This window comes from Hyla sarda, chromosome 10 (assembly GCF_029499605.1).
Source record: "Hyla sarda isolate aHylSar1 chromosome 10, aHylSar1.hap1, whole genome shotgun sequence".
NCBI classification, from domain to species: domain Eukaryota; kingdom Metazoa; phylum Chordata; class Amphibia; order Anura; family Hylidae; genus Hyla; species Hyla sarda.
Window position 1 is genome coordinate 86338784 of NC_079198.1, and position 121896 is coordinate 86460679.

General features: G+C 44.4%; 2 protein-coding genes across 4 annotated transcripts; both read left to right on the plus strand.

The window, feature by feature from the left end:
• Nucleotides 1-16137: 16137 nt before the first annotated feature.
• On the plus strand, nucleotides 16138-33751 carry LOC130293592 (G protein-activated inward rectifier potassium channel 4-like). Its single transcript, XM_056542453.1, has 3 exons — nucleotides 16138-16289; nucleotides 17225-18464; nucleotides 32598-33751. The coding sequence occupies exons 1-3, from the start codon at nucleotides 16227-16229 to the stop codon at nucleotides 32954-32956; spliced, it is 1662 nt and encodes a 553-aa protein (XP_056398428.1). The 5' UTR covers nucleotides 16138-16226; the 3' UTR covers nucleotides 32957-33751.
• Nucleotides 33752-60761: 27010 nt separating this feature from the next.
• Nucleotides 60762-121028, plus strand: ZW10 (zw10 kinetochore protein). Of its 3 annotated transcripts, none has more exons than XM_056542415.1 (16): nucleotides 60762-61283; nucleotides 68230-68364; nucleotides 70047-70148; nucleotides 78444-78521; nucleotides 82081-82240; nucleotides 83307-83456; nucleotides 91560-91751; nucleotides 93106-93257; nucleotides 96206-96388; nucleotides 104715-104941; nucleotides 105500-105571; nucleotides 106730-106899; nucleotides 113824-113954; nucleotides 117228-117359; nucleotides 119662-119864; nucleotides 120709-121026. In XM_056542415.1, the coding sequence occupies exons 1-16, from the start codon at nucleotides 61179-61181 to the stop codon at nucleotides 120827-120829; spliced, it is 2313 nt and encodes a 770-aa protein (XP_056398390.1). In that variant the 5' UTR covers nucleotides 60762-61178; the 3' UTR covers nucleotides 120830-121026. The 3 variants fall into 3 exon arrangements, with proteins under 3 accessions (XP_056398390.1, XP_056398392.1, XP_056398391.1); XM_056542417.1 differs by lacking the exon at nucleotides 60762-61283 and adding an exon at nucleotides 62960-63079 and having other exon boundaries at nucleotides 120709-121028; XM_056542416.1 differs by lacking the exon at nucleotides 60762-61283 and adding an exon at nucleotides 63915-64061 and having other exon boundaries at nucleotides 120709-121028.
• Nucleotides 121029-121896: the final 868 nt, after the last annotated feature.

The following is a 121896-nucleotide window of genomic DNA, read 5'->3' on the forward strand; positions in this document are numbered from 1 at the left end:
CCTGGCATACACGACCTCCCTAAAACGTAAAATAGCTACACATCTTAAATCTCTCGGCTCTGCTCTTCAGAGGGCCTATACCGACTTTGTTGCCGGGCCGACTGAGACCACGAAAAAACTCTGGATGTCAGCCAAGGCATCTTATGATGGCTGGTTAGAGCGGCGAGACGACCTCAAAAGATCCAATCTTGAAGCTTCTCTCTTTCGGTTCGGCAACAAACCGGGTCGTCTATTGGCACGCTTTGCTAAGGGTGCCCTCCCGGTGAGTAACATATCTGCCCTGAAGGATACTAGAGGTGTTACCCACAGGGATCCCAAAATAATTAATAGTATCTTAGCTAGCTATTTCGCAGACATCTACTCAGCGCCAACTGTCCCCATGGCAGACCCCACACAATGGCTCTCACACTCATCTCTTCCCTCATTGACATCGGAGGAAAGGGAAATGTTAGGGGCAGAGATCTCCTCGGAGGAGCTAGATCGGGCCCTTAAACATCTCAAACTTAATAAAGCCCCTGGTCCTGATGGCTTCTCCGGGGATTTCTTCAAAATCATGGCAAATGAGGTAGCTCCCTCCCTGCTGGCCCTGTACAACTCTTACCTTTCTGGTGACCCGATCCCGCCGTCCTCTAATGTGGCGCACATCAGGGTCTTGCCTAAGCCAGGGAAGGATCCTTTATTGCCAGGGAGTTATAGACCTATCTCTTTAATCAATGTAGATTTAAAGTTAGTCTCCAAAATTTTGTCTGACAGACTGGCAACTGTATTACCAAGATTAATATCTCCGGCCCAGGTGGGCTTTATCAAGGGACGCTCCTCGGTTTCTCATATTAGAGCGGTGCTCTCGGTATTGGATGAGGTAAATCTACGGCCCCACAGACATCCCACAGCGGCATTGTTATCGATTGATGCCGAAAAGGCCTTTGACTGTGTTCGCTGGGAATGGCTGTGGGAAGTACTGTCGGCAATGGGGTTCGGAGGGCCCTTTCTCGGTTACTTACGCTCCCTTTATGCCTCACCTAGAGCACGTCTCCACACTATGGGCTTCTTATCTGAACTCTTCACTCCTGAGAGGGGGACTAGGCAGGGTTGTCCCCTATCCCCTCTTCTTTTCGATCTGGCCATTGAACCATTATCTCTCCTCATTGAGAGGGAAAGGGGATCATTAGGTATACAGATGGGTTCCCAAAGAATTTCTCATACTTTATTTGCGGATGACATCCTTTTTTTCTTATCTGATCCGGTAAGGACTGTACCGAGGGTGTTTACCATCCTATCTGATTTTGGGGAGGTATCGGGGTTCCGAGTTAATGTAGAAAAAAGCGTCCTACTGGACATTTCTCCTATTCCCCTGTCTCACAGTTCTGCGTCAATGCCATTCCCGATCCTAGTTACCAGATCCTCCTTTAAGTACTTGGGAATATTGGTGGGGAGGTCCCCCTCTTCAATCTACTCTCTTAACTTTACTCCGTTGTTCCGCAAAATAATAGGAGAGTTGCAGAGGTGGATGTCTCTGCCGCTTTCCCTGCTAGCCAGATGCCACCTACTAAAGATGCTTAGCTTTTCGAAGATGCTTTACCCCATTCAAATGATTCCACTCCTCCTTAAGAGGGTTGATATCCAGGCACTTCAGTCAGCATTTACTAAATTTATTTGGGCCAATAAGAGACCCCGTATTGCCTTATCAAAGTTGATGCTTCCTAAAGAGAAAGGGGGGGTGGGGTTCCCGGATGTGAGGCACTATAATGTGGCATGTATATATAGACATTGCATAGACTGGCTTAGGGGTGAATCGACATACTCTAACATTGCACTGGAGTCGGCCATGGTCGCACCGTGGTCCTTGGCTGGAATTCTTCACTCCAAACTCCAGAACTTGCCAACACATATAAAAAATAGCATTATTATTAGGGACACAATTGCCACGTGGAAAATTGGCAGGGACCTTATGCACCTGCCCTTTTCCCTGTCTAAGTACATGCCCCTATGGTCCCACCCTGAATTCCCACAAGGTTCGGAGAACAGTTTATTTGCCCTGTGGAGATCAGCTGGCCTTCAATCTGTTGGCCAACTACTACACCCTACCGAACGTAGATATTTCTCGTTTGCCGAAGTGAGTGCCCAATATGGTCTTGGTCCAGGTCAGCATCTGTCATACCGACAGGTTCTGTCCTTTCTAACACCAAGATTGGCTGACCTTTCTCGAATAAGCACGACTACCTCTTTTGATAGTCTGGTGACCTCAGCCAATCCATCTCACTCTCTCTCTACACTATACCGACATCTGACCAGAAAGGGGAGTGGGATTGCTTCTGCCTCTCTATTCAGATACTGGGAAACCACACTCGGGATCTCTGACTCCTCTGTGCCAATACTGGAGGGATGGGCTAAGGTACGCAAGGTTGTAATTAACGAAAATTGGAGGGAAACGCAATTTAAAATATTACACCACGCTACCTACGGATTCACCATACCCCGGACACCTGACAGACCTGACAGACTGACTGAATGCCCTAACTGTAATGCCCCCTTTACTGATTTATTGCACGGCTTAGTTACCTGCCCTAAGACTCAGGATTTCTGGACTGCTCTCTTCATGCTGATAGATAGGAAACTAAAAGTCGCTTTACCTTTGACCCCTTTACTTATAGTCCTACACATACCGCCGGAGGATGTCCCTCTGACATTATTGCACCACACGATTCTACTGGGAGCCAAGCGGTGTCTCCTAAATCATTGGTTGTCGGCTTACATGCCCTCGCCTATGGAAGTTATAGCGCAAGTGAAAAAATATCTGATGCTAGATCGCCTTGAAATTTTAAGAACAAGAGAGAAATCGGCTAAATGGTTTTTTAAGAAATGGAAAACGTTCATGCTGGCCTTTTATTCGAATGAGGAATTGATTTCTTTGATGCAACCATTTACAGACACGACCTGGTATCTTACTAGATCCATTTCCGGCTCGTTGGGCCGGCTTCGAGTTCCTGTTTGACATTGATTCGTATTTCTCTATTGGTTTCTGGGTGTCCGATGCGAGGGGATCTCACCTATAGTATCATGATACTCTCCTGAATGACTTACGCCGGTTGGCGTTCTGATTACTGATTAGGATGGGGTGGGGGAGGGGTACGGGATACTAGATTGATTTGATAATGCTGTATCGTAATATGTCTTGTTGTTATAGTTAATATTTCTATACTACACATTATTTCACAGGAATGCCCTGTGTACAAGTTTATAAAATTTGGAAAATTTTGAATAAAAATATGTTTAAAAAAAAAAAGACTAAATCTCCTATATGTTATGGGAAATGGACCATACACTGTTCTTGGGTCTATTATATTTGTAACCAAGCAGAATTTTACAGCAAAAATTACTGTAATATCAAGTCATCAGAATGTGTAGAAGGAAAAAACACTGGAATTTTTCAGGCGCGTGCCACAGGAATAGACAGTCATCCAATTATGGATATATACTTCTTTATTTAGCCAATTCAAGCGTGTTTCGAGGCTGCTGCCTCTTTCTCAATGAACACTGGCTTATGGCTCACATAGCATACAAGTACTGTTTAAAACAGTAAAAAGCCAGCAAGCATGTCAGGTGCCGGACTGCCCCATGTGAACTGCGCACACTGGTGATGTGAATACAACACCTGTTAAGGTGATGACATATAAACAAACACATTCTGTGTGATAAAATTATAATTTAAAAATTTCACCAATACACGTCTTACAATAAAAAAAAACAGTAAAATCTAAGTGAAGACATATTGGTTAATTTTCTGCCTTTTATCTCTAGGTGTGAGATACATGTTGTAGAATAGTGCAGGCGCGTAGTCAGATGGTTATCAGAGCCGGCATTTGTATCATTCTTGGCCAGAGAAATTTGGAGGTCAGCGGAGGATGCTTCAGCGCAAAGCGGGCATCTGCGCATAGCTAATGCGCAGAAGGGACTATTACAACTCCTATGGGCTATGCGCTTACTCACAAGAGCTAGATATGAGAAGTTCTGGCAATATAATAAAGATGGTGCATGTGACTGAACTGAAACAAATGTGAAAACTTAATATGGGGGAGTGGTTATTGAAAGGGGGATTAGAGAGATGATATGAATGGCCGTGGGACTGTAGATGGAAGTATAGATGCTGGGGAAAATGTCTATGTTGCTTACCATGAAACCAAAATGGTTGGATGTTGGGTTCTAGAGAAAAAAATGGTTGGGAGTATAATGGTGTATGAAATGGGGGTGGACCTATATGGTTGGAAATGCTGCGTGGGGTATGTATGACTGTAAAGAATAAGGTATGCCAAAGCGGAGGGAAAAGGTATATGTGGTTAGACGTTCTCTAGGCATTAATTAAGCCCCGAGGGGTGTAGCGTATCCATCTTATAAATCCAATATGTTTCCAAAGCGATCTTCTGAGTTCTCTGGTTTCTGTTCCAGTGCTGTGATGGTAAAATCCTTGAAACTGCTATTGTGGGCTTTCATCGCGTGTTTCGAAACGCTATGTTTCAGGTATTGGTGAGTGACATTATATCTGTGTCTTTTAAATCTGCTTCTGAATTGTTGAGACGTGTGGCCAATGTATTGTAGCTGACAGGTACATTCTATAAGATATATGATGTGTATGGAGCTGCAATCCATGCAGGTTTTAATTTGAAATGTTTCTCCCGTTTGATTGCTGACAAATGAGGTTGATTTGTCCTTAATACTGTCACATAATTTGCAAGCTTTGTTCCGGCACTTAAAACACCCTCTAGTGAGCCCCAAAGTCTCGTAGTGTTTCCCATTGTTGACTTTTTTTTAGGCGGCTGGGTGCAATGCTATTTCCCATGGTTCTTGCCCTCCTGTATGTAAAACCAGGCTTTTCAGGTAGGATTTTTTTTAAGAATGGGATCATGTTGTAAAATCTTCCAATGGGTCCGGATCACATTACCAATGGTTTTAAATCCTGCTGTATAGTCAGTGATAAAATTACATTTAAAATCTGTTTGATAAGATTTTCTAGTGCTTGGAGGGTGGTCCTCTGTACGGGACTTTACTGCTTTCTTGTTAGCGTTTTTGATTATATTCAAAGTCCTTGGTGCAGTTCCGACTCACTCTATAGGACTGGTCATATGGTACACTCTTCTTCCACTTGTGAAAGTGGCAGCTTCTATAGTACCTTCTGATGTTAATACAAGGACGAGATATTCAATCTTTTCACTTGCACATTTGCATGTAAGTTTCAAGTTACATTTCTTGTTGTTGAGATGATTTGTGAATTGGTTGAACTCTTCTTCGGTCCCATCCCAAATAAACAATTAATCATCTATGTAGCGTTTGTAGAATATGATGTGTTCACTCCAAGGGTGCGATTGGTAAATGTATCTGTCCTTGAAATCTCCCATATAGAGATAAGCAAACGATGGCGCAAAACATGTGCCCATCACAGTCCCGGTGGTCTATAGGAATATCCTTTGTTCGAACCCAAAATAATTATGTGAAAGAATAAAAGCAATGCTATCGGTTATAAATGTTTTTTGTTCGGGTGGCATAAACTCATCGGTGGAGAGTACAGATGATATTACTTTGAGTCCGAGTTGCTAGGGGATGTTCGAATGTAGGGCAGACACATCTTATGTAGCCCACCTGTAACTGGATTTCCATATCAGCGGTTCCAGTAGTTCAATAAGGGTGGGTGTGTCCTTCAAGTGAGATGGGAGAGTCACTACATATTTTTGTAACATGATGTCGACATAGTTAGATAGGTTACTTGTGATGGAGTTGACCCCAGAGATGATTGGATGTCCTGGGGGATTGACAGGATCCTTATGTAGTTTCGGTAGGTGATAGAATACCATTGTGCGGGGATTGCGGATCTTCATAAAGTCACGCTCCTTTTTGTTCAAGACTCCAGTCGCGTATGCTTGATTGACTAGTGTGTGGAACCTTTTGAAAAATTCTGAAGTCGGGTCTGTGAAAAGTTCTTTGTAGTATAGGGGATCAGATATAATATTAAAGGCTTCCATGAGGTAAGTGAAGCGATCTTGAATTTAATTACCACTCATGATGATGTTCCTATTCTCTCCAAGCCCTTTCATTGCCCTGTCTTGCATTCTTGTGAGGTTATGGTTCATTTTATACTTGCTATTGATGGAACGAAACTCTTCTGCCACTAAGGCATAAAATGTCTCTATGAATTCTCCTTTATAGTGAGTTGGATAAAATGTTGATTTGGGCTTTAATCCGCTACATAGTGCTGGTGGATCGAGTTGGGTAGTTTCCTGGTCCCTCAGGTTGTTTGTTATTCCTGGCCCATTTTTTTCCATTATACAAAAATGGTGACTTAGAGTGAACTTTCTGATAAATGTGTCCAGATCTATAAAAAGTTTAAACTTGTCTATTTTCCTCTTAGGACAGAATGACAGTCCCTTGTTGAGGACCACTATCTCTGTCTCTAATAATATGTGGCTGGAGAGGTTAAAAATCTTTATCGTAGTTTCTTGTTTTTCTTTGCTTTCTGTCTGTCGTGTCTGTTTTTTTCGTTTCCCTCGACATCCCCTTTTGGTCCTTCTTTTTCCGACAGTTTTCTTTACGTTCTTGCCGGGCTGTAGTACTCTGTTATTAGTGTTGTGAGAGTCTCAGTTCTGCCGTGGTGCGTGGGGGTGGGGGTGAGAACTAGTGGCAGATCTAAAAAAGCCGGGGAGCACCTACTGGCACTGGGGGGGGGGGGGGGGGTAGTGGACTCTCCTAGCCCTCTGTCATCCCTCATTCGACCCCTTTGGATTAGATCATCTGTATTGATGATATTGGGGTTCCTCCCAAATTGTCCTGACTCCTGGTACTTCTGATGTTACTTCTACAAAGGATGTAGGGGGTAAAGCTAGTGACGAGAATTCTTGTGCTTGTTGTAATAAAACCTCTAGATCCGAGGTCTCTTCTAATATCTCTACAGCTTGGTCATTTGCCCATGTTCATTCGACTCTGGCTCATCATTGTATAAGATTCTTCCATTTCTTGACAAAAACTTAGTAAATCTTAAATGCAGGCTCCGGACAAAGTCCCAGCCCTCTGGGAATGATATTCTTCTGTATGTAGATTCACATGAATTTCAAATCCAAATGGTGTTGGATCTCACTTTTTAACAACCTTTCCAATTTTAGGAACATTTTGGGAAGGTCTATTTCAAGTTGTGAATCTCTCAGTTCTGTGGTGGTCTAAATGATGTTCTGGATATTGATCAGTTGTTTGAGTGATTGTTTGATCAATTATTCCCTTTCACTGAGTCGGTTGGCCAGTATTCCATATTATTAGGTGATGATGTAATTATATATGATGGAAATTATAAGTATGTATACCCTTAGAGCAAGGTATCTAGGTAGGAATGAAGTACAAATAAGATGGATCCGTGTGGTATGAGACTATGGATGTGAGATATATAATGAAGGGTTTGGCGAGTGAGAACAGGACAGATCTTCAGGTGGGTGTCCCCTAAGGAACCGTGATGGTGATGATGAATACACAGTCCAGTGATAATGGTATTGGGATATGGATGCGTACAGGTGTGACTGTAAGACTGGGTGCTGCTCAATGTGAGAGGCACTGTTGGGAGGAAAGGGGTGCGAGCGGGGGTATTCCGCCCCTAGACATCTTATCCCATATCCAAAGGATAGGGAATAAGATGTCAGATCGCCACGGTCCCGCTGCTGGGGACCCCCGGGATCCCCGCTGCGGCACCGTGCTATCATTACAGCACAGAGCGAGTTCGCTCTGCACGTAATGATGGGTGGTACAGGGGCCGGAGCATCGTTACGTCACGGCTCCGCCCCTCGTGATGGCACGGCCCGCCCCTTTCAATACAAGTCTATGGGAGGGGGCGTGGCAGTCGTCACGCCCCCTCCCATAGACTTGCATTAAGGGGACGGGCCGTGATGTCACGAGGGGCGGCGCCATGACATCACGCTGCTCCATCCCCTATATCGCCCATCATTACGCACAGAGCGAACTCGCTCTGTGCTGTAATGATAGCGCGGTGCCGCAGCGGGGATCCCGGGGGTCCCCAGCAGCGGGACCGCGGCAATCTGACATCTTATCCCCTATCCTTTGGATAGGGGATAAGATGTCTTGGGGCGGAATACCCCTTTAAAGATGGTAATGTCGCATATGGATCATAAAATCACTATAAAATGAAAAATTGCCCCCCAAATCTGTGCGATGCGACAGATCCAGAATAAATCCAAAGGAAAAAAAGTTAACAATCAGGTGGATAAAACAACTTCAATAAAACAAAATATAATGAAATGCTGAATAAAATCCAATGAATAACAATGAAAATCGTTGAAAAAAACATGCAAACATGCAAAATTGTGTTTTGAGAAATGTCAATAAGTTATAAATCGCCGCAAATTGCGTGGCAAGTATAAGTACTTGTGAGGGATTTCACTGCCCCTGTTGTGATGCTCCAATGCTCTAGAGATGGTGCTAGTCAGAATCCAATTTCAACAAAATAGAAAAAAAAATTTGGATCCCAATTGACCATCCAATCGGAAACCTCTGATTCAGGGTCAGGTGATAGGTACAATCTAATGCAATAAAAAGATAGAGCAGAGCTTTTCCTAAGGACAGTATGTCAGTAACAGTGTAAAGACATATAACAGAAGTTGCACCAATCAGGTGTATGTTCACCTTATGGGGTTGTGTACCAGACACAACCACCATGAAGGGCTAGTAGGAATGGTAAAAGCGGAGCTGCCTCCCGGGGATCAGGCTAGGATTCCCCCAGCTGGTCGCTGATCATCAGAATGTGTAGCACTGGGATTTTTCAGGCACGTGCCGCAGAAATAGACAATCATCCAGTTATGGATATATTCTTCTTTATAAGCCAGTGTTCATTGTGAAAGAGGCAGCAGCCTTAAAACGCGTTTGAATTGGCTAAATAAAGAAGTATATATCCATAACTGGATGATTGTCTATTCCTGCGGCACGCGCCTGAAAAATCGCAGTATTTTTTCCTGCTACAAATTCTGATGATCAGCGATCAGCTGGGGGAATCCTAGCCTTTACCTAGTGCTTTTACCATTCCTACTAGCACTTCATGGTGGTTGTGTCTGGTACACAACCCCAAAGGGTGAGCATACACCTGATTGGTGCAACTTCTGCTATATGTCTTTACACTGTTACTGACATACTGTCCTTAAGAGAAGCTCTGCTCTATCTTTTTATTGCATTAGATTATAATATCAAGTCAGCATTTTGCCCAATTGTCAATGTTTTGAAATGCTGTTAAAAAAGAGAATTCTTGCAAAGGGGAAACTTATAATGCAGCATATTAATGATATGAAATTTTTTGCGATTTCTCTGAGGCCCCTTACTTGGCAAATAATCCTATTAAATCCTGGTAAAAGGGAACAGGAAAGGTTCCTCGAGTACAGGGAAATCATGAAGTTTTACTTCTCTTTGTTTGCTATGAGCATACTACATTGTATGCACTCAGAATGCTATAGAAGGAGCAAAGCTATAGGTGGTGCAGAAGTAGCAGCGCCACCCAGAAGTCTACAGTTATATCTCTTTAGTGGTTCCACTGTTTATTGCATTTGTTCTTTTAATAATATTCAATGGGTTGAAGTTTGTTTACAATTGTAGGAGATTTCATATAAAACATTACACACTTATACATAATCATATTTGGAATCTGTATTATTCTGTTTCCAGATATGACGTTACTACATTTCAGTTGGTCCATGCTCACCACTGAATTGTATATGGCGTCTGCATGAACATTATTGAAGCAAGAACCATTTAATGTATCATATAAGACTGAGTTTTTCCATGAACGCACAATACCAGCAATATGGCTTCATTTTGTCCACCATATTTGTACAGGAGGCTTTACTGAAATTTCACAATAACGTCAGTAACACTAGTGATTCTGGTACTTTTTAGTGTACAACACAGTGAATGTTGGATTTATCTCCTAGAATAAGTGTGTGGTGATGCCAAAGTTGTGGTTTGACCATGGGGTGTGAAGGGTGTAGATGTATGGGGCAGATGGTATCGCCCAGGGGCAAGTTGTTATTAACCCCTAATGTTTGTTACGCCAGAGTGTTTTTTCCAGTAACCACTCGAACGGTAGCACCGCTATCCCAAGGTTAGCAAGGGCAATAATAGTCCAAGAACAGGTAGGGGTTAACGGTAACTTTACTGAGGTTAGACAGTTGTTAAAGTCTTTACAGCTAGGCCAGAATCCCAGAGAGTCAACCAGTAACACGGAAAGGGCCTTGCAGCTTGCTGAGACTAGCAGTACTTTTGGGTCAGACTTCAATACAGCCACTCTGACTATAATTGACTTGACTAGTGACATGACTTTGGTAGAGACAGCAGACATAGATGAGTTGACTTACTGACAATGTGGCTGGTTTGCAGGCTTTATGGCCTCCAGGTGTAGTGTTGCTCGCGAATATTCGCAATTCGAATATTATTCGCGAATATTGCATATTCGCGAATTCGCAAATTTCGCGAATATAGCGCTATATATTCGTAATTACGAATTTTCATTATTTATTTTTTTTTTTTTTCTTCACAGTACACATCACAGTGATCACCCCTCTCTGCTTCCAGCTTGTGTGGTGTAAAGAAGGCTCTAATACTACTGTGTGAGACTGGCGTGCGAAAATTCGCATCTGCGAAAATTAGTGTATGCTAATTTTCGCATATGCGAATTTTCGAGTATGCGAATTTCCTATATGCTAATTTTCACATATGTTAATTTTCGCATATGCGAAAATAAAACGAGAATATAACAAATATGCGAATATTCGCGAATATATGACGAATATTCGTCCATATATTCGCGAATATTCGCAAATTCGAATATGGCCTATGCCGCTCAACACTATCCAGGTGTACTGGACACAGGATCTGTGATGTCTGTGCTTTACTGTACCTCAGGATCTAAGAGAGGGATTGTAATGGCTCTTCCTCTTATAAAGGGGGGCTGAGCAAGAAGCCCATAGGTCAAGCTGCAGGTCAGTTGGTCAACTGGTGCTCTATGGGTAACTTAACACATCATAACAGGTGATACCTCCAAAGGTCCTTAAAGATCCTTTATACTTTATATAAAACTATACATAACATTAGACTTACTACTATGGGGGAGACGCTGCCGGAGAGAGCCCCTAGTACAACCTGACAGGGCCTAAGTACTGTACAGGAGTATATCCTGTACTGGGACATTACAAACCCCCCTACTTAACAGAAGTCGCCCTCAACAAAGGTCCTGTCTGGATTGAGGGTCGATGCAGCCTTGGGGCCAAATGCAGTCCTGGGAGACATTGCAATTAATGTCCATTTCCAGGCTGTAGTTTGGTTTAAGAAACTGACAACACATTAGAGTCTTTGTATAATTGTCCATAAATGTCTATACATGCTCTGATGAATTTTTGCTCAACGGAGAACAGAGATCACTGGAGAATAAGGACTATGACTAATACTAACAGTTAACTATGCATGACAATACTTTATACATTACTAGACATTTGGCAGATTGGGTTGCCGGAGGCTCTCTGCCCAATGCCTTGGCTACTGGGGTCCCTTGGCATAACACACTTCTACCCAGAACTCTATTTATATTTAATGCTAGACATTTTATTTAGCTAGACATTTTTGTAGATAACATTTGATGTTCTGTTACCTTTGACTTTTTACGTGTTTCTGTAAGTAACAGGAATGCCTTCTGGCCAGGAAATCATCCTGAGCACGAGGACACAAGAAATATCACATTTGACATTAGTGACATATGACATTTGTGTGGACTGTGTGGTTGTGAGTGTTACAGTCCTACTGTACATGAAACAGGTGTACTTTACGTGTGCATGACTTTTATGTGTACTGGTGACTATGTGTAGTGCACAACAGCTTACATGATAGCCAGAGGGTCACTACCTGCCTCCATGCTGTCCGATCGCAAGCGGCAGAATCATCGATCAGTGGTTTCTTATGAGAAACCACTGATCAATGTAAAAGATCAGTGTGTGCAGTTTTATAGCCCCCTATGGGAGCTATAACACTGCAAAAAAAAGTGAATAAAGATCATTTAACACCTTCCCTGATAAAAGTTTGACTCACCCCCCTTATCCCATTAAAAAAAAAAATTTGTAAATAAAAATAAACAAATGTGGTATCGCCACGTACGGAAATGTCCGAATTATAAAAATATCTCATTAATTAAACCGCACGGTCAATGGCGTATGCGCAAAAAAATTCCAAAGTCCAAAATAGTGTATTTTTGGTCACTTTTTATATCATGAAAAAATGAATAAAAAGCGATCAAAAAGTCCGATCAATACAAAAAATGGCCCCAATTAAAAACTTTAGATCACGGCGCAAAAAATGAGCCCTCAAACCGCCCCATACGCAGAAAAATAAAAAAAGTTATAGGGGGTCAGAAGATGACAATTTTAAACGTATAAATTTGCCTGCATGTAGGAAGGTGCCATTTTTACCGAAAAATTTACTGTGTAGAAACGGAAGCCCCCAAAAGTTACAAAATGTCGTTTTGTTTTTTTTTCTATTTTGTCTCACAATTATTTTTTTTCCCGTTTCTGGGTAAAAGGACTGACGTCATTACAAAATAGAATTGGTGGCGCAAAAAATAAGCCATGATATGGATTTTTAGGTGCAAAATTGACAGAGTTATGATCTTTTAAAAGTAAGGAGGAAAAACGAAAATGCGAAAACAGAAAAACCCCGGGTCCTTAACCCCTTAAGGACTCAGCCCATTTTGGCCTTAAGGACTCAGACAATTTAATTTTTACGTTTTCATTTTTTCCTCCTCGCCTTCTAAAAATCGTAACTCTTTTATATTTTCATCCACAGACTAGTATGAGGGCTTGTTTTTTGCGCGACCAGTTGTCCTTTGTAATGACATCACTCATTATATCATAAAATGTATGGCGCAACCAAAAAACACTATTTTTGTGGGGAAATTAAAACGAAAAACGCAATTTTGCTAATTTTGGAAGGTTTTGTTTTCACGCCGTACAATTTCTGGTAAAAATGACGTGTGTTCTTTATTCTGAGGGTCAATACGATTAAAATGATACCCATTATTATATACTTTTATATTATTGTTGCGCTTAAAAAAAATCACAAACTTTTTAACCAAATTAGTACGTTTATAATCCCTTTATTTTGATGACCTATAACTTTTTTATTTTTCCGTATAAGCGGCGGTATGGGGGCTCATTTTTTGCGCCATGATCCGTACTTTTTTTTGATACCACATTTGTATATAAAAAACTTTTAATACATTTTTTATAATTTTTTTTTTAATAAAATGTATTAAAAAAGTAGGAATTTTGGACTTTTTTAATTTTTTTTCGTTCACGCCGTTCACCGTACGGGATCATTAACATTTTATTTTAATAGTTCGGACATTTACGCACGCGGCGATACCAAATATGTCTATAAAAAATGTTTTTTACGCTTTTTGGGGTAAAATAGGAAAAAAACGGACGTTTTACTTTTTTATTGGGGGAGGGGATTTTTCACTTTTTTTTTACTTTTACTTTTACATTTTTTTACATTTTTTTTTACACTTGAATAGTCCCCATAGGGGACTATTCATAGCAATACCATGATTGCTAATACTGATCTGTTCTATGTATAGGACATAGAACAGATCAGTATTATCGGTCATCTCCTGCTCTGGTCTGCTCGATCACAGACCAGAGCAGGAGACGCCGGGAGCCGCACGGAGGAAGGTGAGGGGACCTCCGTGCGGCGTTATGAATGATCGGATCCCCGCAGCAGCGCTGCGGGCGATCCGATCGTTCATTTTAATCGCGAACTCCCGCAGATGCCGGGATCTGTATTGATCCCGGCACCTGAGGGGTTAATGGCGGACGCCCGCGAGATCGCGGGCGTCGGCCATTGCCGGCGGGTCCCTGGCTGCGATCAGCAGCCGGGATCAGCCGCGCATGACACGGGCATCGCTCCGATGCCCGCGGTTATGCTTAGGACGTAAATGTACGTCCTGGTGCGTTAAGTACCACCTCACCAGGACGTACATTTACGTCCTGCGTCCTTAAGGGGTTAAAGGGGTTCTCCGGTGCTTAGACATCTTATCCCCGGGGACTGATTACGAATGGGGTGCCGCGTGCAAGATCCCGGGGGTCCCCAGCGGCGGGACTACCGCGATCAGGCATCTTATCCCCTATCCTTTGGATAGGGGATAAGATGTCTAAAGCACCGGAGAACCCCTTTAAGGGGTTAAAGATCCTTTATACTTTATATACCTATACATAACATTATGCACTATATTTACAACACTATACATAACATTAGACTTACTACTATGGGGGAGACGCTGCAGGAGAGCCCCTAGTACAATGAGGGACTCAACCTGACAGAGCCTAAGTACTGTACAGGAGTATATCCTGTACTGGGACATTACAAGTGGATGAGTGCAAGATAATGCACCTTTGTCATAAGAACGCAAGGGTAGAATATAGAATGTTTGATACAGTTTTAACCTCAGTATCTGAGGAAAGGGATTTAGGGATTAATTATGTTAGAAGACAAAGTAAGGCAGACAAAGTCATAGGGCAGCAGGAAATGCTAGCAGAATGCTTGGATGTATAGGGATACAGTGTAGAAATATTTGGGGTATTCCTGGCATGGAATTTCCCCTAAGATCCGACTCTAGCTTGTAGTGCTTTACCGGTGATGGAGGACATGAGAGGTGTAGGTAGTAGCAATCATATATTCTTTAGTCTGAAGAAAAGAGGTAGACCTATTGAAACGCATCTAGCCACTGACAGACTGCTACCCCAATCATCCCTGAGCTGTTCACTGAAGGCCGAGACCCGCGGCTCAGCACTGTATTCTAACACAGCAGTAGCGCTTGTGATTTTGAGCACTTTTTCGCACGAGGAGGGCAACTGCAGTGGCAACGCACACCGCTAGAGAGGACAGCTCGCTGTGGGGAACCGTCTACAGCAGTCCCCACGGCTAGAAGCTCTGAAGAGGGCCATCAGAACGGGTGAGTGGGACACAGTGCCACTGTTCTTTCTCCTGCACAGGATATCTGCCTAGAGGCCAGCACCTCTGCTCATCCCCATATCTGTATCATACCGGACCTAACTTCTTTATTCAGGAGAGTGCACAGTACTCAAGGAACTATTGAGGCACCGCCACTTGCATCCTTGTGCCCCTCACTACATAGCGGTGAAATTGACTATTGAGCATCGCAATCTTTGCTGCCTTTATTTACAGGGAGCACGCAGTGCTCAGACTCGATCACCACATTGGAAACCATATATAACTGTTAAATTACTGCTATAGTATTGTTTGTTATCTTGTGGTTAATATACTCACAGGTTACACAACACTACATGTTATAACTAGCTACCATTAATACAGGGATAACTATTGAAATGATTTACCCAGTAGTCATATACTACATCTTATTCTTACCACTGATTTTACATGGGGCATTATATATGTCTGTAACATTCTCTTTATGATTATTTTTTGCCTTTTTATCCCTATTTTTATCTTTCTAATTTTATTTTATTTGTGTTAAGGTGTTTTAGGTAGGTGGTCGCTGGGGCTCAGCGCACCTCCTTACTTGACCTCACCCACTTCTGTTTAATAAATTCTATAAATTTTTTACACATACAGTCTGATCTACCTTTTTATTTCATTCATTTCTCCCCCACTCACACCCTATCCTTCTTTTCTCCTTTCTTTTTCTTTTCTTCCCTCTCCTTCTCTGACCCTTTGTCCCCTCCTTGCTCCACTTACTGCCCTCTTTCTCGCCTCCTTCCCCCCTCCCCCTCTCCTATACTCTTCCAGACTATCCCAGAATAGAACCCCTGAGGACTGCCTTTTTCCATCCTTCATTTAAGATGGTCTATTGATGTTAATCCAAAAAATTGGCTGACTAGATGGGCCGAATAATTTTTATCTGTTGACACTTTCTAAGTTTCTATGTTTTATTCATAAGTTCTCTTGTCTTTTCCTTTAGGAACAGAGACAGAAGGTGCCATGATCTTGCGTAAACCTAAATGGTCCTCATCTGAGCCGCCACAATGGCATTGGCTGCTCCTAGTAGCAGCATGGACTTACAACAGAATAATGGGCCCTGTGTGCGAAATCACGTTAATGAGTCCAGGCTGAAAGTGGATGACCCTAGAATCAGGAGGAACTCCATCCCTCCAGCTCAGGCTCCCACGGCAAAACACATGCTAGCCTATCTGCCCAGGCCACCAACAGACACCCACAAATACGGAACATTCCCTCAAAAGGTATAATACAGTAGGTCTGTTATTAATTGCCACAATAGGTCCGTTTTCTGCTTGTAACTCTGTGGCACACAGCAAAGCACCAGATCCATCATTTGACAAGTTTGTGTTAATTGAAAAAAGATAATTGATGTCTTCTGCAACTTGCTCCTAGTTTCAGATTTTTCACATGATGTGTCCCTCCCAGTAATACATATTCAATGTGAGTTCTAAGATGCCAGGTTTCTCCTGCCCTCTCTATGGCACTTCTGAACCCTGCCAAGCACTGAATTTGGCAGACCCATAGACAGGGAATGGAGCAGTGGCTGAGCATGTGCTCTGCTGCTCCATTGACCTGTTGACCTTCTTCTCTCAAGATCGGTGGAGAACCCAGTGGTCAGACTCCCACCAACCAGCTAGTTACATTATGGGAGATTTATCAAAACCGGTCCAGAGAAAAGTTTCTGAGTTGCCCCATGCAACAAATCAGATCACTTCATTTTTTAGAAGCCTTTTAAAAAAATGAAAGAAGCAATCTGATTGATTGCTATGGGCAACTCAGAAACTTTTCCTCTGCACTGGTTTTCATAAATCTTCCCCATAGTGCCTTCAGCTGTCACAAAAATACAACTTTAGGTTATGTACAGAGTGCATACATGTAATGGGCATAGCAGGAGGTCTATCAGGTACAGCTTTAGCTACTAGTTTCATAACACTCAGTGGGATCTAAAAGTGGGTTTCTTTTGATTCCCTCTTCTGCAACATGCAAACATGTTGTTAATTCTGTGGTGTTAAAGATGTTTAGATAATAAAGCACCCTTAAAATATGCATTTGGGGAACTAGAGTCAAATAATTAACAGTGCTTGTATGGTAAATGACTTGTATGGTAAGTTATGTTCACTCAGTTTTTTTATTTTATTTAGTTATTTCTCTGCTTTTTTCATACTTTCTTAAACAGCCTGAAACAATGGTTATGTCCACGACTTCCTGCGAAGATTATCATCAAAAACCAGAGTTCCCTCAACCTAAGAAAGGCAGCATTATCTCAAACTTTATTCCACTGTCTTACACCAACAGTACTAAGGAACCCCGCCATAGGAGATTCAGTGCTGTAGAACAAACAGACAGTGGTGCTGTTCCTCCAGTAGCCAAGCATAGGCCTAGTGTGACTATTAATACAGAGGACTTACCTCGATATCAACGAGCTGCCAAGCCAGAAACACCTCTAAGGGGATCCTTTTCAAAGTGGCATTCTAAACATGCCCTAAGTGTTCCAAATATCCCAATGAGAAGTAAAACCCCTACCCGTAGTGTTGTTTCTGCTCCAGTCAGCACAAAATCACACAGGATGCGATGTAAGCTCATGTATGATGACCGTCAGCTCTTTAACCTTACTAATCGACAGACACGCCAGAGATATGTCACCAAGGATGGCAAGTGTAGGGTTAACCTTGGACGTATTCACGAGAAGAAGAGGTTTTTGTCAGACATTTTCACCACTATTGTGGATCTAAAGTATCGTTGGTTCATATTTGTATTCATGTTATGTTACATGCTCACCTGGGTTGGATTTGGGGTTATTTATTTTGTGGATGCCTTGATAAGAGATGACGTAAATCACGTGGGGGATCCTGAGTGGAAGCCTTGTATTGACAATGTTGACTCCTTCCTTTCTGCCTTACTCTTCTCTGTAGAAAGTCAAAGGACAATTGGTTATGGCACCAGGATGGTAACTGCCGATTGCCCAGAGGGTGTTATTTTGCTCATGGCTCAGTCAATTATAGGTTCAGTCATTGACGCGCTCATGGTTGGCTGCATGTTTGTCAAAATTTCTCGGCCTAAAAAAAGAGCCGAGACACTGATTTTCAGCAAGAAATGTGTGGTGTCCCATCGGGATGAAAAGCTTTGCTTGATGTTCAGAATTGGAGATTTAAGAGACAGTCATATGGTAGATGCCAAGATAAGAGCTAAACTCATCAAATCTAGACAGACAAAGGAAGGGGAGTTTATTCCACTGGAGCAATCTGAAATTAACCTTGGTTATGATACTGGAGAGGACCGGCTTTTCCTGGTGGAACCTCAGATCATCTGTCATTTCATCAACGATCACAGCCCATTCTGGGAGATGTCTGCCGAGTCACTGAAGCGGGAGCAGTTCGAAATTATTGTAATCCTTGAGGGCATTGTTGAAGCCACAGGTAAAACACAGGTTAAAAAGATTTGTGTTTTTTTTTTTTTTTTTTTTTTTGCTGCTGCTGCAATTGTCTAGTTGCTACTGTTGACTTTCTGTTAAATTAATGACCTTTAAACTGTTGGTGTTATGTTAATAGTCTTTTCCTGTATCACCAACAGCCTTCATTGTATGTTGGTTTAATAGGATTTCCACCCTGTACATATGAACTAGCCAGGAATTTCTGAATGAGAATAAGATTATTCTAGGATTGGTATTCATATTTTATTTACTTAAAGGCCATTTTATTACATCTAAACTATCATTACAGTCTTGACATTTGGGACTACACAAATGTCTTGTCCAAAATGCCAAGAAGCAAAGTCTCATATTGCTAGGGTAAAAGAACTTTAACTTCATTTGCACAACGCCTGATTAGGCTAAGTTTCTACTTGTTTTTTTTTTTTTTTTTTGGGGGGGGGGGGGGGGGAATGCCAGGAAAAACGCCAATTCTGCCACATTGCGTTTTTTCGACCAAAAAACAGTGCGGCCAGATGTTAGCTGTAAATCAATGAGAAATCACTAAATTCTTTTTACACTTGGCATTTTTCAGTTTGGCGTTTATTTTATCGTTTTTTTTATGGGGGTGCTACTTCTGGGGGTTCCCCACATTAGGTAGGCAGCAGGTTCCCCACATTAGATAGGCAGCAGGTTCCCCACATTAGGTAGTAGCAGGTTCCCTACATTAGATAGTAGCAGGTTGCCCACGTTAGGTAGTAGCAGGTTCCCCACATTAGGTAGAAGCAGGTTCCCCACATTAGGTAGAAGCAGGTTCCCCACATTAGGTAGAAGCAGGTTCCCCACATTAGGTAGTAGCAGGTTCCCCCCATTAGGTAGTAGCATGTTCCCCACATTAGGTAGTAGCAGGTTCCCCACATTAGGTAGTAGCAGGTTCCCCACATTAGGTAGTAGCAGGTTCCCCACATTAGGTAGAAGCAGGTTCCCCACATTAGGTAGTAGCAGGTTCCCCAAATTAGGTAGAAGCAGGTTCCTCACATTAGGTAGTAGCAGGTTCCCCACATTAGGTAGTAGCAGGTTCCCCACATTAGGTAGTAGCAGGTTCCCCACATTAGGTAGTAGCATGTTCCCCACATTAGGTAGTAGCAGGTTCCCCACATTAGGTAGTAGCAGGTTCCCCACATTAGGTAGTAGCAGGTTCCCCACATTAGGTAGAAGCAGGGGCCGGCCAACCGGGGACGCAGAGGAGGGCGGGGTAAGTGAAGCCTTCCGGCATTTAGCGCTGCTTGCCCGAAGCAGGGCTAAATGTCTGAAGAAGTTACCTTCCCCTGCCCGGAACTGCATGTCCCGGACGTCGGGAAATACAAATTACATATACCTGGTGCGGGCCACAAACTTTCGTTCTGCGGGCGGCAAATGGCCCGCGGGCCGGGAGTTTTAGACCCCTGATCTATATTATCATATAGTCCTGAAGTCTTGCAGATTTCATTCTAACCACTAGGCTTGATATTAGGCAGAGATCTTTTCTGTAGAGATCACCTTTCAGCAGTCTCCTCCTTATCATCACAGATCTGGTTTTAGTGAAATGTGACAATAATACATAGAAAACACAGCATCTACCACTATTTAGAATAGCTGAAGCTCAGAGAATGGGGATTTGGAGTAACGGACTCCCTTTTGTCTTCACTCTGTCGCATATTTTCTATAAGGTGCTGGAAACATTCCTCAGAGAGTATGGTGTACAAGGACATGATTTCATCACACATTTGCTGCAGATTTGTTGACTGCACATCCATGATGGAAATCTCCTATTCCACCACATCTCAAAAGCGCTCTTTTGGATTAAGATCTGGTGACTGTGGGAGCCATTAGGGTACAGTGAATTCCCGTTGTTCTGTTCAAGAAACTTAAAACCTTACATAGTGCATTATACTTCCTGATGTAGCCATCAGAAGATGGGTACACTGTAGTCCAGCAATGCTGGATACTCTGCTAGTGTATGGTAAAGAACTTAGGGTTAAAGAGTACCTGTCACCAAATAAAACTTTTAATGTAGTGTTCCTTGTGTAATTAGCAGACACTTTCCCATTCACTTGCTTTTAACCCCTTAAGGACCGAGCCCTTTTTCACCTTAAGGACCGGAGCGTTTTTTGCAATTCTGACCACTGTCACTTTAAACATTAATAACTCTGGAATGCTTTTAGTTATCATTCTGATTCCGAGATTGTTTTTTCGTGACATATTCTACTTTAACTTAGTGGTAAAATTTTATGGTAACTTGCATCCTTTCTTGGTGAAAAATCACCAAATTTGATGAAAAAAATGAAAATTTAGCATTTTTCTAACTTTGAAGCTCTCTGCTTGTAAGGAAAATGGATATTCAAAATATATTTTTTTTGGGTTCACATATACAATATGTCTACTTTATGTTTGCATCATAAAATTTATGAGTTTTTACTTTTGGAAGACACCAGAGGGCTTCAAAGTTCAGCAGCAATTTTGACATTTTTCACAAAATTTTCAAACTCGCTATTTTTCATGGACCAGTTCACGTTTGAAGTGGATTTGAAGGGCCTTCATATTAGAAATGCCCCATAAAAGACCCCATTATAAAAACTACACCCCCCAAAGTATTCAAAATGACATTCAGTAAGTGTATTAACCCTTTAGGTGTTTCACAGGAATAGCAGCAAAGTGAAGGAGAAAATTCAAAATCTTCATTTTTTACACTCACATTTTCTTGTAGACCCAATTTTTTTATTTTTGAAAGGGGTAAAAAGGAGAAAATTTTTACTTGTATTTGAAACCCAATTTCTCTCGAGTAAGCACATACCTCATATGTCTATGTTAATTGTTCAGCGGGCACAGTAGAGGGCTCAGAAGGGAAGGAGCGTCAAATGGTTTTTGGGGGGCATGTCACCTTTAGGAAGCCCCTATGGTGCCAGAACAGCAAAAAAACACACATGGCATACCATTTTGGAAACTAGACTCCTCAGGGAACGTAACAAGGGGTAAAGTGAACCTTAATACCCCACAGGTGTTTCACGACTTTAGCATATGTAAAAAAAATATATATTTTTTTTACCTAAAATGCTTGGTTTCCCAAAAATTTTACATTTTTAAAAAGTGTAATAGCAGAAAATACCCCCCAAAATTTGAAACCCAATTTCTCCCGATTCAGAAAACACCCCATATGGGGGTGAAAATTGCTCTGCTGGCGCACTACAGGTCTCAGAAGAGAAGGAGTCACATTTGGCTTTTTGAAAGCAAATTTTGCTCTGGGGGCATGTCGCATTTAGGAAGCCCCTATGGTACCAGAACAGCAAAAAAAAAAACACATGGCATACCATTTTGGAAACTAGACCCCTCGGGGAACGTAACAAGGGGTAATGTGAACCTTAATACCCTACAGGTGTTTCACGACTTTTGCATATGTGAACATTTTTTTTTTTTTTTTTACCTAAAATGCTTGGTTTCCCAAAATTTTTACATTTTTAAAAAGGGTAATAGCAGAAAACACCCCCCAAAATTTGAAGCCCAATTTCTCCCGATTCAGAAAACACCCCATATGGGGGTGAAAAGTGCTCTGCTGGAGCACTACAGGTCTCAGAAGAGAAGGAGTCACGTTTGGCTTTTTGAAAGCAAATTTTGCTCTGGGGGCATGCCGCATTTAGGAAGCCCCTATGGTGCCAGGACAGCAAAAAAAAAACACATGGCATACCATTTTGGAAACTAGACCCCTCGGGTAACATAACAAGGGGTTAAGTGAACCTTTATACCCCACAGGTGTTTTATGACTTTTGTATATGTAAAAAAAAAATTTTTTTTTTTACCTAAAATGCTTGTTTTCCCAAAAATTTTACATTTTTAAAAAGGGTAATAGCAAAAAATACCCCACAAAATTTGAAGCCCAATTTCTCCCGAGTACGGCGATACCCCATATGTGGCCCTAAACTGTTGTCTTGAAATACGACAGGGCTCCAAAGTGAGAGTGCCATGCGCATTTGAGGCCTAAATTAGGGATTGCATAGGGGTGGACATAGGGGTATTCTACGCCAGTGATTCCCAAACAGGGGGCCTCCAGCTGTTGTAAAACTCCCAGCATGCCTGGACAGTCAGTGGCTATCTGGCAATACTGGGAGTAGTTGTTTTGCAACAGCTGGAGGCTCCGTTCTGGAAACAGTGGCGTACCAGACGTTTTTCCTTTTTATTGGGGAGGGGAGGGGGGCTGTGTAGGGGTATGTGTATATGTAGTGTTTTTTACTTTTTATTTTATTTTGTGTTAGTGTAGTGTAGTGTTTTTAGGGTACAGTCACACGGGCGGGGGTTCACAGTAGTTTCTCGTTGGCAGTTTGAGCTGCGGCAGAAAATTTGACGCAGCTCAAACTTGCAGCCGGATACTTACTGTAATCCTCCGCCCATGTGAGTGTACCCTGTACGTTCACATTGGGGGGGGGGGAGAAACATCCAGCTGTTGCAAAACTACAACTCCCAGCATGGACGGTCTATCAGTGCATGCTGGGAGTTGTAGTTTTGCAACCGCTGGAGGCTCCGTTTTGGAAACAGTGACGTACCAGACGTTTTTCATTTTTATTGGGGAGGGGAGGGGGGCTGTGTAGGGGTATGTGTATATGTAGTGTTTTTTACTTTATTTTGTGTTAGTGTAGTGTAGTGTTTTTAGGGTACAGTCGCATGGGCGGGGGGTTCACAGTAGTTTCTCGCTGGCAGTTTGAGCTGCGACAGAAAATTTGCCGCAGCTCAAACTTGCAGCCGGATACTTACTGTAATCCTCCGCCCATGTGAGTGTACCCTGTACATTCACATTGGGGGGGGAACATCCAGCTGTTGCAAAACTACAACTCCCAGCATGTACGGTCTATCAGTGCATGCTGGGAGTTGTAGTTTTGCAACAGCTGGAGGCACACTGGTTGTGAAACACCAAGTTTGGTAACAAACTCAGTGTTTTGCAACCAGTGTGCCTTCAGCTGTTGCAAAAGCTACAACCCCCAGCATGTACGGACAGCGGAAGGGCATGCTGGGTCTTGTAGTTATGCAACAGCCGGAGGCATACTACATTGGCTGGGGATGCTGGGGATTGTAGTTATGCAACAGCTGGAGACACACTGGTTTACTACTTAACTCAGTGTGCCTTCAGCAGTTGCAAAACTACAACTCTCAGCAGTCACCGACAGCCAACGGGCATGCTGGGAGTTGTAGTTATGCAACCACCAGATGCACCACTACAACTCCCAGCATGCACTTTAGCTGATTGTGCAAGCTGGGAGTTGTAGTTACACAACAGCTGAAGGTACACTTTTTCATAGAAAGAATGTGCCTTCAGCTGTTGCAAAACTACAAGTCCCAGCATGCCCATAAGGGCATGCTGGGAGTTGTGGTGGTCTGCCTCCTGCTGATGCATAACTACAGCTCCCAGCATGCCCTTGTTGCATGCTGGGAGCTGTTGCTAAGCAACAGCAGGAGGCTGTCACTCACCTCCAACGATCCAGCAGCACAGGTCAGTCCCTCGTCGTCTCCGCCGCCGCCGCTGCTCCTGGGGCCCCGATCCCAACAGGGGCGCCGGGGATCGGGGTCCCCAGCACCGGGGGTCGTCTTCCCGCACCCGCTCACGTCCTCCGGAAGAGGGGCGGAGCGGGTTGCGGGAGTGACACCCGCAGCAGGCGCCCTGATTCGTCGGCCGGTAATCCGGCCGACGAATCAGGGCGATCGTGAGGTGGCACCAGTGCCACCTCACCCCTGCTGCCTCTGGCTGTTCGGGGCCGTCTCTGACGGCCCCGATCAGCCAGTAATTCCGGGTCATCGGGTCACTGGAGACCCGATTGACCCGGAATCTGCCGCAGATCGCTGGACTGAATTGTCCAGCGATCTGCGGCAATCGCCGACATGGGGGGACATAATGACCCCCCTGGGCGATATGCCGGGATGCCTGCTGAACGATTTCAGCAGGCATCCGGCTCCGGCTCCCCTCCGGCTAGCGGTGGGGGCCGGAAATGCTCAGGGCGTATCCATACGCCCTCGGTCCTTAAGGACTCGGAAACGGGGGCGTATGGATACGCCCTATGTCCTTAAGGGGTTAAAATTATCAACATAAATATGTTTAAAATGTAACAGAAAAAACGACCACTAAGTTTGGTCTCCTCCCGGCCTGGCAGGAGACCAAACTCAGTGCTTCTCGGCATTGAGCTTGATTGACAGCTGCACAGAGCCTCTCTGAAATCTGCAGCCTCATTGAAAGCTGCACAGAGCCTCACTGAAACATGCATAGAGCCTCACTGAAAAATGCATAGAGCCTCACTGAAACATGCATAGAGCCTGAGGTCTTCTATTCATCACAGCACTGCAACCATGTTAGGGCAGATGTGTCCCCCAGAAAAGCCCACTTTCTCCTGCTGGGAGATTGCACTATGTGAGCAAGAATAAAGGTATGATACAGACCTTTTTAAAGCTCTGAAATTCTTTTAAGGAGGAGTGTCAGGAGTAATTAGGGAACATAGCCTGAGTTAGTTTACAAAAGCTTTCTTTAATATTTGAGCTGGAAAGGGTGGTCATATTTAGAATAGAAGCCTTGGGTTTTCTAGTATTAAAGGGGTTATCCAGCATAAGGTGATTTTAGTACATACCTGGCAGACAGTAATGGACATGCTTAGGAAGGATCTGCGCTTGTCTAGGGCTAAATGGCTATGCTGTGAAATTACCATAATACTGTGGCTAGCTTTCTGTGAACTTGTATTTCCTGTTTTCAGTTTTCTTGTTTGCCTAAAAATCCCATAATTCCATTCTCCTCCTTCCCACACATCAGCTACCCTACCCATTGAAACATAAATGAGCTGCAGACCTGTGGTTTTCAATCAGGGTGCCTACCGCTGTTGCATTAGTTGCAGATTGCTCTCTCCACCCATTGAAGCAGACAGGCTCCCTGTCATCAGCTGACTAGTGAGTCAGGTCTCGACCGCATTGCAAGCTGGGAAAAATCCGAGACAGCAGTCATTTTGTATGCTGATAAAATAAATATTGGGGTGAAAATCACATAAGAATTGTGAGAAAACTGTCACACACAGGTACAGACACTATATTATGGACTACACTAACTTTACAGCCCCTGTAGCATAGTCAAATAACAAAAAATTCCCGGAATACCCCTTTAAGTTGACCATATAGGATACTGTAGCTATAGGACAAACACTAATTGGTCAGGCCGCTATTTGTCCGGTTTCCACTAAACATGCACACCTGGCTCTGCATATATATATATATATATATATATATATATATATATATATAGGGGAGAGAAAGTAATCCAATAAATCAAGACAGGCCACAAAAAAACTATGTATTGGGGGAGATTTCTCAAAACCTATGTAAGGGAAGGTTGGATCAGATTACTTTTTCAATTTTCAGATGCCTTTAAAAAAAAAATGAAAGAAGCGATCTGATTGGTTGCTATGGGCAACTGTTTCTTGCCGTCCATTGGCCCCTTCAGTCCATAGATAGATATAACTGCTATAACTATAGTAATGGACAGGAATATAAAAAAGTAGCTGGTAGCTAAATGAAGAGCAGAATCTGTTAGATAAGCCTCTTTATTATGCTGACACTAGAGAGTCCAAAATGAAGATGAACTGACAAACAACTATTGAGGAAAAGCTGTTTACATAGCTTTGACCATGTATCTGCTTCGTGGTTAAAGCTCTACTTGAAGATGCAGAACCATCTTTTATAGTCTTTTGGAATTAACAATAGATATTGGTGCAAAAACACAGCAGTAATTGATAAATACAATAAAATGAATGATAATGTTAATAAAGGTAGCATTGGTTTACTTGCAAGTAAAGTACACCGTTCATTGTATAGATAGTAAAAACAGCTGGTGGATAATTCAGGGGTTTATTAAAGGAGATGTCCGGTGCAGACTTTTTCTATTCCATTCTGCCCGGGCTGCAAAAAAAGACAAAACAAACTTTCCCTTACCTTCCTACGTTCCCCTGGAGCTCCGCAACAGCTGATCGGTCAGCCGGGCTGTTTACTTCCTACTTCCCTTAGCCAGGTACATCACACAGCGCTTCAGCCTATCACCGGCCGAGGCAGGACATCGCTGCGGCCCGTGATAGGCTGAAGCGCCATGTGACGTGTCGGGCTAAAGGAAGTAGGAAGTAAACAGCCCGGCCGACCGATCAGCTGTTGTGGAGCTCCAGGGGAACGTAGGAAGGTATGTGAAAGTTTGTTTTGTCTTTTTTTGCAGCCTGGGCAGGATGGAATAGAAAAAGTCTGCACCGGACATCTACTTTAACCCTTTAAGGACCCAGGGCGTATGGGTACGCCCTGGCTTCCTGGTAGTTAAGGACCCAGGGCGTACGCCCGTGGGAATTTCGGTCCCCACCGCGTGCCAGGCGGGGAATGGACCGGGGTGACTGCTGATATCGATCAGCAGGCACCCCGCGCAAATACCCAGGGGGGTCATCAGACCCCCCATGTCGGCGCTCGCCGCAAATCACGGGTGAATTCACACCTGTGATTGGCGGTTATTCCGGGTCATATGGGTCTATGGTGACCCGGCGACCCGGAAAATAAGGGGGATCGGGGTTGTCCAAGACACCCACGATCACCCTGAAGGCATAGGAGTGAGGTGGCAGGGGTGCCACCCCTCCTATGCCTGCTATTGGTCGTATAGACGCGACGACCAATAGCAGATCGGGGGCGGGGGGGTTAACTTTCGGTTTCCCCGTTCTGCCCACCCACAATAGGCAGGGAAGAACGGGGAAACCGACGAAGGACCGGTGCCGAAGTCCACTTACCCATCCGGTGGCAGCGGATGTGACGATCGAGGGTGGAGATCTTCGGGCGGTGAGGACGTGCGGCTGGCTCCCAGGATCCTACGGAAAACGGTGAGTTGCCTAGCAACATCTGGAGGGCTACAGTTTGAGACCACTATACAGTGGTCTCTAAACTGTAGCCCTCCAGATGTTGCAAAACTACAACTCCCAGCATGCCCAGACAGCTGTCTGAGCATGCTGGGATTTGTAGTTTTGCAACATCTGGAGGGCCACAGCTTGGAGATCACTGTGCAGTGGTCTCTAAACTGTAGCTCTCCAGATGTTGCAAAACTGCAAATCCCAGCATGCCCAAACAGCAAACAGCTGTCTCGGCATGCTGGGAGTTGTAGTGGCGTACCTCCAGCTGTTGCATAACTACATCTCCCAGTTTTGCAACAGCTGGAGGCACACTGATTGGAAAATACTGAGTTAGGTAACAGAACCTAATTGAAGGTTTTCCAACCAGTGTGCCTCCAGCTGTTGCAAAAGTAGTTTTGCAACAGCTGGAGGTTTGCCCCCCCATGTTAATGTAGAGGGTACAATCATACAGGCGAGTTTACAGTAAGGTTCCTGCTTGAAGTTTGAGCTGCGGCAAACTAACCGTAAACTTGCACCAGTGGGAATGTACCCTAAAAACACTACACTACACTAACACATAATAAAGGGTAAAACACAACATATACACCCCCTTACACTGTCCCCCCCCCCCAATAAAAATGAAAAACGTATTGTACAGCAGTGTTTCCAAAATGGAGCCTCAAGCTGTTGCAAAACAACAACTCCCAGCATTTCCGGACAGCCACTGACTGTCCAGGCATGCTGGGAGTTTAGCAACAGCTGGAGGCACCCTGTTTGGGAATCACTGGCGTAGAATTGCCCCTATGTCCACCACTATGCAATCCCTAATTTAGTCCTCAAATGCGCATGGCGCTCTCTCACTTTGGAGCCCTGTCGTATTTCAAGGAAACAGTTTAGGGCCACATATGGGGTGTTTCCGTACTCGGGAGAAATTGCACTACAAATTTTGGGGGCTTTTTCTCCTTTTACCCGTTATGAAAAGGAAAACTTGGCGGCAACACCAGCCTGTTAGTGTAAAAAAAAAAAAAAATTATTGCACCAACATGCTGGTGTTGCCCCATACTTTTTATTTTCACAAGCGGTAAAAGGAAAAAAAGACCCCCAAAATTTGTAACGCAATTTCTCCTGAGTACGGAAATACCCCATATGTGGGCGTAAAATGCTCTGCGGGTGCACAACAAAGCTCAGGATTGAGAGCGCGCCATGTACATTTGAGGCCTAAAAAAAGCAAAAAAAAAAAATACCCACGTGACCCCATTTTGGAAACTACACCCTTCACGGAATGTAACAAGGGGTATAGTGAGCCTTAACACCCCACAGGTGTTTGATGAATTTTCGTTAAAGTTGGATGGGAAAATGAAAAAATGGAAAATAGGAAAAAAGCCTCCCAAAATTTGTAACCCCACTTCACTTGTAAAGTGCTCTACTGCCGCACTACAATGCTCAGAAGAGAAGGAGCGCCATTGGGCTTTTGAAGAGAAAATTTGTCCGGAATTGAAGGCCACGTGTGTTTACAAAGCCCCCATAGTGCCAGTACAATGAACCCCCCCCCCACATGTGACCCAATTTTGGAAACTACACCCCTCACGTAATGTAATAAGGGGTACAGTGAGCATTTACCCCCCACAGGTGTCTGACAGATTTTTGGAACAATGGTCCGTTAAAAACGAAAAATGTAATTTTTCATTTGCACAGCCCACTGTTCCAAAAGATCTGTCAAATGCCAGTGGGGTGTAAATACTCACTGAACAGGTCGTCAAACACCTGTGGGGTGTTAAGGCTCACTGGATTCCTTGTTACGTGCCTTGAGGGGTGTAGTTTCCAAAATGGTATGCCATGTGGAAGGTTTTCTGCTGTTCTGGCACCATAGGGGCTTCCTAAATGTGACATGCCCCCCAAAAACAATTTCATCAAAATTCACTTTCCAAAATCCCATTGTTGCTCCTTCCCTTCTGAGCCCTCTAATGCGCCCGCCGAACACTTGACATACACATATGAGGTATTTCCTTACTCGAGAGAAATTGGGTTACAAATTTTGTGGATTTTTTTTATCCTATTACCCCTTGTAAAAATTCAAAAACTGGGTCTACAAGAACATGCAAGTGTAAAAAAATGAAGATTTTGAATTTTCTCCTTCACTTTGCTGCTATTCCTGTGAAACACCTAAAGGGTTAACACACTTACTGAATTTCATTTTGAATACTTTGGGGGGTGCAGTTTTTATAATGGGGTCATTTGTGGGGTATTTCTAATATTAAGGCCCTTCAAATCCACTTCAAAACTGAACTGGTCCCTAAAAAATTCTGATTTTGAAAATGTTGTGAAAAATTGGAAAATTGATGTTGAACTTTGAAGCCCTCTGATTTCTTACAAAAGTAAAAACTTGTCAGCTTTATGATGCAAATATAAAGTAGACATTTTGTATATGTGAATCAATATATCATTTATTTGGAATGTCTATTTTCCTTACAAGCAGAGAGCCTCAAAGTAAAAAAAAAAAAAATGCCAATTTTTTAATGAAATTTTGGAATTTTTCACCAAGAAATGATGCAACTATCGACGGAAATTTACCACTAACATAAAGTAGAATATGTCATGAAAAAACATTCTTGGAATCAGAATGAAAGGTAAAAGCTTTGTAAAAGGTAAAAGTGACAGTGGTCAGATGTGCAAAAAATGGTTGGGTCCTACACTAAAAATTGGCTGGGTCCTTAAGGGGTTAAAGGAGTTATCCAGGAAAAAACTTTTTTTTTAAATATCGACTGGCTCCATAAAGTTAAACAGATTTGTAAATTACTTCTATTAAAAATTCTTAATCCTTTCAGTACTTATGAGCTGCTGAAGTTGAGTTGTTCTTTTCTGTCTAAGTGGTCTCTGATGACACCTGTCTCGGGAACCGCCCAGTTTAGAAGCAAATCCCCATAGCAAACCTCTTCTACTCTGCGCAGTTCCCGAGACAAGCAGAGATGTCATTATTATTGGAAGGATTAAAATTTTTTAATAAAAGTAATTTACAATTCTGTTTAACTTTCTGGAGCCAATTGATATAAAAAAAAGTTTTTTCCTGGAATACCCCTTTAATAACAGTAGGGTGCTTAACCCCTTAAGCCCTTTCGACCGACATAGACAATTTTATTTTTGCGTTTTCGTTTTTTTCCTCCTCGCCTTCTAAAATCCATAACTCTTTTACATTTACATTCACAGACCCATATGAGGGCTTGTTTTTTGTGTACTGTATATACTCGAGTAGAAGCCGAGTTTTTCAGCACGATTTTTTGTGCTGAAAACGCCCCCCTCGGCTTATACTAGAGTGAACTCTCTGCCTGTCAATCCCTTCTCAGTGGTCTTCAACCTGCGGACCTCCAGAGGTTGCAAAACTACAACTCCCAGCATGCCCGGACAGCCATCGGAGGGGTCCACCGCTGGGACCCTGGCAGATTCAGTGAGGAGCGCGTGTCATCTATCGGTAGACAGCACAAGCTCCATTCATTTCTATGGGAGCACCGATTAAGCTTTTCGGCGCTCCCATAGAAATTAAAGGGGTTATCCAGCATAAGGTGATTTTAGTACATACCTGGCAGACAGTAATGGACATGCTTAGGAAGGATCTGCGCTTGTCTTAGGCTAAATGGCTATGTTGTGAGATTACTGTGGCTAGCTTTCTGTGAACTTGTATTTCCTGTTTTCAGTTTTCTTGTTTGCCTACAAATCCCATGATACCATTTTCCTCCTTCCCACACATCAGCTACCCCACCCATTGAAACTAAATGAGCTGCAGACCTGTGGTTTTCCATCAGGGTGCCTACAGTTGTTGCATTAGTTGCAGATTGATCCCTCCACCCATTGAAGTAGACAGGCTCCCTGTCATCAGCTGACTAGTGAGTCAGGTCTCGGCCGCATTGGAAGCTGGGAAAAATCCAAGACAGCAGTCATTTTGTATGCTGATAAAAATAAATATTGGGGTGAAAAATCACATAAGAATTGTGAGAAAACCGTCACACACAGGTACAGACACTATATTATGAACTATACTAACTTTACAGCCCCTGTAGCATAGTCAAATAAAAAAAATTCCCGGAATACCCCTTTAATGGAGCCCAAGCCGTCTACCAGTAGACGACACATTCTCCTCACTGAATCCACCTGGGTCCCGTGCTATTGATCACAGGGGGCCCAGCGGCCAGACCCCTTACGGCCAGCTACTTATCCCCTATCCTGTGGATAGAAGATAAGTTAATTTTTGACAGAGTATTCCTTTAAGTGGGTAGTATTTTTGAAGAAGTATAAGCAGAAGGTTTTATTTAGGGAGTCAACAAAATTTGTGTTTTATCCAAGCAGTTGGAGTGGGGTGGTGAAGGTTTGTCATATTTTTGAGGATAGGAAATTGATAACTTTTGAGTTTTTTTTTAACAAAGATATTCAATAATGTTGGATTTGAGTTTTTGGTATAAATACATTAAAAGTGCGTATAGCAAGACAGAAAGGAAGGAAATATTTACAGTTTACTACATTAATTAATACATACTTTTATCACTCACAAAAAAAAGTGTATTATTTTTATATGAATGCTTGATTAGGGAATTGTCACAAAAAGTTAAATTTGTTAGTAAAGGAAAATGGGTTGAGGATAAGGGAGATATAGAAGATTCACAATGGGATACCATCTTGAATAGCCCACAGGTGGTATCTGTGAGTGCAAATAATAAATTGAAGCAATTTAAGAATATACATAGGTTACATATATGCTCGTGATAGTCAGAATTTCGGTTTATGTCAAGATTCGGTCTGCCCAAAATGTCAAGAGCAGAATGCAAATTTGATCCATTGTCTGTAGGGCAGCAGTATCTTTGGTTTTTGATGCCAAAACTATGGTATTGGGGTTACTTACCACATTGGAATCCTGTAATAAGAGACTTATTTCAAACATTCTTTTTATTGCCATATTGTTGATAATGAGGAAATGGATTGTTGCTGTCTCTTTTCTCTTTGGGAAAATGAGATTAGGTTAGGTTGGGAGGGGTTTGGATAATGGGTTTTGTGTATTTTTGTTGTCCATCAATGGAGTACTGGTGTATCCTCTCACTTGTACAACCAACATAATATTGTAACTTACAGAAAAAAAAAATATTTGGGACACAATTGCTATGGATTTTGTTAAAATAAGCTTATTTTACTTGATTATAAAATGCTTGTGAGCTTTGCATTAACCCCCTACTTTAATGTCTCATTTCAATAAGGTATGACGTGTCAAGCTAAGACTTCCTACACGGAGGATGAGATTTTGTGGGGTCACAGATTCGAGCCTTGCATGACTCTGGAGAAAGGAGCATTCCGCGTTGACTACAGCCACTTTGATAAGACATTTGATGTCCAAACACCATGGGGCAGTGCTAAGGATATGCATGAACTCAAGGAAAATGAACAGAATGACAGGTCTACCCTCAGCCTCTATTGGGACAATATGTTCCAGACCCCTATTCCCGAGGATGCAAATATAGTATTTGGGAACGATTCACTGGAGAATCAAGACAGAATAGACTTTCCCAGCATTGCTGAAGGAAACCAAGAATCTGACAGCAATGATCTTGATGTCTGATAGAACACTCCTTAGTTGCCAATGTTTAACTACTGATGGCAGGGAGACTTTATAAATAACCGTGTTTCTATAGTAAGAAAAGTCCATATCCTCTAATGAAAATGTAACTAACAGGCCCTAAAAATTGTCTGTTATTATTCTCTCATTCCAAGTGTCTTTTACATGGGTAAGTGAACTCATTGTGTAACAAGGTCATGGTCCCTTAATATCCTCTTATTCATTTCTGTGTCTCAATTTTTACAGTTATGCCTTTTTTAAGTCATGTCTGCCATTGGGTGTCCGATACTCTTGCACAGATTCTTAAAGTATGTCTTACAGCAGAACAAATTTCTCAGAGGCAATACTTTCACAACTTCAGGGATACGGCAGCAATTCTAGCTCAAAGTTTTGCTTCTTTTCCCCACAAGGTAATCTAAAGAGGTATTTAGGCAAAAATGTCACCTACTGTAGCTACAGAATAGATGATAACTGCTAGATTGAAAAGGGCTCAACTGCTGATACCCCACCGATCATTGGAATGGGAGTCTTGGTTGCTTTAGTCATTGACAGAACACATATTTGACCACTTCTCAATTCAATTCATTGTCACTGTTGTCTTGCGTCGAGGGGAGGATGAACCAGGGTACCGTTCCAAAGATCTGTGGAGTTTCCATTGGTGACACTCCTACCAATCTAACATTTATGACCTAGCTAAAGAACTATTGATGTTTTGACTGGAATACCACTTTAGTTTTCTTTTCTGACAGTTTTTGTATTATCTAACAGGCTTTAAGTTATATGAACAGAAGAATATACTCAAACTTCATTATTTATTTTCACAATAAAATACAGATTTTATACTGTGATCCATTGTCTTTGGTAAATAAAAGGTACCAACGCCAATCATAAAGCCCACATTCTATAAACCTACTGTGGCAGATGTAACCAGCTTGCCAGGTCCTGGAATGGTAGGTAAGTATATTACCTGGGAAAAAGAGGAAACCCCCTTATTGGCCCTCATTTACTAAGAAAATCGGGTTGTAAGTCTATCTTGCTTTCTTACCCAACTGCTTTTTTCCCCTGGTATTTATTATTATGCCGCATCCTATTTGTCGCACGTGGGTTTTGTAGGTTTTGGTTTCCAACTCCTCTGAGCTGTCGGGAAAAAATCCACAACAATTCAACAAATTCGGGTTGGAAACCTTAATAAATACGTGGGAAAACTCAGAAATGTCGGGTTACGCCCCTTTTTCGGGTTTGGGAGAATCCACATCGGGTCCGTCGGGAAAAAATGCGACATGGCGCAGACAAAGATGCGACAAAAAAACCCGACAAAAGAGGTCGGGTTTAGAATAGTAAATGAGGGCCATTGTGTTTGTCCCTGCAGACTGAAATGCTCTCTTTACTTCTAAAGCACTATACATTACTTGGCCCATGGGAGGCATTGTTTGTGATTATGCTGTACATACAAGAAATACCACAATAGTTGTGGAAATTTGTCTTACTTCCCGCTGTTGTACTGCTAGGTTTATTGGTCTATACTGAGATAACAAACATGCCACCCTAACCTCTATTGGATATCTGTCTATGGTTGATCCAGTCTTGGTACATTCTTAATACAGTGGTTTGGGAACAGCCAATAAGTTTGGTTGTTTCAAAAATAGTGGGATTATATCTCCGGACCCCAAAAAATGTCCCGCAATCAAAGACACTTAAGTCAACATGTCTAACCATGACTGACAAATGTTGCCTTCAGCTGTGCTGAATAGAGGTCAACATATAAATGAAAACTGTCTGAGAAAACGAAAAGTCATATTTGCCCATGGCAACCAATCAGAGCTTTCATTTCTTAATGAGATCTGGTAAAATGAAAGTTGAGCTGTGATAGGTTGCTATTGATGAAACAAACAGTTTTTGTCTGGGTGCCGATTGTATCACGTCATTGGTCACAAGATGTCAGGTGCCAGCTGTTCCTAATGCAGCAATTGTTCAGTGTATATAACACAATATTCTTTATCCATTCCTATTATTTACAATATTTCATAGATAATGTATTCATGTGATTGCTATTTCACCAGAGAGGCACTGAGATTTTTCCCAGGATGAAAATAAAGACATTTCAAGGGGTTCAAGTTGGAGAGATGTACACTGTTTAATAAACAAGAAATAAAAATGTATGTACAAATGTGTAATATGATTTGACTTTCTATTAATGGTATGTCTACCTTTATATTCATTTTGTTATTATTGTTTCAATTGTTATGCCGCCGCTGCGTCTTCTGCTCTGCAGCGCTGACCGGAGATGCTGCTCTGTTGTGCCCGGCGGGGATGCGATCCGCCTGGCGGGACGTGCCCGTCCACCGATCGCATACCGTCCCACTCACCTGTCCCGATCTCCTGCTGGGTCCCAGTGCACGTGGCCCCGCTCTCTAAGGCGCGCGCGCATCGGGGCTCTCAGATTTAAAGGGCCAGCGCACCGCTAATTGGTGACTGGCCAAATCAGTCTAATCAGCTTCCATTTGTTCCATGTGCATAAAAGTCTGCTTCCCCTTCCGTTCCCTGCCGGATCATGTTGTTTTTGCACTTGAGAAAGCTTCCCTGTGTTTCCCAGTCCTGTGTACCTGACCTTGCTTTTTCCATTGACAACGAACCTCTGCCGCCTGCCCTGACCTTCTGCTACGTCCGACCTCGCCTCTGTCTCATCCCTTTGTACCGTGCCTGCCTCAGCTGTCAGGGAGGTTGATTCGTTACCAGGGGAAACAACCTGGGGGTTACCTGCCGCTGCAAATCCATCCTGCTTTGCGGCGGGCTCTAGTGAAGACCAGTAACCCCTTAGACTCAGTTCCCTTGGTATGGCCCACGTCATCACTCCCTGACACAGGAGATCCACTACCCCTGCATACCCTGCACTCCGGTCCGGATCCTGACACCAATGTATCCAAAATACATGTGTGTAAGGGGCCACGGCAGGTAGTGGATCCTCTGAGCCTGTGTGGATGATGACGTGAGCTGTGCCAGGGAGCAGAGTCTAAGGTGCCGCTGGTTTTCACCAGAGCCCGCCGCAAATCGGGATGGTCTTGCTGCGGCAGGCAGCACCTAGGTTGCTACCCCTGGCACGACTCATCCACGCAGGTAGCTAGGAGGTGGCGTAGTACAGAAGGACACTGGCAGGACGTGGCAAGATGGCAGTAGGTCAGGGCAGGTAACACAGGTGCAGGGGAGGTAAGATAGCAAGGAACGGTTACACGGTAACAGGGACACAGGGCTTTCACTATGGCACAAGGTAACCAAAGATCCAGCAGGGAAACAAGGGAGGAGCTGATATTTAAGGACAAGGTGGTGCAGGTGTAGACACTTAATTAAATGAGCACTGGCCCTTTAAGAGTAAGAGCACCGGCGTGCGTGCGCCCTAGGAGGCGGGGGCATGCATGCCGGAGCTGTGAGGACACAGAGAGGCAGAAGATGAGGGAGGTGAGTGAAGGGCCGGGATTCGCTTGTGGACACGTCCCGCAATGCGAATCCCAGCCCTGCCGGCAGCGGGGACATAAGCAGAAAGCGCTCACTGCCGGCGTGTCCGGCTGGAGCGTAGGTGTTGCAATGTGTTTTCAACTCCTGTACAGACATATGTGTCTCTATGGTAACAGACTACAAAAGAAACCCATGTAGTCTGATCCTATAGTCATACAATGTATCTGTCTCCTACTTCTGTTTTCATATATTAATTATGGGAAAGATTAACTATCTGCTGTGTTTCGGTGGGACCTTACACAATTTACTATGAGGGATACGCCTTGTAGTAAGTTTGAGTAAATTATAAATTGTGGCATGGCGTTGCTTTTTTGTGTACAAAATTACGCAGCTTGCATACATGCTAGGCTTTCCTAGCTGAATGTTCTGGGAGAATGACATGCACATTTGGTAAATTTAAAGGGTACCTCTCATCAAAAAAACTTTTGATATATTATAGATTAATGTATGCAGAATAACTTTACAATTCCATGTTATTAAAAAATATGCTTCTTTCTATTTAATTTTCCACTTTGAAGAAATGACAACTAGGGGTCTCCCTACCAGTCCTAGCAGCAAGCATTTCAGACTCATGCTAGAGTCCTAAACACTACGAGCTGCCAATCTGCTTTGTTCACAAAGGAGAACACTCAGAGCTGCAAGCCTGCTTTGTTCACAGCCTGTTTGGCTGTGAACAAAGCAGGCTGGCAGCTCTGAGTGTTTAGGACTCCAGCATGAGTCAGAAATGCTTGCTGACAGGACTGATCGGGAAAAATACAATAGAAAGAAGCATATTTTTCATTAACATGCTATTGGAAAGTTATTCAACATTCATTAATCTAAAATATATCAAAAGTTTATTTGATGAGAGGTACCCTTTAATTTGGTGTTTTATGGCAAGTGATTATGACCGGGATGCTTTGATGATGGGTGTATGCTATCAGGGGCAGACTGACAACACTCAGGGCCCCCGGACCAAATAAAGCAAGGGCCCACAGTCGGCCCCTGGCCACACCTCTGCCCCACCCCTATTCGGACATCAGCCTGATTGGTGATGTCTGGCATTAGCCAAGGGAGTGGAAGTGGGAGAAGGCACTGTGCGTACATGTATGCCTTGTGTCTTTAGGGCTCATTTACACGGACGGATCCACAGCGTATTTTACGGTGCAGATCCACCGACAATGGACCCTACAGTGCTGCCTCCATCTGTGTTTGCTCATAGCGGCAATCCGTTGCTACGAATAGACACACTTTGATACATCGCAGCTGCTCTCGGTGAGTATACTGCGCATGCGCGAGGCGAACATGCACATTGAAGCGTGTCTGCTCGTAGCAGTGGATTGCCGCAAGAGCAGACACAGATGGAGGCAGCACTGTAGGGTCCATTGCCGGCAGATTCGCAGTGTAAAATACACTGTGGATCTGTCCATGTGAATAAGCACTTCACACGTACAGGATCTGCTGTATATTTTTTGTAGCTGATTTTTCTACCTATTGAAGCTAATCGGTTGCAAAGTCAGCTGCACAAAAAATGCAGCAAAAACATGTGAATGCACCCTTAAGGTGTTAATGATAAATAAACAAGCAGTGTGTTCACATGTTGTCGCCCCAGTGGGATCACTTTCCCTCCTCCAGTATCCACAGGTCACCAACAGGTCACATTACCAGAACAATTTTTTGAAAAATTGTGGCAAAAATGGCGCAGCTTTACCACAATTTCGAAAAATTGCGGTAAAACCACTCCATTTTTGCCACGATTTTTCCCAAAAATGTTTCTGGTAATGTGACCTGTTGGTGACCTGTGGACACTGGAGAAGGGAAAGTGACCACACTGGGCTGCTACTATACACATCACCCAGCCCCAGGTTATACTGCTGATTAGAGGGGAGAGAGGCAGCACACAGGGACATCAATCACCCTCACATGAAGCCGCTCTTTGTTCCTGGGAGTCCTGTCAGCTCTTGGCCCCGCCCTCTTCCTGTGCTGAGGGGTAGAGCCAACAATCAGGTCCTCTTCATCCCTGGGCTGCTGCCTGTCTCTGCTAATGATTCGCAGAGCAGGAGCAGTGCAGGGATATTTATACAGAGAAAGACGTCACCTGAAAGTAGCGCTTGTCTGACTGGGGATCCGGAACAAGTGTCCTGAATCCTCAGCAGCTGCAGCCACCCTTTACCCGGCCGGGGCTTCGGACTACGCCCGAATGGACCGGCCGGTCAGTCTGCCCCTGTATGCTATTACTGGTGCTAAGCTGTGTACAATATACATAGCTCTGCTCCCGCATATCAGGGCCCTGGATGCCTGTAATACTGAGAGTGATGCTAATAGCTTTTTAGGAGGATGGAGGTGAGACACACACTGGTTCTGGGGTGGGGGTGGGGGGCAGTAGTAGGCACAGGGCATCGTATCACTCTGCATTGACTGCATGAACCAGTGTGAGGCAGCACTGACTCGGGGGTTCTCTGTGTAGACTAAATGGTGCTGCTGGTCAAGTAGCAGCTACTCTCCAGCTGCTCCTCCTTCCCTTCCACCGCACTCTACAGGATGGCTTCAGCCAAATGCTTACAGCGTACCCATCAGATCCAACAAAAAAACATTTTTTAATATATCCCTCAGTACCTAATCCTGACCATGTACATCTCATTTTTATGTGAGCACCTTTATTTATTAATTTTTTATTACACTTTTATTTAGCTCACTAGTCTGAATTCCTCTCAAAGGGAGGCGGTGTGGCCTCACTGGTCAGGTCTCCGCCTCCTCCCTCACTATGTTGTCTGCTCACATCTCCCCTAGCATTAGCAAAACTACAACTACATCTTGTCCTCACTGACAGTAGCGGGACACAAGCTGACAGTGGGAGGATTTTTCCTCCAGCTGTGAACCCTGCGCTCACTGCTGTCAATCAAGGAAGTGTGTCCATGACATAGGTGATGATGCACGGACACAGCAGGGCTAGTATATGTCCAAGCAGGCAGGGGGTGGGGGGCAGTTGTTTGACTGGCTTTTTCAGTATGAAATACAGACATTTTTCTAATGAAAGCAATTGCAAAACCTATTGGTTTCACATGCTCTACAACATATCAAAGGTTTTTGTATCTGACAGTGCCCATTTAACCCTTTAACAGCGCAGGACGTATGTTTACGTCCTGCGCCGGCTCCCGCAATATGAAGCGGGGTCGCGCTGCGACCCCGCATCACATCACGTCGGTCCCGGCGCTCATCAACGGCCGGGACCCGCGGCTAATACCACACATCGCCGATCGCGGCAATGTGCGGTATTAACCCTTTAGAAGCGGCGGTCAAAGCTGACCACCGCTTCTAAAGCGAAAGTGAAAGTATCCCGGCTAGTCAGTCGGGCTGTTCGGGACCGCTGCGGTGAAATCGCGGCGTCCCGAACAGCTTGCAGTACACTGGGAGGGCCCTTACCTTCCTCCTCGGTGTCCGATCGGCGAATGACTGCTCCGTGCCTGAGATCCAGGCAGGAGCAGTCAAGCGCTGATAACACTGATCACAGGCGTGTGAATACACGCCTGTGATCAGGATGAGAGATCAGTGTGTGCAGTGCTATAGGTCCCTATGGGACCTATAACACTGCAAAAAAAAGTGTTAATAAAGGTCATTTAACCCCTTCCCTAATAAAAGTTTGAATCACCCCCCTTTTCCCATAAAAAAAATAAAACAGTGTAAATAAAAATAAAAATAAACATATGAGGTATCGCCGCGTGCGTAAATGTCCGAACTATAAAAATATATCATTAATTAAACCGCACGGTCAATGGCGTACGCGCAAAAAAATTCCAAAGTCCAAAAAAGCGTATTTTGGTCACTTTTTATACCATTAAAAAAATTTATAAAAAGTGATCAAAAAGTCTGATCAAAACAAAAATCATACCGATAAACACTTCAGATCACGATGCAAAAAATGAGCCCTCATACCGCCCTGTATGTGGAAAAATAAAAAAGTTATAGGGGTCAGAAGATTGAAGAAACACAAAAACAAATATAGGAGAGCGGACAGGATCGATATTTATATGCAGCCACTTTTCAACTTTCCAAGCGCAATTTTACTTACTTCGGCGAGAGGGGTTTTCCTGCATGTAGTTATGATTTTTTCCAGAAGTGCGACAAAATCAAACCTATATAAGTAGGGTATCATTTTAACCGTATGGACCTACAGAATAATGATAAGGTGTAATTTTTACCGAAATATGCACTGCGTAGAAACGGAAACCCCCAAAAGTTACAAAATGGCGTTTTTTTTCGATTTTGTCGCACGATGATTTTTTTTTCCATTTCGCCGTGCATTTTTGGGTAAAATGACTAATGTCACTGCAAAGTAGAATTGGTGACGCAATAAATAAGCCGTAATATGGATTTTTAGGTGGAAAATTGAAAGGGTTATGATTTTTAAAAGGTAAGGAGGAAAAAACGAAAGTGCAAAAACGGAAAAAACCCTGAGTCCTTAAGGGGTTAACCCCTTAAGGATCAAGCCCATTTTGGCCTTAAGGACCAGAGCATTTTTTGCATATCTGACCACTGTCACTTTAAACATTAATAACTCTGGAATGCTTTTAGTTATCATTCTGATTCCGAGATTGTTTTTAGTGACATATTCTACTTTAACATAGTAGTAAATTTTGTGGTAACTTGCATCCTTTCTTGGTGAAAAATCCGTCAATTTGATGAAAAATTTGAAAATTTAGCATTTTTCTAACTTTGAAGCTTTCTGCTTGTAAGGAAAATGGATATTACGAATACATTTTTTTTTGGTTCACATATACAATATGTCTACTTTATGTTTGCATCATAAAATTGATGAGTTTTTACTTTTGGAAGACATCAGAGGGCTTCAAAGTTCAGCAGCAATTTTCCAATTTTTCACAAAATTTTCAAACTCAATATTTTTCAGGGACCAGTTCAGTTTTGAAATGGATTTGAAGGGTCTTCATATTAGAAATACCCCACAAATGAACCTATTATAAAAACTGCACCCTCCAAAGTATTCAGAATGACATTCAGTCAGTGTTTTAACCCTTTAGGTGTTTCACAGCAATAGCAGCAAAGTGAAGGAGAAAATTTAAAATCTTCATTTTTTCCACTTGCATGTTCTTGTAGACCCAAATTTTTGCAAGTGGTAAAAGGAGAAAATTTTTACTTGATTTTGTAGCCCAATTTCTCTTGAGTAAACACATACCTCATATGTCTATGTAAAGCGGGCGCAGTAGAGGGCTCAGAAGGGAAGGAGCGACAAGGGGATTTTGGAGAGAACGTTTTTCTGAAATGGTTTTTGGGGGGCATGTTGCATTTAGGAAGCCCCTATGGTGCCAGAACAGCAAAAAAAAAAAACACATGGCATACCATTTTGGAAGCTAGACCCCTCAGAGAATGTAACATGGGATAAAGTGAGCCTTAATACCCCACAGATGTTTCATGACTTTTGCAAATGTAAAAAAAAAAATGTTTTACCTAAAATGCTTGTTTTTCCCAAAATTTTACATTTTTAAAAAGGGTAATAGCAGAAAATACCCACCAAAATTTGAAGCCCAATTTCTCCCGATTCAGAAAACACCCCATATGGGGGTGAAAAGTGCTCTGCTGGCGCACTACAGGTCTCAGAAGAGGAGTAGTCACATTTGGCTTTTTGGAAGCAAATTTTGCTCTGTGGGCATGCCGCATTTAGGAAGCCCCTATGGTGCCAGAACAGCAAAAAAAATAAAAAATAACACATGGCATACTATTTTGGAAACTAGACCCCTCGGGGAACGAAAAAAGGGGTTAAGTGAACCTTTATACCCCACAGGTGTTTCACGACTTTTGCATGTGTAAAAAAAAAAAAATTTTACCTAAAAATGCTTGTTTTTCCAAAAATTTTACATTTTTATAAAGGGTAAAAGCAGAAAATAGCCCCCAAAATTTGTAACACAATTTCTCCCGAGTATGGCGATACCCCATATGTGTCCCTAAACTGTTGCCTTGAAATACGACAGGGCTCCAAAGTGAGAGTGCCATGCGCATTTGAGGCCTAAATTAGGGACTTGCATAAGGGTGGACATAGGGGAATTCTACGCCAGTGATTCCCAAACCGGGGGCCTCCAGCTGTTGTAAAACTCCCAGCATGCCTGGACAGTCAGTGGCTGTCTGGTAATAATGGGAGTAGTTGTTTTGCAACAGCTGTGTTACGCCGAGCGCTCCGGGTCCCTGCTCCTCCCCGGAGCGCTCGCGGCGTTCTCCTCTCTGCAGTGCCCCGGTCAGACCCGCTGACCGGGAGCGCTGCACTGACATTCACGATGGGGATGTGATTCGCATAGCGGGACGCGCCCGCTCGCGAATCGCATCCCAAGCCACTTACCCGTCCCGGTCCCCGGCTGTCATGTTCTGGCGTGCACGGCTCCGCTCTCTAGGGCGCGCGCGCCAGCTCTCTAAGATTTATAGGGCCAGTGCACCAGTGATTGGTGCCTGGCCCAATCAGTCTAATTAGCTTCCACCTGCTCCCTGTCCATATAACCTCACTTCCCCTTCCCTTCCTTGCTGGATCTTGTTGCCTTGTGCCAGAGAAAGCATTTAGTGTTGTTCTAAGCCTGTGTTCCAGACCTTCTGCTATTGCTATTGACTACGAACCTTGCCACCTGCCCCGACCTTCTGCTACGTCTGACCTTGCCTCTGCCTAGTCCTTCTGTCCCACGCCTTCTCAGCAGTCAGCGAGGTTGAGCCATTGCCGGTGGATACGACCTGGTTGCTACCGCCGCAGCAAGACCATCCCGCTTTGCGGCGGGCTCTGGTGAAAACCAGTAGCAACCTAGAACCGGTCCACCGACACGGTCCACGCCAATCCCTCGCTGACACAGAGGATCCACATCCAGCTAGCCGAATCATAACAGTAGATCCGGCCATGGATCCCGCTGAGGTGCTGCTGCCAAGTCTCGCTGACCTATCCACGGTGGTCGCCCAGCAATCCCAACAGATTGCCCAACAAGGACAGCAGCTGTCGCAGTTGACCGCCATGTTACAGCAACTTCTGCCACTGCTACAGCAGCAACCATCTCCTCCGCCAGCTCCTGCACCTCCTCCGCAACGAGTGGCCGCTCCTAGCCTCCGCTTGTCCCTGCCGGACAAATTTGATGGGGACTCTAGACTCTGCCGTGGTTTCCTGTCTCAATGTTCCCTACATATGGAGATGTTGTCGGACCAATTTCCTACAGAACGGTCTAAGGTGGCGTTCGTAGTTAGTCTTCTGTCTGGAAAGGCCTTGTCTTGGGCCACACCGCTCTGGGACCGCAATGATCCTGCCACAGCCACAGTCCAGTCCTTCTTCGCTGAAGTCCGTAGTGTCTTCGAGGAACCAGCCCGAGCTTCTTCTGCCGAGACTGCCCTGCTGAACCTGGTCCAGGGTAATTCTTCAGTAGGCGAGTACGCCATCCAATTTCGTACTCTCGCCTCCGAATTATCTTGGAATAATGAGGCCCTCTGCGCGACCTTTAACCACTTAAGGACCTAGGGCGTATGGATACGCCTTGACGTCCTGGTACTTAAGGACCCAGGGCGTATCCATACGCCCGTGGGAATTTCGGTCCCCGCCGCGCGCCGGGCGGGGACCGGGCCGGGGTGACTGCTGATATCAATCAGCAGGCACCCCGTGCAAATGCCCAGGGGGGTCATCAGACCCCCCCCCGTCGGCGATCGGCGCAAATCGCAAGTGAATTCACACTTGCGATTTGCGCCGATTCCGGGTCATACGGGTCTATTGTGACCCGGTGACCCGGAATAGAAGGGGGATCGCGGTTGTCTAAGACACCCACGATCCCCCTGTAGGCATAGGAGTGAGGTGGCAGGGTTGCCACCCCTCCAATCCCTGCTATTGGTCTGCTATTGATCGTCAGAGGCGACGACCAATAGCAGACCGGGGGCGGGGGGGTTAACTTTCGTTTTCCCCGTCCTGCCCTCCCACAATAGGCGGGGCAGAACGGGGAACCGAAGGGGACCGGGCGCCGACGTCCACTTACCCGTCCGGAGGCTGCGGCGACGTTGATCGGCGGGCGACGTCACGTGCGTCTGAAGAGGACGGCTGCCGGGATCCTACGGAAGCCGGTAAGTAGATCTGGAGGGCTACAGTCTGAGACCGTGGTCTCTAACTGTAGCCCTCCAGATGTTGCAAAACTACAACTCCCAGCATGCCCAGACAGCTGTTTGGGCATGCTGGAATATGTAGTTTTGCAACAGCTGGAGGGATACAGTTTGAGACCATTATACAGTGGTCTCTAAACTATATCCCTCCAGATGTTGCAAAACTACAACTCCTAGCATGCCCACATAGCTGTTTGTTGTCTGGACATGCTGGGAGTTGTAGTTTTGCAACATCTGGAGGTCCACAGTTTGGAGATCACTGTGCTGTGGTCTAAAAACTGTAGCTCTCCAGATGTTGCAAAACTGCAATTCCCAGCTTGCAACATCTGGAGGTCCACAGTTTGGAGATCACTGTGCTGTGGTCTAAAAACTGTAGCTCTCCAGATGTTGCAAAACTGCAATTCCCAGCATGCCCAGAAAGCAAACAGCTGTCTCGGCATGCTGGGAGTTGTAGTTGGGTACCTCCAGCTATTGCATAACTACATCTCCCAGCATGCCCTTCGGTGATTAGTACATGCTGGGAGTTGTAGTTTTGCAACAGCTGGAGGCACACTGGTTGGAAAATATTGAGTTAGGTAACAGAACCTAACTGAAGGTTTTCCAACCAGTGTGCCTCCAGCTGTTGCAAAACTACAACTCCCAGCATGCACGGTCTGTCAGTACATGCTGGGAGTTGTAGTTTTGAAACAGCTGGAGGTTTGCCCCCCCTTGTGAACGTACAGGGTACATTCACATAGGCGGGTTTACAGTAAATTTCCTGCTTCAAGTTTGGGCTGCGGCAAATTCTTTGCCGCAGTGCAAACTCCTAGCGGGAAATTCACCGTAACCTGCCAGTGTGAATGTACCCTAAAAACACTACACTACACTAACACCTAATAAAGGGTAAAACACTACATATACAGCCCTTACACTGCCCCCCCCCCCCAATAAACAATTTAAAACGTCTTGTACGGCAGGGTTTCCAAAACGGAGCCTCCAGCTGTTGCAAAACAACAACTCCCAGCATTTCTGGACAGCCACTGACTGTCCAGGCATGCTGGGAGTTTAGCAACAGCTGGAGGCACCCTGTTTGGGAATCACTGGCGTAGAATACCCCTATGTCCACCCCTATGCAATCCCTAATTTAGTCCTCAAATGCGCATGGTGCTCTCTTACTTCGGAGCCCTGTCGTATTTCAAGGCAACAGTTTAGGGTCACATATGGGGTATTTCCGTACTCGGGAGAAATGACACTACAAATTTTGGGGGGCTTTTTTTCCTTTTACCGCTTGTGAAAAGGAAAAGTTGGGGGCTACACCAGCCTGTAAGTGTAATTTTTTTTTATTTTTTTACACTAACATGCTCGTGTTGCCCCATACTTTTTATTTCCACAAGCGGTAAAAGGAAAAAAAGACCCCCAAAATTTGTAACGCAATTTCTCCTGAGTACAGAAATACCCCAGATGTGGGCGTAAAATGCTCTGCGGGCACACAACAAGGCTCAGGAGTGAGAGTGCACCATGTACATTTGAGGCCTAAATTGGTGATTTGCACAGGGGTGGCTGATTTTACAGCGGTTCTGACAAACGCAAAAAAAAAAAAATACCCACATGTGACCCCATTTTGGAAACTACACCCCTCACCGAACGTGACAAGGGGTATAGTGAGTCTGAACACCCCACAGGTGTTTGACGAATTTTCATTAAAGTTGGATGGGAAAATGAAAAAAATTATATTTTTTCACTAAAATGCTGGTGTTACCCTAAATTTTTCATTTTCACATCCTGAAATAGGAAAAAAGCCCCCCCAAATTTGTAAACCCATCTCTTCTGAGTAAGAACATACCCCATATGTAAATTTAAAGTGCTCTGCGGGCGAACTACAATGCTCAGAAGAGAAGGAGCGCCATTGGGATTTTGTAGAGAAAATTTGTCCGGAATTGAAGGCCACATGTGTTTACAAAGCCCCCATAGTGCCAGAACAATGGACCCCCACACATGTGACCCCATTTTGGAAACTACACCCCTCACGTAATGTAATAAGGGGTACATTGAGAATTTACGCCCCACAGATGTCTGACAGATTTTTGGAACAGTGGTCCGTAAAAATGAAAAATAAACTTTTTCATTTGCACAGCCCACTGTTCCAAAGTTCTGTGGGGTGTAAATACTCACTGCACCCCTTATTAAATTCTGTGAGGGGTGTAGTTTCCAAAATGGGGTCACATGTGGGGGGTTCCACTGTTCTGGCACCACGGGGGGCTTTGTAAACGCACATGGCCCCTGACTACCATTCCAAACTAATTCTCTTTCCAAAAGCTCAATGGCGCTCCTCCTCTTCTGAGCTTGTAGTTCGCCAGCAGAGCATTTTACGTCCTAACATGGGGTATTTCCATACTCAGAAGAAATGGGGTTACACATTTTGGGGGTCATTTTCTCCTATTACCCCTTGTAAAAATGTAACATTTTGGGGAAAAACTGCATTTTAGTAAAAAAAAAAAAATTTTTCATTTACACATCCAACTTTAACGAAAAGTCGTCAAAAACCTGTGGGGTGTTAAGGCTCAGCGGACCCTTTGTTACGTTCCTTGAGGGGTGTAGTTTCCAAAATAGTATGCCATGTGGGTATTTTTTGCTGTTCTGGCACCACAGGGGCTTCCTAAATGCGACATGCCCCCAAAAAACCATTTCAGCAAAAGTTGCTTTCAAAAAGCCAAATGTGACTCCTTCTCTTCTGAGCATTGTAGTTTGCCCGCAAAGCATTTTACATCCTAACATGGGGTATTTCCATACTCAGAAGAGATGGGGTTACAAATTTGGGGGGGCATTTTCTCCCATTACCCTTTGTAAAAATGGTAAATTTGGGGGAAAAACTGCACTTTAGTGAAAAAAAATTTTTTTTCATTTACACATCCGACTTTAACGAAAAGTCGTCAAACACCTGTGGGGTGTTAAGGCTCACTGGACCCCTTGTTACGTGCCTTGAGGGGTCTAGTTTCCAAAATGGTATGCCATGTTGGGGTTTTCTGCTGTTCTGGCACCATAGGGGCTTCCTAAATGTGACATGCCCCCCAAAAACCATTTCAGCAAAATTCCCTCTCCAAAATCCTATTGTCGCTCCTTCCCTTCTGAGCCCTCTAGTGCACCCGCCGAACACTTGACATACACATATGAGGTATTTCCTTACTCGAGAGAAATTGGGTTACACATTTTGGGGGGATTTTTCATCTATTACCCCTTGTAAAAATTCAAAAACTGGGTCTACAAGAACATGCGAGTGTAAAAAATGAAGATTTTGAATTTTCTCCTTCACTTTGCTGCTATTCCTGTGAAACACCTAAAGGGTTAACACACTTACTGAATGTCATTTTGAATACTTTGAGGGGTGCAGTTTTTATAATGGGGTCATTTGTGGGGTATTTCTAATATGAAGGCCCTTCAAATCCACTTCAAAACTGAACTGGTCCCTGAAAAATTCCGATTTTGAAAATTTTGTGAAAAATTGGAAAATTGCTGCTGAACTTTGAAGCCCTCTGATGTCTTCCAAAAGTAAAAACACGTCAATTTTATGATGCAAACATAAAGTAGACATATTGTATATGTGAATCAATGTATAATTTATTTGGAATATCCATTTTCCTTACAAGCAGAGAGCTTCAAAGTTAAAAAAAATGCAAAATTTTCATTTTTTTCATCAAATTTTGGAATTTTTCACCAAGAAATGATGCAAGTATCGACAAAATTTTACCACTAACATAAAGTAGAATATGTCACGAAAAAACAATCTCGGAATCAGAATGAAAGGTAAAAGCATCCCAGAGTTATTAATGTTTAAAGTGACAGTGGTCAGATGTTCAAAAAATGGCCGGGTCCTTAAGGTATATTTGGGCTGGGTCCTTAAGGGGTTAAAAAAGGCCTATCCAGTAACATCAAGGATGTGCTGGCCGCACGAGAGATTCCTGCCAACCTGCATGAACTTATCCATTTGGCCACCAGCATTGACATGCGTTTTTCTGAAAGACACCAGGAACTCTGCCAGGAAAAAGACCTTGATCTCTGGGCACCTCTCTCACAGTATCCTTTGTAATCTACCACTGTGCCTCCCGCCGAGGAGGCTATGCAAGTGGATCGGTCTCGCCTGACCCATGAAGAGAGGACTCGCCGAAGGGATAAAAATTCCCTGTACGTTCACATTGAGGGGTGGGGGGGGTAGACATCCAGCTGTTGCATAACTACAGCTCCCAGCATGCCCTTTTTGTATGCTGGGAGCTGTTGCTAAGCAACAGCAGGAGGCTATCACTCACCTCCTACTGCTGCTACGGGACACAGGTCAGTCCCTTGCCGCCGCCGCTGCTCCTGGGGCCCTGATCCCAACATTGACCCCTGGGATCGGGTCCCCAGCTCCCGGGGTCTTCTTCCCGCACCCGCTCACGTCCTCCGGAAGAGGGGCGGAGTGGGTTGCGGGAGTGACACCCGCAGCAGGTGCCCTGATTGGTCGGCAGGTAAACCGGCCGACGAATCAGGGCGATTGTGAGGTGGCACCAGTGCCACCTCACCCCTGCTGGCTATGGCTGTTCGGGGCCGTCAGAGACGGCCCCGATCAGCCAGTAATTCCGTGTCACTGGGTCACTGGAGACCCGATTGACCCGGAATCACCGCAGATCGCTGGGCTGAATTGTCCAGCGATCTGTGGCCATTGCCGACATGGGGGGACATAATGACCCCCCTGGGCAATATGCTGCGATGCCTGCTGAACGATTTCAGCAGGCATCCAGCTCCGGTCCCAAACTGGCTAGCGGTGGGGACCGGAATTCCCACGGGCGTATGGATACGCCCGCAGTCCTTAACCCCTTAAGGACCCAGGACGTACTGCGCCCCGGGCAGAGATCGGAAGCGGATGCCTGCTGAAATGATTCAGCAGGCATCCAGGGCAAACACAGAGGGGGGCCATGTCGGCCCCCCATGTCAGCGATCGACGCAAATCGCTAGGGAAGTCTCCCCTGCGATCTGCGGCGATACCGGGCTGATCTGGTCTCTGGGACCCGACCGCCCGGTAATTTTGCATGATCCCGGCTGTCACAGACAGCCAGGACCATGCTAAAGTATAGGAGCAAGGTGGCAAGCCTGCCACTTCCTCCTATCCCCTGCGATCCGTCGGTTAGCTAACCAACCAATCACAGGGGGGGCGGTTACTTCCTCCCACCCTGCCCGGCCCCTGGATGTCCGGAGAGGACAGGAGGAAGACCGGAGGACGCGGCGGGGGACGGGGAGCGCTGGGGACCGGCCCCGGTACTTACCTCGTCCTTGAAGACCCGGATCCTGACGATGAATTTTGGGGCTTTTTCTCCTTTCACCCCTTATGAAAAGGGGAAGTTGGGGTCTACACCAGCATGTTAGTGTAAAAAAATAAATGTTTACACTAACATGCTGGTGTTGCCCTATACTTTTCATTTTGACAAGAGGTAAAAGGGAAAAAAGCCCCCCAAAATTTGTAATGCAGTTTCTCCTGACTACGGAGATACCCCATATGTGGGCGTAAAGTGCTCTGGGGGCGCACAACAAGGCCTAGAAGGGAGAGTGCACCATGTACATTTAAGGTGATTTGCACAGGGGTGGCTCCGGTACTTACCTCGTCCTTGAAGACCCGGATCCTGACGATGAAGACAGCGGCGGCGGCGGTGACAGGTAAGTTCCTCTTCAGCCGCGGTCGGGCCCTTTACAGCAATGCACGTTGCCGTAAAGAGACATGCATTGCTGTAATGGGACCCTGTTTACTACAACTCCCAGCATGCCTAGACAGCCCTTGGCGTCTGGGCATGCTGGGAGTTGCAGTTTTGCAACATCTGGGGGTCCACAGTTTGGAGACCACTGTGCCCTTCCAGATGTTGCAAAACTACACATCCTCAGCATGCCCTTACTGTCCAGGCATGCTGGGAGTTGTAGTTCTTTAACATCTGGCCCTTCAGCTGTTGCAGAACTACAACTCCCAGCATGCCTGGACAGTTTTGTCATACTAAGAGTTGTAGTTTTGCAACATCTGGAGGGCTACAGCTTGGACACCACTACACAGTGGTCCCCATCCTGTTCTCCTACAGCTGTTGCGTAACCACTACTCCCAATATGCCCTTCGGCTGTCTGGGCATGCTGGGAGTTGTGGTTTTGCAACAACTGGAGGCACACTGGTTGGGAAACATTGTCTGTTTCCTAACTCAGTGTTTCCCAACCAGCGTGCCTCCAGCTGTTGCCAAACTATAACTACCAGCACGCACTGATAGACCGTGCATGCTGGGAGTTGTAGTTTTGCAACAGCTGGAGGTCCCCCCCCCCCCCCCCCTGTGAATGTACAGGGTACATTCACATGGGCCGGGGGCTTACAGTGAGTATCAGGCTGCAAGTTTGTGATGCAGCAAATTTTGCGCGGCAGCTCAAACTCGCCCGTGTGACTGTATCCTAAAAACACTACACTACACTGACACAAAATAAAATAAGTAAAAAACATTACATATACACATACCCCTACACAGCCCCCCTCCCCAATAAAAATGAAAAACGTCTGGTACGCCACTGTTTCTAAAATGGAGCCTCCAGCTGTTGCAAAACAACAACTCCCAGTATTGCCGGACAGCCGTTGACTGTCCAAGCATTCTGGGAGTTTTGCAACAGCCGGAGGCACCCTGTTTGGGAATCGCTGGCGTAGAATACCCCTATGTCCACCCCTATGCAAATCCCTAATTCAGGCCTCAAATGCGCATGGCGCTCTCACTTTGGAGCCCTGTCGTATTTCAAGGCAACAGTTTAGGGCCACATATGGGGTATCACCGTACTCGGGAGAAATTGCCTAACAAATTTTGGGGCTTTTTCTCCTTTCACCCCTTATGAAAAGGGGAAGTTGGGGTCTACACCAGCATGTTAGTGTAAAAAAATAAATGTTTACACTAACATGTTGGTGTTGCCCTATACTTTTCATTTTGACAAGAGGTAAAAGGGAAAAAAGCCCCCCAAAATTTGTAATGCAGTTTCTCCTGACTATGGAGATACCCCATATGTGGGCGTAAAGTGCTCTGGGGGCGCACAACAAGGCCTAGAAGGGAGAGTGCACCATGTACATTTAAGGCGATTTGCACAGGGGTGGCTGATTGTTACAGCGGTTTTGACAAACGCAAAAAAAAAAAACCACATGTGACCCCATTTTGGAAACTACACCCCTCATGGAATGTAATTAGGGGTGCAGTGAGAATTTAAACCCCACTGGTGTCTGACAGATCTTTGGAACAATGGGCTGTGCAAATTAAAAATTTTGTACAGCCCACTGTTCCAAAGATCTGACAGACACCAGTTGGGGTAAATGCTCACTGTACCCCTTGTTACTTTCCTCAAGGGGTCTAGTTTCCAAAATGGTATGCCATGTGGGGGTTATTTTGCTGTCCTGGCACCATAGGGGCTTCCTAAATGCGACATGCCCCCCAAGCAAAATTTGCTCTCAAAAAGCCAAATATGACTCCTTCTCTTCTGAGCATTGTAGTTCGCCCGTAGTGCACTTCAGGTCAACTTATGGGGTACCTCCATACTCAGAAGAGATGGGGTTACAAATTTTGGGGGTATTTTCTGCTATTAACCCTTGCATAAATGTGAAATTTGGGGGGGGAAACACACATTTTAGTGAATTTTTTTTTTTTTTTTACGTATGCAAAAGTCGTGAAACCCCTGTGGGGTATTAAGGCTCACTTAATTCCTTGCTACGTTCCTCAAGGGGTCTAGTTTCCAAAATGGTATGCCATGTGGGGGTTTTTCGCTGTCCTGGCACCATAGGGGCTTCCTAAATGCGACATGCCCCCCAAGCAAAATTTGCTCTCAAAAAGCCAAATATGACTCCTTCTCTTCTGAGCATTGTAGTTCGCCCGTAGTGCACTTCAGGTCAACTTATGGGGTACCTCCATACTCAGAAGAGATGGGGTTACAAATTTTGGGGGTATTTTCTGCTATTAACCCTTGCATAATTGTGAAATTTGGGGGGGAAACACACATTTTAGTGAAATTTTTTATTTTTTTTTACATATGCAAAAGTCGTGAAACACCTGTGGGGTATTAAGGCTCACTTAATTCCTTGTTACGTTCCTCAAGGGGTCTAGTTTCCAAAATGGTATGGCTTGTGTTTTTTTTTTTTTTTTGCTGTTCTGGCACCATAGGGGCTTCCTAAATGCAACATGCTCCCCAAAAACCATTTCTGAAAAACGTACTCTCCAAAATCCCCTTGTCACTCCTTCGCTTCTGAGCCCTCTACTGCGCCCGCGGAACACTTTACATAGACATATGAGGTATGTGCTTACTTGAGAGAAATTGGGCTACAAATACAAGTATAAATTTTCTCCTTTTACCCCTTGTAAAAATTCAAAAATTGGGTCTACAAGAAAATGCGAGTGTAAAAAATGAAGATTGTGAATTTTCTCCTTCACTTTGCTGCTATTCCTGTGAAACACCTAAAGGGTTAAAACACTGACTGAATGTAATTTTGAATACTTTGGGGGATGCAGTTTTTATAATGGGGTCTTTTATCGGGTATTTCTAATATAAAGACCCTTTAAATCCACTTCAAACCTGAACTGGTCCCTGAAAAATTGTGAGTTTGAAAATTTTGTGAAAAATTGGAAAATTGCTTCTGAACTTTGAAGCCCTCTGGTGTCTTCCAAAAGTAAAAACTCGTCAATTTTATGATGCAAACATAAAGTGGACATATTGTATATGTGAATAAAATAAAAAAATGTTTTGAATATCCATTCTCCTTACAAGCAGAGAGCTTCAAAGTTAGAAAAAGTTCATCAAATTTTGGGATTTTTCACCAAGGATGCAAGTTACCACAAAATGTTACCACTATGTTAAAGTAGAATATGTCACGAAAAAACAATCTCGGAATCAGAATGATAACTAAAAGCATTCCAGAGTTATTAATGTTTAAATTGACAGTGGTCAGATGTTCAAAAAATGGCCGGGTCCTAAGGTGTAAAATGGCTGGGTCCTTAAGGGGTTAAGGAATCGGAATGCAGGGCGTATCCATACGCCCTATGTCCTGAAGAGGTTAATTGAATTGAGATATGGACTCTTTGGCCGGCATTTATCATTGTAGGTATAAGTGAAGCATTTTTCTACCCCTTTTTTTTTTTTGTGTGCTGGTAATGTTTAGGAGCACGAAATTTATTAAAGGGGTACTCCAGTGAAAGCCTTTTTTCTTTTAAATCAACTTGTGGCAGAAAGTTAAACATATTTGCAAATTACTTCTATTAAAAAATCTTAATCCTTCCAGTACTTATTAGCTGCTGAATGCTACAGAGGAAATTCCTTTCTTTTTGGAACACTGATGACATCACGAGCACAGTGCTCTTTGCTGACATCTCTGTCCATTTTAGCAACCATGCATAGCAGATGTATTCTAAGGGCGCTCAGTGGTTAGCACTGCTGCCTTGCAGTGCTGGGAACTTGGGTTCAAATCCCACTAAGGACAACAATAAATAAAGCATTATTATTATTATAATAATGTCAGCAGAGAGAACTGTGCTCGTGATGTCATCAAATTCTTTTCATTTTGGAAACAGTGCTCTCTGCTGACATCATGACCACAGTGTTCTCTGTTGACATCTCTGTCCAGTTTAGGAACTGTCCAGAGCAGCATATGTTTTCTATGGGGATTTTCTCCTACTATGGACAGTTCTTAAAATGGACAGAGATGTCAGCAGAGAGCACTGTGGTCATGATGTAAGCAGAGAGCTCTGTGTTCCAAAATGAAAAGAATTTCCTTTGTAGTATTCAGCAGCTAATAAGTACTGGAAGGATTAAGATTTTTTAATAGAAGTAAATTACAAATCTGTTTACGTTTCTGGCACCAGTTGATAAAAAAAAAAAAAAGTTTCCCACTGGAGTACCCCTTTAAAGTAAAATCCACATGAATGCCTGAAGGTTTCCCAAAGGAACACAGGGGGAGATTTATCAAAACCTGTGGAAAAGAAAAGTTTCCCCTAGCAACCAATCAGATCGCTTCTTTCATTTTGTAAAGGCCTTGTTAAATGATCTGATTGGTTGCTATGGGCAACTAGGCTACTTTTCCTCTGGACAGGTTTTGATAAGTCTCCCCCATAGCCTCTGCTGGCTGCTTTCTTCCCATAGTGTATCTTGATGCCTACTCTTCCTCAGACAAGTGACACACATGCATTCTATCATTCACATGATGTAAAAAAGTGGTATTAGCCAGATCAGGCCCCCTTCTCCATTTTGCTCTGTGATCTAGATACAAGGCTCATGTGACTAATGTAGGCACTGTTGGTCAGGGCTGGTACAAGGATTTTTGCCACCCTAGGCAAAAGCTAATTTTGCTGCCCCCTTGACTCTGCCCATTGGCCCGCCCTATGACACTCCCCACTTTACAACTGGAGTGACACACTGTAACAAGCCTCCTCCTCATGCTGCTGGCTGAGCGAAAGGTTCGGATGCTGGTTGTCTAACTTTCTTGCAGCAGGCAGAGCGGTGCTCCCCATCAAGAGGGCGCTTTAGGCGGCTGCCTATTTTGCTTATAGGCATGGGGACATTGAGGCTTAGTAGCCCTGTAAGCAGCAGACTGTAATGGACTGCTTATAGACTTGTATTGCTATCTAGATGAACTTGCTTAGTTATTTGTGCACTAGGGGATCTAACCAGATGAGCTAGCTTTAGATGGTTCACCAATTGTCCTTCCTTCTTCTACCCAGGTGACTACTCAGCTAAATTTGGCTCCTGGTAAAGTTGTTCTGATCCTTATGCTTGCCCACATCATTTATTGATTGGCTCAACAAAAAAAAAAAGGGCTGTCCATGTATACTCTGATATAGAGCACAGAGAATTGCAACTGTAGACTGGTCAGTACTAGTGTTGAGCGGCATAGGCCATATTCGAATTCGCAAATATTCGCGAATATATGTACGAATATTCGTCATATTCGCGAATATTCGCATGTTCGTAATATTCTCGTTTTATTTTCGCATATGCGAATATTCGCGTGTGCGAAAATTAACATATGCGAAAATTCGCATATACAACAATTAGTACAAGCGAACATTCGCATATACGAAAATTTGCATATGCGAAAATTCGCACACCGGTCTCACACAGTAGTATTAGAGCCTTCTTACACCACATAAGCTGGAAGCAGAGAGGGATGATCACTGTGATGTGTACTGTGAAAAAAATAAAAAATAAAAAACGAATATTCGTAATTACGAATATATAGCGCTATATTCGCAAATTCGCGAATATGCAATATTCGCGAATAAAATTCTAATTGCGAATATTCGCGAGCAACACTAGTCAGTACACTAGCCAGGGCAACTGTGTGATGCCCAGTAAGTATTGTGCATGGGTCCTGTTCTACTCATTGTGACCCATTCATGATATTTGCTTGGTATTAGGTAGTTGTAGGTGTGTATACAGACTACTGTTAGTCACTGATCAGAACTGCCCACTGGACTCTATAGCCCAGACTCACAAGTACATTTTTGGTCAGGGCTAATTAACATCACGTTTGGAGAATTTAAGGGGTATTCCGGGCAAAAACATTTTATCCCCTAGGATAGGGGATAAGGGATAAGATGTCTGATTGCTGGGGGCCCACTGATCGCCCGGGAGGGGGGGGGGGGGGGGATGGAGGTGGCGTGGCGTGACATCACGTCCCCAGTCCGGGAGACCCGGAGGTTTCCGAAACTGGAGATTCTATGCGGGTGCTGCAGGGAGATCGCGTGGGGTCTCAGCAGCGGGACCCCCACAATCAGACATCTTATCCCCTCTCCTTTGGATAGGGGATAAAATGTTTTAAGGATGGGGCTTTGTTGTTTTCTTCCTCACCTTCAAAAAATCATAACACTTTCAATATTTCACCTACAGACCCACATGAGGGCTTGTTGTTTGTGTCCCCAATTTTGCTTTGTCATGCCATCAGTCATTTCACCACAAAATCCATGGCGAAACCGGAAAAAAAATATTTGTGGTGCAAAATTGAAGGAAAAAAAAAACACACCATTTTGTAACTTTTGGGGGCTTCCGTTTCTATGCAGTAAAAATGACACCTTCTCTTTATTCTGTAGGTCCATACAATTAAATTGATACCCTACTTATATAGATTTGATTTTGTTTTACTTCTGTTAAAAAATTATAACTTTTTGCCCCATAATTTGTATGTTTAAAAATGTCCTCTTCTGACCTTTACAACTTTTTTATTTTTCTGCATACGGGGATGTATAGAGCAAATTTATTTGTTTTCATCGGTACCATTTTTGTTTTGATGAGACTTTTTCATCGCTTTTTAGGATATACAAAGTGACCAAAAATACACAATTTTGGACTTTGGTATTTTTTTTTTTATGTAAACGCCATTGACCGTGTGGTTTATTTAACATAATATTTTTATAGTTTGGACATTTATGCATGTTTTATTTCTTTTTTATTGTTTTATTTAAAAAATGGGAAAAGGGGGTGATTTAAACTTTTATTAGGGAAGGGGTTAATGCATATGTATTACTATTTTTTCTTTTTACACTTTTTTTTAGTCCCCATAGGGGACTAAAAAAGATTGCATACACTGATCAATGCTTCTCCATAGGAGAGCATTGATCAGTGTTATCGGTGCTCTATTGCTTCAGCCTTGCATAGCTAACTGAAGGCCTGAAGCACCGATTGGATAGCAGGGAGGAAGGTAAGAGACCTCCTGCCGTCCTCTCAGCTGATCGGGATGCCGTGGCAGCACGATCAGCCCATTGAGCTAGCCGGCAACGGGATTTACCTCTTTTAGACTGAGCTAACCGGGAACAGGATTTACCGCTTCAGCCTGGCATAGCTGACTGAAGGCCTGGAGCACCAATCGGAAGAGACCTCCCGCCGTCCCCTCAGCTGACTGAGATGTCGCGGTTTTGCTTCAGCAGTCCTGATCAGCCCATTGAGCTAGCTGTGAACAGGATTTACCGCCTTTAGACACTGCAATAAACTTTGATTGCTGCGTCTAAATGGTTGATTCCTGACATCAGCCTGATCGGCGATGTTCGGCATTAGCCATGGGTCTCGGCTGCTGATAGCAACCTGGAGTCACTGGGTATGATGCGTCATACATAGGGAGCCCGCAGAGGATGTAAATATATGTCCATTTGCTGGAAGGGGCTAAAAAACTAGCCGCTGCCGTATCCCTGTCGGATCCGTGCCACACCCAATTTATTTGTTGAGCTGGATGGAGTCAGTAAGTGACTCTGGTCAGCTTATTTTTGGACCGTATTTGGTTTTGTTGCCGAACTGAAAACAATGGCCTGTCATTGTTTAGGTTTAGCAACAAAACCAGATATGGTCCAAAAATGAGCTGAATGAAGTCACTTACTGTGGCGGGACCACCGGTGTACGGCGGGACCACAGGTGTAGCAGTGTGAGTGGTGGGATCAGATGTTATTAACCCTGGGGGCTGGATGGTATTAACCCCTAGTGTTCGTGACACCAGTGTGGTTTTCGGGTTCCGGAACACCACACACCCGGATTCTCCGCTATCCCAATTGCTAGAAGTGAAATGAGAGTCCACAACCAGTTATGGACAAACGGAGGCTTTACTGAGTAGAAGACAGGTGTAATTATCTTCACAGTTAAAGGGGTAGTCCAGTGGTGAAAAACTTATCCCCTATCCTAAGGATAGGGGATAAGTTTGAGATCGCGGGGGGTCCGACCGCTGGGGCCCCCTGCGATCTCTCTGTACGGGGCCCCGGCTCTCCGCCGAGATAGCGGGTGTCGACCCCCGCACGAGGCGGCGGCCGACACGCCCCCTCAATACATCTCTATGGCAGAGCCGGAGATTGCCGAAGGCAGCGCTTCGGCTCTACCATAGAGTTGTATTGAGGGGGCGTGTCGGCCGCCGCCTCGTGCGGAGGTCGACACGCCCCCTTCCAGCGGGCTGTCGGGGCTCCGTACAGGAGATCGCGGGGGGCCCCAGGGGTCGGACCCCCCGCGATCTGCAACTTATCCCCTATCCTTAGGATAGGGGATAAGTTGCTCACCACTGAATCACCACTGGACTACTCCTTTAAGGCCAGAATTCCCAGAGAGGTGGCCAGGACCCAGAGGACCTTGCAGCTTGCTGGACCAATATACTTGTAGTTAACTTGACTTGAAATTAGACTTGACTTGACTATGTGCAGGACTTGACTAGTTTCAGTGACAGCAGACATAGACTTGAGACTTACTGGAATGACTGTAGCTTTTGGGGTCTTCTAGATGCTGATCACTTGCACTGAGATCTCTGGTGGTTACTGTGCTCAGTAAGGTAGCAGGTGTTAAGAGTTAAGAGTGAGATTTGTAATGGCTGCCCCTTTATATAGTGGGGGCTGGACTAAAGCCCATTGGTCAAGCTGTGGGTCATAGGTTAAGCTGGTGCTCTCTGGGAGAACATGTGCGTGACTGCATGACATAACATGTGACAGACCTACACAGGTCTTTGAGACCTCCCACAGGTCCTCTATACTACCTATACATAGGGATCCTGTCTAGGCATTAAAGTGATACACACACCTTTATAAAACCAACAGGGGGAGACCTTGCAGGGGAGCCCCCAAGGTCATTGAGGGTCTCAACCTGACAGGGCCTAAGGGTAGTACTGGACCATGTCCTGTACTGGGACATCACACTTACTGACAGCTCATTCAAATCAATGGGGTGTGGTACCCAAAACGTCATATGAATGCACCCATACAATTAATTAAAATCAATATGCTCGGCTGTGTTCACACATAGTGGGCCTCATTTACTAAGAGGGTCGGGTTTTTACTAGTGGGAAAAGTTGTTTCAGACTTGCAGGATTCCTCTCTATTTACTATGGGGAAAAATCGGGAACATTTTCTGACCAGCTTTTTCTAGGTGGCAATTTCCAGTCATTTACCCACAGGATTTTCTTTGAATTCAGTAGTAAATCGGTCAGGTTGTGTAACCACGCCCCCTTTGGCTGGTCACGCCCCTTTGAACCAGACCACGGTCCTTTTCGGCTTTTCACAGTGCAATGTCGGGTTTGTCGGATTTTCCTGGCACACACCGGCGCAGACATGTCGCCAAAATAACCCGACAAAAACTGGTCTGTTTCAGCTTAAATAAATGAGGCCCAATATTTTGGTCAGTATGTCAGAGTTTTAAACCAAAACCAGAGGTGGTTCCAAAACACAGAAAAAGCTACAAATCTTTCCATTATAGTGTCGGTTCCACTCCTGATTTCGGCTAAAGGGTTACTCCGGCCCTGAGACATCTTATCCCCTATATAAAGGATAGGGGATAAGATGTCTCACCGCAGGAGTCCCGCCGCTGGGGACCCCCACAATCTTGTATCCGCCACCCACCTGTTTGAGCAGCATGCCGCGGTGCCAGCTCACAAACAGCCGGGTGGCGAATACAAGATTGTGGGGGTCCCCAGCGGCGGGACTCCTGCGGTGAGAAAAGGGGATAAGATGTCTCAGGGCCGGAGTACCCCTTTAAGAAATCCTGACCAAAATACAATGGTTGGAATTTGGCAATTGGCAGGCACCTGCAAAATTGAGTGTGCAGTGTGTTTTTATTTTGCGCACTGACTTTTCTAATATTTGCACTATTTTTATCATTGCCTGTGCTGGTTACGTAATTTTTTCTCATTGTGCGGTCAGGAGATGCACTAGTTGGTGCGCTGAATTTATCACTCGTGCACAAATTTTTTTTTGTCAAAATATACTTCAGTGACCGGCTGGCTTAGAAATGTGTGTGAGCTTTTCACCCTTTTTTTGCACTATCCTGTGGTGCCTGTCATTTGTGCACATTTATGAAGTGTTCTGCGCAACATTACACATTTTGCACAGCGACTGGGAAAACCACACATTTGCACACGTTTCATATTGTGCAAAAATCTGTGTCAATAATAAATCCCTCCTAAGGGTACGTTCACACATGGGTTACCCATGAGTTTTTCCACTGCAGATTTTATGCGGCTGATTTTTTGTAGCGGAAAATCGGCAGCAGACCCGATTGAGGCCAATGTAATCTGTTAATACATTTTTTTTTTTTACCTTAGAATAATTTTTTCTGTAAATGTACTGTACTACTCTCCCCCACTAGAGGGCAAACCATAACGTGTTTATCTTTTCTTTCCTCCACCAGGGGGCAATACAATACATTCAAGGTTATAAACCCATTATCAAAATCTCGTTCCGCGGTATAATATATACTACACTAAACACGTATATTACCACAGCTACAATAACCCGTAACATTACCACACTACATTTCCCAGCAGCCCCCTTCGTTAAAATGACGTGGACTATAATTCCGCTTTTAGGATGTCCCAAGAATTCCGGGAATTGTAGTCTTTCCTGACAGAACGATATGCCTTAGCAACGCTGTACGGACTTCATATCCCATCGTCCTTTGCAAAAACAAAAACCTTAAGCCGTAGACGGCTGTCATACGCCGCGTCGCAATGCATGCCGGTTGTTGTAATCTCTGTCCTACGAAATAGACTGTCAGACAAGCCGTGGCTGGACTACATTTCCCGGCATTCCTCGTGTAGTAGGTTGAATTCCCTGGTTTGAAAGCGGCCCCGTCAGCGCCCGGGACTTCGGAGGCTGTGGAGTTGGCTGCTGGCGGGATGGCGTCTTTTGTGACCGAAGTCCTGGCACATTCTGGGCGGCTGGAGAAGGAGGATTTGGGCACGAAAATCAGTCGCCTGTCTCGGAGGGTGGAGGAAGTGAAGGTATGTGCTGTGTGATCCTAGGTGACTTCTCTCATCACGTGACTCTGGGGATCTGTCAGTATCTAAATATGTGTGCTCACACCCATAGGATACATAGGGTGCCACTGGATGAGCATGTGCTCACACCCATAGGATACATAGGGTGCCACTGCATGAGCATGTGCTCACACCCATAGGATACATAGGGTGCCACTGGATGAGCATGTGCTCACACCCATAGGATACATAGGGTGCCACTGGATGAGCATGTGCTCACACCCATAGGATACATAGGGTGCCACTGGATGAGCATGTGCTCACACCCATAGGATACATAGGGTGCCACTGCATGAGCATGTGCTCACACCCATAGGATACATAGGGTGCCACTGGATGAGCATGTGCTCACACCCATAGGATACATAGGGTGCCACTGGATGAGCATGTGCTCACACCCATAGGATACATAGGGTGCCACTGGATGAGCATGTGCTCACACCCATAGGATACATAGGGTGCCACTGGATGAGCATGTGCTCACACCCATAGGATACATAGGGTGCCACTGGATGAGCATGTGCTCACACCCATAGGATACATAGGGTGCCACTGCATGAGCATGTGCCCACACCCATAGGATACATAGGGTGCCACTGGATGAGCATGTGCTCACACCCATAGGATACATAGGGTGCCACTGGATGAGCATGTGCTCACACCCATAGGATACATAGGGTGCCACTGGATGAGCATGTGCTCACACCCATAGGATACATAGGGTGCCACTGGATGAGCATGTGCTCACACCCATAGGATACATAGGGTGCCACTGGATGAGCATGTGCTCACACCCATAGGATACATAGGGTGCCACTGGATGAGCATGTGCTCACACCCATAGGATACATAGGGTGCCACTGGATGAGCATGTGCTCACACCCATAGGATACATAGGGTGCCACTGGATGAGCATGTGCTCACACCCATAGGATACATAGGGTGCCACTGGATGAGCATGTGCTCACACCCATAGGATACATAGGGTGCCACTGGATGAGCATGTGCTCACACCCATAGGATACATAGGGTGCCACTGGATGAGCATGTGCTCACACCCATAGGATACATAGGGTGCCACTGGATGAGCATGTGCTCACACCCATAGGATACATAGGGTGCCACTGCATGAGCATGTGCTCACACCCATAGGATACATAGGGTGCCACTGGATGAGCATGTGCTCACACCCATAGGATACATAGGGTGCCACTGGATGAGCCGGGGTGCTTACACACTATACATTGTTCTCTCAGCATGCCCGGACAGCCAACGGAGTTCCTGCACTTTTTCCATAGCAGGAACGCAGTTCCCATTAGCAGGAGTCCTGCTGGACCGGCCCTTAAAGGGTTACTCCTCCCCTAGACATGTTATCCCCTATCCATAGGATAGGGGATAAGATGTCTGATCGTGGGGGTCCCACTGCTTGGGACCCCTGCGATCTTGGCTGCGGCACCCCAGACATCTGGTGCACGGAGCGAACTTCGCTCTGTAACGGATGACTGGTGATGCAGGACGGAGGCTCGTGATGTCACAGTAATGCCCCCTCAATGCAAGTCTCCCATTGAGGGGGCATAACTGTGACATCTCCCATAGACTTGCATTGAGGGGCCGTGCGCTGCACCCAACACTCTAAACTAACGCTGTGAGCAGCAGGAAGAATGTGGGGGTCCCCAGCGGCGGGACCCCCAGGATCAGACATTTTATCCCCTATGGATAGGGTATAAGATGTCCAGTACCCCTTTAAGTGGAAACCTAGGGTGAGTTCCAGCACTTTCCAATATGTGACACACTGAATCCTCCCAATTGAGCGCTAACCCCGTCCAATATGGTAGATCAGTAAGGAACTGTGGCCACTCCATGTTTGTAAAAAAAATGTGTGAAAAACAAAACGTAAGCCCTATGAAACCTAATGGCGTGCAACGGTATTCTGAAGTGTATTTTGCAATGAGTGAAAAACCTAAAGCGTAAACCTAACCAAAGGGCGGAAAAGAGGGAACCTGAATGGACCAAAACTGGACGGAGCACAACGGCAACATTGCCTAAACAAGCGCTGATCTTGTAGATTGGCGCTTAATTACCGAGCCTAGTCACAACGCAAGCGTCCAGCGGGGAGAGTACACCCGCTAGATCTCCAGTTGCTGTAAAGCTACAACTATACACCTGCTGGGAGTTGTAGTTTTCCAACAGCTGGGGGCTCTACTTATCTGTCCACAGGTGCTACTGATGCTTTAAAGAAGATCTGCAGCAGCTGAGGCGCACACAATTCACTTTATTGTATCTTCCTTACTAAAATAGCTCATTTAGGTATATGCCTGTGTTTCCCAAGCAGTGTGCCTCCAGCTGTGGCAAAACTACAATTCCCAGCATTCCCGGACAGCCGTTGGCTGTCCGGGCATGCTGGGAGTTGTAGTTTTGCCACAGCTGGAGGCACACTGCTTGGGAAACACTGGCATATAAGGTTCATTGGAGGAGAGTTATGAAAACCTGTATGGAGGAAGAGTGGTGCAGTTGCCCATAGCAACCAATCAGATCGCTGCTTTCATTTTCAAAAAGGCCTGTGAAAAATGAAAGCAGTGATCTGGTTGGTTGCTAGGGGCAACAGCACCACTCTTCCTCCATACAGGTTTTCATAAATCTCCCCCCGTTGTGTGTGTATATACTTTGCCTCATAACCCAAGCTTCAGATCCCTACTTCCAGTCAGTGACTGGAAGCAGTTTTAATCTCTTTAAAATGGCACAGTAAGGAACACCCATTTTCTCTTCCACTTTGTCGCTACTGTAAACGCTGTGAATGTTTTGCTTAAAAATTCCTTCTTTTGAGTGTTCCAGCCAAAAAAAAAATGCTGACTGAACCCGATATGTTATCAGGGGTCCATGAGTGTCCCCCAGTAATAATACATTACATACTACTCAATCCTACAGATGTCAAAAGTAACAATCCTTTATTAAGGTGCGTTCACACGGCCGTCTGTCCCCGTTTTTTTTTTTTTTTTTTTTTTTTTTTTTTTTATCCCAGTTTGCTTTTTTGCAGGCTGTAAAATGATTCTAAACGGTTTAAAAAAAAATCCCATTCATATCAATGGAATTATCATTAGCGCAGGTTTTTGTGCAGTTGTGGTGTTTTCCCAGTTACTACGCAAAATTTATGTTGCACTCATTAGTTTATAAATTTGCACAAGTGACGGGAAGCCTCGGGATAGTGCAAAAAAAAAAAAAAAAGTGAAATGCCCACACACATTCCTACACCAGCCGGTCACTGGCGCTCATTTGTTGCGCAAAAATAATTCTTGGGCAAGTGATAAATCCAGCACAACAAGAGTAAAATCAAAGCCAGCACAAAATATAGCAAAATTAGATAATTTCGCTTAAAATATAAACGGCGCGCGCCAGTTGATGAGTTCCCTCCATAGGGTCATGCATACAGTAACAAAATTCCCAATCCTGTATTATAGTCACTAGTTCAACAATGTTGTTGCTATAAGCAGTACCCTATATATTAGTCCCTGTTTGGCTATAGGACATTTGATAGATGTGTCATTTTATTTGACTTTTTTATTTGTATTTTTTTATCACATTTTGTTTAATTTTGTATATGATACTGAATCGTACCAATATATTATTGTTACATTTGTCACCTGTAGGATTCAGTGGTATTTATGTATATATTATATATTACTTTATATTATGACTTTTTTTTTCAGATCCGCTGTGAGCAAGGTGCAGGATTTTTTGATCTCCTGTAGTACTTTCTATGTTCTTCTAATGCTAATTCTACTAACCTACTTGTCGGTGTCATAATATATCCTCATAATAAAGACAGGCTGCTAATGCTACTTAATGGGATATAGTACAGTGGTTTCTCTGACTCTATATACTCCAGGCCATGGAATGCTTTTATCCATACTAACTAGTTTGTTAGTAATATGAAGCCGAACATAGAGGTGAAGCGCAGCTCCTGGTAATGTCATGTTACTATATACAGCTGCTGGGGGACACGGGACAGCAACATGTGACACATTCATTTGCCAGGCGTACAATGTTTATTTGCAAAGGATCTCAATATGTACACTGCTCAAAAACATAAAGGGAACACTTAAACAATAGACATGTGCAATTCGTTTCGGAACGAATACTAAACTTAACGAATTTTCCCGTTTTCGGGTGTTCGTTACAATCCGAATGCACGAAAAAAAAAAATCGAATATTTCCGAAAAAGAATACAAATACGAATATACAGTTAACAAATGCATTCGTTAAGTAACGCAGAACGAATAATGCATGTTAAAGAATAACGAAAACTTGCCTTCCTACACAGAGAAAACTGCAAAAAAAGGTGAAAACAACAAGAATCCTAAGGTAACACCTGCTTATTACAAAAGAGGATCAGCAAGTGAAACGAATGTGCATTTCGTTTAGTAACGAATGCTAAATTTAACGAATTTTACAGATATAACGAAAGACCCAAATTAACAAATGCATTCGATGTTATTAACGAATGCATCCGAAAACGAAAAAAAATTTCGCGGATGCATCCGAAAACCGAATATGACGAATGCCCAGCATTCTGAATATTCACAGAACCGAAAAAAAATAAAATAAACGAAAAAAACGAAATTTTGGGTTCTGCACATGTCTATTAAACAACACAATGTAACTCCAAGTCATTCATACTGGGGGAGATTTATCAAAACATGTGCAGAGGAAAAGTTGCCCAGTTGCCCATAGCAACCAATCAGATTGCTTCTTTCATTTTTAACAAGGCCTCGCAAAATGAAAGAAGCAATCTGATTGGTTGCTATGGGCAACTGGGCAACTTTTCCTCTGCACAGGTTTTGATAAATCTCCCCCACTGTCCACTCAGGAAGCATACACTGATTGACCATCAATTTCACATGTTGTTGTGCAAATGGAACAAACAGGTGGAAATTATAGGCAATTGGCAAGACGCCCCCAATAAAGGAGTGGTTCTGCAGGTGGTGACTACAGACCACTTATCAGTTTCTATGCTTCCATGCTGATGTTTTGGTCACTTTTGAATGCTGGCGGTGCTTTCACTCTAGTGGTAGCATGAGACGGAGTCTACAACCCACACAAGTGGCTCAGGTAGTGCAGCTCATCCAGGATGGCACATCAATGCAAGCTGTGGCAAGAAGGTTTGCTGTGTCTGTCAGTGTAGTGTCCAGAGCATGGAGGCGCTATCAGGAGACATGGAGGAGACCGTAGGAGGGCAACAACCCAGCAGCAGGACCGCTACCTCCGCCTTTGTGCAAGGAGGAGCACTGCCAGAGCCCTGCAGAATGACCTCCAGCAGGCCACATGTGCATGTGTCCACTCAAATGGTCAGAAACAGACTCCATGAGGGCTCGACGTCCACAGGTGGGGGTTGTGCTTCCAGTCATTGTGACTTGTTTTAAGTTGGATCAGCCTGTAGAGTGGTTTTCTACTTTGATTTTGAATGTGACTCCACTGATAAATTTGATTTCCATTGATAATTTTTGTGTGATTTTGTTGTCAGCACATTTAACTATGTAAAGACAAAGGTATTTTATATGATTAGTTAATTCAGATCTAGGATGTGTTGTTTGTGTTCCTTTTATTTTTTTTGAGCAGTGTATTTGCCAAGTGTCTTAAGTTCTAGTACTATATACACAGACTTGTTCTAATAAACCTATTGTATCATGAATGTAGTTTAAATGCTTTATCTGTGCCTTATAACCTTCTTAGTGATGCTCCACCTTCTTTAACAGCAGCTATAATGTCAGCAGTATACATTGTAGCATCTTTATAAAATATCTTTAAATATCGTTTTATAAATCTAATAAAAACCTGCATGGTTTTATTGAATTAACCCTTAACAGTAACGACATGGTGCACTGTTTTAAGCCCTTAAGAATCCGCTCCATGATGATTTATACAGTACAATACTAGATGGCATGTGGAAGGAGGGGGGGTCCACTAGTGCATTGGCATTGCAAAGTGCTGTGAGCAGAAAGGTAATAAACAGCAGCAGCACAGCAAGTGAAGGGTTGCACTTAACATTGCTGCTGCTAAGATTAGAGGAAATCCTTGATTTACCTTGCATAGACAGTGCAGATCATCTGAACACTCATAGATTGCAGGTACACATGCCAGGCTCTCTGTCCTCTCTCCACCACAGACCAGTTATATACCCATGGCCCCTCCATTGACCACTGGCGACATTCTGCCCTGACTATGTTGGTAGTTAGAGTAATGATCTGTAAACCTGCTGCTCACGTCTGGGTACACAAGGACATTTATTTATTACTGGTGACTGTCATTTTTGCAGAAGCGACACCAGTAAGTGAGTAAATGAAGAGTAATTCACTCAGAAAATTTAACGTGCGGAAAAAATAAAAAAAAATTCTCGTGAAATTTGTGCGTAATTGCGCGCGGACATGGGGGAGAAAGAAGTGAAGGGGTTTTTCAGCCATTTCTGTGCAAATTCTGCGCAAAAACGATGTCGGGCGGAATTTTTTTTTTACCATTGACTTCAATTGATTTCTGCTAGCGGATTCCGCTTGAAGAATGAACATGTCCTTTCTTCAAGCGGAACGGAATTCAGCGTCGGAATTCTGCTAGCAGAATTTCCGCAGTGTGAACAGGGCAGCAGAAATAACATTAAAGTCAATGGGCAGAGGAGATGTGCATTAGTTTGTAGCGGAGAATTCAAGAGGAATTACTCAAGTAAATTCCTCTTGAATTACTCCGTGTGAACGCACCCTAATTGTGACACTTTACTAAGCTGATGAATGGTAAGTGAGAAGATCCTGGACAGGCTGTTTATAGGTTCCTGTGATGTATTGGGGTCTCTCACAGTGACTGCTATTCTTTATAATGTAAGAGTAGACCATATTTTTACCTCTATTATCTGTGTTTGTCTTTATAGGGTGAAGTCTGTGACATGATCAATAAGAAGTACGATGAGTTCCTTCCCAGCATGCAGAGCGCCGAGGACCTGGTGGCACAGGTGAACAGTCTGAACAGGGATGTAGATATTCTAACTTCAACAATAGAAAATGAGGTGAGTTCTGTTGTGCGATGCCCTATATCAGTGGTCTTCAACCTGCGGACCTCCAGATGTTGCAAAACTACAACTCCCATCATGCCCGGACAGCCAAAGGCTGTCCGGGCATGCTGGGAGTTGTAGTTTTGCAACATCTGGAGGTCCGCAGGTTGGAGACCACTGCTCTATATGTTGTTGACCAATTTCTCTGAACAGCTAATACTTCTACTATCGGGAAATGATGACGGCCTTAAAGAGTTTCTCTATGGTTTGAGAAAAGGGTCTCCTTTCTTCAGAAACAATTCCACGTGTTCATGGGTCAGTGTTTCCCAACCAGGGTGCCTCCAGCTGTGGCAAAACTACAACTCCCAGCATGCCCAGACAGCAAAAGGCTGTTTTGCCACAGCTGGAGGCACCCTGCTTGGGAAACACTGTCATGGGTTATACTTGCTGTTGCAGCTCAGCCTTTCTCACCTATTCACAGGATAAATGGTGTGTGTTTTATTACTGGGGGTCCCATTGCTAGGTCTTCCCATCAGTCAGGTATCCAAGCTCCCTGTTCCTCCTCAAGGCATGACCGCAGTGAGAGCTTTGAATGGACGGCTGGTCAGGCATGTGCTCGGCTGAATCATTGAAAGCCTGTGGGACTTCTGGAGATAGCCAAGCACTGTACTCCGCTGTTTTCACCTGTCCCATATATAGACTGGCATAGCAGGACATATGCACAACTATCACTGCTTCAAACTCCTCTATTATGCTCAGTGGGGTCCGACCTGTAATAACGTCACAAATCACAAAGAAAATAAGGAGTGTCTGCCTCTCCAGCTTGAATCTGAACTGTCAAAGTGTATCTGTTATATCACAGAAAAAAAATAAGGCTTATATATAGGTAATTCACATGCTGTATATGTCTTTTTTTCATGTGTCTGTTTCCTGTATTTGGCTCATGTCCCTCTGTTCTGCTCACTCATTCTGACATCCACTACTCGGGAAGCGGCATGTTCCAGGCAAGCACTGAGCGCTCCCTCTCTTACCATGCATTTACTTTCTCTCTGAATCTGTTGTGCTGTGCTGGGTCTCTTCATCCAATTACTATAGGCTGCTCTGTAACCCCTTCCTCTCTGTTTTTAGACAGGAGTCTGACAGATGGGACAGGAATGAGCACAGAGTAGTGCCAGTCCAGCCCTAACTTAATGGACTTTTTCAAACCCTGTGCTTCATCTGGGACAAAGATGATACTGCAGCTAGACAGGATTATGTTCTGGATGGTATGGGGACCCCTTTATAAGACATGATTTCAATAAAAAGGAGAGATAAAGATATATATAATCTCTATTTTTTCTCTCTTTATATATATATATATATATATATATATATATATATATATATATATATATATATATATTAGAAAGGTTAATGTTTTGCCAAGATGTATAGCATCTAAACGATTTTGGAATCTCAAAGTACCTATTTAAGACTACACTTTTAATATTTCAGCAAGAACAGGTGAATCGCAGGATGGGATGGCATTTTTAGGTTGTGCTGCAGAATAATACTGTGGATTTTGGTCACACGACCATTTAGTTTATTGGCGAAGATGGATAATTTTATATCCAGAACGCATTGAAACACCTCTTGAAATACCACTTTAACAATATCCATGAAATCCCTGACATTAAAATGTATTCCTCTTTATTTAGGTTCAGAATGATCTGAAAGTGGCCATCAGTGAATTTACAGAACTGAAGCATCAGCTGGAGAGAAACACCATGATCCTGGGAGTTCTCGGGCAGCTACAGGAGGTTAGTACATGGCTTATGTGTCTTCATTATACAATGGTCATGAGTCATGGCTTGGGGAGGATGACTGACTGATCATTTTATTATCACAAGAAATGTTAATTAGATAACTCTATTTCACTTGGTCTCACTTTGCATTCCTTTTGACCCCTTAACCACTTAAGGACCTAGGGCGTATGGATATGCCTTGACATCCTGGTACTTGACGTCCTGGTACTACGCCCGTGGGAATTTCGGTCCCCGGGGTGGACCGGGGTGACTGCTGATATCGTCGGTGATCAGCGCAAATAGCAAGTGAATTCACACTTGCGATTTGCGCCGATTCCGGGTCATACGGGTCTATGGTGACCCGGTGACCCGGAATTTAAGGGGGATCGCGGTTGGCTAAGACACCCACGATCCCCCTGAAGGCATAGGAGTACGGTGGCAGAGGTGCCACCCCTCCTATCCCTGCTATTGGTCTGCTATTGTTCGTCAGAGGCGACGACCAATAGCAGATCGGGGGGGGGGGGGGGGGGGTTAACTTTCGTTTTCCCCGTCCTGCCCACCCACAATAGACGGGGCAAAACTGGGAAACAAAGGGGACCGAGCGCCGACTTCCACTTTCCGATCCGGAGGCTGCGGCGACGGTGATTGGCGGGCGGCGTGACGTGCGTCTGAAGAGGACGGCTCCCAGGATCCTACGGAAGCCGGTAAGTTGATCTGGAGGGCTACAGTCTGAGACTGTGGTCTCTAAACTCTATCCCTCCAGATCTTGCAAAACTACAATTACTAGCATGCCCACATAGCTGTTTTCTGTCTGGGCATGCTGGGATTTGTAGTTTTGCAACGTCTGGAGGGTCACAGTTTGGAGATCACTGTGCACTGGTCTAAAAAACTGTAGCCCTCCAGATGTTGCAAAACTGCAAATCCCAGCATGCCCAGACAGCAAACAGCTGTCTCGGCATGCTGGGAGTTGTAGTTGGGTACCTCCAGCTGTTGCATAACTATATCTCCCAGCATGCCCATCGGTGATTAGTGCATGCCGGGAGTTGCAGTTTTGCAACAGCTGGAGGCACACTGGTTGGAAAACCTTCAGTTAGGTTCTGTTACCTAACTCAGAATTTTCCAAACTGAAGGTTTTCCAACCAGTGTGCCTCCAGCTGTTGCAAAAGTACAAATCCCAGCATGCACGGTCTGTCAGTAATGCTGGGAGTTGTAGTTTTGAAACAGCTGGAGGTTTGCCCCCCCATGTGATTGTACAAGGTATATTCACACGGACAGGTTTACAGTAAATTTCCTGCTTCAAGTTTGGGATGCGGCAAATCTTTCACCACAGTGCAAACTCCTAGCGGGAAACTCACCGTAACCAGACAGTGCGAAAGTACCCTAAAAACACTACACTACACTAACACATAATAAAGGGTAAAACACAACATATACACCCCCGTACACTGTTCTTCCCTCCCCCAATAAAAATAAAAACGTCTTGTACGGCAGTGTTTCCAAAACGAAGCCTCCAGCTGCTGCAAAACAACTCCCAGCATTTCTGGACAGCCACTGACTGTCCAGGCATGCTGGGAGTTTAGCAACAGCTGGAGGCACTCTGTTTGGGAATCACTGGCGTAGAATACCCCTATGTCCACCCCTATGCAATCCCTAATTTAGCCCTCAAATGTGCATGGCGTTCTCTCATTTCAGAGCCCTGTCGTATTTCAAGGAAACCGTTTAGGGTCACATATGGGGTATTACCGTACTCGGGAGAAATTGTACTACAAATTTTTGGGGCCTTTTACCCCTTATGAAAAGGAAAAGTTGGGGGCTACACCTGCCTGTTAGTGTAAAAAAATAAAACATTTTACTCTAACATGCTGGTGTTGCCCCATACTTATTATTTTCACAAGCGGTAAAAGGAAAAAAAGACCCCCAAAATCTCTAACGCAATTTCTCCTGAGTACAAAAATACCCCATATGTAAGCGTAAAATGCTCTGCGGGCGCATAACAAGGCTCAGGAGTGAGAGCGCACCATGTACACTTGAGGCCTAAATTGGTGATTTGCACAGGGGTGGCTGAATTAACAGCGGTTCTGACATAAACGCAAAAAAATTTATACCCACATGTGACCCCATTTTGGAAACTACACCCCTCACGGAACGTGACAAGGGGGGTATAATGAGCCTTAACACCTCACAGGTGTTTGACGAATTTTCATTAAAGTTGGATGGGAAAATGAAGAAAACATTTTTTTTTTTTCACTAAAATGCTGGTGTTACCCAAAATTTTTCATTTTCACAAGTGAAAATGGGAAAAAAGCCCCCCCAAATTTGTAACCCCACCTCTTCTGAGTAAGAACAGACCCCATATGTGAATGTAAAGTGCTCTGCGGGTGAACTACAATGCTCAGAAGAGAAGGAGCGCCATTGGGATTTTGAAGAGAAAATGTGTCCGGAATTGAAGGCCATGTGTGTTTACAAAGCCCCCATAGTGCCAGAACAATGGACACATGTGACCCCATTGTGGAAACTACACCCCTCATGTAATGTAATAAGGGGTACAGTGAGAATTTACGCCCCACAGATGTCTGACAGTTTTTTGGAACAGTGGTCCGTAAAATTGAAAAATTAAATTTTTTATTTGCACAGCCCACTGTTCCAAAGATCTGTCAAACGCGAGTGGGATGTAAGTACTCACTGCACCACTTATTAAATTATGTGAGGAGTGTAGTTTCCAAAATGGGGGTCACATGTGGGGGGGTCCACTGTTCTGGCACCACGGGGGGGCTTTGTAAATGCACATGGCCCCGGACTACCATTCCAAACAAATTCTCTTTCCAAAAGCTCAATGGTGCTCCTCCTCTTCTGAGCATTGTAGTTCGCCAGCAGAGCACTTGACATCCACACATGCGGTATTTCCATACTCGGAAGAAAGGGGGTTACAAATTTTGGGGGTCATTTTTCCTATTACCCCTTGTAAAAATGTAAAATTTAGGGAAAAAACTGCATTTTAGTAAAAAAAAATATTTTTTTTCATTTACGCCTCCAACTTTAACAAAAAGTCATCAAACACTTGTGGGTAGTTAAAGGGGTATTCCAGGCAAAACTTTTTTTTATATATATATTAACTGGCTCCGGAAAGTTAAACAGATTTGTAAATTACTTCTATTAAAAAATCTTAATCCTTCCAATAGTTATTAGCTTCTGAAGTTTTCTGTCGAACTGCTCAATGATGATGTCACGTCCTGGGAGCTGTGCATGATGGGAGAATATCCCCATAGGAACTGCATAGCTCCCGGGACGTGAGTCATCAGAGAGCAGTTAGACAGAAAACAACAACTCAACTTCAGAAGCTGATAACTAAGGATTAAGATTTTTTTTAATAGAAGTAATTTACAAATCTGTTTAACTTTCCGGAGCCAGTTGATATATAAAAAAAAAAGTTTTGGCCTGTAATACCCCTTTAAGGCTCTCTGTATGCCTTGTTACGTTCCTTGAGGGGTGTAGTTTCCAAAATAGTATGCCATGTGGGTATTTTTTGCTGTTCTGGCACCACAGGGGCTTCCTAAATGCGACATGCCCCCAAAAAACCATTTCAGCAAAAGTTGCTTTCAAAAAGCCAAATGTGGCTCCTTAAATTTTGCTCAAATTGTTTTTGGGGGGCATGTCTCATTTAGGAAGCCCCTATGGTGCCAGAACAGCAAAAAAAAAAAAGCCCTACATTGCACACTATTTGGGAAACAACACCACTCAAGGAACATAACATGGGAGTTCTAGTGAGCCATAACACCCCACAGTTTTTTTTTCACTAAAATGCTGGTGTTACCTCAAATTTTTCATTTTCACAAGGGGTAATAGGAGAAAAAGTCTCCAAAAATGTTTAACCCCATTTCTTCTGAGTATGGAAATACCCCATATGTGGATGTAAAGTGCTCTGCGGCCGAACTACAGGGCTCAGAAGAGAATGAGCGCCATTGGGCTTTTGGAGAGAGAATTTGTTTGAATTCGGGGGACCATCACCAAGCCTGGGACCATGTGCGTTTACAAACCCACATGCTACCAGAACAATGGACCCCCCCCCACATGTGATCCCATTTTGGAAACTACACCCCTCACGAAATGTAATAAGGGGTGCAGTGAGTATTTACACCCCACTGGCGTTTGAAAGATCTTTGGAACAGTGGGCTGTGCAAATGAAAAATTAGATTTTAAATTTTCACGGACCACTGTTACAAAAATCTGTCCGATACCTGTGGTGCGTAAATGCTCACTGTACCCCTTATTACATTACGTGAGGGTTGTAGTTTCCACAATGGGGTCACATGTGGGGGGGGGGGTCCACTGTTCTGGTGCCATGGGGGCTTTCAAGTGAACATGGCATTCAATTCTGGACACATTCTCTCTCCAAAAGCCCAATGGTGCTCCTCCTCTTCTGAGCCCTGTAGTGCGCCAGCAGAGCACTGTACGTTCACATATGGGGTATTTATAAACTCAGAAGAAATGGGATTACCAATTATGGGGGGCTTTTTTCCTATTACCCCTTGGGAAAATGAAAAATTATACAAATTTTTCATTTTCACCTCCAACTTTAACGAAAATTCTTCAAACACCTGTGGGTTGTTAATCAGAACTCCAGAATATCAAAATTGTCCTCCATACTGCCGGCAGAAAAAAAAAATAAAGATGTACATACATTCCTTCGCTCCCTGGGGGCCTCCTGTAACCATCTCCGGTCTCCGCCACAATCCTCTTCCTGGTTGCCGGTGGTCGGCGAGTCATACTGCGCTCAGCCAATCACCGGCCGCAGTGAAGTCCCGACTCGGCCGGTGATAGGCTGAGCGGCAGTGTTAGAACGCTTCAAGACACACAATTCTTCACTACATCGGCACCTGCTGCCGGGGCCGAAAACGTCACACTGACACTCAGCCTATCACTGGCCGAGTCGGGACTTCACTGCGGCCGATGATTGGCTGAGTGCATTAAGACTCGCCGACCACCAGCAACCAGGAAGAGGATTGCGGTGGAGACTGGAGCCTTACCGGATGCCCCTGGGGAGTGAAGGAAGGTATGTACATCTTTATTTTTTTACTGCTGGCAGTATGGGGGACAATTTTTACATTCTGGAGTTCTCCTTTAAGGCTCACTATACCCCTTTTTACGTTCCGCGAGGGGTGTACTTTCCAAAATGGTGTCACATGTGTTATTTTTTTTTTGCGTTTGTCAGAACCGCTGTAACGATCAGCCACCCCTTTGCAAATCACCTCATATGTACATGGTGCTCTCACTCCTGAGCATTGTGTGCCCGCAGAGCATTTTACGGCCACATATGAGATATTTCCGTACGTAACAAATTTTGGGGGCCTTTTTTTCCTTTTACCTCTTAGGGATTTGCATAGGGGTGGACCCGAATGTAAGAATTACGCTTGCCTCCGATACCAAAATTACCCTACGTCAGTGTTTCTCAAACAGGGCGCCTCCAGCTTTTGCAAAACTCCCAGCATGCCTGGACAGTCAATGGCTGTCCGGCAATACTGGGAGTTGTTGTTTTGCAACAGCTGGAGCCTCCGTTTTGGAAACACTGCTGTACGAGATGTTTTTTCATTTTTATTGGGGGCGGGGGGGACAGTGTAAGGGTATGTGTATATGTAGTGTTTTACCCTTTTATTTTGTGCAAGTGTAGTGTTTTTAGGGTACATTCACAAGGGTGGGGGTTCACAGCAAGTTTTCCACTGGGAGTTTGAGCTGCAGTAGTAAATTTGCTGCATCTCAAACTTGCACATTTATGTGGGGGTGGGGGGGGGGGGTGGTCAAACCTCCAGCTGTTGCAAAACTACAACTCCCAGCATGCTCTTCGGCTGTCCATGCATGCTGGGGGTTGTAGTTATGCAATAGCTGGAGGCACACTGGTTGAAAAACACAGTTTGTTACTTGGCTCAGTGTTTCCCAACCCGTGTGCCTCCAGCTTTTGAAAAACTACAAATCCCAGTGGTCTGCCAGTGCATGCTGGGAGTTATAGTTTTGCAACAGCTGGAGGCACATGGGTTTGGAAACAGACAATGTTTACCAAAAGGTGTGCCTCCAGTTGTTACAAAACTACAACTCCCAGCGTGCCCAGATAGTTGAAGGGCATGTTGGGAGTTGTAGTTATGCAACAACTGGAGGAGAACAGTTTGTAGACCACTTTGTACTGGTGTCCAAACTGTGGCCCTTTAGATGTCGCAAAACTTCAACTCCCAGCATGCCCGGGCAGTCTGGGAGTTGTAATTTGGCAACATCTGAAGGGCCAGATGTTGCCGAACTGCAACTTTCAGAATGCCTGGACAGCCTCAGCATGCTTTGAATTGTAGTTTTGCTACATCTGGAGGGCCACAGTTTGGAAACCACTGTGCAGTGGTCTCCAAACTGTGCCCTTCCAGATGTTGCAAAACTACAACTCCCAGCATGGCGAGACTGTCCAGGCATGCTGGGAGTTGTAGTTCTGCTACATCTGAATGGCCAGATGTTACAGAACTACAACTCCCAGCATGCCTGGACTTTCTGGGCATGTTGAGTTGTTGTTTTGCAACTTCTGGAAGGGCTACAGTTTTGGAGACCACTGCACAGTGGTTTCCAAACTGTGGCCCTCCAGATGTAGCAAAACTACATCTTCCATCATGCCCAGACAACCAAAGGCTGTCTGTGCATGCTTGGAGTTGTAGTTTTGAAACTCCCAGAAGCAGCAGTCAAGATTACTTTACAGCGATCTTCACTGCTGCCTCTGACGCCAACGCTGCTGCCTTCACTTGCCTGCCGCCTCCTTTCTGCCGCCTGTCCCCGTGGGATCTTGGGTAACTGATGCCCCCGCTGTGCCCAAACTACCCCCCCCCTCACCTGCCCTGCGATTCGCCGGTCGGTCCTGACACCTCACTCCTATCCTAGGAATGTATCCACCTTTTCCAGCCCACCGAAGCACCTGAAAGCTGAACTCATTTATGCAGGCTAAAGTAAGCAACTGCCGAGCCGAGAAGTTTGTGACGAATCGAATTACTGGAAGTTCGCTCCTCTCTAATCACGGTGCAAAAATTGAGCCTGTATACTGAAAAATAAAAGAATTCTAGGGGTCAGAAGAATACAATTTTAAGCATACTTATTTTCTCACAAAAAGTTATAATTAAAAGTAGTAAAATAAACCAAAACCTATATAAATTAATTATTGCTGTAATCATGTATTTTTAAGCGTAAAGTGCATTGTTTGGAACTATAGAAATCATGGTTTTGTCCAAGCTGAAGCACAGGCAAGGACAAAGTCCAGTAAGTGAGCGTGGGCTAGCACTCCTCTGTCCTCTCTCGTGTCTGATAGTACTCCTCTGTCCTCTCTCGTGTCTGATAGTACTCCTCTGTCCTCTCTCGTGTCTGATAGCACTCCTCTGTGCTCTCTCGTGTCTGATAGCACTCCTCTGTCCTCTCTCGTGTCTGATAGCACTCCTCTGTCCTCTCTCGTGTCTGATAGCACTCCTCTGTGCTCTCTCCTGTCTGATAGCACTCCTCTGTGCTCTCTTCTGTCTGATAGCACTCCTCTGTGCTCTCTCCTGTCTGATAGCACTCCTCTGTGCTATTTCCTTTCCTATCGGACACAGAGGAGTGCTATCAGACAGGAGAGAGGACAGAGGAGTACTATCAGACAGGAGAGAGGACAGAGGAGTAATATCAGACAGGAGAGAGCACAGAGGAGTACTATCAGACAGGAGAGAGCACAGAGGAGTGCTATCAGACAGGAGAGAAGACAGGGGAGTGCTAACCCACCCTCACTTACTTGACTTAATCCATGCTTGTACTTAAGCTTGGACAAAGCCATAATTTTATAATCCATAATTTCTATAAAAAGGAAATAACATTTTATTATGAAGTAGATTAGAAAAGTTAATGTTTTTTGCCAAGATGTACAATATATGAAGAGTTTTTGTATCTAACAGTGCCCATTTAAAGCCTATAACTGTCTTTCACCTCCTCTTTAATAGATCCCTTATAATTTCTATTAATATAGTACTTATAATAAATCTGGTTCAGAGAGAAGTGCCCTCAGTTTCAGTTTGTCCCCCCTGATGTGTTTAGCCGGTGTCCTCTGTATTTGGGGACAGCTATAGATGTTGTACTGGATACAGAAGATCTTTGTTACTGCAGCTTCTCATCAGACTGGGCCTCCCCTTTACACAGCCACCTCTTTATGTATAGGATAAGCTCTTCTTTTATGTTCTGTTATTTGCTTTTACTACAGGCTCTGTATATAGGATAACCTGTCCTGTGTTTTACATTTCACCCTTTACCAGTTTGCCTTTTCTGTTTCAGTTTAATAGCGCAATAGAAAAATATAACACAGTTTTGTCTGAGAGGAACTACATAAGTGCAGCTGAACAACTGGAAAAGGTAACTAATATATTCTGTTTCCTTTCCTTAAATGATGTACAGTCTTTTTTTTAATATGATTTCACCATTCAATTCACTGATATCGATGCCTCAGGGGTGACAAGTATAAGGGCAGCTACCGCAACCACATTATGAAAACACTGCTTAACCCCTTAAGGACGAAGGACGTAAATGTACGTCCTGGTGCCGTGGTACTTAACGCACCAGGACGTACATTTACGTCCTGTGCATAACCGCGGGCATCGGAGCGATGCCCGTGTCATGCGCGGCTGATCCCGGCTGCTGATCGCAGCCAGGGACCCGCCGGCAATGGCCGACGCCCGCGATCTCGCGGGCGTCCGCCATTAACCCCTCAGGTGCCGGGATCAATACAGATCCCGGCATCTGCGGCAGTGCGCGATTTGAATGAATGATCGGATCGCCCGCAGCGCTGCTGCGGGGATCCGATCATTCAGAACGCCGCACGGAGGTCCCCTCTCCTTCCGGCTCCCGGCGTCTCCTGCTCTGGTCTGAGATCGAGCAGACCAGAGCAGGAGATGACCGATAATACTGATCTGTTCTATGTCCTATACATAGAACAGATCAGTATTAGCAATCATGGTATTGCTATGAATAGTCCCCTATGGGGACTATTCAAGTGTAAAAAAAAAAAAATGTAAAAAAATCTAAAGTAAAAGTAAAAAAAAGTGAAAAATCCCCTCCCCCAATAAAAAAGTTAAATGTCAGTTTTTTCCTATTTTACCCCCAAAAAGCGTAAAAAATAAATTTAATAGACATATTTGGTATCGCCGTGTGCGTAAATGTCCGAACTATTAAAATAAAATGTTAATGATCCCGTACGGTGAATGGCGTGAACGGAAAAAAAAAAAGTCCAAAATTGCTACTTTTTTAATACATTTTATTAAAAAAATTATAAAAAATTTATTAAAAGTTTTTATATGCAAATGTGGTATCAAAGAAAAGTACAGATCATGGCGCAAAAAATGAGCCCCCATACCGACGCTTATACGGAAAAATAAAAAAGTTAGAGGTCATCAAAATAAAGGGATTATAAACGTACTAATTTGGTTAAAAAGTTTGTGATATTTTTTTTTAAGCACAACAATAATATAAAAGTATATAATAATGGGTATCATTTTAATTGTATTGACCCTCAGAATAAAGAACACATGTCATTTTTACCATAAATTGTACGGCGTGAAAACGAAACCTTCCAAAATTAGCAAAATTGCGTTTTTCTTTTTAATTTCCCCACAAAAATAGTGTTTTTTGGTTGCGCCATACATTTTATGATATAATGAGTAAAGTCAATACAAAGGACAACTCGTCGCGCAAAAAACAAGCCCTCATACTAGTCTGTGGATGAAAATATAAAAGTTATGATTTTTAGAAGGCGAGGAGGAAAAAATTAAAACGTAAAAATTTAATTGTTTGAGTCCTTAAGGCCAAAATGGGCTGAGTCCTTAAGGGGTTAAAGGGGTACTCTAATGCTCAGCGTTTTGAGCCAACTGTTCCACACGCTGGAGCCGTCACCGGGAGCTTGTGACGTCATAGCCCTCTCCCACGCCCCTCCCATAGACTTGCATTGAGGGGGTGGGGCTAAGACGTCACATGCTCACTGCAACTCTGACATAAGTGGATGCCATCCAGCGAGCGCAAGTGTCATTTTCTCCTCCTACACCGTGGGAGCCACCATTGCTGTTACTGCCCCGGTACTCTGGGCACATATGATCACGGGCAGCTGCTGAGATCTCCAGTGCCCCATTTTTAAAGGTGAGAATCGGTGTTGTGTTCGTCGCACAACATTCTTAGGTGAGCAGTTCACTTTTTTTGCTTACCATCTACTGCTACTGTTGGATAATAGGCACAGGATGCGCCGGTTTTGTCCTTCTTTTTTTTTTTTCTTTCTCTCTCCATCTCCTAAGGCAACATTAACAAAGAGGCAGAATTTTCATTTTCTTTCTTGGCCAGAAACATTGCACGTCTGAATTTCTGCACTGAATTGAAAAAACATCTACACATCTCTGAAAAAGAGCGACAGATTCAATTCAGAGTGGACAGGCTAAAATGTAGCAGTGTGGACGGCCCTTAACCCCTTAAGGACTCAGCCCATTTTGGCCTTAAGGACTCGGACAATTAAATTTTTACGTTTTCATTTTTTCCTCCTCGCCTTCTAAAAATCATAACTCTTTTATATTTTCATCCACAGACTAGTATGAGGGCTTGTTTTTTGCGCGACCAGTTGTCCATTGTAATGACAGCCCTCATTATATCATTAAATGTATGGTGCAACCAAAAAACACTATTTTTGTGGGGAAATTAAAAAGAAAAACGCAATTTTGCTAATTTTGGAAGGTTTCGTTTTCACGCCGTACAATTTACGGTAAAAATGATGTGTGTTCTTTATTCTGAGGGTCAATACGATTAAAATGATACCCATTATTACGTACTTTTATATTATTGTTGTGCTTAAAAAAAATCGCAAACTTTTTAACCAAATTAGTACGTTTATAATCCCTTTATTTTGATGACCTCTAACTTTTTTATTTTTCCGTATAAGTGGCGGTATGAGGGCTCATTTTTTGCGCCATGATCTGTACTTTTTTTTATACCATATTTGCATATAAAAAACTTATAATAAATTTTTTATATTTTTTTTCATAAAATTTATAAAAAAAAGTAGCAATTTTGGATTTTTTTTTTCCGTTCACCGTACGGGATCATTAACATTTTATTTTAATAGTTTGGACATTTACGCACGCGGCGATACCAAATATGTCTATTAAATTTATTTTTTACGCTTTTTGGGGGTAAAATAGGAAAAAACGGACGTTTTACTCTTTTTTTGGGGGGGGGGGGGGATTATTCACATTTTTTTTACATATTTTTTTTTTACACTTGAATAGTCCCCATAGGGGACTATTCATAGCAATCCCATGATTGCTAATACTGATCTGTTCTATGTATAGGACATAGAACAGATCAGTGTTATCGGTCATCTTCTGCTCTGGTCTGCTCGATCTCAGACCAGAGCAGGAGACGCCGGGAGCCGGAAGGAGGAAGGTGAGGGGAACTCAGGCCAGAATGCAACGCGTTTCGCTACACATGTGCAGCTTCCTCAGGCCAGAGGAAGCTGCGCATGCGCAGCGAAATGTGTTGCATTCTGGTCAAATAAACTCCTTTTAACCGTTCACCTGTTGTGATCGTTCAGGGCCGATTGAGTCGGGTTCCCTTGAAGCCTTATCCTACACTGCAGATATCTACCGGAAGGCAGCAGTCGACCTATTATTACCCTACGCTTACATCATTGTTGTGTATGAAGTTGCACAACCACCCAGCGTGAGCAAGTAATTTGTATAATTGTTTCCCCACAGGATTTTACGTTACTACTCTATGGAGCGCCTGTTTCTCTCATCTATAGAGGAGAGGTTGCCTTCATGACATTTTTAATTGTTCTGTAATTTCTCTTAGTACCCTGCACATTGTAGGTCACACACTTTATTCTCTTTTTATATTTGTTTTGCTCTGAATAATTGAAATATTTGTTTTGAAATCTCAGGCGCAAAACTGTCTGAAAATCCTTAAGTCCCGGAAGGGCTTTGAACTCAAGGTGCTGAAGTCTCTGGGAATAGAGCTGACGGTACAGAAGCAGAACATGTTGTATCACCTCGGAGAGGAGTGGCAGAAGCTGGCGGTGTGGAAGCTTCCCCCATCCAAAGGTATCCACTGTATAAATGATGGGACATAAAATCACATAACCTTCATTTAGCAATATTACTGGCAAGTAAAGTTATATTCCACATTCATTATTGGAAAGGTCATTAATATTAATTTGATGATGATCCACATGGATACATGAATAAAATAAGGGTGTTTTTTGTTCCTTACTTGGAACAATGCGTTTTTGCGGATTCCTTCTCCCTTTCTTTGGTCCATACAGAGGGTTTACACACAGTAAATTAAATATAGTGTAAAAACCACAATGACGCTGCCGAGAGTGGAACCAACCGCAAGTTCATAGAATGGCATCCGTCAGATGAGGGTCACATCGGGATGTGTGTTACTAAAAAAAAAAAAGGATTAATAAAAACCGCATATTCCGAAACCATTGTAAAAACAATATTATTGTCGTTCTTTGTCTTTTCATATTTGTATATATCGGTTTGGCATACTTCATAGGTAAGTTCAAAACCCATTCAACTGCTAGAACCAAGGACACCTGTCAATGTTCAAAAGAACTACTGTATGTGAATACAGAGCAGCTGAATATGCTCACATAGGGTTGCATCATGTGGCAGCAAGCATGCTTTAAAGGGGTACCCCGCTGCTCAGCGTTTGGAACAAAACGTTCCGAACGCTTAGAGGCGGCACCGGGAGCTCGTGACGTTATAGCCCCCTCCCATAGACTTGCATTGAGGGGGCGGAGCTATGACATCTCGAGCTGCCGGCTCTCAGCATTCTTAACATTTTGTTCCAAACACTGAGCAGCGGAGTACCCCCTTTAAATGGCCTCATAAAAGTCTACCTCACTGTGCAGATGTGTTGGACCATGGCCCACTATTGTAATTTTTTTTTTTTTTACACAATATAGAAAAACTAAATATCTGCTATGTCTGTACATTAAATTTAGCTAAATAATGAGTCCATTATGTTGCTATACCATTGCTTAGTAAGTTGGCGAAGTTTGTGTTGTCTGGATACAACCAGGTCCTGAAGGAATTTTATACCCTGCAGTCTCTGTATCAGACATGACATTACATGTATTACTTGTTTCTGTTGTTGCAGATAATTCAAGTTTGGAAATGATCTTGAAAACCGAGCTTCACTTGTGCACGGTGCCACCGACTGAAGAAACCAATTCTGGTTCAGTACTGGGATCTGTCCTCCAGGCCTTGGCTATTCTGGGAGAACTCAACACAAAGCTGAAGTTTTTCAGTAAGATCATTATTATGATTGGTCATTCCTGATCCACATTAAGGGCAAAAAGCATTGCAAAAGGAAAAACACAATCTCTATTTTTTTTCTTATACCCTTTTAGGTCTGAGCTAGATTAGTGCAGATAAGTTTAGGGGTTTTTCATGAGTTTAACATTTGTATTTCTCACCCTATGCCTACTGAGTGGACAGACTCTTCATGACTTTATTTTAGTGTCATGCCTAAAGGAAGGTATAGGTACAAGACAAGGCTTCAGTATAGGGTGCAGGAGTACATCGGCGCTGAACGGACCCAGGACACAGCAGGTAAGAAAGTAAAATCCAATTTATTTGATGCAACGCGTTTCCCTGCGCAAGCACAGATTCATCAGGCATCTGAATCAATCTGATGAATCTGTGCTTGCACAGGGAAACGTGTTGCATCAAATAAATTGGATTTTACTTTCTTACCTGCTGTGTCCTGGGTCCGTTCAGCGCCGATGTACTCCTGCACCCTATACTGAAGCCTTGTCTTGTACCTATACGTTGTGGAATCCACACCAGGAGGGCCGCAGCGATTTCCATTGTTGTGTATGAGGCTACACAACCACCCAGGGTGAGCAGTTTAAAATTAGCTTTTACTCTCCCCTCCCCCCATCTCCGGGGGTATTACCCTATGGAGCGCCTTCTCTCCTGTTTTTAGAAATGCTTAAAGGAAAACTGTCAGCTTGCTCCCCCCGCACCAACCAGTGGTACTGGCTGGTAGTGTGGGGGGACGCTGATCAGTTTGATGCCTACCGGATAAGCCACGCCGTTCGTCCGAAATCTTTGTTTTTCTGTATATGCTAATTGGCACATGTGGCGTAACTGGCCCTCTGACGTCAGCGCCGCTCGTACGCAGCGCCACCCAGCTCATCAATATTCCTCCCTTCCCTCTGCCTATCCCTCTTCTCCCCACTCTGTAATGAAGAGGGAGAGGCGGAGGGAGGGGAGGAATACTCATGGGCTGGGTGGCGCTGCGGACGAGCGGTGCTGACGTCTGAGTGCCAGTTAGCCGCCTGTGCCAGTTAGCACCTAATTAGCATATACAGAAAAACAAAGATTTCGGCCAAACAGCGTGGCGGATCTGGGCACGGTAGGCATCAAACTGATCAGCGTCCCCCACACTACCAGCCAATACCACTGGTTAGTGTGGGGGAAGCAAGCTGACAGTTTTCCTTTTAACTAACCAGATATCTCATTAGGTTTGAGAGCCTGCAGGCAAAGAAAAGTGGCCTAGAGGCTGCTTGAGTGTTAGAAAGGTGCCTCTCTTTACCATTCTGGTTCACGTGGCTTTGAGTGTCCTTCTGGCCCTTACCTCACAGGTATACTGCAAAAACAATACTGTCTTGCTGGATCCTGTAAAAATAAAAAAATAAAACGTGTTAAAAGGAAATCATGTCATCATATTACTGAGTAATGGATGTCGCTTTATGACATCTATTTAAAGGATACATCATCCAAGAGCTTTTCTGATTGCCGGTTGCCAATCTGTGGTGACCGATTTGTTAAATGGATATCTAATGCCATCAGTTTCTACACTGTGAGAAGACTCACAAGGTATCTGGTAAACTAATCACATATTAATCGATGGGTGATGGATGTCTTTATTGGGCATCTGTCACAGCTTTCTTTTATAGGGGGATTTATAGGTCGCTCTTCATTGGGGGACACCTATACTGATGGGTATATGCTCTCCTCCCTGGCAGGATATACCTGCCCACTGGAAGTGAGATAATCAGTTTTAGCTATTGTCAGTAGGACATTTTTTTTCTAATAAGGGCTGTTTAGTTTGGTTTTTATCTCCCTTTTGTTTCCCTTTTTCAGGTGGGGGTTCAGGAGCATGGCGCTACCTGTTCCCCCATATGCGACATAGGGGCACGGAACATAAGAGTATGGGCCGTCAACCCCTTATCGCCAATGGCCAGCACCTGGAGGTTGTACCCTGGGTCCAGGTCCCCCACTTGCCCCTGCTCACCCCGCTATCTTAGCCTTATATGATGCAGCGTGGCTATAAGCAGGTTGAAGTCTTCAGGGTGAGTATAAGAAGATTGAGCTGTGGGTGAGTATGTACTTCAACTCCCCTTTCCCCCCCCCCCCCTTGCTCATCCAGTGGTCCCCTTCCTCTCATGTGCCCAGCTCCTCAGCCGCCATTACACGTGGCTGTGCTGCGCCGGACCCCTCATGGCCTCTGGTACCATTCTGGAGGGGACAGTCCGGTGAACCTTCCCCCTCTTCGGGCCACGCATCTCTACACATGTATTGCGGCCAGGCACAGTGCCCTGGCCACGTTATGTTCCTACCGGCCAGGGACTCTATGCTGCTGCCCCAGTTTGTCTCTAGTGGGGGTGTTATCTGCCCGCTTACTACCTTGTGCGGCCAGGGGCAGTGTTCTGGCCACTTTCTTTATAGGCTGCGGGTCTCCAGTCCCTCCTGGCTGATCACGTTCTCAGTGCGGGCACACCAGCACACTTACTCCTATCTGCTGCGGCTAGGCGCAATGTCCTGGCTGCGTTCTTACAGGCTGACTGAAGACTTACAGCTGCAGGCAGCGTGTCTCCGGTCCCAGACTTACTCCTATACTTTGCGGCCAGGCACAGTGTCCTGGCCATGGTCTTTATGGGCTGACTGGAGATCTACAGCCGTAGGCAGTGGGTCTCTGGTCCCACATGGCCGACTACCCTCAGTGCTCCCCATGCGGATGGATGCTTCCCCGGTGGGGGAGGAACCAGCCGCGTCTTTCGCCCAGTTCCCCAGCCCCCTTCCTGTAAAGGCCGCAGATCGTGCGGCCGGCGCTCCGTTCATGGGGCCGGGTGCCGCATCCTATCACAAGGTCCCCCCCCCCACCTTGTGCTTCTAGTCTGAGGCCGGCTCCGGGGGCGGTGTTCTTCTAGCACGCCCTCCCTTCCCGGCGGGCTGCGCTGTCATAGTTTAAAAAAAATTAAAATTCACCACTGGTCACTCAGACCATTTGGTGGTTTTTGGTTGTGGCCATCAATTGTATTGTGCCCTGAATTTTTCCTTCTTGAGCTCCCCCTAGTGGCAACCAAGCACTATTACAGCCTTGGCCTGTCACATCTGTTTTTATCAGTTAAATATCTGCAGGGTACCTTTTCTAGGGACAGAATCGGGGGCCCGCTTTATTCCTTCAGTCACCCTGTACAGTGGCCTGCCTTAGACTATTTACATAGTCAGTTGAGATATGCCTCTGCCAAATTCCAGTCCCTCCCTACTGAGGCAAGACACTGGCCCTTGCAAGATTTTTTATTTTTTTTGCATTCCTGGTGGACGCTAAGGACACTCTGCCAGGTCCACCGGTCACCCATCATGGGGGTGTTCTGGCATGTCATACAATATGATTCTCTCCTCTACCGGCTGCCGCATCCACGGCTAGGGTTCTGGATCCCCCCGTCTAGTGAGAGGTCTCTGTGGAAGTGTCCCTGCGTGGGCATGGATTGGTCCTGATATCGATATGCCGGACAGTAGTCTCGTCTGTCACTCATCTCTCAGCTGCCACGTCCACGCCTGGCACTCCGGTACCCCACTGCAATGCAAGGGGTCCGACGTAGCCACTCGTTGTCTAATATGGACCCGTACCAGTAAGCCAGACAGTGGTCTGCGTGGTTTCCTCCAACGCCTGCCACTTATCACACGGCAGATGTATCAGCGGCAGGAGTTCCGGTTCCCTACTGCTGTGCGTGGTGTCCGAAGGAGTGATTGGATACTGTGGACTCATACCAGTAAGCCAGACAGTGGTCTGTGTGGTCTCCATCACTGTCGGTCTCCCATCTCTGGGCTGCTGCGGGCTTGGTCAGATCTCTTGTACCTCTCTACTGGTATAAGGACTCTGGTTGAGGGTCGCTGCTGGTACTCGGGACTGCCAGGTTGCTTGTTAGTTGAGTCGTCCTCCAATACCCCACTTTCTGTAAGGGGGGGAGGGTTCGATGTAGTGCCCATGAGCATTCAGGTCCTATACCAGTCAGCCCGAAGGTTGTCTGCATGGTCTACTATTACTACGACGGGTACACTACCATACACTTCCCATGCCGTGGATGGTAGTTCAGGTTATCCACTTCCAAGGTATAGTTTCGAGTGAGTCTTCCCATGTTGCTCCATGGGCCCTATACAATACACCACATACTGGTTCGCGGGGTTCCCTCCTTTACCAGGTTCCTCCTTGCATGCCTGCTGCTCTCTAGGCTGAAGGCTGAGAACCCACTTTCGGTGTGTAATTCTGTCTACTGCAACCGGTGTGGCCATGGTCCCTATGCCAGATAGCCAGACTGTCTGCATGGTTTACTACTCTGCCAGGTCACCTTCCCCATTCTTGCCGCTCCCATGGTTACAGTCCGGTGACTCATTTTCCAGGTGAAGTTCCAAAGAGTGTCTCGGGGTTTCATTGGATCTTTCGTACTTGCCGGTTAGACTGTGTCTGTCTGCATTTTCTTGCTCCACATACATCTTTCATCCCTTGTGTCTGCGACAGCAGTCCTGGTGTGTGGCACCAATTGGAGCTGGGGTGTGGGGGTTTCCTGCAAATTCCATGGACTTTCGCAGAAAGAGCAGCACTCTGTTCCCCTTTCTAAGGGGCAACGTTGGTCTGCTAGCGGCATGGCTGGACTTTTAAATGTCTGCGGTTTATTTTGCGTGCGATAACTATGTCTGTGTCCCTACATATGCTAGGCCACTCTGCACGTGGAGAGTCCATCTCCCATTTTTTTTTCTGTGGGGTGTGCCTTGGGCCTTCCTGTGATCTTGTTTCGGTGGTCGGACTCCTCTGCTCTGGCATGGGGCATGATGGGGCGGCACAGTCGGTTCAGCCCTCTGTGCCTCCAGGTATCTGTCCTGGGTTCCTGTGCAGGGTGGTTCAGACGCCGGCTCTGTTTCCTTAGGGAATGACCACAATGGATCCATTGATGCGCCTATGACCCAGGGTTACACCACGTTGAGGTGTACCCCTCAATGCTTTGGGTGTTTGTGTAATTTTCCCATTCGTAGTCAGGACTCAAATTAGCTCCTCAATTCCTTGATATATTGTTGCAGAGTTCCTGAGAACTACGATTACCCACTACTTTGCCCTCTTACCTTCAGGCGGCATTTCACTGCTGCTATGGTGCCTGTCGCACTTTAGGCACTTCCACAGGGGGTACGGGGATCAGGGAGCTTGGCATGGTCTGGGCTTCATAGCGATCACCCCTTGTTTTCCCTTCCTCTATATAGGTGGGGTACCTGGCTGTGCCCTTGTTTTATGCTGAGAGCAATCAGCACTTTTGCAGCCTGGCTCTCTTCCTGTTTCTTGGTTATCTACTGCTGCTCATACAGACTTTGCACTCTCCTCTGTTGGATGCGTTTATGTACTCATGTATGGCTCAGCTACAGCCGGTCTAGCACTATCATTTGTTTGGGTCCTGCCATTGCTGTCCTCCTCTCTCGGTGCAATCTCCCTGAAGGGGTTTGTTCCTCCTTCCGTGTCTGTGTCATTTGCGCTACCCTGACACTACAGTCTTCTGGAGTAACCTTACCTTTTGTTTTCCCCTCCGTTCCTGTCCTGACGGGATGTTGCTTCGGTCTGCTCAGACCACTGGGGTCCATGTCTGGTTAGTCTCCTGGTCTTGGACACTATCCTAGTATGCTGTGGCGTGTCTTCTTTTCTAGGTCGGCCCTTCTTTGGGCCTTAGTAATGGTTGTGGTCTCGGGCAGGTTACCTCTCCTGCCCCAACTTCTCTGCGGTCCTGTTTGTGGGGCGGTCTTTCTTTTCCGCACTTCTTGTCTAGATGTAGAAGTTTGTCACTCGGAGCGTTTGTCCTTCCGTTTACCTTGTCAGCTGCTCCAAGTGTTCCGGGATGCTCCTTTTGGCTGTTGTTTTTACGTGTAAGTCTTCCAGGTGACCCGGGTACCTCCAGTTCCCATGTCGGACGCTCCGGTGTTCAGGGCATTCCGCTACCTTTTTTGGCCTTATTCCTTCCGCCTCCTCCTTTGTGGGTCAATGTACTCCCGGGGTGTTCCGGTCGTCCGGATCACTCTATTCAAGCTTATTTTGCCTCCCAGGTGCTCACGGCGGGCCCCTGGGGGGGGAGTTTTTGGTCTGCAGCTGTTTTGGTCATCGATTTTCTCCACCAGTCCTCTCCACAGCCAGTCTCCATCCTTCTTTCTTTTTTCCAGTGTTTTTCTGGTCTCCTCTTTCCGTACTCTCCTGCTCAGGCGTATGCTGCTCCCCCTGGCATTTTTTCCGCCATGTTCTCTTGACCTGGTTGACTCTGGATGGGGTTCTCTTGTTTGTGCCATTTTTGTTTCCCAGCCGTGTTAGTCCTCTGTCTGGTTTTGTGTTCCTTGGGGTTGATTCCTACCTTCTCCTGGGATGGTTCAGGCCCTCCTGGCTTCCTAGTCGACCTTTTGTTGTCTCTCTTTATGGACTGTGGCTTTGGAGTCTCAACATAGGACGGTCTCTTCCTTTGTGTCCTAGTCCTTCTCCATGGACAGGGGTTCTTCTGGGAGCTCAGTTTGTGGGGCTCAGTTGTCTCTGGCCTGGATCTCGTCTGCAGGCCTTACGGTCGAGTGGGTTTGGTCTCTGGACTGATTCCCTTTTGTTGTTGGTTGTTTCTTCCTCCCTAGGGGACTGCTTTGGTACGTCCCATCAGTATAGGTGTCGCCCAATTAGAGCGACCGAGCAAAGGAGAATTATTTTTTTTGTACTCACCGTAAAATCTCTTTCTCGTAGCCTTCAATGGGGGACACCGCACCCACCCATTTCTTCATTCTTTGTCCGAATTTTCTTTTAAGTTTTTTTTTTATTTACATTTTTTTTAAATCTGGGATTCCTTTCTGGTGTACTTCGGACATATTTCTTTGTTGGCTCCTCTTACAGCTTGGTGACAAAATTGATTACCTTACTTCCAGTGGGTGGGTATATCCTGCCAGAGAGGAGTCAGTATAGGTGTCCCCCAATGAAGGCTACGAGAAAGATTTTACGGGGAGTACAAAAAAATCTCCTTTTACTGGGACAGGATAGGCCATTATCATATCTGATTAGTTGGGGTCTGACGACTAGCACTATTTTCTTCTTGCCAGGCACAGCGACATACACTGAGTAGCGGCCTTACTTGGTATTTCAGCATATTGAAGCTCAAACTTTTTGAAGGAAATAGGACTTGCAGCAATACTAGATAGACGCCACTGAGTGTAAGCAGCTTTGCTGGTGTGAGGTGCAGAACTGCAGAGCTGAGGGACAATGTACATGACAGGAGGATGTATATATGAACACTTCTTTGCATGTCTACTTCCCACCTGTCATGAACTATACAATGACTACTGACAAGATCGTAGCTGAGGGAGGTGTGTATGGAACTGAGGGAGGTGCAGAGTTGCGTCCTGCCCTGCTTTGACTACCCTTCTCCTCACTGTATCTTCGGCAGACCTCGGACAGCAGAGGGGAGGATGCAGTTCTGCACCTCACACAGGATAGGAATTAAAGAGCTGTATAGCTCACTCCAATGCAGTGGTCTCTTTGATCAGGCGATCGGAGGAGGTACTGTGTGTCAGATCTCCCCCACCCCCCCATTCACATATTAATGGACTGTATAATTTTAAAAACCCTATTAACATATGTTGTAGGCTTTTCCTGCCGAGTATGTTTAATTGAGGGCAAAAACTTCATGTAAGCACAATAGCCTTACAAACCTATAGGAAAAAAATACTGTTTAATATTTTGTGCTAGAATTTAAAGGAAAACTCCAGTGGAAAACAGTTTCTGTTTTCAGAAGCTATAAAAGCAATTGTAGGCAAGTGCAGAGCTAACAAGGCAATCCGCAGATGAGTGCTGGTGGCTTCCTAACTTCTTAGCCAGAGATCGAGGTGACCTGTGAATCTCTTAACAGAGATGGCCACGCTTAATCAAAATAGGTGCAGGCGGTGTATAGAGCCACCAGAACTCGTGCTTTATCCAATTGTAGATGCTGACAACTTTTTGGGCATGTCGTGTTTTATTTATTTATTTATTTATATATATTTTTTTGAGACTTCAGTATATTATATATTAACTTCTGACGCTTAAATAAAAGAAAAACAATGAGATATCTCTACTTTCTAGGTCAGTTACTCCTGAAATACATCCTGAAGCCTCTGGTCTCGTATCAGTCACTTCACGTTCTCGTGGACGCCCAGCCTCAGGGAGTCATCTTAAGGTTTGAAAGCACAAAGACTGACCTGAAGCACCCACCTCCCGCAGAGGTGTTCATGAAGCTGAAGCTGGTTCTGGAGCTACTACACACACACTTACTGGGTAAGAAATATGCGCATATATAAGCAGAGTAATAGTATAGTAGTAGTTTCATTGGAATGATTATTCTTTCGCAGGCTTTATTAATAACTTTGGTGTACAGAGGTGTCACCGAATGTAGGATGTGAATGCATGAGAGATTGAGGAGGTTCCTTTTCGAAAACACTAGCGCACTTACCATCAAACAAATAAGGAATTGTCACTTTATTATTCCATTATTTAGAATGATGAGAATGAATCAATATCTAAATAGTAATTTGCTGCCAACTAAATAGTAATTTGATGCCCACTAAATAGTAATTTGATGCCAGGCATAGGATTTTTTTTTTTTTTATAATTTTTTTAAAATCTGTTTCATTTGATGTAGGAAATTGTATGTAGGTAGATATTACAGATCAGTGCACCTGCGTTTCTCTGACTAACATGTGAGTTATACAGTCTCCAGACTGAAGGTTCCTATTGTCTACAGCAGTGTTTGCTACGGAGTGTGCCCTTAACCATTACAAAACTACAACTACCAGCATTCCCAGACAGCCACTGGTTGCTATCCCTGAACTGCTGTATGTGTTTTTGTTTAAATATTAGGGGATGCATTTCCTTTTAAAGTACTTATCAAGTTACTTAACTCTTATGATGCTTCATAGATACACAAGTTAAAGCAAACGTTTAGCTGCAAACGTTGGCAAAACAAGCCGGCACTAGAACCGAATTACAAATGTGTTGTCTCAATAGACGGCAATGCATTTTAGTCTACTGTCCCACGTAGCTCTAACACAGTGTATTTAACGCTGCGCAAGATGTACTGCGCAGCGGGAGAAACACTGCGTATTCTGTAATGAACATATACACAGGGCTACCCCGCAGCAACCCTGTGTGTTTATTGAGATTTGAGGGGGGGGCGCGTGCCGGCAAGCCTTTAATGTGCCGGCTAGCCCTGTGTGTATGCTCATCACAGAAAAGGCAGCGTATTTCCCGCTGTGCAGCATAAAATACGTTGCGCTAGCGCTACGTGGGACCATTGGCTTAGAGTGGATTCTGCCGAAAGAGTGAACATGTTTTATTCTTCCAGTGCAGTCTGTGGCCTGAAATTTAGTAGTGTTAATGGTGCAGCAAAATCCCATTGTGAACAATGGGAGGCTGCTGTACCATATTTTCAGGGCAGAATTCCACTGGGAAATCCGTAGTATGAATTGGCCCAAGGCTGTGTTCTCAATCTGGTTTTGTTGCATTTTTACCATGGATTTTCTATTTTGATTGGTAAACTCCTATGTCTGTTGATGTGTATCCCAATGTGCACTGGAAACGTGAATGCTGCCATGCTTTTGTAAATGAGATTGAAACATTGTCCTTGTTGTAGATGTCCCTGTAAAAGGAGAAGAAGAAAACAAGGTGGTGCTAGCAGAAGTTCTCGGTGATCTGATCTGGGAGGATATTTCAGAATCCATAATTAAAGACTGTCTGGTTTACTCCATACCCAACAATAGCAACAAACTGGAGCAATATGAGGAGGTAATAATAATTATGACAATACATTTTGTAGACAGAATTCATTTCATACGACCAATGAGCAGATATTCTGTATGAGAGAAGTCCTATCAGTTATCTCTGTTCATCAGGCTTCTGCGAAATTCCAAATAAAAGGTGTTTTCCATGCAAAGATATTTTTCTATATTTGGGTGTGGGGCTTAAAACATAAAAAAAAAAAAAAAAAAAAAATGTTATTTTCTTCTACACCAATCCTCCGCAGCTGGTGGTAATCGGAGACCGAGATCTGTCGGAACAGTATCTGCAGGGCTTGGGTAGGTTTGAATGACTTATATTATAGGTTTTAAGCATGCCCCCTGATGATGATGATGATGATGATGATGATGTTAAAAAAAATAAAAAATAAATAAATTATTAAGCCCTTTTCCCTGGCCGATCCTTTTAATTCACAGCTCTTGTCTTGTTAAAAACTAGTGCCATCTGGTGTCAGATGTTAGCATTACATGAATCTTACTGTAATATACATAAGAAAGGCTCACTTCATTTAACATGGTTTTCTTGAAAAAAAAGCACTTGGTGGTCCCCAAAATTCTGTTGGGAATGCAGTAGGAATGACTAAGATCACGCTCCGTTATTGGTGGCTGTCAATGCAGCAGTAGAGGAGGTAATAAACACATCGAAAACTGTCCATTCACTTTCAAGCCAGTGAACCAAATACTGTATTTATACATTTAGTGGCCTTCTCCTTTTAAAGTGTACCTATCATCATAACACACTTCTGACATGTCAGACATTTGTATGGGTGGGGGTCCAGGTGTTGAGACCCCTATCAATAGCTAGATTCAGTGGGCAGAGTTGTGTACCTGCAAGCGCTGTGCCGCTTTATCTCTGCTCAGCACGTGGTATACGGCTATAATGGAAGTCTATAGGACATCCGGTATATGGAGTTTTTATAGACTTCCGTTGTAAATAGTATACTGCTCCTATAGCTGTGAAGAGGGATATTAAATGGCGGCAAATTGAGCAGCTGCACCCTTCCACCCCTTCATTCAGCACCTGGACCCCCGCCGATAAACGTGACGTGTCATTTTGACATGTCGTAAGTTTGTTACAGTCATAAGTTCGCTTTCATTGAATATTCCATTAATTTAAATCATTGATTTTTGGAACTGAATTTGAAAATGAGCCTTGTGATAAACTTGTCTTTACCCAGAATTCTGTAAATATGTAACTACAATATGTAAACATTGGAGCAGCTTTTTAACCCCTTAAGCTGTCATGACCTAAAAGTAGTAAAACTTTTAAAATAAACTATACAAATTGGTTATCATGCAGACCCACTGACTTAAAGCATTACATTCATTAGAAACAACTTTTTACAAGTCAATCGTATCGAGTCTCACTCCTGAGACCCCCTGCGATCGTGAGTTATTAGCTGGGTTAATGTGGGCATTACACTCCACTCCTCTACCAGCTTAGAGATACGTACATTTTTCTGCATAGACTTCTACCCTAAGCGATTCACAATATTTGACATGTCAGATCGACATGTCAAAAGTTATTTTTTATGACAGTAATACTTCAAGGTAGAATGTTGGTTTTACTGCACAGTGAATGGTGTAAAAAGGAGACAATTACATGCTGCTGTTTTCATTCAAGGAGAATTAGCAGCATTTTATTATCCACTTAATTCTTCTTTAAAGGGGTACTCCGGCCCGAAGACATCTTATCCCCTATCCTAAGGCTAGGGGATAAGATGTCTGATCACAGGGTCCCACCGCTGGGGACTCCCGCAATCTCTCATGCAGCACCCACCTGTGTGAGCTGCACACAGCGCTGGAGGCTCAGAGTCTGAGCCTTATGACCATGGGGCCAGAGTATCCTATCACGACTCTGCCCCCGTGAGATGTCATGCCCCACCCCCTCAATTCAAGTGTATGGGAGGTGGCGGAGTCGTGATGTCACAATACTCCGGCCCAGTGTCCGTGAGGCTTCAGACTCGGAGCCTCCAGCGCTGGGTGGTGGGTGCTGCATGAGAGATTGCGGGGGTCCCCAGCGGCAAGTCCCCCGTGATCAGACATCTTATCCCCTATCCTTTTGGATATAGGATAAGATGTCTTAGGGCAGGAGTACCCCTTTACGTTATTGGGCATCCTATCCACAGCATTGGTGCGGAGAATCTTCCTGATCATATGCTGGGGATTTCTTTCAGATCTGCCACTTACACACGATCTGTGAGAAAACGCTTCTTTGCGTGCCTGTGGGCATCTGTTTGACTGCATAAACGTAGTGGGAATTTATTCTGTGAATGTTTACATTGTGCTTCAGTGCACTTTATTTTCATTGTTATTCATGAAATCAGATCCTGCTATGTTCACAGCGGTGACTTGCAGAATAAGCATGTTAGGGGTCTATTCACACGTACAGTATCCTGCACAGATTTGATGCGCAGGATTTGTAACTGCAGATAAGAATCTGTGCTCAGGCATTTAGTTTACATTGAAATCTGCAGCAGAAAATCCTGTGCATCAAATCTGCGCAGAATAATGTACGTGTGAATACACCCTAACGGTGCGTTACCACAGGGCGTATACGCAGCGTATTTGATGCTGCGCAAAATTTATGGCAGCAGCGGGAAATACGCTGCACATTCCTTGCTCACTGTACACACAGGGCTTTCCGGCGGCAGCCCTATGTGTGTAGTGAGTTTTGGAGGCGGAGCCATATGCCGGCGTGTCTGTGACGCGCGGCTCCGCCTCCAAAACTCACTACACGCATAGGGCTGCCGCCGGAAAGCCCTGTGTGTACAGTGAGCAAGGAATACGCAGCGTATTTCCCGCTGCTGCCTTAAATTTTGCGCAGTGTCAAATACGCTGCGTATACGCCCTGTGGGAACGCACCCGAAAGCTGTAAAGTTATCTAGTTGATGGGTGTAATTCACAGCCCTTTGCTCTCTTTTTTTTTGTATCCAGGTTATAAAAGCGACTGAGCAGTTTGAAAATGATCTGAAAGGAATGAAATACCTGAAGGGCGACGCAACTGAGCTACTTAAATATGCCCGAAATGTCAATGCTCACTTTGCCAGTAAGAAATGCCAGGATGTCATTGTTACAGCTAGAAACCTGATGACCTCTGAGATCCATAATACTGTGAAGGTGAGAGACCATTTTCCTGTGTACGTTGTCTACAGATGTTCTAACAGATGACAAGGTCTACATCTACAGAGCTCTTTTCTTTGACAGTCTGTATAGAATTATGAAAGAGTAGGTTTACAGTAATATACAGGTTAATACTCTTTGACGTCACTATGTGAGATGTTATCAGTAAAATATTCTTGAGCCAAGACCTCCACGTTCTCTAGAATGCAGCACGGTCTTATTGACCTCGTTGTTCCCCCAAGGCTTTCAGTATCTCATGCTGAATTTGATGCCTTGCTAGACGCGGCTTAGAAGCATCTGGATAAACTGTTTCAGGGGACCAGGAAGATACAAGCTCAGTTTCCCTTCCCCCAGGATCTGATTTCCAAGTGGATGACAGTGCCGGCAGTTGATCCTCCAGTTTCGCGTCTGTCCAAGTCGACTACTCTGCCTCTGGCGGATGCAGCGCCCTTTTTAAGGATCCGGTGGGCAAGAAGATCGAAAACTTGGCGAAGTTTCCCTTCGAAGCGGCAGGTTTGTCCTTGTTACCTACCTTCGCTTACGCCTGGCTGCCCAAGGGTGTCTCGGTTTGTGTGTCTCAGCTACGCCAAGGCATCCTGTCAGGCGCTCCTCGGGAGGACTTGGCGGATCTCGCTCTTCAACTCTCTTAGGCCGGGGACTTCCTCTGTTCAGCTGCTTTAGAGTCCGCACGATGTACAGCCTTTGCCTCAGGTAACTTTGTTGCGATTCATCGCTCCATGTGGCTGAAGGCGTGGGAAGCAGATGCTGCTTCGAAGAAATCTCTGAGTTGCCCTTCTCAGGTTCCCTGTGTTTTGGGAAACCGCAAGATGAGATCATATCCGAAGATACCGGAGGTAAAAGCTCTCTGCTGGCACAGAACAAACCCCGCCGCCTTCCTTTCGGTCCTTTTGCATCAGGTCTCCCTCCCAAGCAGGTGCCCTTCCAAGTGCGCAAAGCCCCTTCCTTCCTGGAAGTCAGACAACCGTGCTGATGGTTTCTCGGCCAAGTCCGGAAACCGTAATCCTCCCTCTTCCTGAAGAGACGCCCCCACCCGTAATGTCTTCTTGGGTGGGAGGCGTCTGTCTCTTTTCCAGGACATTTGGCTAGCGCAGGTTTAGGACTCCTGGGTTTGGGACGTCATATCCGATGGTTACTGGATAGTTTGCTTCCTTTCCCTGGGACCAGTTCTTCCGGTCCCGCCCCCCTTGTTCCCCTTCTTTGGTGGCTTCCTTTCAGGTCGCTTTAAGTACCCTCCTGGCTCAGGGATTGATTGGTTTTACTCCAATCTGTTTGTAGTCCCCAAGAAAGGGGGCTCTGCTGGCCCCATGCTGGACCTATAGTTGCTCAACCGCCACTTGTGGCTACACCACTTTTGCATGAAGTCCCTCCACTTAGTGTTCAGTCCATGGATCAGGGGGAGTTTCTTTCCTCAGTGGATATCTGGGACGCCTATCTGCACATCCCCATTTTCCCTGCCCATCAGCGATTCCTCCGCTTTGCTGTTCTGGCGGGTCACTTCCAGTTCGTGGCTCTTACCTTTGGCCTGGTGACGGCTCCCAGGGTTTTCACCAAAGTCATGGCGGCGGTGATTGCCATTCTTTAGGCTCTGGGGATCTCGATCCTCTCTAACCTGGACGATCTTTTGATCAAAGCTCCGTCCTGGTCCCAAAACTTGGAGAGCCTTCATCTCACTGTGCAGACTCTGTATGCCTTCGGTTGGGAAAAGTCCCACCTTTCTCCCACACAGTCTCTGGTCTTCCTGGGTCTCCTCTTCAACACAGTGGCTGCCCGTGTTTGTCTTCCATTGGACAAGTGGTGCTCCTTGTCGGAAGGGTGTTTGACAACTACAGCGCCCCTCTCCTGTTCCGAATCGCTTCTGCATGGAGGTGCTGGGCTGGATGGTAGCAGCCATGGAGGCGGTTCCCTTTGCCCAGTTCCACTGTGACCCTCTCCAGCTGGCCATCTTGGCCTGGTGGGTAGTTGCCGTCCACTCTGGATTGCCGTATTCTTCTGCCCCCCCCCCCTCCGTTTGTCGGGCTCTTCTGTGGTGGCTCCACTCTCCCCTTCTTCTTCTCCAGGGGCGGTCATTTCTTCCCCTCCGCTCAGCTCCCTTAAAGGTCAAGTATCGACTCTTTCAATGGCCATTGGCTTCCAACACTCACGTCTGCACCTTCCTGCAGGGCATGGCCCATGCAGCTCCGCTGTACCGGTCTCCCACCCCTCCTTGGGATCTTAACCCGGTGCTTGGTATTTTGAGGGAAGCTCCATTTGAACCTCTTTGGGACGCTTCCCTTCGTGTTCTTTCCTTGAAGGTCTCCTTCCTCATCACCATTACCTCCATTAGGAGGGTCCTGAACTGGAGGCTCTCTTGTCACTCTCCCTTCTTGGTCCTTCACCCGGACAAGCTTGTTTTTCGGCTGCCTCTCTCTCTTTTTTTGCCCAAGGTGGGCTCCTCCTTTCACATGAACGAGATTGTTCTTCCTTCTGTCCAGCGTTGCCTCCATTGTCTGGATTTGGTTTGCGCTGTCCGTATCTATGTTTCCGTCGCCTCCTCTTTCCGGCAGGGTGACTTTCTTTGTGATTCCGGAGGGTCATCACAAGGGTATTCCATCTTTCAAGGCGACCATTTCGCTGTGGATCCGTTCCGCCATCTCAGAATCGTACTGTTGTAAGGGGAAGGTCCCACCCTTTTGGGTGACTGCGCATTCCATGCATTCCGTTGGGGCTTCTTGGGCACTACGCAATACGGCTTTGGCCATGCAAGTTTGCAAGGCGGCCACTTGATTCTGTTTCTAGTATTTTTCCCACCCTGGGGACTGCTCTAGTATGTCCCACGGTCTCTGTGTCTCCCAATGGAGCCGACCGAAAAAAGTAGATTTTTTTTATGCTTACCGTAAAATCTCTTTCTCGGAGGATCCATTAGGGGACACAGCATCCACCCTTTTGTTTTAGTTACCATGGTTTTGTTTTCTGTCCGAGGGGTAGTGTTCGGTAATTTTTTTTTGTCTGGGTCCCTCGGACGCCTGCTGGTTTCTTTCTGTTGGTTCTCTCCTACTGCTTTGGGACTAAACTAATAGCTCAGAGTCTGTGGGCGGGTATATACTGCCAGGAGGGGCCGACTTCTTTTTGTATGCCTAGTGGCAGCAAGATATACCCACGGTCTCTGTGTCCCCAATGGATCCTCCGAGAAAGAGAGAGATTTTACAGTAAGCATTAAAAAAAAAAAAAATACACTTATTGTAGAGATCAGTTGGGTTCTTTCTCATGAACCCACAATGTTGCCATTTTCAAAATGATTGCAGATTGACTCATTCGTTCACTATATTGTATCCACATACATAGAAGAAAGTGTTTTATATAGTGTGTGTGTATGTGTATATATGTGTGTGTGTGTGTATGTGTATATATATATATATATATATATATATATATATATATATATATATATATATATATATATATATATATATATATATATATATATGTATATATGTATGCACACAAAAGTTAAAGCCAGTGCAGCACTCCATAAAGTGAAAAAGGTGAATTTATTCCATCAAAAAAAGTGTAAAAGTAGTGACGTTTCGATCTTCTCCAGAATATTTCTCAAGCAAGTAACAGATCTGTGTCACAAATTAAACACAAGCAAGTCCTGTGACTCAATCAATCAATTAGTGATTTCAAAATTACGGTAAAGTGCAATTAGTGCAAAGATTATACGGTACATAGATATTTAAGATATTTAACAGTGGCAGTGCCTGCACATATTTTGTGTTATATCCGAAGTGTTAATTCATATCTTATCATTGTACATATCATAAAGTGCAGAATAGAACTAAAAACAAAATCAGAGGAATAGATAAGTTATACAGTAATACATTACATCCAGAAGTGCGTGACGGCGTGCACGGACATCTCGGCTTTCCGGAAGTGCCGTCCGTGGAGGCCACACCCATTATCTATCGATCAACCAATCAGTGTACTGGAAACTGGGCCACATGCTAACTGTGGGCTGGCGCTTGCGCAAAGACTCCCATGACGGAGCTGCGCCATGTTTGGGCACATCCGATCATATGAAGTATGGGGGCTAATTTTTGGTGCCGTCATCTGTACTTTTTATTGATACCACATTGGCATATATAAAACTTTTTTAGAAATTTTTTTTATTATAAAAAAAATTTGAACAAAATGTGACAAAAAAGCAGCATTTTTGGACTTTTTTTTTTTTTACATTTACGCCGTTCACCGTACGGGATCATTAACATTATATTTTGATAGTTCGGACATTTACGCACGCAATTTTTACGTTTTTTTGGGGTAAAATGAGAAAAACTGACCATTTTTTCACTTTTATTGGGGGAGGGGATTCTTCTTTTATTTTTTTTTATTTTTATTTTTTTTACATTTTTCAACTTATTTTTTACACTTTTTATGTCCCCCATAGGGGACTTTCTATAGCAATCCTTTGATTGTTAATACTGTTCAGTGCTATGCATAGGACATTTCACTGATCAGTATTATTGGCTATCTCCTGCTCTGGTCTGCTCGATCTCAGACCAGAGCAGGAGATGCCGGGAGATGGACGGAGGCAAGTGAGGTGACCTCCGCCATTACACATGATCGGAGCGCTGCGGCCGATCCGATCATCTATTTTATCATGCGCATTGCCGCAGATGCTGTGATCTGTACATATCACGGCATCTGAGGGGTTAATGGCGGACATTCGCGCGATCGTGGATGTCGGCCATTACCGGCGGGTCCCAGGCTGCTGATGGCAGCCGGAACCTACCGTGTATGGCGTGAGCACCGCACCGATGCTCGCGGTCATACACATGACGTAAAAGTACCGCCAAACCAGGCCGTACATTTACATCCGTGGTCGTTAAGGGGTTAAACATTACTAGTACCAACGTGACAACCAATCTCCTCACCATCAAACCATTCATACTGGACCGACCTCCTAAATCCTTTTGAATATAGATGAATAACAAATGGACAAAATAAAAAACAAAAAAGAAATAAAAAAATTATAGAAAAAATTATTAAAAAAAGGAAATAATGAAATGAAGATAACAAAGTAGTGGCAACAGCAAGGTTAGTGAGGGCAGACTGCATCCATAATCAGGCAATCCCAACACATATAAAGTGACTAGAGTGAATAATTGTAAAAAATAATGAAAGTACAAAAGATTTTTTATTGTTCAATAAAATATAAGTATGGGTTTAGTTATTTTTCATGAAACCAGATCTCCATATACACTAAATTGTACAAAGGCTAAAAAACTGAAGCATTCCTCTGATTGTACTGTACTTTGTTTCTGTAAAAAACAAAAACATAAAATTATTATTAAAGAAGCAAATCTGTTTCTGATACACATGCAAGCCATAACCTGACAGATCTTCACAGCATGTTGGGTGTGATCTTGAACTCCATGTTGAGCCCATGCGGCCGCAACATGGAATGTTTAAAGATCCACCTCAGTTCCCTCTTCATTAATAATGCAATGCGATCTTCACCCCTTTTGAGCGGTGGGATGTAGTCAAAAATCATGAATCTCAAATCATGTTCTGTATGCCCTTGTTCAGTAAAATGTTTTGCAACCAGTAAATCTAACCTAATCTGTATTTGTTTAGTCTAGTTTTCATGTCGCACTTTGTCTCCCCAACATATAAAAATATAGATAGATAGATAGATATACAGTTATGGCCGTAAATGTTGGCACCCCTGAATTTTTCAAGAAAATTAAGTATTTCTCACAGAAAAGGATTGCAGTAACACATGTTTTGCTATACACATGTTTATTCCCTTTTGTGTGTATTGGAACTAAACCAAAAAAAGGGAGGAAAATAAGCAAATTGGGCATAATGTCACCAAACTCCAAAAATGGGCTGGACAAAATTATTGGCACCCTTTCAAAATTGTGGAAAAATAAGATGGTTTCAAGCATGTGATGCTCCTTAAAACTCACCTGGGGCAAGTAACAGGTGTGGGCAATATAAAAATCACACCTGAAAGCAGATAAAAAGGAGAGAAGTTCACTTAGTCTTTGCATTGTGTGTCTGTGTGTGCCACACTAAGCATGGACAAAAGAAAGAGAAGAGAATGGTCTGAGGACTTGAGAACCAAAATTGTGGAAAAATATCAACAATCTCAAGGCAAATCTCCAGAGATCTAGATTTGCCTTTGTCCACAGTGCGCATCCTTATCAAGAAGTTTGCAACCCATGGCACTGTAGCTAATCTCCCTGGGCATGGATGGAAGATAAAAATTGATGAAGGTGTCAACACAGTATATTCCGGATGGTGGATAAGCAGCCCCAAACAAGTTCCAAAGATATTCAAGCTGTCCTGCAGGCTCAGGGAGGATCAGTGTTAGCGCGAACTATCCGTCAACATTTAAATGAAATGAAACGCTATGGCAGGAGACCCAGGAGGACCCCACTGCTGACACCGAAACATAAAAAAGCAAGGCTACATTTTGCCAAAATGAACTTGAGTAAGCCACAATCCTTCTGGGAAAATGTCTTGTGGACAGATGAGACCAAGATAGAGCTTTTTGGTAAAACACATCATTCTACTGTTTATCGAAAATAGTGCCTCCGGCACTGGGTGCCTTGAATGTGTGCAAGGCATCATGAAATCTGAGGATTACCAATGGATTTTGGGTCGCACTGTACAGCCTAGTGTCAGAAAGCTGGGTTTGCGTCCGAGATCTTGGGTCTTCCAGTAGGACGATGACCTCAAACATACGTCAAAAAGCACCCAGAAATGGATGGCAACAAAGTGCTGGAGAGTTCTGAAGTGGCAGCAATGAGTCCAGATCTAAATCCCATTGAACACCTGTGGAGAGATCTTAAAATTGCTGTTGGGAAAAGGCGCCTTCCAATAAGAGAGACCTGGAGCAGTTTGCAAAGGAAGAGTGGTCCAACATTCCGGCTGAGAGGTGTAAGAAGCTTATTAATGGTTATAGGAAGCGACTGATTTCAGTTATTTTTTTTCAAAGGGTGTGCAACCAAATATTAATTTAAAGGGTGTCAATAATTTTGGCCAGCCCATTTTTTTCCTCCCTTTTTTGGTTTAGTTCCAATACACACAAAAGGAATAAACATGTATAGAAAAACATGTTACTGCAATCCTTTTCTGTGAGAAATACTTAATTTTCTTGAAAAATTTCAGGGGTGCCAAAGCTTACAGATCTGTGTTTATATATGCATGTATGTATGTATATATCTCTACCCTCTAATCCTCTAACCCTCTACCCTATCTCTCAATGTAATGTGTGTGTGTATGCGTGTTCCAGCATCACGTCCAAACGACTAAAGATATTAACATGAAACTTGGCACATATGTTACTAATATGTCAACAACTAACATAGGATAGGTCATTTAACCATTACCCACCCCCATTTGCCAGGGGCGGGGTTTTTGTTTAAAGTCCCATACAAGTCTATGGGAAATATGTTACTGCATAAATTCCAAACGGCTGGAGATATTTCGATAATACTTGGACACATGTTACTTATATGTCCACTTAAAATATAGGATAATTATTTTAACCCTTAACTACCCCCATTTGTGAGGGTCGGGGTTTTTGTTTAAAGTCCCATGCAAATCTTTGGGAAATGTATGTTCCCAAATAACTTCCGTACGGTTGGATATATTTCAATAATACCTGGTCATATATTACTTATGTCAAATAAACATATGATAGTTAAATGAACCCTTGCCTACACCCTTATATAAAAGATGGATCTTTGTTTCAAAGTATATGGGACTTCCAGTACCCTACTCCACAAGCTCCGCTCTGCATCTCCTCGTAAATGTGTCAGTCCAGCTTGCAAGCCACACCCCTTCTCACAGACATGCCCACTGATTAAACCCCACCCCTTTTTTATCTGCCCTTTTTGTGCATCGGTCTGGCTTGCAAATCACGCCCAGTCCCACAAAGCCACGCCCCCTTCTATTTTCAGCTTACAATATCTTCATTACAAATCAGTCCCACCTGAGGACAGGACATGAGGATGGTACATAAGGACTGGATATGAGGACGAGATGTGAGGTCGGGATATGGGGTCGGGATAGGAGGATGGTATAGGAGGTTGAGATAGGAGGACGGGATATGAGGTCGACATAGGAGGTCGGGATAGGAGGATGGGATATGGGGTTGGGATATGACAACAATATATGAGGATGGGATATGAAGTCAAAAGCTTCCTCCTTTTGTTAATTTTCCTCCCAACAAGATTAGGAAGGAAAAAAACGGTCAACGCCGCATACTCAGCTAATATATATTTCTTTCTTTTTTCTTTTGCTGTTCTAATAGATCACACCAGATTCTAAAGTGAATGTACCAAAACTCCAAAGCCCTCGGGGTGAGAAGGCGAAACCGCAGAAGAGTCCGTCACATGAAGCTCCAGCTTTAGAAAATGAAGTCAAGCTGAGCCAGCACACGTTCTCGCTGCCCACCTGCCGGATCAGCAAGTCTGTTGAGAAGCTGATGGAGCTTGCATACCAGACTCTCTCAGAAGCTACAACCAGCAATGAGCCCTGGTAAGTGTGGATTGTGTATCCCAAAATTAAATTGAAATTCTTTACATGGTCTCCAAAGAACAGTGGTCACCAATCTAAACTGTGGCCCTCCAGAAGTTGCAAAACTACAACTCCCTGCATGCCCGGACAGCCAACGGCTGTCCGGGCATGCTGGGAGTTATAGTTTTGCAACTTCTGGAGGTCGACAGTTTGGAAACCACTGATATATAACAAAGCTACTGCTTTAAAATTACATGTATCCATTACAAGTGTGGGATCTAAATGGGAGGAAGGAGGTTGAATCTACTGCTTACTTTTGGCCCCCACGTTGCAATGATCGCTATTATATCTTGTTATTGATACTTTATACCGGGTAACGTCCACCCGATGGAATTCACAAAGAAAAGGTAAATAACTGACCCATGAGGATGGCGCTTCTTTAGGTTCAGCTGTGCCAGATTGTAAACTATTTTAGGCTTTTATAGTTATAATTTTTATTTCTCTCCTTTTCTGTACATTTTTGTTTTTACTTCTTACTGTTTTAATTTTTTTCTCATCACGACCTCCCCTTCTTTTCAGTGCCATCCAGCTGTTCTACACTGTCAGAAACATTTTCCATCTGTTCTATGATGTTGTCCCAACGTATCACAAGTGAGTGTTCTCGGCATCCTCATAAAGCTCATGCCTTCAGTTATTCGTATAAAATCTATACTAGTGCACTAATGTACTTGATCCTGTCCCCATCTGCAGCAGCAACTGTTGTCTATATAGTATTTATGTAACGTATGTTTAACCTGAGATTTTATAAAATCATGATCAAAGGAAGGAATAACAACTCATATAAGACTTATGCCGACTAAATCATTGTTGGGGGAGATCTGATGTGGATTTGACAACAACACTAGTGCTATACTTTATATTATTGTCATCTAAAGCACTGATTCCGGTAGAACGTAGCATAACACGGTCCATTTCTGTCCCCATTGGATGATGTGACTAGTGCATAGACAGAGTACATTGCAGTGTCACTTCATGATATCAGCATTGCACATAAAGGCTACATGTACCTCTGTGGGTGTCCTATTCCTACTGCACACAAAGCAGAAAGCCTATTAGAATCGTAATACTTGCCCACAGTATATTTTTACATTTATTTCAATTATTGGAGAATACACATAAATTGGCTTTCTACATGATACTACAGTTTAGAGGCTCCTGAGCCACTGTACAATCTGTGTTCACCATACTGTACATGACACTGTGTATGAACCCTGACCCCTGAGTGTATTCCCGTTCTGCTAGAAGATAAAGCTCATTATTTCTTTGCTGATTATGTGGTACGGTGCGGGCCCATAGTGCGGCTCCAGTTTTAATACTTCACTTATTCCTCCCAATAGACTTTGAACATAAACCACTAATTAGAACCCATCATGTATGGAGCGGCATCTCTACACTTTGTTTGGAAGAACTCTGAACAAGTAATTTTAGCTTGAATGGCAAGGGACTTGTGTTTCTTTAGAGAGGAAACATGAATTTATGAAATGTAATGGTTTTCCTCGCCCCTGTACCCCTTGTTTGCTCTCTGTATGACTCTCCCTCCTTGGTCACGCACTCAAATGGCTCTTTTGCCCTCTTGCTCTCCCTTCCTTGCCCTCTTGCTCTCCCTTCCTTGCGTGCGCTCCTGCCCCCCCTCCCCCTCGTTCACCCTCTGCTTGATCTCTCTTGCCATCCTTTTGCTCTCGTGCTATTGCTTCTCCTTTGCTGCTTTGTTGGCACCTACTCTGTGACACACATGTTCTTCCTTTACAGAGAGAACCTTCAGAAACTTCCCCAGCTCTCTGCCATCCACCATAACAACTGTATGTACATTGCGCACCACCTGCTAACTCTCGGACACCAGTTTCGGTATCATCTTCCTGCTCCACTCATTGATGGAGCGGCCACTTTTGTGGACATGGTTCCAGGATTTAGGCGGCTAGGTAGGCAGAATAATGTGTTCTGTGTATGATGTCTTCTGATAACTTTTTTATATTTCAGTGAGAAATGGTAATAACAATCAGCTTACCCACTTTGTGTTGCTGCTTTTGGTGCAAGGATAACTGTGAGTGTTGCGGTCGCAGTCTTTAGATATGAATGTGAAGTCGCGCTCTCCTTTGTAAGTTAAAAAAGAAAAAAAAATTTGTTTTATCACAGCCACGCCCCCTCTCATAGACTTGCATTGAGGGAGCGGGGAGTGACGTCACGAGGGGGTTGGGCCGTGGTGTCCCCCATATCCCGACCCTATATCTAATCCTCCTATCCTGTCCTAAGGTGTGGCTGCGTTGTGGTAAAGATATTGTAAGCTGAAAATAAAAGGGGTGTGGCGTAAATGGTGGGCTTGTCTTTGCAAGATGGGGTATGGCATGCAGGGAAAGTGTGGCTTGCCAGTGACTGATTCATTCACCAGGAGATGCAGAGAGAAGTTTGTGGAGTAAGGTACTGGAAGTCCCATATACTTGAATGGGACCTGAAACATAAACCCATTCTTGGGGGCAGGTTAGGGGTTAATTTAACTATTATATTTTTATTTGACATCTAACCAAGTATTAGCGAAATATCTCCAGCCTTATGGAAGTAATGCTGGAACATACATTTCTCATAGATTTGCATTGGACTTTAAACAAAAACCCTGACCCTCACAATGAGGGTAGGTTAGGGTTAAATTAAAGGACAACTGTAGTGGAACACTTTTATAAATGCCCGGGCCTCAAAAATAAACAAAATAAACTCATACATACCTTCCTATGAGCTCCCGTTGGTTCGGCACAGGCCTCACGGTACGGCAGTGCAGACCTCATTCCACTTCCTGGGGATGCCACAGAGCTGTCGGCGCATCACCGGCCGCAGCGATGTCCCGCCCCGGCTGGTGATAGGCTGAGCCAATTGTCATGTAATGAGCCGGCCCCAAGTGAGGCACTTAGCTCGCAAATTTGTCTCCGCCGGCAGTCAAATAGCTTGGACCGTCCCACCGCGATAAGGTAGCCTCCTTGGGACGGACCCTACACTGTGAATATGCCTCTGTGTGAACAGTTCAGTAAGCATGGCAGGATCTGGAACATCCAAGACACCTTATATACACCTGATAGAGGTGGGTGGGGTGCAAGGCCAACATGGAGGTAGCCACTCCCCCGTATGTGCAATACAGACAAAGAATAAGTCAGCCAGCACTTTAGTTGATACCAAACTATTATATGAACCTGGCCTACAGGTGCACGCTACTAGGCTAGATATACAGCAACAGAAGAATACAGCAGCACACTGCCAGCACAAGGATATACCGTATATACTCGAGTATAAGCCGAGTTTTTCAGCACGATTTTTCGTGCTGAAAACACCCCCCTCGGCTTATACTCGAGTGAACTCCCCCACCCGCAGTGGTCTTCAACCTGCGGACTTCCAGAGGTTTCAAAACTACAACTCCCAGCAAGCCCGGGCAGCCATCGGCTGTCCGGGCTTGCTGGGAGTTGTAGTTTTGAAACCTCCGGAGTTCCGCAGGTTGAAGACCACTGCGGCCTTCAACATCATCCAGCCCCCTCTCACCCCCTTTAGTTCTGAGTACTCACCTCCGCTCGGCGCTGGTCCGGTTCTGCAGGGCTGTCCGGTGAGGAGGCGGTCCGGTGGGATAGTGGTTCCGGGCTGCTATCTTCACCGGGGAGGCCTCTTCTAAGCGCTTCGGGCCCGGCCTCAGAATAGTCACGTTGCCTTGACAACGACGCAGAGGTGCGTTCATTGCCAAAGTACTTCTGCGTCGTTGTCAAGGCAACGCCTCTATTCCGGGCCGGAAGCGCGGAGAAGAGGCGCCCCCGGTGAAGATAGCAGCCCGGAACCACTATCCCACCGGACCACCTCCTCACCGGACAGCCCTGCAGGACCGGACCAGCGCCGAGCGGAGGTGAGTACTCAGAACTAAAGGGGGTGAGAGGGGGCTGGATGATGTTGAAGGCCGCAGTGGTCTTCAACCTGCGGACCTCCGGAGGTTTCAAAACTACAACTCCCAGCAAGCCCGGACAGCCGATGGCTGCCCGGGCTTGCTGGGAGTTGTAGTTTTGAAACCTCTGGAGGTCCGCAGGTTGAAGACCACTGAGGGCGAATGATGAGAAGAGGATGATGAAGGGGGGGTGTGGGATGATGAAGGGGGGTGGGGATGATGACAACGGGATGATGAAGGGGGGGTGTGGGATGATTACAAGGGGATGATGAAGGGGGGATGTGTGGGATGATAAGGGGATGATGAAGGGGGGATGTGCGGGATGATAAGGGGATGATGAAGGGGGGATGTGTGGGATGATGACAAGGGGATGATGAAGGGGGGATGTTTGGGATGATAAGGGGATGATGAAGGGGGGATGTGTGGGATGATGACAAGGGGATGATGATGAGGATGTTAATGACGGGTCTGGATGATGACAGGGGGGGATGAGGTATTTCCCACCCTAGGCTTATACTCGAGTCAATAACTTTTCCTGGGATTTTGGGTTGAAATTAGGGGTCTCGGCTTATACTCGGGTCGGCTTATACTCGAGTATATACGGTAGGTGATACATGAAAATGCAGTTAAAACATGGAGAGCTATACAGCTATGGTGTAATAGATGCAAATGTGAAACTATGAGATAGTGAGGCACTTAGCTCGCAAATTTGTCTCCGCCGGCAGTCAAATAGCTTGGACCGTCCCACCGCGATAAGGTAGCCTCCTTGGGACGGACCCTACACTGTGAATATGCCTCTGTGGGAACAGTTCAGTAAGCATGGCAGGATCTGGAACATCCAAGACACCTTATATACACACCTGATAGAGGTGGGTGGGGTGTAAGGCCAACATGGAGGTAGCCACTCCCCCGTATGTGCAATACAGACAAAGAATAAGTCAGCCAGCACTTTAGTTGATACCAAACTATTATATGGACCTGGCCTACAGGTGCACGCTACTAGATGACAGAAGAAAGAGGAGTCCAGCGTCCAGTAACTCAGAGGATAATATTTATTTCACCAGTAGTCATAGTAGGAACACAGGGTACAGTGACGCGTTTCAGCCTTACAACAAAGCCTTAGTCATACACAACATGTAGTACAAAAAGACCGGTTTTTATACATGTGGGTGGGCAGACATGACGCAGCGGCACACCTGCTCTAACAGGTGGACGCGACGTCATAACCACAACTACACATGAAGGTATATCCACCCACATGTAGAAACTAATGGCAACTGCCACTTCAAAACATGCAAAACATGAATTAGAAATCTATAAAATTGTATATAATTTACCAAATATAGACGCTTTACATGAAAACAGTATTAAAAAATACATACATAGACATAGCAGTTTCTTTATTACAAAATATATTAAATATAAAAAGGGAGAAAGAGGTCAGCATCATGTATAAGTGGCAGAAATCTGTCTCATAATAATAAAAGATATCTTAGAAGCATTCACACTCATGATTTGCATATGTGAGTGTATCGCGGAATTATGCTATCGCACTATAGATATAACAGCTAGAACCATAATAATCATTAGAGAACATCTAGACAAAAAGGGCAGTGACCCGAAGAAGAGGAAAAAAACTAAAAAAAAATATATCAATAATGTAAAATCGTATACATTCTTTTGTTCAAACCTCGTGGATATCTAGTCCCCAACTTCAGGATCCAAAAGATCTCACGGTCCAGAATCTTATGTCTAAGATTACCGCCTCTAGATGGAACCGTGACCCTTTCGATCCCCTGAAGCCGGAGACTAGAGGTATCCCCAGCATGCACCTCCGCACAGTGCTTAGATACCATTGAAATGTTCCTAGATAGGAAATGTGGTACATCGGAAATATGCTTCCTAATCCTCATTTTCAGAGAACTCGTAGTGCACCCAACGTATTGTACCTGACAGCTAGTGCATGTAAACGAGTACACAACACCAGTGGTATTACAGTTTACATACTGTTTAATTGGAAAACTAGTATGGTTAACTGTAGAAGCAAATGTAGTAGAATTAGAAATATAACTGCAGCAAATGCACCTTTTAGCCCCACACTTGGCTGACGTACATTGGATCATTCAAGTGGGTTTGGTAGAAGCCTTATCCTGGAACAGGCTAGGAGAGAGACGCTGGCCAATAGTGGGTGCTTTCTTAGACCCACATTTGTGGCCCCCTATCAAAGCCTGTTTAAAATCTGTACCCTGTGTTCCTGCTATGACCATCTGGTGAAATAAATATTATCCTCCGAGTTACTGGACGCTGGACTCCTCTTTCTTCTGTCGTTCATTTGGGTGAGGTTCACGCCCTGTCAGTGCGCACCTGGGGTGAGCTGAAGCACTGTTGTCTCTCTCTCTCTCTTTCTCTCTCTCTTTCTCTCTCTCTCTCTCTCTCTTTCTCTCTCTCTTTCTCTCTCTCTCTTTTTCTCTCTCTCTTTTTCTCTCTCTCTTTTTCTCTCTCCTAGTTGAGTACCCATTGTTGCCTGGTTTTTCCTTCCTAATCCTTGATGGGGAGGAAAGTCAACAAAGGAGGAAGCTTTTGACTTCATATCCCAACCTCATATCCTGACCTCCTATCCTGTCCTTATATCCCGAGAGAGGGAAGAAGGCGCCTTATGTGCGGGATCAGCAAATCTTGTGAGTGGGGGGAAGGGAGGTAATCCCAAGCCACTTACCAAAGTTGGTTGTGCGCCCACTCACAACAAGGTCTAGCGTGAAGTGTATAAATCGGTTCACTGCAGCCCTCCTTAGTAGAGTAGAAACAAGGATGAGATGACCATAAAATCAGGAGTTTGTCCGGCACAGAAAGGAACCGTCAGAATGCAGGATAAAATCAAGGGATTTATTGAATGCAACGCGTTTCGCTGCGCATGCGCAGCGAAACGCGTTGCATTCAATAAATCCCTTGATTTTATCCTGCATTCTGACGGTTCCTTTCTGTGCCGGACAAACTCCTGATTTTATGGTAATCTCATCCTTGTCCTCCTATCCCGACTTCCTATCCTGACCTATCCTGTCCTCAGGTGGGGCTGATTTGTGATTGTAAGCGTAAAATAGAAGGGGACGTGGCTTTGTGGGACTGGGTGTTATTTGCAAGCCAGACCGATGCACAAAAAGGGTAGATAATAAAAGGGGTGGGGTTTAAACAGTGGGGGTGTCTTTGTGAGATGGGGTGTGGCTTGCAAGCCGGGCTGACACATTCACCAGGAGATGCAGAGCTGAGCTTATGGAGTAAGGTACTGGAAGTCCCATATACTCGCATGGGACTATAAACAAAATCCCATCTTTTATATAAGGATGTAGTTAAGGGTTAATTTACCGATCATATATTTTTATTTGACATATAAGTAATATGTGTACCTGGTATTGAAATATCTCCTGCCGTACAGAAGTTATGTGGGAACATTCATTTCCCATTGATTTGCATGGGACTTTAAATAAAAACCCTGACCCTCACAAATGGGGGTAGTTAAGGGTTAAATTAACTATCCTATATTTTAAGTGGACATATAAGTAACATGTGTCCGAGTATTATCGAAATATCTCCAGCTGTTTGGAAGTTATGCAGTAACATTTCCCATAGAAATGGGGGTGAGTTAGGGTTAAATCACCTATCCTATGTTTGTTGTTGACATATAAGTAACATGTGTGCCAAGTTTCATGTTAATATCTTTAGTCGTTTGGACGTGAGGCTGGAACATACACACATACATACATACACACACACATACACACACATTGAGTTTTATATGTATAGATTGGACGACATATTTAACCTATATTAAGGAGTTTCCTACATGTTTCTACTCTTGCCAAGGGGAATAATTTTTTTTTTCAATCCCTATTACAGTTAGGTGGCTTCATCTGAACAGTTTCAAGACTATAAAACTCCCCATAGAGGATCTTATTGACCATATGTTTAGGGTGACATAACGCTGCTTGTGGTTTTTCATTTTTAGCTACATATGGGACCACAACAACCCTTCCATATTCCAAATGAGGAGTGCTGCCAGGAATAACCTATACATATCGGCAAATAAGGGAGAATATTTTACCCTATAGAGGCTTCCCTCACCTGAATATTGTCTTCCAAAAAAAAAAAAAAATGTAAGAATGAATCCCATAGAAATCAACAAAAATTCCTTAAAGGGGTAGTCCAGTGGTGAAAAATGTATCCCTTATCCCAAGGATAGGGGATAAGTTTGAGATCGCAGGGGGTCCGACCGCTGGGGCCCCCTACGATCTCTCTGTCCGGGGGCCAGGCTCTCCGGCCAGATAGCGGGTGTCGACCTCCACACGAAGCGGCGGCCGACACGCCCCCTCAATACATCTCTATGGCAGAGCCGGAGATCGCCGAAGGCAGCGCTTCGGCTCTGCCATAGAGTTGTATTGAGGGGGCGTGTCGGCCGCCGCTTCGTGCGGAGGTCAACACGCCCCCTTCCAGCGGGCTGTCGGGGCTCCGTACAGAGAGATCGCAGGGGGCCCAAGCGGTCGGAACCCCCGCAATCTCAAACTTATCCCCTATCCTTAGGATAGGGGATAAGTTGTTCACCACTGGGCTACCACTAGACTACTCCTTTAAGTGCAGGAATTTAGTTGCTATGCTGGTTTTATACTTGGCATGTTTTCTGAATGCACATAGTCCAAACATTATAACATTGCATTCACCATGTGTTGGCCAGTATGATTATACAAATACAGACAACTCAGGGATGTGGTAAGAAAGTTGTTTTACTGCTGTATATGTAAATTCACAAAAAAAAATTTACTTCCCATGTTTTAGATCTGGAACGAAAATCGATGTATTATATTAAGAGTGGTATATACTTAAAATCTGATGTGGATGTTTCCTGAGAGTCTAACATATCTTTATATTGTCTCCATTATTTAAAAAGGCACAGAGACTTTTCTTGCACAGATGCGGCTACAGAAAGGAGAACTTCTTGACAGGTTATCAAATGCACGGTCCTTTATTAACATGGAGGACGAAGACAATTATACAGCAGGCCATAAAGCTATACGGCAGGTATATAAGATGCACTTTAAAAAAAAATAAAAAACATTTTTTGTCATATATACATATATACAGCCATGACCGTAAATGTTGGCACCCGCAAATGTTGTATTTCTCACAGAAAAGGATTCCAGTAACACATGTTTTGCTATACACATGTTTATTCCCTTTGTATGTATTGGAACTAAACCAAAAAAGGAGGAAAAAAATGCAAATTGGACATAATGTCACACCAAACTCCAAAAATGGGCTGGACTAAATTATTGGCACCCTTAATATCTGGTTGCACACCCTTTGGAAAAAATAACTGAAATCAGTCGCTTCCTATAACCATTAATAAGCTTCTTACACCTCTCAGCCGGTATGTAGGACCACTCTTCCTTTGCAAACTGCTCCAGGTCTCTCTTATTGGAAGGCACCTTTTCCCAACAGCAATTTTAAGATCTCTCAAAAGATGTTCAATGGGATTTAGATCTGGAGTCATTGCTGGCCATTTCAGAACTCTCCAGCTCCCAGAATTTCTGGGAGCTTTTTGACATATGTTTGGGGTCATTGTCCTACTGGAAGACCCTAGATCTCGGACGCAAACCCAGCTTTCTGACACTGGGCTTTACAGTGTGACCCAAAATCCGTTGGTAATCCTCAGATTTCATGATACCTTGTACACATTCAAGGCACCCAGTGCCAGAGGCAGCAAAACAAACCCAAAACATCATTGAAATTCTACCATATTTCACTGTAGGTACTGAGTTCTTTTCTTTGTAGGCCTCATTCCGTTTTTGGTAAACAATAGAATGATGTGCTTTACCAAAAAGCTCTATCAAGGTCTCCGCTGTCCACAAGGATTTTGGCTTACTCAAGTTCATTTTGGCAAAATGTAGTCTTTCTTTTTATGTCTCTGAGTCAGCAGTGGGGTCCTCCTGGGTCTCCTGCCATAGCGTTTCATTTCATTTAAATGTCAACGGATAGTCCGCGCTGACACTGATGCTCCCTGAGCCTGCAGGACAGCATGAATATCTTTGGAACTTGTTTCGGGCTGCTTATCCACCATCCAAACTATCCTGCATTGATACCTTTCATCAGTGTCCATGCCCAGGGATACTATCTACAGTGCCATGGGTTGCAAACTTCTTGATAATGTTGTGCACTGTGGACAAAGGCAAATTTATATCTCTGGAGATGGACTTGTAACCTTGAGATTGTTGATATTTTTCCACAATTTTGGTTCTCAAGTCCTCAGACAGTTCTCTTCTCCTCTTTCCCAGGTGTGTTTAACCCCTTAAGGACTCAGCCCATTTTGGCCTTAAGGACTCAGACAATTTAATTTTTACGTTTTCATTTTTTCCTCCTCGCCTTCTAAAAATCATAACTCTTTTATATTTTCATCCACAGACTAATATGAGGGCTTGTTTTTTGCGCGACCAGTTGTCCTTTGTAATGACATCACTCATTATATCATAAAATGTATGGCGCAACCAAAAAACACTATTTTTGTGGGGAAATGAAAACGAAAAACGCAATTTTGCTAATTTTGGAAGGTTTTGTTTTCACGCCGTACAATTTATGGTAAAAATGACGTGTGTTCTTTAGTCTGAGGGTCAATACGATTAAAATGATACCCATTATTATATACTTTTATATTATTGTTGCGCTTAAAAAAAATCACAAACTTTTTAACCAAATTAGTACGTTTATAATCCCTTTATTTATTTTTCCGTATAAGCAGCGGTATGAGGGCTCATTTTTTGCGCCATGATCTGTACTTTTTTTTGATACCACATTTGCATATAAAAAACTTTTAATACATTTTTTATAATTTTTTTTTTAATAAAATGTATTAAAAAAGTAGGAAATTTGGACTTTTTTTTATTTTTTTTCGTTCACGCCGTTCACCGTACGGGATCATCAACATTTTATTTTAATAGTTCGGACATTTACGCACGCGGCGATACCAAATATGTCTATAAAAAATGTTTTTTACGCTTTTTGGGGGTAAAATAGTAAAAAACGGACGTTTTACTTTTTTATTGGGGGAGGGGATTTTTCACTTTTTTTTTACTTTTACTTTTACATTTTTTTACATTTTTTTTTTACACTTGAATAGTCCCCATAGGGGACTATTCATAGCAATACCATGATTGCTAATACTGATCTGTTCTATGTATAGGACATAGAACAGATCAGTATTATCGGTCATCTTCTGCTCTGGTCTGCTCGATCACAGACCAGAGCAGGAGACGCCGGGAGCCGCACGGAGGAAGGAGAGGGGACCTCCGTGCGGCGTTATGAATGATCGGATCCCCGCAGCAGCGCTGCGGGCGATCCGATCGTTCATTTAAATTGCGAACCGCCGCAGATGCCGGGATCTGTATTGATCCCGGCACCTGAGGGGTTAATGGCGGACGCCCGCGAGATCGCGGGCGTCGGCCATTGCCGGCGGGTCCCTGGCTGCGATTAGCAGCCGGGATCAGCCGCGCATGACACGGGCATCGCTCCGATGCCCGCGGTTATGCTTAGGACGTAAATGTACGTCCTGGTGCGTTAAGTACCACCTCACCAGGACGTACATTTACGTCCTGCGTCCTTAAGGGGTTAAAGGAGCATCACATGCTTGAAACTATCTTCTTTATCCACAATTTTGAAAGGGTGCCAATAATTTTGTCCAGCCCATTTTTGGGAGTCTGGTGTGACATTATGTCCAATTTGCTTTTTTTCCTCCCTTTTTTGGTTTAGTTCCAATACACACAAAGGGAATAAACATGTGCATAGCAAATCATGTGTTACTGCAATCCTTTTCTGTGAGAAATACTTAATTTCCTTGAGAAATTTCAGAGTTGCCAACATTTACGGCCATGACTGTATAATGCTGCAGACTTACCATTGACTTATCTGCAATATAAAATCAGCTGCATGCAATCCACAGCAAGTACAGTATGTATAAACATACCCTTAAAAATTATAATAGTTGGTTGATTGTAGTGAATAGTAACAAAAGGAGTTGCATTCATCTTCCCACTGAATTCCGCTTGCAGCAGAAAATCCCATTGATCTCAAAGGGATTCTGCTGCTACTTTCACTATACGGAAGTTCCATAGTGGAACTTCTGACGCCGATATGGATTCTGCCAAAAGAATGAGCATGTTCATTGCAGGCGTTAATTTCTGCCCAAATTAATATGGTTCCAGTCAGCACAAGTGAATTTGGGGAAGTTTTTGTGGTTTGTGTAGCCAAATTGAATTAAACCCCAAAGTATCTAATAAATGTGACAACTTCTTTCTCTTTAAGATCGTTCATCAGCTGAGCCGTCTGGGTAAAGTGTGGCAGGACGTGCTTCCCGTAGGAATTTACTGCAAAGCCATGGGGACGTTACTAAACACAGCCATCACTGAGATGATAAACAAAATCACCGCTCTGGAGGTAGGACAGCTAGCCAGATACAGTGGCTTTCTAGCTGCTTGCCACCTGCAAGCTAGGGGGATATTTAGGGGATATTTTCATCCTACAATATTTATGGCATACCTACAAGGCATGCCATAAATGTCTGATAGATGCTGGTCCCACCTCTAGGACCAGCCCCTGCATGGAGAACAGGCAGTTCTCCGACCCACCTGTTGGGGTGACCACCAGAGTTGTAGTTTTGCAACAGCTGGAGGCACACTGTTTGGATAACACTGATCTAATATCAGTATTTATGTTGTATCTTGTGGATGGGCCGTAAATGTTCCAGCATAGAATTAACCCCTTAGGGTGCATTCCCACCTGACGTATTTTGCTGCGTATTTGCTGCTGCGTATTTTCCTACCCATTGACTTCAACAGGAAGATAAAATACACAGCAGCAAATACGCATCAAATACGCCAGGTGGGAACGTACCCTTAAACTGATAGTGTTTCTGTTCATCCACTATTTTTAAGATGACTACTTGCTGTAAGTGAATGGAAACTTCTTTCTATAAATTCTGTACTGATCGTTTATTTCTGACACGGGTGCATGGAATAAAGTTTTTTGATATAACGTATTTTTCGCCCTATAGGACGCACCGGCATATAAGACTCACCGAATTTTAAGGGTGCAAAATCTAGAAAAAAAAGATTCTGCACCCAACAGTGATCTTCAACCTGCGGGCCTCCAGATGTTGCAAAACTACAACTCCCAGCATGCTGGGAGTTGTAGTTTTGCAACATCTGGAGGCCCTCAGGTTGATGACCACTGGATAGGAGGTAGTGCTCACGTGTCCCCGCCGCTCCGGATCCGTTACCGCGGCCCTGGATGTCACTCCATCGCTCTCGCCGCATCCCCGGGGTGTCCCCGACGCTCCGGACGTCTTCTTCCCCGGGATCCATGCTCTCAGTCACTGTCATCACGTCGCTACGCACGCCGCTCCTATTGGATGACAGGACGGCGTGCGCGACAACGTGATGACGTCGAAGGAGAGCGCCGCCATGCAGGGGATCCCGGCACGGAGCCGACACCGAGGAGGCAGGTAAGGTCCCTCCCGGTGTCCTGTAAGCTGTTCGGGACGCCGCAATTTCACCGCGGCGGTCCCGAACAGCCCGACTTTCGCTTCAGTCTGAAGGGTTAATACAGGGCATCACCGCGATCGGGGATATCCTGTATTAGCCGCGGGTCCCAGCCGTTGATGGCCGCAGGGACCGCCGCGATAGGGGTGTATTCGCCATATAAGACTCACCAACTTCCCCCCCCCCCCCAGTTTTGGGGAAGAAAAAGTGCGTCTTATACGGCGAAAAATACGGTAATTGACCAGCCAAGCATGGTCTTAACAATGACTGCATGGTGTTTGAAAAAATTATTGGGAATATTTATCAAGACCTGTGCAGAGGAACAGCTGCCCAATTACCCATAGCAAACAATTAGATTACTATGGGTACTGGTCAACTTTTCCTCTGGAACTCTTCTTCTGATCGCGGGGGTGCCACCGGTGGGGACCCCCGCGATCTGGGCTGTGGCACCCCAGACATCCGGTTCTCGGAGTGAATTTCGTTCTGTGCCGGATGACTGACCATGCTGGGCGGAGGCTAGTCACGCCCCCCTCCCGTAGGCTTGCATTGAGGGGGTGTGGCCGTGACGTCATGAGCTGGGCGCAGGCATGATGTCTCGAACCGCCGGCGCTTCACCCTGTGCGCTAAACGAATGCTGGGTGCTGCAGGGACATCGCAGGGGTTGCCAGCAGGGGGACCCCTGCGATCAGACATCTTATCCCCTAACCTATGGATAGGGTAGAAGATGTCTAGGGGAGGAGTACCCCTTTTAAAGCATGAAAACAATGGCCGTCTCAACAAAAAGCTTCAATCTTCATGTTTTGTTACCCACAGCTTATCTTTTAGGTATAGAAACTTGTCCTTTCCCTTGCTCCTAGGAATGTGGAATCACTAGATTAACTTCTTATTCTATTCTTCTGTGGCTATAAACACACATGCTCAGCTTATCCAAGTTTGTACCTAATATCTAAAATATATGGCCTGGGATAAGTAAGTCATAATTTTATGAAATGGGAAGATACAGAGGCAGAAATAGTAACAGAAGCCTTTTTTGACCAGGTTTGTGTTACAGACAGTTTTCCAGCAGATTAGGTCTGTGATTGACTTTTCTATTGACTGGTTACATTAATCTGAACGGGAAGTCTTGTAATTTGTATTTGCCTTATTCTGTTTATAACGTACAAAGAAACAATGATGTCTATGAACTGTGTTTTTAATAGGACATTTCCACTGAAGATGGAGAGCGACTGTATACACTTTGCAGGACAATGATTGAAGAAGGGCCCCTTGTCTTTACTCCCTATCCTGAAGAAGGCAAAAACAAGAAGTTTCAGGAGGAGGTGCCCATCTATGTGCAGAAGTGGATGAAATTCAAAGAACTCATGATCATCCTGCAGGCAAATCTACAGGAGATAGTTGATCGGTGGGTTCAGACACCTCAAGTCCAGTTGTAATTTTTTCAGGGCTATAATATTGATGGCCAATACTTGGGATAAGACAGCAATATCATATCAGTCAGGGTCCAACATGGACAAATGTGCAGATCTGTGCCTGGGAAGCAATGAAGTGGCTGCAGCACTTGTGTTAGTGCCACAGCTTCTACAATAAGCTTGGTCGGCATTGAGCTGGGAATCGGAACCCATCTCATCTGAAATTGCTGATCATATTAAAGGGGTATTCCAGGCAAAAACATTTTATCCCCTATCCAAAGGATAGGTGATAAGATGTCTGAACACGGGGAGCCCACTGATGACACCCCCCCGCGATCTCCCTGCAGCACCCGCATTCTATGCAGGTGCTGAGTCTCCAGTTTCGGAAACATCCGGGTTTCTGGGACTAGGGACGTGAAGTCACGCCCCCTCCCATAGACATGAATGGAGGGGGCCTGGCGTGACGTCACGTCCCCAGTCCGGGAAACACGGAGGTTTCCGCAACTGGAGACTCAGCACCCGCTTAGAATGCGGGTGCTGCTGGGAGATCGCGGGGGGTCTCAGCAGCGGGCTCCCCGCGATCAGACATCTTATGCCCTATCCTTTTGGATAGGGGATAACATGTTTTTGCCTGGAATACCCCTTTAATCACTATTAAAGAAACTTTTTAATGGGAGTGTCCTTTTTACAAGACATTTAGAACTAAGCTGTAAATACCTGATAGATAAGAATACCAGGGAAGTTGGAAGAAAAGGATTCCGAGATGGGACACCATCTCCCAAACTATAACACATTTTTGTTCCTCTTTCTCTGGCTCATCTGTATTTTGTCTTACAGGTGGGCTGATGGTAAAGGACCCCTCGCTACAGAGTTCTCCCCTAATGAAGTGAAGAGTTTGATCCGAGCTCTATTTCAGAACACAGAGAGGAGAGCAGCAGCATTAGCCAAAATTAAATAAACCCCCCCCCCCCTCCCCCCCATCCTTGTGTGCTGTCTGTAATATTCTGTACATATTTCTCTTTGAGAACACCAGTAAATATCTTCTTAAGAGCTTTTAACACTGAGGTTGTTTCTTTTTTTGCTAAATTGTAAATATTTAGTACACTATCCTCCGAAAGTAGCAGTGAAACTTGGGTAACTTTGTTATTTTATTGTCTTAATTTCTGTTTGAGGGGTTTGCGAAATAAAAAAAATGCCTATTTATTTTCACCACGGTTTGTTAGGCAAAAAACTGATGCGGTTTGAAAATTTCTCCGGTCAACTCAATAAATTAAATGGAGTACGGCCGTAGCCGTTTTTCAAAATCGCCTGCCAGATTCTGCTGCCGTATGACCAAAACAGTGGTATGGAAGCATCCTAAAATATATCCCAGATTGCGCTTACATGTCTCTTATCTTTATAGTCGCCAGTGTTCCACAACACCTCCTTGTTTACATTATTTCCTTGATCCTTAGAATAGTGTCAATCTTCCAGTGTCTTTGTAGGTAACAGAAGTGATCCTCCTTCATGCTGCATAGACTATTTTCATCCTCCATGTCTACAGGTGCCTTCACAATGCACATTTCCTCCTACTTGTTTCAAAAAGGCTGCTCTTCATCCTCAAGGAGATGTAGTCCATCATGATTTGGACTCTATTAAAGTACCGGAAAGTACCTAGGGATGAGGCAGAGGCATGGTTGAGGCAGGCAGCACCAGATCAGGTCAGTATGGTACAGGATGGGTCAGGTAGAATTGGAAACCAGGAAAAAGGGATGGGTCAGGATACAAGGAATATCAGGATTAGGACAGCACACCTGCTCCATAGTTTCACTTCTCTTACAGTAAAGAACCCCAATCTGTGCTGATGTAGAAACCTTCTTTCCTCTAAATGTAGAGGCTGCTTCATTGTTATACAGTCCTGGGCATAAATAGGTCATGGGAGAGATCTCTGTACTGCCCCCTGATTTATTCCTTGAAATGCCCCAGTGGTGGGATATTCTGTGTGGCTCAGGGTAAACTTTATTGATCTACAAATCTTTATAATTT

What these genes read in the sequence shown, in the direction of transcription:
- LOC130293592 (XM_056542453.1), top strand. Translation starts at nt 16,227, where the DNA reads ATGCTAGCCTATCTGCCCAGGCCACCAACAGACACCCACAAATACGGA. An exon ending in ACGGAACATTCCCTCAAAAG is followed by an intron (nt 16,290 to 17,224) that starts GTATAATACAGT and finishes TTTCTTAAACAG; the next exon opens with CCTGAAACAATGGTTATGTC. An exon ending in GGGCATTGTTGAAGCCACAG is followed by an intron (nt 18,465 to 32,597) that starts GTAAAACACAGG and finishes CATTTCAATAAG; the next exon opens with GTATGACGTGTCAAGCTAAG.
- ZW10 (XM_056542415.1), top strand. Translation starts at nt 61,179, where the DNA reads ATGGCGTCTTTTGTGACCGAAGTCCTGGCACATTCTGGGCGGCTGGAG. An exon ending in CTTCAACAATAGAAAATGAG is followed by an intron (nt 68,365 to 70,046) that starts GTGAGTTCTGTT and finishes CTCTTTATTTAG; the next exon opens with GTTCAGAATGATCTGAAAGT. An exon ending in AACTGGAGCAATATGAGGAG is followed by an intron (nt 93,258 to 96,205) that starts GTAATAATAATT and finishes TTTTGTATCCAG; the next exon opens with GTTATAAAAGCGACTGAGCA.